The sequence below is a fragment of the Petaurus breviceps genome, unplaced genomic scaffold, assembly GCF_028583685.1.
Source record: "Petaurus breviceps papuanus isolate PSGF00001 unplaced genomic scaffold, PetGlider_PUasm1.0 189, whole genome shotgun sequence".
NCBI classification, from domain to species: Eukaryota; Metazoa; Chordata; class Mammalia; order Diprotodontia; family Petauridae; genus Petaurus; species Petaurus breviceps.
Window position 1 is genome coordinate 34533083 of NW_027185809.1, and position 144179 is coordinate 34677261.

The 144179-nt window shown below is 37.6% G+C and overlaps 2 protein-coding genes across 3 annotated transcripts in view; both read right to left on the reverse strand.

The window, feature by feature from the left end:
- Window positions 1-46156: 46156 nt before the first annotated feature.
- On the reverse strand, window positions 46157-105001 carry CCDC198 (coiled-coil domain containing 198). Its single transcript, XM_069091705.1, has 4 exons — window positions 104661-105001; window positions 94641-94732; window positions 52280-52457; window positions 46157-48412 (listed from the first exon to the last, which is right to left on the reverse strand). The coding sequence occupies exons 1-4, from the start codon at window positions 104881-104883 to the stop codon at window positions 48177-48179; spliced, it is 729 nt and encodes a 242-aa protein (XP_068947806.1). The 5' UTR covers window positions 104884-105001; the 3' UTR covers window positions 46157-48176.
- A 35371-nt stretch (window positions 105002-140372) lies between these two features.
- SLC35F4 (solute carrier family 35 member F4) overlaps window positions 140373-144179 on the reverse strand; it is a 66266-nt gene continuing 62459 nt past the window's right edge. For both annotated transcript variants that reach the window (XM_069092274.1, XM_069092272.1), the window contains 2 exons: window positions 141753-141842; window positions 140373-140795 (listed from right to left, as the gene is read on the reverse strand). In XM_069092274.1, coding sequence (XP_068948375.1) covers window positions 140554-140795; window positions 141753-141842 — 332 coding nt within the window. In that variant the 3' untranslated portion in view covers window positions 140373-140553. The remainder of the gene's footprint in view (window positions 140796-141752; window positions 141843-144179) is intronic.

Consider the following 144179-nt stretch of genomic DNA (forward strand, 5'->3'; position numbering starts at 1 on the left):
ATCTCTGGGATATAACCCTAGGAGTAGTATTGCTGGGTCAAAGGATATGAAAGTATTTATGGCCCTTTGGGCATAATTCCAGATTGCTCTCCAGAAAGGCTGGATCAATTCACAACTCCACCAGCAATGCATTAGTGTTCCAATTTGCCCACATCCTCTCCAGCATTTGCATTTTCCTGTTTTGTCATCTTAGCCAATCTGACTGGTGAGATTCCACCAATCTCTTTCAAAGCTTCTGCACAGGATGTCCCAATTTGCCCCTCCCTCTACCTGTGTACATTTCATCTCTCATATTCTGGGACAAGGGGAAGGTATTAACCTTATCTCTTAAGAGACAATTCCTGCATCTATTGAGATGATCATGTTGTTTCTGCTAGTTTTATTGTTGATATGATCAATTATACTGATGGTTTTCCTAATATTAAACTATCCTTGCATTCCTGGAATAAATCCTACCTGATCAAAGTGTATTATTTTTGAGATAAGTTGCTGTAGTCTTTTTGCTAATATTTGATTTAAAATTTTTGCATCTATATTCATGAGGGAGATTGGTCTGTAATCTTCTTTCTCTGTTTTATCTCTTCCTGATTTAGGTATCAGTACCATATTTGTGTCATTAAAAGACTTTAGTAGGACTCCTTCTTCACTAATTTTTCCAAATAGTTTGTAGAGTATTGGAATCAATTGTTCTTTCAATGTTTGATAGAATTCCCTAGTAAATCCATCTGGCCCTGGAGATTTTTTTTCCTAGGGAGTTGACTAATGGCTTGTTCAATTTCTTTTTCTGAGATGGGGTTATTTAAGTAATTTATGTCCTCTTCAGTTAATCTGGGCAACTTGTATTTTTTGTAAGTATTCATCCATTTCCTTAAGATTGTCAAATTTATGTACATACAATTGGGAAAAATAATTTCTAATTATTGTTTTGATTTCCTCTTCATTGGAAGTAAATTCACCCTTCTCATTTTTGATACTCATAATTTGGTTTACTTCTTTCTTTTTTATCATATTGACTAAATGTCTATCAGTTTTACTGTTTTTTTTTTCATAAAACCAGCACTTAGTTTTATTTATTAATTCAATAGTTTTCTTAATTTCAATTTTATTAATCTCTCCTCCTTTGGTTTTCAATATTTCTAGTTTAGTATTTAATTGGGGGTTTTGAATTTGTTCTTTTTCTAGGTTTTTTAATTGCATGCCCAATTCATTGACCTCCCTTTTCTCTAATTTAATCATGTATCCACTCAGGGATATAAAACTTCCCCTAAGAACTACTTTTAATGCATCCCACAAATTTTTGTATGTTGTCTCATTATTATCATTCTCTTGAATGAAATTACTGATTGTTTCTATAATTTCTTGTTTGACCCACTCATTCTTTAGGATTAAATTGTTTAATTTCCAATTAGTTTTTAGTCTGGTTTCCATGGTCCTTTATTGCATATAATATTTATTGCATCATGATCTGAGAAGGATGCATTTAATATTTCTGCCTTACTGCATAGAATTGTGAGGTTTTTATGCCCTAGAACATGGTCAGTTTTTGAGTATGTTCCATGAACTGTTGAGAAGAAAGTATATTCCTTTTTATCCCCATTCAGTTTTCTCCAGAGATCTATCATACCTATCCTTTCTAAAATTCTGTTCACCTCCTTAACTTCTTTCTTGTTTATTTTGAGGTTGGATTTATCAAGTTCAGAGAGGGGGAGATTAAGGCCTCCCACTAGTATAGTTTTGGTATCTATTTCTTCCTCTAATTCTTTACCTTCTCCTCTAGGAATTTGGATGCCATACCACTTGGTGCATATATGTTAAGTAATGATATTGCTTCATTCTCGATGGTGCCTTTTAGCAGGATATAGTTTCCTTCCTTATCTCTTTTAATTAGATCATTTTTTGCTTTTGCTTTATCTGAGATAAGGATTGCTACCCCTGCTTTTTTTTTTACTTTAGCTGAGGCATGGTATATTTTACTCCAGCCTTTTACCTTTACCCTGTGTGTATCCCTCTGTTTCAAATGTGTTTCTTGCAAACAGCATATTGTAGGATTATGATTTCCAATCGATTCTGCTATCCATCTCTGTTTTATGGGAGAGTTCATTCCATTCACATTTACAGTTATGATTGTTTTCTGTTTCTTTCCCTCCGTCCTATTCCCTCCCCTGTTAATGCTCATATTTTTCCCCCTTCTCCCTTCCTCCTTTGATAGTTTTCCTTTTGACTACCTCCTCCCTCAGTATTCCCTTATCAGCTCCCCTCCCTTTTCCTCCCCTTCCCCCTTATACTTAATGAAGTATGTTATTTCTTCTTCACACCAAGAGTGACAGGAACAAATCTCATGCGAAGCTCCTCTCTCTCCTCTCTGTACCTCTAAAATGATACTTTTTTCATTTCTTCTCCATAGAGTCCTATGCTTAACTGGTTGTTATTCCCTCCTTGCATCAGAACCAATGAGCAAAAAGCTCGTACGATTCTCATCTCCCTCCCTTCTTTTCCTCTGCTGTATTGTTTTTATGCCTCTTTGTGTGGCATAATTTACCCTTTTCCACTTCATTCCTTCCTCTTTTTCAATTGCAGTCCCTTTGTAGTCCTCCATAAGATTTTTTTATTTGTCATTTTGTGTATTTTATACTCATACCCTCTACTTGTCTACAAACAGTTTGCTCTTATTAAATAGCAGGGTGTGTGTGTGTGTGTGTGTGTTTGCCTTTCTATGTCACTCTTGCATCTCGTAATTGGAGGTTGAATTTTCCATTGAGCTCTGGCTTTTTCATCAGGAAGGTCTGGAACTCTGTTATATAGTTGAATGACCATCTCTGCTTGGAAGAATATACCCAGTCTCATTGGGTATGTGATCCTTGGTTGTAACCCAAGCTCTTTTGCCTTCTGGAAAATTGTATTCCACTGCCTCTGATCTTTCAGTGTAGAGGCTGCCAAATCCTGTGCGATCCTCACTGTGGACCCTCGATATTTGAATTGTTTCTTTCTGGCCTCTTGAAGTATTTTCTCTTTTACCTGGTACTTCTGGAGTTTGGCCACAACATTTCAAGGACTTTTCAGTTTGGGATCTCTTTCAGCAGGTGTCTGGTGGATTCTCTCGATTTCTATTTTACCTTCAGGTTCTAGTATCTCAGGGCAGTTTTCCTTAATGATCTCTTGGAGAATGCTGTCCAGGCTCATTTTTTCATCATGATTTTCTGGTAGCCCTCCTGGATCTGTTTTCCAGGTCAGTTATTTTTCCATTGAGGTATTTTACCCCTTTTTTCTAATTTTTCATTCTTGTTGTTTTGTTTGACTAATTCTTGGTTCCTCATAGAGTTATTTGTTTCAATTTGGTTGATTCTAGTTTTTAGCAAATCATTTTCCTTGGTTAATTTTTGGAGCTCCTTTTCCATATCATACACTTTTCTTTTTAGGAGATGTTTTCTTCATTATAATGCTTTTCTAATTCTGCAATTTTGGTTTTGAAAGAATTATTTCTTTTGTTTTCTATCTCCCTCATTTCATTTTTAAAGTTCCTTTTGAGCTCATCTAGGAGAGCTTTCTGTGCTTGGGACCCTTTCCCTGTTGATGTTTCAGCTGTGGGTCTCCCTCTGAGTTTGGTTCCTCCCTCTGAGGATAGTAGGACTCCAGAGTCTTTGTAGTCTGCTTTTTACCCATTTTGAGGCAGGGCCCTAGCCACACCTTTCCTCTAGGGATCCCAAGCCTTTACTGTAGAGGGTGTTGCCCTGGGGCAATAGTTACTATGTTTTAGGGGGGTGGGGTTGGAGCAGGTGGGTTCACTCTTCCATCCTGGTCTTTGGAGGTCCTGATAGGGACTTTTTAAAAAATTTCTGGGTTATGAAGTGGTAGTCCCAGGAGTATTTGCTGTCCTGGACAGGGGCCCCTACATTTGGTTCTTACCTTGCTCTTTACAGTCCCAACCCTTTGGTGATAGGCCTGGTAGTTGCCCTTGTGGTTGGTGGGACGACTTGCCCCCCAAGTTGATCAGGCCTCTTCCGGGCCTGCCTCTGTGGCCGCTCGCCTTCCGGGCCTGCTTCTGCTCGCCGCTCATGATATATGATTGTTATAGAGTACTAGTGTGCTCTAAGAAATTATGAGGGAATTGGTTTCAGGAAAAAAAATTTAAAAAAACCATGGTGAAAGGGGTGGCCAGGTGGTTCAGTGAGAAAGAGTGCCAGCCCCAGAGTTGGGAGACCTGGGATCAAATCCGGGCTCAGATACTTAGCACCACACCCAGAAATAACTGGCCTTGTAACCTTGAGCAAGTTACTTAACCCCAATTGCTTTAAAAAAAATGGTAAGACATATATGAACTGATGTAAAGTGAAGTGAAAAGAACCTGGAGATTATTGTGCATAGTAATAGCAAAGTTGTAATGATGATCAACTGTTAAAGACTTGACTGCTCTGATCAACACAATCATCCAAGACAATTTCAAAGTACTCATAATGAAAAAATGTTATCCACCTCCGGAAAGTTTCCTGACAAACTCTGACTACAAATTGAAGTACAGTTTTCTCCCTTTCTTTATCTTTCTCAGTTTATACATACATACATACATATATACATATACATACATACATACATATATATTGCTTTTTTTGGAGGAGGGAAGGCAGGGCAATTGGGGTTAAGTGACTTGCCAAAGGTTACACAGCTAGTAAATGTCAAGTGTCTGAGGTCATATTTTAACTCAGGTCCTCCAGACTCCAGGGCCTGTGGTCTATTCAGTGTGCCACCTAGCTGCCCCATCTTTCTCACTTTTTTTGGTGATAGGGTTAATATGGAAGTGTTTTGCATGATTTCACATGTATAATTGATATTTTTTTTGCTTGCCTTCTAAGTAGATAAGGAAGGTGTGAGAAGGAGGGAGAGAATCTGGAACTCAAAATTAAAAAAAGAAAAGAATGTTTAAATAAATTATTTTTTAAAAGATGAAGTGGTTTCAACAAAGCCTTTTTCTTTCCAAAATTGCTTCAAATACAGCACAACTGATAAATGAGTCATTGTTGCTCCATCTTTGCTGCTTTGATCTACATCTACGATGGGTCAAGCAGATTGCTAGGGATTTCAATTCTTATTTTGCTGAGCTGTACACAAAATCTGGCATGGATTCCAGCTCCCAGACCTCTGGTTGCTCCATTTTCTGACCTTTCACAAGGTTAGGCTTAGTCTAATATTCTATCCAAAGGCAGGAATGAACAAGTACGAAAAGGGATAGAGCAGAAACCTGTATTCAAGTCCACTTGTGAGTCCAGGGAGGGGAATGAAGGCTTATGGGCCTTTTCCTCACTCAAAGGCTTACAGCTTCTCTTCTCTACTTACAAACATTTTCCCTGAATCCTCCTTGTTCTTGTTGGCATTCATCTGGTGTAGCAGCAAGCACCCTAGCTTACCCAGGATAGCTACTAGCACAGGTTCATTGATCTGCTTTTCTAAAGGAAAGCAATTCAAAAAGGGTTAACAATCTTACTTTAATCAATCAAACATATATCATTTACCTAGTTTAGAGGGAAAAGTCAGCACCCGGAACTTCAGAGAATACAAGCAGACAAAAAAAACAGAGAAATATACCAACAGGTAGGGTTTCCAGCTGTCTGACCATTACATCCATACCTAGTCAGTTACCAGAGAAAGAGGTACCAACATCTGGGTTTTCAAAGCCAGGGGGCTCAAAAGTGTTATGGGAATGGAAATCTAAGATCTTCCTTGCCCCTAGGCCCTTTTATAGGCTTAAGTGACTCAGAGAATCTTCCTTGATTTGAAAATATACTGCCCACACCTTGATATTTTGTGATTGGGCAGTGGGTCAAGAGGGTTGTGACATTCTCTGAGCCAGGAGAAGTGTATATATACACACACACACACACACACACACACACACACACACACACACCCTGATGTGAGATTTTATTTCGGGACTCACTTTGAGAAGAATTGTGTGATTTGACCAGATGAGACTCTGGGCAGCCATTGAACCCCCTGGCTTTGAAAATCCAGATGTTGGTACTTCCCTGTCTGGTAACTGACTAGATATGGATGTAATGGTCAGAAAGCTGGAAGCCTGTCTGCTGATCTGTTTCTTTGTCTGCTTGTAACCTCTGCTTGTAATTTGTTTGTATTCTCTGAAGTTCAGGGTGCTGAACTTTTTCCCCTGGACTACGTAAATGACATATGTTTGATTAAAGCAAGATTATTAACCCATTTTGAGTTGTGTTCGTTTAGAAAAGCAGATCTAAGAACCTGTTTTAGAAGCTACCCTGGGTATGCTAGGGTGCTTGCTGCTACAAACAGCTGCCTCAGAGTCTCACTTGACCAAATCACATTTCTCTTCCCAAAGTAAGCCCCAAAGCAAAACCTCACATCATGGTATATATAACCTTCTTCAGGGCCAGAGAACATCACAACCCTCATGACCCACTACCCAATCACAAAGTAACAAGGTGTGAACATTCCTGAAAAACAAGCCTCCCACAACAAGCTCCATGTGACCACATTCATCCTATTGGGGGCAGAGTATATTTTCAAATCAGAGAAGATCTTCAAATTTACTTAAGTCTATCAAAGGGCAGGGAAGATCTTCAAATTCCCATCACCATTGCATCTGGTTTTATTCATCCTATTCTGGTTCCTAGCCTCAGCCTTAGCTTCATAGCCACTCTAGGTGTCTCCCATTTTCATCAGCTCCTAGTCTTCTATCATTTTGGATGTGGTACCTTGTGGTTCTGGTGGCTTCAGGGAAACACTTTACAATCTGGTGACATTATCACCTAGGGACTTTTCTAGACACATGCCCTTTGCTTCTGCTCCCAAGGGGCTATGGAACATAGTTCCTTCTCTCCACCCCCACTCAACACCAATGCTGTTCAGCTCCTCAGACAAGATATATGTTTTGATAAAGTTATATTGCATTCTATATGTTGTTATGAATGATCCTTACAGGAGAACTAGGAGTCTAAGGGACAAGTAAAAAAATAATGACCAATGCTTGTTGACTTGACGATGGAGTCAAATTCATATATTCCCAGAGAGATTTATTTTGTGTTAATGTTTTTATATTCATCTTCAGAGATAAAATATCTTGTGCCTATGTATGTTTAAAAACTAAGTAGAATCACAGATTCTGGGCTGGAAGTGACCTTTGAGACCATTGTAGGTAATGCAAACTTTAACAAAGTTTTTTTTTTTTTAAAGAAAACCTTTAACCTTAGTTTTTATCACCTAAGGCACATTCCTTTTCTCCATGAACTCTTTTTCTTTACAAGTTATTGTGTGAATCTTTATTGTTAAAGTGAAAGGAAATGCATGCAGTTGTCAATCAAGAGAACACAAAGATAATGGACCCACATATAGTTAAGGCCATGGAATGAAGGTAAAACAAACTGTAAGAAATAGGATCTAGCAAAGAAATCACAATATTTAGATAGCTGGCAAATATTTTATGGCCTGGAGTAGAATCCCTACATTTAATCTAGTCACTATTTTTTACAGTGAACACATTTTGAATATTGTAAAGGAAAATCCATTCTCCTCTATGCTCCCCACTTTCCAACTACTAGGTAATTGTTGATTAAACTTAGCATATGATTTGGTTAGCCTATTATTAAGGTTAGTATATTTGTATAGAAGGGGAAATTTAGCTTATTTTTAAAATGACAAGTATTGAATACCTTGTTCCAATCTTCATGGGACTCTAGAAATTCTGCCCTTCACTCTTAGTCTGCAAGATCCCATGCTTCACTTTTCCTGTGACTTTGTCTCCCACTGTCTGTATGGAAGGGGTCCAGATAGCTCAGTCTTCATTGATTTGAATTATGAACAAAGAATAATTTTCTTCACTGCCTTCTCTCACACTTCTCCCAATTCTGTTCCTCTTTACTTATTCTCTGCAGTATGTGAGTCAATGGCAACAAAATGAAAAGGAAGGAAGGAGGGGTGGAAACAAATATTTACCAATTCTACTTAAGAAGGAATGGTCTAAATATATGCAAATTGTCTGTAAATCATATCCAAATATTTGTTATCTTCATATCTATTTCAAAACAGGAAGACATTCTCCTGTTGGATTGTGCAAGTCCTGGTTTAGGAGTTAAGCAAACTGGTTTTCTCCTAGGTCAAATACTGAATAATTTTGTGGCCTCATCGTTTCACTGCTCCATGCCTTGTTAATGGAAATCTCTTTATAAGGCATTATTTCTACTTTTAGAATAATATTTTGAGGACATTTTTATGAATTTCAAAACAGTTAAGAAGCAAGAATAGGCATAAATGCAAGAATTATTTTTAATGAGACAACTAGGACCTCAGACACTTACTAGCTATGTGACCCTGAGTGAGTCACTTAAACTCTCTATGCCTCAGTTTCCTTATCTCTAAAACAAGAGCAATAGTAGCATATAATTCCCAGGGTTGCTATAAGGATAAAATGAGATAATATCTGTAAAGCACTTTGCAAATCTTAAAACACTACATAAATGTTAGCTTATTGATAATGTGCTGTTAGATGCTGAAATTTCCTCTGTTAGGTAGTTCAAAATAATAATTCCTAATAATTTAACTATAATTAACTCATGAGTTGGGAATGATAAAACCTCACTTTTCCTCTCATTGAATTTTATAAAGCTGGAAGAGAGAGATGTCAGAGTTCATCTAGGACAAACCTACCCAAAACATGATTCCCATATACAAAGTCTTATAAGTGATCTTTCTAGCTTTGCCAGGCACCTCCAGGGATGGGGAACTTCCTAGCTCAATGAGAAAACCTTTTGGATTTTTTGAAAGATCTGCTGGTATGCTTGCTACCCACTTTTATTCCTATGATTACCCTTACCTTTTAATAGCTTTCCTGTAAACTCCACCTTTAGTTGCCTCTATTATTATAAAAGTTAAGTACCTTCAGGCTCTTTGACTCTCATGTTTCAAATTAGTAGAAATTTATCCATCAGCTATTCCGTGGGGGAATTTTTCAAGTTGGAAAAGAAGTTGATGAATTTCAAGAAATGAAATGCATATGTAACAGTGACTACATAGCCCTCTTCCCCCCACTGACTGAAGACCAGGTGCTTACACTTCACTTGCTTCTAAGCTTCTTTGGTACCTTAGGGATGTGGGGTGGAGTCTCTTATCTCTGCCATTGACTCAGGTTCCAACCAATTGTGCTCCTCTAATTGTAGGTGTCCAAGCAATTTGACAAGGTCACCCAGTGATTAAGTTAAGAGAAACCAGGCTGCTCACTTCCCAGTCCTGATCTTACCTTATTCTACCCTCTTCCCCCAATGAAAAAAGGAGAAATTATTTTTAGTTAAGAATTTTTAGCATACTTGCTTTCTTTTACCAAGGTAAGAGTCCTGGGAATGGTGGGGGTCAGTGCTTGTTTTGATCTTGATTAAAATTCTTATTTGACAGAAATAGAAATAGTGTGGTATAATGGAGAGTTGACCCTGAAGCTAAGAAGACCTTGGTTCCATTCCTACCTCTTGACATAAGGCTGACTGTGTTGCCATGGGCAAGTAACTTAACTGCTCAGTGCTCTAAGCAACTCGAAGATTTAACTTCCAGAGCAGGTATCAGGCTACACTGGTGAAGAAAAAATCTTCAGGAGGAGCCTCCCAAGCCAATGAAATCATGGAAATATTTCCTATTCCTGTTTTTCCAGAATTTTATTCTCTTTGGCCTATGTGAGTTTCAGTACCAAAGAGTAAATTATTTTCCAGGTAGGTCCCATATACCAGACCCTCATAGAAAATCTTAATGTTCTTTTCATTTTATGGGTCCAAGTTTAAAAAATAAATGCTACAAGTTCCTTTTACTCTGATTGTCAAGAGTTTGTTTAATGTGATGAGAATCTATGGGAATGTTGTCTGTCAATGCAGATAGGAGCAGGTTTGGTCATTCAAAACATTTAGCCTAAGATCTGACAAAAAGAGACTGGCTTTCTCATTAAACAGCTCTAATTGCCTGGACTAATGTACTTGTTCTGTTGTGTATTGAGTTATTAAAATGAGGGCTCCCTTTCCCAAGGTCAGAGGCTTGCTACTCACTTATTTATTGAAATTAAATCTTTCCTCACATTTAATCCATCCTTCAGAGCTGGAAGTTATCTGGAGGTAAAAATTGACTGCTATTTATTTCATTTATTCATTTATTTCTTTATTGACAAGGGATGAAGAAGTATATATTTTTTAATTTTCATAGGATCACATGAAAGGGACTTTGAAGGCTATCTAATTCAATCCCTTAATTTTACAGATGGGGAAATTAAGGAAGCTAAATGTCCAAGTTTACACAGATACAAAGCATCAGAGATGGGATTTGAAGTCCACAGTCAATGCCCTTTCCACTGTGCCTTGTATCTCCCTAAGAACTCACCTTCATTGCAATGTAAGTTGTCTTTTATTTCCCATACTGGGAAGTTTAACTGAAGTTCAATTCAGAAATATAAAAATATTACCAGGAATCAAATGATTCCCATTCAGTAACTGCAAATGATTTAAATATAAACTTCATTTTTTAGCTATGGAAGATAAGAATTGAAATTATAAGATACATTTTGGAAGTTGAATCACAAGAAAACAAATCATGTTGTCTTAGACAAATTCCCATATATAATGCATATATACATATATGCATATTTTTATAATTTTCCATGTTTAGATATATAAATATATTATAATATTATACTGTTATTTTGTTAATATATTATACGTGAATATGTAAATGCATATATAAACATATGAAAGAGGGGGCACAATTTAAATGACAGATTGACATAAAGAGGAAAAATGTTTCAAAGATTTTAATATCTTTTTCTATAAATTTATTTTTCTTTGATTATGTACATTTCTTATCTTATTGATGTATAATGGGGAATTGTGTTTACCAATGCAGCATAAAGAAGAAAAACATTTCAAATACAAGATTTTAATTATCTTTTGCTATAAATTGATTTCTTTGAATTGAATACATTTCTGATCTTTCTGGCATATAATGTGGAATTGTGATGTGGTAGTAGAATGGTTCTGTCCTAAGAGAGTCTTAGACTCCTTCCAAGATCAATTGAAAGGAATCTTTCAAATGAAATTTCAACATAATTTGTGAGCTTTGAAGCTTTGGTGATTTAGTTAAGAGTTTTTATGTTTGCTTAGCCCCCCTCCCCCCCCCCCCACCCGTGGTATACTTCAGAAGTATCTAGCAGTCCCACAGTCTCTCAACACTTCCACACAGGGGCACCAGATTAACAAGTCATTAGGATTTATTTAACAATAAATATGAAAACACAGTAGAACATAGATAATGTTAATGTGTGCTTTTCTAAGTCAATATGCAATCATTAGGGACCCTCAATTACAATTTAGTGGTTCCCATTTCTAGTTGAGTTTGACACCACTCAGTTATATCATTTTTTACCATTCCAGAAGTTTGATAATTTGGACTTGTCAAAACATGGTTAACCAAAATTTAAGTAAGTTGAAAGTATGTTGAAATTTGTCAACCAGTTCCTCAAATTACGGTGAATTTATCTGGGTTTGTTTATCTTTAGACCAGGCAATTCATATATGATTGAATAAGATGGTCTGTGCAGTTGTTTTTCAGTTATGTTCAATTCTTCATGACCCCATTTGATGTTTCTTGGCAAAGATACTGGATTGGTTTGCAATTTCCTTCTCTATTTCATTTTGCAGATGAGGAAACTGGGGTAAACAAGGTTAAGTGACTTGATGAAGCTTGCACAGCTAGTATGCATCTGAATCTGGATTTGAACTCAGGAAGATGAATTTTCCTGACTCTAGGCCCAGTACTCTATCCACTGTGCCACCTAACTGCTTCCAGAATAATATGCTTAGAGAGTCCAAACCTTCAAAGAAATACTGGAAATTTAGAACAAAATGCTTCCCCAAGAATCAGGATATGACCAATAAGATATTTCCTTCAGGAATGAGATATTTGAAAAATATAATCCCTTTACTATTAGTAAAGTTTTCTTTAGTTGAGTTCAAATGTAATGGATAGAGGATAGATAGATAGATAGATAGACAGACAGACAGAGAGATAGATAATACGTTTATTGAGCACTCACTCCGTTTCAGGTACATGAAAACAAAATGATCCCTACTTTCAAGGAGCTTACATCCTAATAGGGAAACATAAAACATAAAGGGGAGTTGGAAAGTGAGGGGAGAGGGAGAAGGGTACCCTCACATGACCAAGACTGCTGGTGAGAATATTCAGAAAGTGAATTGAGCTGAGAGTGAAGTGAGCATGGCTGAATCCCCCCATGAAATGCTGATCTGGGCCAGAGATTCACAAATTGGGCTAACCCATGTTGAGGGTAACTGGCAGACCCCAAACCCATCAGTGAGTTAAGAGAAATGTCTACCCCAAACATGTGAAAACATCTACTGGAAGAATGGGTGGATGAGAACAATTTATTCCAACTGGCCATGAAGGTGGCTGGAGCACGTTCTGTAGGGCACTTAAAGCTTGGTCAGACATCAAAGATGCCAAGGCCATTCACTGTTTCCCGGGTCATCACCACTTGCCTTGATTTTTGTCCTGCCACTAGACTTTGATGACCTGGAAGAGTAAGGCTGATGACTTTGCAACTCTGCCTTACTTAAATCCAATTCATAAGTAAGTCAAGACAACACTCTCATTGGTACTTTCTGAAAATGAAAGCTGGAAAGAAAATAAAATAAAATGATGGATGAACAACAACAAGAAGAAGCAAGTCCCAGGGCAGTATCTTAAGTTGGGCAAGGTTGCTGATGAAGAGTTCTGGTATTTGGGAGAGTAAGGTGAGTTGAGAATAAAGTGAGCATAGCTGGGCCCCCTCATGAAATGGCGATCTAGGGACTTATCAATCAGGAGGGCAGGCCACAGAGTACAGGCATCTCCAGGTGGATAATTAGGGGTGAGGGTAGTGATGATAAGATGTGCATCAGATAACCTTGGTTCTGTGTATAACTGTATATAATTAACATACTCATCAGCTGAATGACAGATGTTTGGCACCTAATTTTATGTGACATAAATCCTCCCTCCTCCCCCTTCCAATGGGGACTTTCCTTTTCCAGAAAAAATTTTCACTGCTAAAGGTGTTAAGCAAAAGAGCCAGTGTCCACCCATGAAGAGAAATAGTGATTGGCTTGTGTTTTATATGTTTCAACATGTCATTTATGGCCTTTGCCTGAGCCATGTAAATTGGGAGTTTCCACATCTAACACATGAAATCCTAAAACTAGAGAGATAGTATTAAGGGTATAGTTAAGACTTTTCTTTGGGTCTGGTCTTTCTTTTAGGTAGTGGTTGCAGAATCATTTTCAAAACTGAATTAACATAGTTACACTCAGTTTGGCCTGGGGGAGTGATACACAATGTGCTCAGCATCCCAGGTAGCATTGGATACCAGATCTTGTAAATTTCATGAGGACAGGAGTCATATTTTATTTATATTTCAATCTCCAGGGACCTAGCACAGAACTGCCTGGCACATAGCATACTAGTGAGTATAATCAGTACTTCTTTGAATTGATTTGGATAACTAATCATCAGTTTTGCTGGCTGGGAGAAAGGGCTGGCTACTGGGGAAGTTCATCCAATGTGCTGTTTCGACAGGGAATTGAAGGTCTATGGGAGCATTTGATGGTTTCCAGGCTTCTGTGCTTATCATAATGAATTCAATTTACTTTCTGATCCAACTTTCTTTGAGATGTGAATTGCCTGATTAAGTTTGGGGGAGGTAGGGAGTTTTCACAGATTCAAAGAATCACTGAATATCAGAATTGGAATGGTCTTCAGAAGCCTTCTAATTTAATCCCTACCCACAGAATGCCCACCACAATGCAGCTGACTAGTGGACATTCAGGCTTTCCTTGAAGATCTCCAGGTAGGGGTAGCCCAATTACTTCCAAAGCAGCCCATTATATTTCTGGATAACTCTAATCATTAAGAAGTTTTCCCTTATAACAAGTCTAAATTTGTCTCATTTTTAACTTCTCCCCATTGCTCCTATTTGACCCAGTTTTGTGTGTGCTGAAAATTGGTAATTTGGTGGGAAGCAAATATAGGCAATAAAGTTACATAATATATTATATAATTTATATAATAATATTACATATTTATAAAATATGTAATTTCTATAATTATATTTATAATATAGTATAACAATATTATACATTATATTATTATAAGATATGATGTATATGATTATGATTTCATATATTTATGCAGTATTATATGTTGTGTTATATAATGAATAATATATATTTAGAGGTGTTTAAGTTCCATGAGAATAGGCCTGTTTCATTTTTCATTTTGTATCCCTAGTGCTTAGCACAGTGTCTCTTATGTAGTCATTACTTTAAAAATGTTTATTCTGTCATATTATTAGTTTAAGGGGTATTGTGCATTGTCAGGGATAACTGGGTTCAAGTTCTGCTTCTGAAACAGTACTAGAACATCTCAAGGAAGAAGAGGTGGAGGAGGTGAAGGAGGAGACAGAAGAGGTGAAAAAGAAAGGGGAAAGAAGGAGGAGGAGGAAGGAAAGACTTAAGTTCAGGCTTTGTATTTTCTAAATTTTGAAGTATAATAATTACACATTGGCTTCAAAGTCTTTTTAATTTTTGCCACAGGAACTGCCACGATAGCTAGACTTTGAGGAATTCAGAGTGTCAAATATGCCAATTTGTGAAACACGGATAACAGAAGCTATAAATCATCCACACTATAGCTAAAAATAAAAGTGTAAGGTTTTTAGATTTTTAAAAAACTTGATCTTATTTGCCTTTGTCCAGAGTCTGGAACAAACAAGGAGGCAATGAGAAAAGAATTTCTACTTTCTATAAGAATAGACACGATTTTCTTCCAGTATCTTCAGAAACTCCCAACTTTTGGGGGCTTCCCAAGAGAACATAATTTGTAATCTACAGCACAGAAAACAGGAAGAATCTCATCAGTTAAACAGCAAATATTTTTAAAATACATATATATGCTACATATGTAATCTCTCTCTATCTCTCTCTATCTATGGGGGGCATACTGTTGTTGGAAATGAATTAGATCAACCATCCTAGAAAACAATTTGAAACTATACTCCCCAAATCATTAGACTGTATGTCAAATGAAGTCATAGATGTAAAAAGTTTTGTAAAGCCTAAAAGCACCATGTGGATGTTAGCTCTTAATTTCAGTGCATGCCCTTTTAACACAAACATACATGTATAGACATATACTTGCATATTAAGGGAGTTCCAAAAGTCTTAGCATTGTTCTATGTTATTAGAGTCCTGAAACCTAAGTCAGAGGAATCCTGCCTATGATATATATGTTACCACTTAACTTCACTAGGACTCCATTTCTTCCCCTATAAAATGAACGAGCTGGACTAGATGTCCCCTGAAGTCCTTTCTAATTTTAAATCTATGATCTTTATATTTCTGGATATAGCCATAGCCATGTAACTGAATTCTGAAAAAAAAAAACCAGCATGTTTTCCAAATTAAGCTCTTAAAGCTTTAAATGACACTAAGGTTTTTGGGATACATACATACACTCATAAACACATATATACTGTACAGAAGGGAACACAAATATAGAAATTTTGCTCTCATTTTGTTAAATTTCTGTCCTCTCTCTCTCTTTCTGTCTGTCTGTCTCTCTTACTCTTTCTTTCTCTCTCTCTCCCCCTTCTCCATATATATGTGCACATATTTATAGAGCATATATATGCATATTTATATGCAAAAAGAATACATATACATATACACAAGTATATATAAAGACACAAACATATATGTAGAGGGAGGAAGAGGGAGAGACAAAGACAGAGAGAGAATAAGGCAGTAATGAAATATCTGTATTTGTATCCCCTTCTGCACTTTTTTTTTTGAGGGGAAAGTAAGGCAGTTGGGTTTAAGTGACTTACCCAAGGTCACGTGGCTAGTTTGTGTGTGTGTGTGTGTGTGTGTGTGTGCGCGTGCATGTGTATGTTAAGTGTCTGAGGAGGGATTTGAACTCAGGTCCTCTTGAGTCCAGGGTGGGTGTTCTATTCACTGCACCACCTAACCACCCCTTTTTGTGCATTTTAAAACATTTTGAAACTCTTTTTCCTCTTCTCTACCCAGTAACTTACCTTTTCTCCTCACTCTCCATTAGAAATCCTTTATTCTAACAAATATGTATATCCAAGCAAAACAAATGGAAACAAGTGGAATATCTGAAAATGCATGCCAATACTGTACCTCTAGTGATGGTCTAGTTGACCACCTTCCTTCTAAGACACAAGCAATATGTTTCATCATCAGTCTTTTGAAGTCACAATTGGTTAGTTTTAAGATCTTTCAAAATTTTTCCCTTCTCACATTATTTTTGTCATGACATAAATTGTTTTCTTAGTTCTTCTCATTCAACTCTTTTTATCAGTTCATAGAAATCTTTCCATATTTCTCTGAAGACATCATATCCACAATTTCTTATTATGCAATAATATTTGATTGTGTTCACATGACACTATTTATTCAGCCAGTCCCCAGTTGATGGGCACATATTTTGTTTCTGTTGCTGCTCTACATATTCCTTTCCCTCTGTTCTTGATCTCCTTAGGATGCATTCATAAAAGTAGAATCTTTGAGTTAAACAGGCATACAATGAAAATAAGAGCTAACATTCATATGGTGTTTTTAGGTTTTACAGAGCTCTTTAGATCTATTATTTTATTTGACATACAGTCTAGTGATTTGGAGATCAGAGCTCCAAACTGTTTTCTAGAATGGTTGATCTAATTCATAGTTCCACCAACAGTAAAGAAATGTGTCTGTCCTTCCACAACTTTTCCAATAGTGACTATTCTTACCTTTTGTCATCTTGGCCAATTTGCTAGGTATGAAGTGAAACCTGAGCTGTTTTAATATACATTTTTCTATTAATTAGTGATTTAGAACATTTTTTCCATGTGGCTGTTGAGAACTTGTGTTTCATTTAAGAACTGCCTATGTTACAGTGGGCATTCCTTTTAGGATAGGGATTAGACTAGATTTCTGCTGATATCCCTTCCAACTCTAGAACTCCGGGATTCTGAGGTTTTGGTGAAGTTCTATTCATTCTTGGTGGATGTTAATCCTTAACTTTTAGTCAGAAAAACAGCAAAGGGCACAAGATTTGGTAACTCAGAGGTTTCTGACCCCAGCCCTCATTTGTTTGTTTCCCTTGGTCCCCACTCACTACTGTTTATTTCTTAGACTACTTTTTCCCCTTTTTTTCTATGCAGAATGTAGAGAACTCTGGAATTGGAGTCAGAAGACCTAAATGTGAATCCTGCCTATGACATTTACTATCTATGTAAACTTATGGGACAGCTAGGTGGTGCAGTGGATAGGCCTAGAGTCAGGAAGACTCATCTTCGTGAGTTCAAATCTGGCCTTAGACACTAACTGGGTATTTGACTCTGGACAATTCATTTAACTGTGATTGCTTCAGTTTCCTCATCTATGAAAAAGAGCTGGAGAGGGAAATGGCAAACCACTCCAGTATCATTGCCAATAAAACCCCAACTGTGGTCACGAAGAGTCAGACATGACTGAACAACAAAATCTATGTCACCTTAGGAAAGTCACTAAACTTCACTAGGATTTAGCTTTCATCCACTTGACTATAAAATGAGGGAGTTGGAAAAAATGACCTCTGAGGTCCCTTCTGATTCTAAATTTATGATCCTATGGCCTTTGCATTTCAGTATTTAGGTACACCCATGCTTAGCTAATTTCTGGAAAATGACGTTTTAAGTGCAACTAACACAATGGAAAGAATGCTGGATTTGAAGTTAGAAGAGGACCTGGGTTCAAATCCTGATTCTAATATTTACTGTCAGTGTAACTTCAGACAAGTCACACTGGTTTAAGTGTCTGAAAAAAAAATTTGACTTGACAAGGGGCCTTTCACCTCCAAGTCTATGATCCTACGATATATTACAGGAGGTAATGCTACAAGAATAAAACCGTAAATGTTACAGCAGCATCTGGAGTGATGTTTGCCCTTCATGCACACAAGGCAACTGGTGGTAGACAGAATGCCAAGCCTACTGTCAGGAAGATCTGAGTTCAAATCCAGCCTCAGACACTTATTAGGTGTGTAATCCTGGACAAGTCTCCTGCTTACCTCACTTTCCTCAACTGTACAATGAGTACAATAATGACACCTGCCTCCCAGTGTTATTGTGAGTCTCAGATGAACACATATTTGTAAAGCACTTACTACAATGTCTGGTATATAGGTTTTGTTGTTCAGTTGTTTCAAATTATTCCCAACCCCATTTGGGGTTTTCTTGGCAAATATATCAGAGTGATTTACCATTTCCTTCTCTAGATCATTTTACACTGAGGGCAAACAGTGTTAAGTGACTTGCCAAAGGTCACACAGCTAGTAAGTATCTTGAGGCTGGATTTGAATTCAGGTTTCCCTGACTCATGACCCTGGTGTTCTACCCATGCACCATTTAACTGCACCTGGAATATAGCAGGATCTATGTAAATACTTCTTTCTTCCCCTTTTATGTGACATTTGGGAACACTGTAGTAATTTTGTTGGTCAAAATTTACTCATGTACTGTGTCTTCTCAATGGTCACTATATTAATTAGTCAGTAAAGTTGTACAAAATCTGAGTTACTCTCTAGCAGAACTCTCCTGCTTCACCAGCTCATTATAATTAATCTAGGTTACATGAATCTTATTGTTTGTCCTTCATTCTCAAAGAGGAACATGATACCACTTCTTATCTAGCCTTAATCAATGAATGGGCACTGCCTCAGTCAAATTGAGATCCGGGAAAGACCTTAACTTACAAGCATCTATGAATTTTCTAGAGACTGTAGTATCCCAACTAGCCACCAGAGGGTATTCAGTCTATAAACACTTAGGTTGCTCATAGTAATAAGTGATTCAACCCCTGCCCATTTGGAATTATATAACTGAATATTATTAAGACTATTAAAGATAAAATCTGTAGCCCTAGAGCCACAATGTTATGTCTTAAAATGCCCTCCTCTGGCCATGACTTCCCACATTTGCAGGAATCAGATATTTGGCATGCTGTAACAATAAAGTTGAGTGAGCACAGAGAAAACTTGAGGAAATAGTTTAAATACTACTGCCTTTAATGTTCTACGGCCTGAATCTGATTAGTTCTCTCCACTTCTTTCCTTTTATCCTCCCAGACCTTGAAGGCTGACCCCTCAATGCCTTCCCACTATTCATGATCTCCAATTTATCCTGCATATTTCTTATTCAGGTAATTGGTTGCATGTTGTCTCTTCATTAGACTATTAGCTCCTTGAGAGCAGGGACTGTCTTTTGCCTTTCTTTGTAGCCCTAGCATCTAACATAGTGCTTCGTACATAGTAGGCACTTAATAAATACTCATTGATTGATTGGGAGCCAAGATGGCAGCCTAGGAGTAGGAAAACTCCTGCCCACCCTCCATAACCACCTCAAATACCTATAAAGTATGACTCTAACTATATTTTAGAGCTACAGAACCCACAAAGTGACAGAAACAAATGTGCTGCTAACGGCAGCCCAGAAGGCAGACAGGAAGGGTTCATCACAGTGTTCTGGGAGCTGAGCCCAGCCCCGCATGAGCCCACAGTTTTAGCCCTGGGGTGGCCCCGACCAGCAGCTACAGTGGACTTTGGGAGAGTGGATCACCAGCAACAGTGGTGGTTTCCAGAATTATCAACCCATAAATACCAAAGAAAAAGTGAGAGGTCAGTGTAGAACTCTGTTAGAGCTGAGGGGGAAGGGGGAGAAGGTCTGGCCCTTGCTCTGGAACTAGAAGTGTCAGAGGTGCAGTGGCCCTGCAGCTGCTTCAGTGTGGCTGCTTCAGAACTCCTGGCCTGCAGATCATAGGGGGGCCAAACAAACATTCAGAAGGTAATCACTCTTGCTTTAACCTGCCAGGATCTGGATTGCAGTCTTGGGTGGTGGTTATGAGGTGTGTGACCAGTGAGCCAGAGTTTGTGGGGGCTGCAGAGACAGTGCCCTCCTAATAGCTCTGGCAGCTGCAAAAACCCCAGAGATTTGGGACAAAGCTCTCCCCTCTGGAAGCAGAGTTCTACTGTGGCAAAAAGCTCAAAAATCAAGTAATTGAGTGGCAGCATGAGCAAGCAAAGGAAACAAAGTAAGCATAGCAATCCAACTTTAGATTCCTTTTTTGGGGACAAAAAGGATCAAAGCATGGAAGAGGAGGAGGACAACAAAGTCAGAACTCCTGCACCAAAAGCTTCCAAGAAAATATGTACTTGTTATAGGCCATGGAGGAGATCAAGAAGGATTTTGAAAATCAAGTAAGAGAAGTGGAGGAAAAATTGGGAAGAGAAATGAGAATGATGAAAGAAAATGATTAAAAGAGGGTCAAATAGTGGAAGAGAGAAAAAAGTGAAAGTGGGAAGGTAATGTCTTGGGAAGTGTTGCTTCGAAACAGAGATTTTTATTTGTTTTAGATTTTATCAACAGCTTGTTTCTAACATCACAATAATTTCTAGATATCTTCTTCCAGCTCCACTCTCCCAATGAGCCTTTTCTGAAACAGATTTCTTAAAAGAAGCATTAGTTTTTGAGTAGTCTTTACAATTCCCCATTTCACAAGTCAGATTTATTTTGATTCTGATTCTTCTGAGACTTTTTGGGAGCTTTGGGGAGCTCCTGAACATTTGGAGAATAACCAGCAGAGGGCCTTTTATTTAAAGGGAAAGCTGTTGTGTGTTTCAATGCTTTTTCAGCTGCATTCTCTTAGTAATTGTATATGTGTGAATATGATGTGTGCATGCATGCATGTATATATTTATGTATGCATACACACACAAACAGGGTGTTCCAAGAGTCGTTAAGCTAATACAGCTTAAAACTGCACTGACTTTATGTGTGTGATACTGATATCTTCTTGCATATTCATCAGGTACGTGATAGCTTCAGAATTGAGGAGGACATCAAGCTAGATTCCATTGGGAAACCGTGCAGTGTCTTCAGTGCCTTACTCAACAGGGAAGCAGCGGGGTGAACTATGAGAAGAGTCAAACCGTTCTCTGATGATGCACCTTCCATCTCTGAGTGTTTCCCTTGAGGGGAGGAGTCAAAAGGTCTGCAAAGGGACTTTCATCTGTTCCAAAATGACTTCCTCTTGCCCAAGATTTTCTCCTCCTGATGCACCTGCCTGATCTCCAGTCTCAGGTGAGAAGAGGAGTGACATCTTCCTCTCACTAGGTGCCTTCCATCTCCTATTGCCCCATGTTCCTTGAGGGAAGGTGGCAAGGGGCCTGACTGGGTCAAAATCTCTGTTTCAGGACAAATCAACTTCTACCTTCTGCTTACAGCCTGATCTCTCTCCCATCAGTGATACAGAAAGCCTCTGGTTAGAATACTACAGTGGTTTGCTGTTTATTTCTCTAGTGGATTAAGGCAAACAGAGACTTGCCCACAGTCACACAGCTAGTAAGTGTCTGAGGCCAGATTTGAACTTGAGTCTTCCTGACTCCAGGCCCAGTACTCCATCCACTGAGCCATCTATCCACCTCCATCAAAACCTAGTTTTCTCCTGATGACACAGCCTCCCTGGCCCCTCTTTCCAGTACTGACTACACCTTCACGCCTTCCCTTTGGCTCACAGGTCAAGGCAGCGAGAATTGAAATACTCCTTGCTTCCCATTACCACTTCCAGGTACTCAATAACTTCTCCTCCCTTGAGATCCATGCTATTCAAATCTAACACCCAATCAAAACCCTAGGAGCTATCACCTACAGACCTCCAAGCCACTTTCCTTCCTTCCTCAAAGAGTTTGATACTTGGCTCATAATTTTTCTCTCCTCTCCAACTCTTGGCCTCATATTATGGATCTTTGACATCTATGTTGACTCTCCTTCAACAATGAAACCACTCAGTTCCTCAACCTACTCAGTTCCCATAACCCACTCCTCAAGGTCCTTGATCTTGCTGTCACTTACAAATGTATCACTTCCATATTCAGCTACTCTGAAATCTCCTTATTTGACCATAACCCATTTTCTATTTCTACCTCTCCTTCTGCCTTCTTTTACCAAATCCTGCTCTTTATCCACATCATGACCTCTAACCCCTTGACACCTCAGTTCTCACCCAAACCATCTCCTTTGCACTAACTGCCCTCTCCTCTTTCCCCATCTTGACCCTTTGATGAATCAGTTCAACTCTATGTTCCCTTCTTCTGAGTGCCTCTCATCATATCACCAACTGTGTCCTGTCGAGACTAAACTTTGAATGACTCCCAATATCTACCACCTTCACTCCTACACACATGCTGCTAAACATAAGTGAAGAGAGGGGCGGCTAGGTGGTGCAGTGAATAGAGCACCAGCCCTGGAGTTTAGAGGACCTGAGTTCAAATCTGGCCTCAGACACTTAACACAAAATACTAGCTGTTTGACCTTGGGCAAGTCACTTAAGCCCAAATGCTTTCCAAAAAGCTAAAAAAAAGTTTGGGGCAACCAGGTGGCTCAGAGAGTAAGAGCACAGGCCCCAGTGTTGGGATGACCTGGGGATCTACTTAGCACCACACCCAGAAATAACTGGCCGTGTAACCTTGAGCAAGTTACTTAACCCAATTGCTTTAAAAAAATAAGTGAAGAGAATCACACAATGGTTCTGAGAGGGTCCACTATAAACTTATGTTACACAACCTTGACTGAGTGAGCCCTCACTATCACTATGGGCAGTCCATCTCCACCTACCTGATCAGTTCATTGTTTCACTCTTCACAGTGGCTTTTCCAATCCCTCCTGTAATAATGTAATGCCAAGCAAAGGCAGCTTCCCAAGATTCAAAATACCAGCATAGGTGCTCTCCATTTTATTCAGTGACAAATTAAGAACAGAGAAGATCAAAATATGACATCATTCAAAATACAGCATTTACTAAGTGTGATTCAATAATCTCCAAGTACTACCCCCAAGTGTGATTTAATCAAGTACTACCCCACCCCAGGACATTACATTCATTTAATCAGTTACAAAGACCCTCTTCTAAGTACTACTCCACCCCTAGGCTGTACATTCATTTAGTCCATCACAAAGCCCCTCTTCTCAAATGGAGATTAGTTTCCAATCATAAGTAAAGTACATTCATTTGTTTAATCACAGAGCACAAAAAGGTCAAAAGTTCCCCACCCTTGGATCACAATTGAATCTACCCCAGAGTTACAACAAGCTTAAGCACAGCACTTAATACCGAAGGGAAGTCTTTTCTTCATCTTGACACTAGGCAAGTTCTCAGCAATCTTTGTTCCTGGGGAGACAAAGCTTAGCAAGGCCACAAGATACATTGCCAGTCTCTTCATTAATTCATCCTCTGTCTGCAGAATAGTCCTAGGACCGCTGAAAACATTAGCAAAACCCTCTTCCAGGATTTCTGTAAACATACAACAAGAAAATCCTTCTTCAGGGCTTCTGAACCAACAGCAGGGTTCCAAAACCTCTGCAACAACAGGACTGTCCTTCACCAGTGGACAAATCTGGCAAAACAACATCAAAACAGACAGACAAAGTACCAGCATAACAGCCATGTCTCCTCAGTCCTTGGGAGCTCTGGGTGGCAGCTCTCAAAAGTCCTGAGCAATTCAAAGTGGCCCTCAGCAATCCTCTCAGTCTCTCTCTGCCTCCAAAGGTGCTGCTTCCAAAAAGTTCTTCTGCCTCTCTCTTTTCTTGTGTCTCTCTAAATTTACGTCACCAGCTCCTCCCAGTCCAACCCTCTCTTTTCACATCAACAAATCCATCCCACAACTGGGATTAACAAGCTCTTGGTTTTAACACAATCAAATCAAAAACCAAGCCAATACAGGGGGATCTTTAAATTCCATTACTATTACACCTCCCCAAATCTACCATGGCTCCCCCTCCTGTACCACCTTAGCTAAGAATTCTACCCCATATTTTGCAGGGAAAAGTTGAGGCCATCCTTCCTGAGCTCTCTTTTTTCCCCTTTTGCTCCTCTCAGTATATCAAGATGCCTCCTGCCATTATTTTTCCCTCCATGGTTGATTGTTGTCCTTCATTTTCAAAGTGGACCAAAAAGGCTAGAGTCAAGTTTCAACATGTCCAACTGTGGCTGATCAGACCAATAAGAGCTCAGAATGCTCTATCACAGGTCGGGAACAAATAGTCTGTGTGAACACATTTGGGGTGAATACTCCAAATCTGCACATTCTGCATTTCCTTTGAGCCGTCTTAATTCTGCTTTGTTCATAGAGCACAGCACCTTCTCTGGTGTGGACACACTGTGCTGAGTGGTCCTGTGCCTGTGTTTCTCATGTCACACAATCAATTCCAAAGTTCTTAAGTGAGACCTTGAGAGTGTTCTTGTATTTTTTCTTCTGACCACCACGTGAATGCTTGCCTTGTATTGAAATGGACAACCCAAGCAAAAACAGGACAGCAATGCCAATTACAATTTGATAGGAGTGCTTATTAGCCGGCCAGCGACTGCCTCCCAATTAAGGAGGACAGCAGCGAGCCTTCTGCAGAGCAAATTTTTATAGAACGAGATGTCGCTAACAACGAAGTGTGGTTCCAAGGGGGCGTGGTGCCGTTTCTAATGAAGCCTTGGTTACCTAGCAACGCCCTGGTTACAAATAAGCTTTGGGCCGTTTCTAGCAACACAGGTGGAAAGTCCCCTAATTACTATGGCCTAACAGGTGGTTTCCAGGGACCCTGGTAGGGGCCCCTTTCTGGCAGGGTGCGACTGGGAGGGGGGCTTTGGTGTATAATTTCTGGTGGACACTTCACTCCTCACTTTTTCTTGTTCATAGTTGAAACTCGGACTCAAATGAGTCCAGGGGAACATAGGTAGTGTGGAGGGCAAACAGCTTTATGGCCTGGATCCTTTTTCTAACATAGGTGGACAGGCAATTTATGAGACAGGGGGCCAGCAACAACCCCAGTAGTAGGTCACAGAGACGAAAGGAGAGGGTGGGCTGGCCATAAGTCTCATTCTTTGCAATCAGAGTCCCATCAATTGTCCTACTAAGAGTCCAAGAGTACAAGGTGGGAGCATAGGGGTTGGAACTGACCAAAGGCAGGAATGCCAGGAACAGGAGCATCAGGACAGTCTCTTAATCTTCAGTTGTAAGTCACCGGCTGGCTCTGTTACCCACAGGTCTGGTGGGTCAGGAGGAGCCATCACCTTGATGTGTGAACGGTGGATCCAGGCCTTTCTTCTGGCCACGTTAATAGCGGATGGGTCACCGGATGCTCGGGGTCCCAGGGTGGTGACTGAGTAGTGGCCTGGTACACCGCAAGACCTGGACTTGAGAAGGGAAATCCTTAGCAATCATACATAACAGCATCCGCCACCTGAAGTGCAATAGGAGGTGGGGTACTGAACAGAATCTCAAAAAGGGGAATGAATTTTATACATATATATTCAGTTACAAATGTTAACACTTGCTTAGATAATGGAATAACTACAAATTCAGATAAAAACAGCAAGTTCTCTTCTGCTTTACAACTTGTTACATCAATTCAGCAATAAACATGTCTTGCAAATGGAGGTTTTAGTGGGTCTCTTAAAATCACACTAGAGACTTAAAAATTTCTTCTAAAAATATTTTCCTTCTTCAAAACAGTTTCAAGATTTATAAATGATCACCAAACTTTTATGAAGAAAATTAATTGAAAACTTTTAAATGATCTTAAGCAGTTTGCATAACTTTCTGTACATGTTCTAATTCTAGATGAAAATAATATTGTATTTTCCAGTAAGCTAACACAAAAGAGCTCATATCTTTTACTGACTACTTGCTCTGCTCATAGAAACCTATTATAGAAGGAAAAAAGCAGGGACACGGGACAGGAGAAAACATCCTTGGCTCTGTTTAAATTCAGGTAAAGTCACAGATATCCAACCATGCAGCATTTGTTCCACCTCATAGCTAGACTCAGGAATATGTGGGAAACATTCCTTTTCAAAGGAACCCCATGGGTAAACTGAGCCAGGAGGGATCCCCTTCCAGACAGAGGCTAATATTGTCCCTTCAGACTTTACCAAATGTAGATTTCCACCTGTTGTACAGGATCACATTCCCTCTGAGTAGCTAGTGGCATTTTCTCTCAGATACTGATTTGATGCAGACAGCTCTACCCAAACTCAAACTCAAAATAAAATTTAGTCATGGTCCCAAGTGCCTTTTACCTTAAACAACAAGCTTCACCAATCACAGCTTAGAGCCATTTATAATTATTTCTATTCTCATGGAGCTGCAATGAGCAATAAAGATTTATCAGGTCTCATAAATGTAAGGAATTCCATTTACCATCCTTTTTTCTGAAATATAAAAGCCAATTGATAGAAATCCTTTCTAATCTTTGCAACTTCTTAGCAAGTTAGGTTCATTTAAAAACTACACGACTAAAACAAATTCCTTTCCCAGGCTGAATGACTTTGCGTAATAGAAATAGTTTCTAGGGGATTTGACAGTTTTACAACATAAGGAAAATTTATATGAATTCTAAGCAGGAGAGACTGGGGGAAGGGATGCCCCTGCTTAGCCAATTCTCATACATACAGGAGGACTGCTCTGAATGGGCAGAACTAGTCTTCTGTCATTCCCACTTTATCACTTATCTTCAGTCTGTCCCTGACTATTGACTCCTTCCCTACTGCTCACAAACATGCCCATGTCTCCTTTCTCTTCAAAAAATCTCCACTTAATCCTTCCATCCCTGATAATTATCATCCTACATCTCTTCTCTTCTTTGTGGCCAAATTCCTCAAAATTTGTCTATAGTAGGTGCCTCTATTTCATCTCTCACTCACTTCTTAAGCCTTTCGAATTCAGCTTCCAACTTGATCATTCCACTGAAACTGCTCTCTCCAAATTTAATAATGATCTCTTAATTGCCAGACTGAATGGACTTTTCTCAGTCTTCATTCTTCTAGACCTCTCTGCAGCATGTCACTATTGATCACACTCTTTTCCTTAATGTTCACTTGTCTCTAGGTTTTCAGAACACCACTGTCTTCTGTTTCTCCTGCCTATCAGACTTTTCCTTAGCCTCTTTTGCTGGATCCTCATTCAGGTGGATCTTTAACCACAGGTGTCCTTCAGGATTCTGTTCTGGACCCTCTTCTCTTCACTTGATAATTTCATCAACTCCTATGGCTTTAATTACTGTCTCTATACTGATGTTTCTCAAATCTAGTTATTCTACACCAACCTCTCTTTTGACCCCTAATGTCATATCTCATATCGATAACTGCCTTTCAGGTACCTCAAACTGGATATCCAGTAAACTTCTGAAACTCAATATGTCCAAAACGAACTTGTAATTTCTCCCCCTAAACTTTCTCCCCCTCATAATTCCCTGTTAATGCAGAAAGCAGCACTATCTTCACAGTCCCTCAGGCTCTCAACCTAGGAGTTATCCCTGAATACTGGATATCTCTAACTTCCCCCAATCCCCATCCATATCCACATCTGTTGCCAAGGTCTGCTAATTTTACCTTTGTAACATCTCTTGAACTTGCTCCCTTTTCTCCTTTAGGGAGAAGTACTGCTACTACCTCTGTGGAAATCTTTATCACCTACTACTTGAACTATTGCAATAGCCTATGGGAGTCTGCCTGCCTCAAGTCTCTCCCCACTCCAATCCATTTGCAACTCAGTCACCAAACTGATTTTCCTAAAGTTCAGGTCCAGCCATGTCACTCCCTTATTCAGTAAACTCCAGGGGCTTTTTATCACCTCAAAGATAAAATACAAAATCCTCTATTTGGCATTCAAAGTCCTTCATAACTTATTGCAGCCCTACCCCACCCCCACACACCTTTCCAGTCTTCCTATATTTTACTTCTCATGACATACATACATACATGAGGCAGAAACACTGAATGACTTGCTATTCCTTGAACAAGACACTCCATCTTTTGGCTCTAAGCATTTTTGCTGTCTGCCCTCCATGTCTGGAATGCTCTCCCTCCTCACCTCTACCTACTTGCTTCCCTGGCTTCCTTCAAGTTCTAACTAAAATCCCATCTCCTACAGGAAGCATTTTGGAACCTCTCTTAATTTTAGTGCCTTCCCTCATTTAGTTATTTTCTGTTTTTCCTCTCTATAGCTTGTTTGTACATGTTTGTTTACTTGTCTTTCCCATTAGACTGTAAGCTCCTCGAGGGCAAGGATTTTTCTCCATTTTGTTTGTTGTTCATTCATTCATTATTCATTCAGTTAGCTATTCATTTATTCACTTGTTTGTTTGTTTTGCCTCTTTTTGTATCTCCAACACTTAGTACCTGCACATAATAGGAGTTTAGTAACTGCTTATTGACTGACTGAAGTGAAAAGAACAGTGGATTTAGAATGATTTCGATTCATCATTTAACACCAGGGTCACCTTGGATGAATCATTCAAACTCTCCTTGGGCTTCATTTTCCTTATCTGTAAAATGAGAAAGTTCAATTAGATAAGACTCCTTTCTAATTCTAGATCTAGGATCCTATGAACCTATGATCCTGTGAACCAAATGACCTTTTGTAAGTCACTGTACCTCTCTGGGCTTCTATTTACTCATCTGAAAAATGGGGTAGAGATTTAGGTTAGATGACCTCTGAGATCACTTACAGCTTTAGATCTATTATCGGAAATGGAATCCTAGCTCTGCCACTTACTACCCACTTGACTATGGACACATCATATAACCTCTATGGATCTCAGATTTTTCACCTGTAAAACAAGGGGTTGGAGTAGATGATTTCTGAACTATTTTCTAATTGTGAATCTGTCATTGGATGTTGCTATAAATGTCCATCTCTTTAGTACCAATGTTCATTTCTATCAATGCTATATTACTGTGAAAGAAAATTGATGAATAGCCAGTATGCTTTATTGAAACACTTGAGACATTCAAAACAAAAACAAAAACAGAGTTAGGTCTTTAACAAATTGATTGGCTCCTCTGGAATAGAATGGAAGATTTACTTAAGATCATGGATGAGAATTGCATGAATGATACCAGATGAAATTTGACTCTGTGGAGGCATTATACACTCCCCACAAGCTAAAAGACATATCAAACGATTTAAAAGGTATGACAAGATGAAGTTATATCCTCTTTATCCTTGGTGCTACGACTCAGTATTACCTGCAAATGTAGAAAAGTGAGGAAAAATGCTGAGTTTCCTGAAATACTTCAGAAACTCTTGTTTTCAGAGGAATGAAGCCTCCTTATGAAAAATTTACAGTAGGAAGAAAATCAGACAGTTTTATAATTCATATTTGGCCATGGAAAAGTTGTTTTTTCTGCAAAGTCAGAGAGATTTGAGTATAGAAAATTTACTAGCTTGTCTCTAGGCTAATTTTCATAATTTTCTCAAAGAGCAGCTGTGTTTAATGGTGGCAGTGACAGCATTTTCCCCTGGAACAGATTTGGTGATAATCACTAAATGAGTACTGTATAAGTTGGTATTTTCTGGTTCATTCCTCTATATCCTTTTTCATAATTCAGTAAATAATATAATTCAATTTGGAATGAATCTTGTTTTGTTCAGCAAACATTGATTGAACTCTTACTGTATGCAAAATTGTGTTCTCGTTACTTGGTTTTTGGGTAGGTCTGCTCCACAAGATTGACAAATCTAACCCAATCCAACAAATGTATATTAAGTACCTTCCACATGTATAGGCACCATGCTAGATACTGGACTGACAGACACAATGAAAAATAGTAGTCTCTTATCTTAAGGAGAAGAAAGAGAGCAAAGCTTGCCTTTGAGACTCTCATCCCCCTTCTTTTGCTTCTCTCTAGTCTTCATTCCCCTTTCTTTTTTTTCTCTCCTTTTTTTATTTTTTATTTTACATCATTTTCTCCCCAATTCTCCCCACCCACCACCCCATAACAGCATTCCCACTGAATATCCCTTCCCCCAATCTGTTTTCTCACATATCTTCTCCCATTCCCCCTTCGACTTTCCAGTAGGGCACAGTGAATCTCTATGCCCCAGTGCCTGTATATCTCATTTCCCAGTTACATGTAAACTAATAATAATAATAATAATAATAATAATAATATGTACATATATATTTTTAAACATTTGATTTTAAAACTTTGGATTCCAGATTCTTTCCCTTCCTCCCTTGTCACCCACCCTCACTGGCAAGATAAGCAATTCAATATAGGTTGTACATGTGTAACTATGCAAAACATTTTCATAGTGGATATATTGTGAAAGACTGACTATATTTCCCTCTATCCTATCCCACCCCCCCTTGTTCTATTCTCTACTTTGGTCCTGTCCCTTTTCAAAAGTGGGTGCTTCCAACTTCTCTCCCCCCCCAAGCCTTCCCTCCCTTCCATTATCCCCCCCTCGCTTCCTCTTCCCCTCTACTCTCCTGTAAGTTGAGATACCCTATTTAGTGTGTATGTCATTACCTCCCTAAGCCAACTTCAATTAAAATAAGGTTGATTCATTCCCTTTTGCCTTCCTGTTCTTCTCCTCCATTGTAACAATTTTTCCTTGCCTGTTCTATATGAGATAATTTACCCCATTCTGTCGCTCCCCATCTCCTCTCATTATATTCCTCTTTCACCTCTCAATTTCACCTTTTAAGTATCACCCCTTCCTATTCAATTGGTCCTGTGCCCTCTGTCTATGTATACCTGTACACATATATACACACATTCACATATGTATTCATACACCCATATACCCTCCTATACAGACATATATGTACACACACACACACACACACACACACACACACACACATATATATATATATACACATACATTTCTATTCCCTTCAACTATTCTCATACTGAGTAAAATTTCATGTTACAATTATCATTTTCCCATGTAGGAATGTTAATAGTTCAACTTTGATAAGTTCCTTATGATTTCTTTTCCCTCTTTACCTTCTCATGCTTCTCTTGCTTCTTGTATCTAAATGTCAATTTTTTTTTTTATTCAACCATAGTATTTTCATCAAGAATGCTTGAAAGTCCCTTATTCCATTGAATGACCATATTTTCCCCTGGAACATGATACTCAGTTTTGCTGGGTAGGTGATTCTTGGTTTTAATCCCAGCTCTTTTGACCTCCAGAATATCATATTCCAAGCCCTTCGATCCTTCAATGTAGAAGCTGCCAGGTCCTGAGTTATCCTGATTGTGTTTCCACAATATTGAAATTGATTCTTCCTGGCTGCTTGTAATATTTTCTCCTTGATCTGGGAACTCTGGAACCTGGCTATAATATTCTTAGGAGTTTTCTTTTTCGGATCTTTTTTCAGGAAGTGATTGGTGGGCTCTTTCAACCTCATTTTGCCCTCTGATTCTAAAACATCAAGGCAATTTTCCTTGAGAATTTCTTGAAGGATGATTGCTAGGTTATTTTTTTTTATCATGGCTTTCAGGTAGTCCAATAATTTTTAAATTATCTCTCCTGGATCTATTTTCCAGGTCAGTGAGATATTTCACATTGCCTTATATTTTATCATTTGTTTAGACCTGTTTAATAGTGTCTTGATTTCTCATGAAGTCACTAGCTTCCATTTACTCCAATCTAGTTCTGAAGAAATGATTCTCTTCAGTGAACTTTTGATATTCATTTTCCATCTGGCAAATTTGGCTTTTTAAGGCATTCTTCTCCTCATTGCCTTTTTGAGCCTCTTTTGCCATTTGAGTTAGTATATTTTTTAAGGTATTATTTTCTTCAGTTAGGTTGTTGACTCTCATTTCATAATTTTCTTGCATTGTACTCATTTGTCTTCCCAATTTTTCCTCCACTTCTCTTATTTGATTTTCAAAATTGTTTTCAAGCTCCTCTATGGCCTGTAACCAGCTCATATTTTTCTTGGAAGCTTTTGATGCAGGAGTTCTGACTTCATCATCTTCCTCCTGTTCTATGCTTTGATCCTTTTTGTCCCCCAAATAGGAGTGTAAAGTTGGTTTTCTTCCTCATGTTGACACTCAATTATTTGACTTTTGAGCCTTTTGCCACAGTAGAACTCTGCTACCAGAAGTGGGAACTTTATTCCAAATGCTGGAATTTTTGCAGCTGCTGGAGGTATTAGTTGGGTGCCCCTCTGAAGCCTCCACATTCTCTGGCAGACTTCTCACTCACCCCAGGATCTCCACCCTAGACAGCTATCCAGATGCAAGCAGGTTAAAGCAAGAGCGACTACTCCTCAGACTGGTCACTTGGTCCCCCTGCCATCTGCAGACCAGGAGCTCTGAAGCAACCACGAGGCAGTGGCTGCACAGCCATAGCTCCCCAGTCACTTCTCACCATGGGGGCAAAGGCTGGATCACACTGTGAATTCCCAGGTCCCAAAGTCCACAATGCACTGAACTCTTACTTTGTCCTTGGCATCTATGGGTTGATAATTCTGGAAACTGCCACAACTGCTGGTGATGCCACCTCCAGGCAGCAGCTGGTCAGGTCCACCCTGAGGCTAAAACCTCTGGCTCGCCAGTGGGGCTGGGGTCGGCTCCAGAGTGCTGTGCTAGCTGCTTGCTACTGGCCTGCTGGGCTGTCCTCAGTGGGAGGTTAGCTTCTCTGTGTAGTTTTGTGGGTTCTGTAGATCCAAAGTTTGTCTAGAGTCATTTTTTACATGAATTGGAGGAGGTGGGAGCTGGAGCCCCGTAGAAGTTCTGTTTCTACTCTGCCATCTTGACTAAGAGTTGTTTCCTTTCTTTTCTAAGATATGTGGTACACAAATATTTTCATACCCAACACACAAACAAACATCTCTGGGTTATTTCATTCTTTTTCTACTTCTTCTTTCCTATTCAACCTTTCTTCTTTGTTTTCTTTTCCCATCAAAACTCTGATGTACCATCATAAGCTAAGGTCTCTAACTGGACTTGGAGTTAGGATAACAAAGTGTAATTGTTACTTTACCTTTCTCATCCTCAGTTTCTTTTTCTGTAAAATATGGCAGATTAGATGAACTCTAAAATTCCTTCCAGCTCTAATTTTATGATCACACCTCTCAGAACTTCATTTTCTTCTTCTGTATAAGCAAGATAATGATAATTGTTCTACATACCTCATAGTGTTATTATGAAGAAAAAATGAGAGAATGTATACAAAATGTTTAGGTGATCAATATACTTTATAAATGTATGATTGTTATTAATTCATAATGAGATGTGAATGGCTAGAAACAATGCAAAATTTCTCCCATGTTGTTACTCCCTCCAAGATTTAGATGTCCCAGAGTCTTTTGCCAAAGGAACAAATATTTAATGATAGGACTTCCATAAAGTGGCAAACTAGCAAAGGGGAAATCAAGATGGTCTTCTCCATATCTTTCAAATCACATCAAATGATTGATGACATATTAATAAGGACCATTCTGCTATGTGTTTTTCAAAGGACTTAATTAGGAAAAGGATGGGGAGCAAGTAAAATCCTACTAGGAATGGGGCAGACAAAAGAGGAAAAAGAACATAGTGGAAACATCCAAGAGTAATCAGAGTTTTTCTTGTGTGGTTCTTAAACAGACTCTGAAGATGATTTGAGAAGAAAAGCTTGAACCAACTATATTTGATAATTGGCAGAAGCTCTGACAGAGCCTCTCCATAGGACTGTTTTGAAGGATACTGAATGCACCTGATATGGGTTTTTTTTGTCTAATTAAATTGTATACATAACCTCACATTTCTCAGTTCCAAGACTATTTTTTCAAAAGGAAAAAGCATATTCTATCTGGGGAGTGGGGTGGCAGAGGAACCATAGCTTTTGTCCTAATTATAGAAAGGGACTGTCATCTAGTGTAAGTCTCAGGGAAGTATGTGAGGAGATTCATTTTCTCTGTTCCTGTATGACAGTGACTTCTTTAATTTCTGGGAAAGCCACTTATCAAACACCATCATCATTGGGAACCCAAAAGGGACTTGGAGATTATTAGTGAAACTGAATATTCAGAATTCAGAAAATCCTTTCTTGAGATCTAGACCAAGAAATTTAAAACTATGGAAAGTTATTACATTTTGTTTATCACAATAAGAGACTCAGATAAATGTAGAACACCTTTTGGAGCTCCTCAGAAAAGTGTTTATACACACATACATAGAAATGTGTTTATATATGTATGCATGCATGTATATATGTATATATATATGTATTGAATATACTTATATTATACTGAATAAAATTGAGATGGGTCAGCATTTGCTGAAGGTGGCCTAGTCACTTTCTAGTGTTTTTTAAATTTTTAAGGATTACAAACTTTGAGGGCAAATTAGCTAAAACATTTTCTTAACCTTGACCTTAAAGGAGGCTTGTAGTAGGTAGAAAAGTCAAGTAAGTGATGAGACATGAAGAAGGAAGTATGAAGGACTAGAGACTATGACATCCAGCTCAAGATATCAAAAGGCAGTTGAGGCTGGAGATATCAGGAGTCAGCAGAGAGGATAGGGCTGGATAAGTAGACTTGGGAATCATTACCATAAAGATGATAACAGAAGTCATAGAAATTGATGAGATTAGGGAAGCTAGGTGGCACAGGGAATAGGGAACAGGGAAGCTAGGTGGCCCAGGAGTCAAGAGGACCTGAGTTCAAATCCAGCCTCAGACTCTTAACACTAACTAGCCATTATGACCTTGGGCAAATCACTTAACTCCAATTTCCCTACCCTCCCCCCTCAAAAAGAAAAAGAAAAGGGGCGGCCAGGTAGCACAGCGAGTAAGAGCACCGGCTCCAGTGTTGAGAAGACCTGGAGATCGAATCCCGGGCTCAGACACTTAGCACCCACCCAGAAACACCTGGCCGTGTAACCTTGAGCAAGTTACTTAACCCCCATTGCTTTAAAAAAAAATTGATGAGACTACCAAATGAAATAGTATAGAGAGGAGAAGGTCCAGAAGAGAGCCCTGAGGTATACCTGCAGTTAGTGGCCATGACCCAAATGATGAGCCAACAAAGGCTACTGAGCAGAGGTCATTGGTGCAGTGAATAGAGCACTGGCTGTGGAGTTAAGGAAGACCTGAGTTCAAATCTGGCCTCATATACTTAACACTTACTAGCTGTGTGACCTTGGGCAAGTCACTTAACCCCAATTGCCCTGCCTTCTGCCCTCCAAAAAGCAGAAAAAAAAACTAAAGAGAGAAGAGATTACCAAGGAGAAGTGGGTGACTGAGAGTGTAAAAGACTACAGAGATGTCAAGAAGGATGTAAACACTCATTATATATCCTTTCTTTATCTGCTCCCTAGAGGAGAATGGTATTAAGTGTTTTCTCACCATGTGTTAAAATTCAAATGGCCATTTGAATCTGTATCAGTTTTGCCTACTTGGATACTAGGATTGGGATTCGAGTGAGGACAAAACCCTAAGAGAGAAGCAGAAATGAGCAGAGCCAAGAGAACACTGTATACAGTAACAGCAATATTGTTTTAAGAACTCTATGAAGGGGCAGCTAGCTGGTGTTGTGAATAGAGCACCTGCCTTGGTGTCAGGAGGAGCTGAGTTCAAATCTGGCCTCAAACACTTAACACACTTACTAGCTGTGTGACCTTGGGTAAGTCACTTAACCCCAATTGCCTTGCCCTGCTTTCCCTCCTCCAAAAAAAAAAAAAGAACTATATGGGACTATAAAGGTATATGGAACAAGATGCTATCTGCATCCAAAGAAAGAACTAATAAATAGAGATATGAATAGAATAATTATATATATATTTATGTGTGTATGTATATGTATACAGACACACACTTCTTTAGATATATAATGGTAGCCATCTGGAGGGGGAGGGGAAGGGAAAAAATAAATTTACATGATACTTTTGTTGCATATTTGAAAGGAATAGCAAGTTGTGCATAGTAGATTTGCAGTTTTATGTATAATCATCTTTTCTTACTTGTAATATGTTATGGAAATGCTTTTTCCATAAATTAAAAATAAAATAAAATTTCAAAAAGAAAAAAAAAAGGGAAGCAGATTTAGGCTTAGAGGTTTTTTCAACCCAAAGTTGTACTTTGCTGACCAAAAAACTCAAGCTATATATTTAAAAGAATATTCAGGTGTCACAGAGGGAGAAAGAAAATATTATTCAGGACCAGAATCCTTCTGAAGCATAAACCAATAAAGAGTCCCAGGCTACAAGAAGGCAGAACATGGATCATGTTGTTTCCACATTAAAAGATCTGCTTGGCCTATTTGTTGGTCTCCAGGGTTTTTAACAATAAGCTTTGCCCCTCAAAGAAGGATGAGCTGGGTGAAATACATGTTACTACAAAGAAGGGAGGGGAGCGAATTTCCCTAGTGTATTCTGTAGGTCTCAGCCCAATGCATGAATGACAGCACAGCTTGCCTAGCTTGCTTGTACCATCAACTGCTTATAGATGTATTATACTTTTAGAGTTAACATACCACATTCATCACACCAATCCTAAAAAGTGGTTATGACACTAACAATAAACATTTACATTCTACAGCTACATGTAGCTGTAGCCACATGCTGTAAGAAGATGAGAATCTTGCTTCAGACTCAGTTTCTGCCTTCCTGTAGCTTATAGTCTACAGGGAGTAACATAACTGCATACAACAATAATTCATAATGTTATATGCTAAGTACATTTGAAAGTAGTGAAACAAAACTGTGTTATATCCAAGGGCTAAAGTTATTACTGATGGGGGACCAGGTAATACATAAGAGCGGGGTATTGAGAGTGAACTTCAAAGGATGGATAGAAATTCAGCTTCCTAAGGGCTGCCAATAGATAGAGTTCCAGGCCTGGAGTCAAGAAGACTCATCTTCCTGAGTTCAAATATGGCCTCAGACAATTACTGACTGTGTGATCTTCTGCAAGTCACTTAACCCTGTTTACTTCAATTTCCTCATCTGTAAAATGAGCTAGAGAGGGAAATGGCAATCTATTCCAGTATCTTTGCCAAGATAACCCCAAATAGGGTTGCAAATAGTTGGATACAACTAAAATGACTGAACATAAGAAATTCAGCAGCAAATAGAAGGATGGAGTGTATTCTAGGCATGGAGTGCAGGGGTAATAAAAGGCATGGAGGCAGGGAAATATAGAACATGCTCCCAGAATAGAGATTAATTGAAGTTGGCTAGAGTGTAAAGTCATATGAAAATGGAAAGGAGTAATATGAGAGAAGACTAGAAAGTTAATAGACTATGCAAGACCTTGAATGTCAAACAAAGGCATTTTGCCTTTACTTGGTAGCTATACTTGAACCAAGGAGTAACACAGTCAGATGTATGAATAAGGTGATCATTCTGTCAATGATATTAAGGACAGACATAGACTAGAGAGGAGAAAGTATGGTTTAGAAACTATTGCAATAGCCTAGTAAGGTGGTAACAAATTCCAGTACTAGGTTGGGGGCAATGGGAGTGGAAAAGAGGGGATGGTTGAGGGAGAGGTTATGATGGCTGAATGGATGTGCCTTTATACCTTATCCTATGATATGTGAAGAACAGGGAAGAGTCAAAGATAATCACAATGTTTCAAATATGGGAAAGTATGTAGTGGTATCACAGATACAAATGGTGAATTCAAAGAGATTAGATTTAAGAGAAAAGACAATCAGCTTGGCTTTGAACATGTTGGGTTCCATCAATGGAACATCCAAATGGAGATATCATATAAGAATATGGAGATACAGACATGTAATTAAAGAGGAAAGATTGAAATAGAGATATAAATTTGAGTCTTCTATATTGACGTTAGTTAAAATTAGCTCAACTTTGTTCCTTTAAAATAGAATATATTATATTTGGAGAAGTTGGAAGGTAAAGCATTTATTTAAGCACTTACTATGTTCCAAGGACTTTGCTAATAAATGGTTGGTTTATTGGTTGGTTGTTGTCCTTCATTCTCAGAGGACCAAAGCGACATCACTATGTTAGAGTCAAGTTATAGTGTGTCTGACTGTGGCTGATCAGACCAATGCAGGCTTGGAATGCTCTACCACAGGTCAGGCACAAATAGACCATGTGGACATTTGGGGCGGATTCTCAAAATCTGAGCATCGCGCATTTCATTTGAGCTACCTCAATTCGGCTTTGCTCATAGAACACAGCACCTTCTCTAAGGAGGACGCGCCATGCTGGGTGGTCCTGCACCAGTGTCTCCCATGTCACACAATCAATTCCAAAGTTCTTAAGAGAAACCTTGAGAGTGCCCTTGCCCTGTGTGGGTTCTCCATAAAATATTCTTTTGGACAAGTGTACACTTCGCATTTGAACAATGGAACAAGTCCACCAGAGTTGTGCTCTCTGAAGCAGAGTTTGAATGCTTGACAGTTTAGTTCAAGAAAGGATCTCAGTGTCTGCCAGGTGATATTCAGAATCTTCAGAAGACAATTCAAATGTGGCGATTCAGTTTCCTGGCATGGAGCTGGTATACTGTTCAGATTTAACAGGCATACAACAATACTTTGCTAAATACTGGGGATGCAAACACAAATGGGCAAGGAAGTCCTTTCCCTCAAGAAGATTATAATCTAATGAAGGAGAGCAACAATACATAAAGGGGACATAGAAAGGAGAGTTGGAAATGGTTTTGGTGTAGTGTGGAGGCCTGGTGCTGGGTCACATAAGGTGAAGGCTCGCCTATGAGAGCCCAGGGTGGTACCAGCAGCAGAGTCGAATATTCCTTCAGGGAGAAGTTGAGGAAGATGGTCACCATGGGGCAGCATGGAATGGTGAGAGTCTAGAAGTGGAAGATATCCATTTAGTCATTTCTTTATTTGTAATTTTTAAATGTTCTTATTCTGGACTTGAACACCAGTAAATGTAAACATGATCTTACATGAGGAAGAGCAGAAAAAGAGAATTATACATGAAACTATTTATCTCCATTGCATGATGTACCCACAAAGGTTAGGCTAGTTTTTCCCTTAGTCAATACAATGACTAGCCATGGTTCCAAAGTACTAGTGATGAAAAATGTTACCCACTTCTGCACAGAGAAGTGGTGGATTTGGTAGGCAAAATAAAGCATAGACATTTTTGACATGGCCAGTGTGTGAATTTATTACAATGGTTTGTTGTTGTTTTGTTTTGTTTTGTCCTCCCTCCCATCCAGTGTGAAGGGGAATGGGAGGGAGAGTAAATAATGACTGTTAAATAAAAAAATTAAAATAAAGGTAAATAGTATTGAAACTACCCCAAAGACTTAATTGGATCTTAATCATTTGGTCCAATTGTCAGGCAATGCCAGATCTTTGCACAGAGGGCTTCCCTATGGAAAGCAAAAGTAATGAGACAGAGCAGCAACCAAGAGCATAAGGACTACATTGCAGACGATGACATTTTTGCATAGGCACTGATCCTCATCTCAGGTCAGCAGGTCATCTTTAAAAAGATAGCTAAGAGACCTGAATTCAAATTTGGCCTCAGACACTTACCACTTACTAGCCATGTAACCTTGGGCAAGTCACTTAACCCCAACTGCCCTCCAAAAAGCAAAAAAAAAAGATAGCTAAGAGCTCATTGTATATAGCCTTTTTCAGGGTCAATGCCAAAAATGTGTAATGTCACCCACTTAGTGTTCCCTGATCTACCAGCCAAAACCTCCTCTCCCTGAGAACACCATTGAGAAGAAATGTCAGCTCTGCGTCCCCTTAGAGGCCTTTGCTGAGGGAATGTTCCCATCTTTCCACTGGAGCCAAATGGATACTTTTGACTCTCCTCCTTCACCAGCAAGCAAGACACCTGCTCTTAGTTCTCTAAGCCCTGCCTATGATGGAATTATCAAATGATCACTGGATACTGTACTAGTAACAATGTGATGAGGTTCCATCAATTTCAAATTATAGTAGGTGAGAGGCTACCTTGCACCATCTTTGCTGCTACTATATAGTCCCCACTCTGATGGGATGCACTTTACTGCCCACTCTATTGCCTGCTACCATTGGAGCCCATACCATTTCCAGTTTCTTTCTTTGTTGCCAATGGGGTTCAATCTTAACCAGATTTTGAGGGCAAAATCTCAGTTGAACAACCATGTGCAACCAGAAGGGGAACCAGGGATGGCTAGGGGGTGCAGTGAATAGAGCACTGGCCCTGGAGTCAGGAAGACCTGAGTTCAAATGTGGCCTCACAAACAACACAAAAACCATCCATGTGACCTTGGACAAGTCACTTAACTCCAATTGCCCTACTTTCCCCCCTCCAAAAAGAAAAAGGAAAAAAAAGAAAAGAAAAAGAAAGGGAACCAGTCAGCAGCAGAGTTAGCATCCTTGTCAGCAAGCAAGACACTAGCCTGTGATGGAGTTGTCCAATGTCCACTGGATACTGTACTAGTACTGCAATGAGGTCCCATCAGTTTCAGATTACAGTAAGCAAGGGTCTGTCTTGTGCCTCTCTTTGCGGCTACTACTTGCTTGTCTTCAAATGTGCCAACTGTATCCTAGTACTACCAAAGAAAGGCTAGAAAAACCTGCCACCTGCAAGGTTCTATATGCAAATGCAGAAAGAGATTAAAAGACAGTGCATATTCCCCAGCCCTTACATTACTTCCAATCATCAAGTCTCCTTTCCTTCAAACTAAACATTTTAAATTCCTTCAAATAAGCCCTCTGTGGCATGTTTTCCTCTCAATGTTCTCATTTCTATCCTCTGGAAATGTGAAAGTTTATCAATGTCTTTCCTGATACGTTGTCCCCAGAGGTAAAGAAGTTGTCTAACTCAGTAGAATATAACCAGACCGTCACTTCTTAACACTACTTCTCTATGAATATAGATGAAGATCACTAGATATTTTCTGAAAGAAAGACAACACGCATTTTTATTTGCTTAAGTTTATTTATATCTTAATAAATGCATTTATTTATTTTTAGTTGTCACCATTCACTTCTGTATGATTTTGAGATCTAAATTTTTTCCCTCTCCTTCCTCTCCTCCCTCCCCAAGATAGCATGCAATCTGATATAGGCTCTACATATATATTCATATTAAACATATTTTCATATTAGCCATGTTGCAAGGAAGAATTAGAACCAATGGGAGGAACCATGAGAAAGAAGAAACAAAAAAGAAAGCAAATAGTCTGCTTCAATCTGCATTCAGACTTCATGGTTCTTCTTCTAGATGTGGATAGTGGAAAACAAACATTTATTAAATGCCTTCTTTGTGACAGGCACTGTGTTATGCACTTTACAAGTATTATCTCATTTGGTCCTCACTACACCCTGGGAGGTAGGTGCTTTTATGATCCTCATTTTACAGTTGAGGAAACTGAGGCAGATGGTGGAGTGACTTGCCCAGGGTCACAGAGCTAGAAAGTGTATAAGACTGGATTTGGGGGCGGCCAGGTAGCACAGCGAGTAAGAGCACTGGCTCCAGTGTTGAGAAGACCTGGAGATCAAATCCCGGGCTCAGACACTTAGCACCCACCCAGAAACACCTGGCTGTGTAACCTTGAGCAAGTTACTTAACCCCAATTGCTTAGGGGTGGCCAGGTGGCTCAGCGAGTAAGAGCACCGGCTCCAGTGTCGGGATGACCTGGATCAAATCCGGGCTCAGATACTCAGCACCACACCCAGAAATAACTGGCCGTGTAACCTTGAGCAAGTTACTTAACCCCCAATTGCTTAAAAAAAAAAAGACTGGATTTGAGCTCAGATTTTCCTGACTCCAGGTATGGCATTCTATTATTATCAAAAATTCCTATTATGGAAATGTTTTATACCATTGCACATTTATAACCTATATCTGATTGCTTACCATTTCAGGGAGAGGGGAGGAGAGAAAGGGATGGAATTTAGAACTCAAAACTTTGAATAAATTTTTTTTAGAGTTCATATTTTTTACTCAAATTGAGCTTTTAATGCCCTAATGAAACTAGAGATTATTTTCACACAAATTATTTTCTAGCCCTGCCTCCCCTAACTCTTGTACAGTTGGTTTTTTTGAACCTCTAGGTAGTACTTTACTTTTTTTTTCTTTTTGGAGGGCAATTGGTGTTAAGTGACTTGCCCAAGGTCACATGGCTAGTTTTTGTGTTAAGTGTCTGAGGCTGGATTTGAACTCAGGTCCTCCTGACTCCAGGGCTGGTGCTCTATTCACTGCATCACCTAGCCACCCATGTACTTTACATTTTTAAGTATAACTTTCACTTCTACTAGATTCTACTCTGATCCCTCATCATGTCATGAAGCCATGCCTAAGGTTATGGCAATGGATCACAAACTTTATCAAGTCCAACCAAGATCTGAAGGCATTAAGTGTGAGCTCTATGGAAGAATGTATATCTATTGGGTCGGCTAGGTGGTGCAGTGAATAGAGCACTGGCCCTGGAGTCAAGAGGACCTGAGTTCAAATTCGACCTCAGACACTTAGCACTTGCTAGTCATGTGACCTTGGGCAAGTCACTAACCCCCAACTGCCTTGCCTTCCCCACTCCAAAGAGAAAAAAACAAAGAATTGCATGCCTATCACCCAAAGAACAGACCAGCAAAGTCAAATGGGCTGATCACCAGGTTAGCCACAAAGTGATGAATTTCTTGACAATAAACAATCTCTACTAAGTCATAGAAGGATTATGACCTGCATCAGTCAAATCATCAAGCTTTTATTGAATGCTTACTATGTGTCAGGCTTTGTTCTAAGTACTAAGAATATAAATACGAACCAAAACAAAATCTCTACTTTCAACAAACTTACATTCTAGTCTAGAAGATAATACATAAAGGGAAGCTAGAAAATGGGAATCAGAAGCAGAGCTGGGAGAGGAGTGGAGAAAGATGGCTGGCTTAGACCCTTCCTTTAAGTAGAAGGTGCAGAAGGAACTCACCAGTGGGAGAATGGTGATGAAGGAGTAGAGGGATCTTCCAGGGTGAGAAGGTCACAGGGACAGAGTGAATTTTCAAGGTGAGAAAGTAGTACTTATACTAATGAATCATAGGTCCTGGAAGTATGAATATTTTTTCTTATTAGATTCAGTCTATTCCTCTAGTCTATGGAGATCTTTTTGATACTGATTCTGTAATCCAACCTGTTAGCTGTCTTTATTTGAAAAGCATATCATCTGTGCAATCATTCAGTCATTTACAAATAGAGTGAACACCACAGGACCACACTCTACAAGAGACTTTGCTCCAGGCTGACATCATTCCATTATTGCCTGTGAGATATTCAGATGAATATATCTAATTGGCAGCTGGAAATATGTGATGAAGAGCCAATGCGGGAGAAACTGGGGGTGAAGCTATGGATTTGGGAGTCATATCACATAGAGAAAATAAGTAAAGCCAGAGAGCTGATGAGACTACTCAAGGAATGCATTTGACAAAAAAGAAAGAAAAGTAGATTCGGAGATAGGAATACTTAGTAAGGTTGATATATTGATCTAGATTCAGAAGGGACCTCAAAAGTCAGATATGATGGACATCATATCTGTTCAATCCTCCATTTAATAGATGATAAAACTGAAGCTAGATCTAAATCTGGATCTTCTGACTCTAGAGACAGTACTTGCTCCACTGTAACACACTGGAAAATGATTGGAGTACAAAGCCATCAAAGCCAAAGAAACCAAGTCACTAAGGAAGAGATGGTCAACAGTGTCAGATGCCGCAAAGATGTCAGGAAGGAGGATCCACTGAATTTGTTGATAAAGAAGTTATGATAGTCCAGGCCTGCTTCATGCAGATCTGTTAACTCAATTTCTAGATAGAAATGAAATTATACACTTGTAGAATATCTGACAGTTAACAAAAGATTTACTTAGCCATATTGAGGGAAGGATATTCAAAGCAGAGAAAGGGTATTCAGCAAAGATACAGCATTGATTCAACTGGGCACAGCTTCCCTGACTTTGTGTTGTTCATGATTGTCTGAAGTTAGCAGCTTTAGGAGGATCCTGTGCCCTGAATTTTATAGTAAAGGCACCAAGAAATTACATCAATACACCAAGTTTTTATTCCCCTAAACCAATTAATCCTCAAGGATGTTTTCATTATCTTTTTCCCATTATCTTTTTTTTTTGGCTTTTTTGGAGGGCACTTGGGGTTAAGTGACTTGTCCAAGGTCACACGGCTATTTTTTGTGTTAAGTGTCTGAGGCCAGATCTGAACGCAGGTCCTCTTGACTCCAGGGCCAGTGCTCTATTCACTGAGCCACTGAGCTGCCCCGAAGTTTTGTTTTTTGTTGTTTTTTTTTGCCTTTTGGTGGGCAATTGAGGTCAAGTAACTTGTCCAAGGTTACACAGCTAGTTGTTATTTTTGTGTGTGTGTTAAGTGTCTGGAGCCAGAACCGAACTCGGGTCCTCCTGACTCCAGGGCCGGTGCTTTACTAACTGCACCACCTAGCTTCCCCCTTTCCATTTTCTTTTAAAGAAAAGAAAATACTGCTCTCTTCTGGGTAAAGCAAAAGCTTCAGATATTGTTTCCACCACAGAAGTAATAGGACTTTAGAGAGCAGAGTTTCAGATGGGTGAAAAAAATGGAAGAGATTGAAGAATGAATGTATGGAGAGGAAGTAGAGGTAGATAAATGTAGGTTGTTCTTTCTATAAATATAGTAGTAAAGGGATAGGATATCCCTTTATCCATAAAGCAGATAAAGTAGATTCAATCAGCTACATAAAGTAGATGAGTGTAGCAGCAAGCACCCCAAGCGTCCTCAGGATTTGCTGCCAATACAGGTTCTTGGATCTGTTTTAATAAAGGAAAGCAACTCAAAATGGGTTAACAAGCTTTACTTTAATCAGTCAGACCATATATCCTTTACCTTGTTCAGGGGAAAAAGGTCAGCACCCCGAACTTCAAAGTATACAGGCAGAATTATCAAGACAGAAACAGATCAAGTAGACAGCTTTCCAAACTGTCCAACCATTACATCCATACGAAATCAACATCTGGGTTTCAACATCTGGGTTTTTCAAAGCCGGGGGGGCTCCGGACAATGGCTTCCCAGAATCCATATCAAATCACAGAACACTTCTCAAAGTGAGCCCCCAAAACAAAGCTACACATCAGGGCTTATATAGCCTTCTCCTGGCTCAGAGAATGTAACAACCTTCTGGACCCACTGGCCAATCAAGAAGTATCTACTGAAAAACAAGCCTCCCACCCCAGGCTCCAGGGGCACTTTAGCCTAGGGTCAGGGAAGATCTTCCAAATTTGCATTCCCATTACATGAGTCAAGGGAGGATATTTTTTAGGAAAGAGGAAATCTATGCATGTTGCAACCCAAAGAGAAGCTGCCAGTACAAAAAAGAAATAATACTGGTTGACATTTATATAGAACTTTAGATTTCAAGTCTTAACAAAAGTCATGTACTATATGTATTATTATTATTATTATTATTCATGTTGGACAGATGAAATTGAGGTTAAGGAAGTGACTTTGATGAGAGATGGCTCCCAATAGGTTCAGCAGGAACTCTGATCTTACCTAAGACCAGAAAGCCTGCGACTCAGTCTTGAAAGAATTCAATAGGCCCAAGCAGACTTGGAGTCAGAGTTGTATAAGTTTATTTTATGCTTTACAGCAGGCAAGGGTTATTAGGCTATATAGCAAGCAAGAGTCCTTTAGAGGACCTGCAACCTTACAGGGGTAAAATTAAGATTTTTATAGGATAATCCATAGTAGAACCCCTGCCAATTATGCTAACTAGGTGATTAAGGGTGGGATTAGGGACGAGTTAAAGTGGGGCCAGTGTTTAAAGGAACTCGAATTTTTTTATGTAACTGCTCAGGCATATTGCCCATAATTCACTGGGAAAAAGCCCAAGGGGGGGCTACCTGGAGGTGTGGTTTTAGGCTTGAAAGGTCACTAAGTCAGCTAGCGGTCAAGGGCTGATGAAGTGCCCAGTCTGCCACCTATCAGTGTCATGTTTGACAAGACTGATGTCTGGGAACCAAGGCTAACCGAGACTCAGGGGATAATAGGCTAAGGAGTTAACCCAGAGATAGGGTCCTGAAGGATTCATTGAGGCAGCCAAGGAGTCAACCTAGAGACAGGGTACCAAAGGGTTCATGGGGGCAGCAGGACACTACACAAGAGGGAGATAATAGTTGCCTAAGCTGGAATGTTTATAGATATTTTAGTGAAAGATTCATAGGAATAGTTTGTTAATGTTCCAAGCTGAGATAGTTGTTGCTGGTCAGGCATAATTCTAACTTGGGGGGGGGGGGAAGGGGTTGGGTGACAGGGTTTTGGGAGGGGGGGGGGGTATGATTTTACAAACTTGTTTTACAGGCTGATGTTACAAAGTGGTATTACAAATTTATGTTACAAACATAGATCCCAAGCACCCCATCATTACTGATGTTACAAATTGAGTTTACAAATTGATTTTACAAACATAGATCTCAAGAACCCCATCAACTTCTTCAGACATATATATATATATATATAGCTAGTATGTGAAGCTGAATTTTAACCCAGGCATTCTTGACTCCTGGTCCAGCTCATTATTCACTAATTAACTAATCTCTTAGTTTTAAGAAAAGGAGGTTATTGATATAACAAAGTCATAGAGGTAACAAAATCAAGTAAATAGATGCATAAATTAGTGTTAATCAACAGATAGAAATATTTTTCAGTTATCACAAGGCAAATGAGGTCTTATTCAGGGATATAGGAATGGATGTTTTTTTTTCTACAACAGAGTACATATTTTCTTGGGTGGGAGTGACGGTTAATTTACCTCTCCTAAGGTCTAACTCTGCCACAAAATCCAGGAATCAGGGTTGAATGGTCTCCTATCCCAGAGAAAATAGACCTGACATCATACTCTGCACAATAGCCCCTCCCCACAACTGGTTTTGCCTCCAAGAAAAAAAAAATCCTAGTTACAGTTCTGGTGTTTCTTCTTAAATGTTACAACTTTTTATATTCATTTGATGAATTTCAAGAATAAGTTTTTTGGTTGTATTTCTTTTTGGAATATTTCACAAAATGAACAGTTAAGTTTTTTTTTTCAAGTTTGATTTTTGAGGGGGTAGGCAAAGCAATTGATGTTAAGTGACTTGCCCGAGGTCACACAGCTAGTAAGTGTCACGTGTCTGAAGTTGGATTTGAACTCGGGTCCTCCTGACTCTAGGACCAGTGCTCTATTCACTGTACCACCTAGTTGCCCCCCCTTAAAGTTTTTAAAGTAATTTTTGAATGTTTCTTGATAAGATATAGTCTCTTGTGGCACATGATGTTGAGAAGGCAACTGGTTTTGGCTTTCACAATAGATGTTTTACAAATTACCTGTGCCTTTAATTTTTGTAAATTGAATACTTTTCTCTTGATTAAATGATCCCTAAGAGCCCTTCTAGATCTAAAATTCTTGTTCTCCATTGATCTCCATCATATTCTCAGAATTGTTTTAACTTCATTTGGTTAGTGCTTATTTAATTTAATTCCTAACATACTAAGAATTTCTGTAGTTTCCCAAGCACCTCTTTATTAAGTCCCATAGTTAGTTATATGAAAACAAATCACTAAGTTTCCTAGATGATCTTGGTATTTTTTTTTAATTGTGGGGGTGGGTAGGTGGTGCAGTGAATAGAGCACCAGCCTTGAATTCAGGAGGACCTGAATTCAAATCTGGCCTCAGACACTTAACACAAAAACTAACCATGTGACCTTGGGAAAGTCACTTAACCCCAATTACCCTCCAAAAAGCAAAAAAAGAAGAGTTGTATTTCTCATAAATAAAATAAAGAATATTATATGAATAACCAACCCTCTAATTTGTGTATTTTACTTTTTTATATAAGTTTTTCTTGAATGAGGTATAGATATAATGCTTTGGGACATAAAAGCCTCCATTTTAAAGAATAACAACTTTTTTTTTTAATTTATCATAGTCTACATATTGATTTGAATCAGTGTTACAAGTAAGCAATTAATCCACACGTATTTTTTAAGCACTTACTATATGTCAGGCACTGTTCTCCAGGCACTGTTCTAGGTAGTGGAATCACAAATAATTGAATTTTTCAATTCACTTCCCCCTTCTTCCCTTTCTGCTCCTGATGAAATCTTTTTCCCCCCTTGGTGAGGCAATCAAGTTTAAAGTGACTTGCCCAAATCACACAGTTACTCAAACACGGTCAAGTGACTGAGGTTGGATTTGAACTCAGATTCTCCTAAATCCAGTTCTGGGGTTCTATCCATTCTACCAGCTAGCTGCCTCCTCTCAGTGAAATCCTGATTGTTGTATAGTTCTGTTAACTTTGTAGCTCTCTTAATCTTGAGTAAAGAACTCATCAAAGAGTGAAATTCTTTCGGTATTGGTCCTCACCAGTGTCCAGGGTTTCCTTTCCTCTTTTCCCAACTCATCTGAATTGGTGCTAGAACTGTCCCAAAATAGTTCATCTTGGACCTGCTGTTTGAGAAACCATCTTCTCAATTCACCATTATTCCTGGGATGATTTTCACTCGATTCATGATATTTTATGAATTCTCTATTCCATGCATTTTCTAAAAAAAAAGACCAAAGTTCTTTTAGCATTCAATACAACATAGTCAATATTGTGTCTATGGAAGGTCTGTTTACAAGTCATTTAGATTCATTCATTAATTTGTTCATTCAATGCACATTTATTAATATATTTTATATATTAATATGTCAGATACTTCACTAGAGATATAATGACAAAAATAATCTTGTCCTCATTCTATTGGGGCAAAACTATATATATATATATATATGTGTGTGTGTGTTTGTGTATATATATATATATATATATACACAAACACACATATGCATGTATGCATATACACATATGGGATACACGTGCATATAGATATATATGTTGAAAAATTCCCTTCTTTACATATATAAAATATATGTAAAGTAGGTACAAAGTAATTTCTGAATTAATGGCATTGAGGTTTGGATAGGGTTCCTGTAAGAAGTGGCACCTGAGCTGAGCTTTGAAAGAGTCAAGGTAATTTTGGGGTGGCTGGAAGGAGGAAATGGATTTCAAACATAGTGGACAGTTTATATAAAAGCATGGAAGCAGAAGGTGGAATATTGTGTATGTGGAATAACAAGTAAACCAGTTAGCAGTTTGTGAAGAATAGAAATGTGTAATTAGATTAGAAAGATTGGAACCAGATTGAAAAGGGTTTTAAATGCTAATCAGAGAAGTTTATATTTTATCCCAGAGGCAAGAGGAAACCACTAGAGCTTTATCAGGAAAGTGACATAGTCAGACTTGTGCCCTAAAAATATCACTTAGGCAGCTGAGTGAAGGATACATTGGAGAAAGGAGAGATGAAGAGTGGTAGACCAATTAATTAGAATGTTGTAGCAATAATTTAGGTGAGAGATGATTATAGTCTGAGTTAGAGCAGTGACCGTATGGGTGAGAATAAGGGGCCAGATGTGAGAGATACTGGGGAGCTAGAATTGACAGGAACGATTGGATTATAAGGGATGAGAGGAAAGAGTTAGTAATGATTCCAATGTTGTGAACCTGAATGACTAGATGGATAATGTTGGTAACCTCAACAGAAACAGGGAAATGAGAGAGAGTGGATATTTTGGCCATGTTGAGTGTGAGATGCCTACTGGACATGTAGCAGGATGTCCCCAATTGTATATTGGGCAGTTGGGGGATACAAGACTAGGGTTCAAGAGAGAGATTAGAATCAGATATATAGGTTTCAGAGTTGTCTATGTATAGATAATACTTGAAGAGAGCCATCAGGTACGTGGGTCAGCAAGTTAAAAGCATGGAGTCAGGAGATGAGTGTCATATGCAAGAAACAGTGAGGAAGCCAATGTCATTGAATCATAGAGTACATGGAGGGGAGTAAGGTGTAAGAATATTGGAAAGGGAAGAAGGGATTGGGTTATAAAGGCCTTTAATCACCAAACAGAGGATTTTACATTTGATCCTGTGGAAATGCTAGGCAGCCATTGGAGTTTATTAAGTGGGAAAAAGCGAGTGAAGGAATGACACTCTTAGATAGAGTATTTTGGTAACTGAGTGGAAGATGAATTGGAGTGCATAGATATGAGGTAGGGAGACCAACTAGGAAGTTATTGTTATTGTACAGATATAACATGATGAAGGTCTGCCCAAGGGTGATAGGTAAGTGAGTTTAGAGAGTAGGATATATTCTCTAGGTAGAGAAAACAAAGCTTGATAACAAATTGGGTATGTGGGGTGAGTACAAATGAGGCAATGAGGATGCTACTTAATTTGGAAGCAAGGGTTACTGAAAGAATGGTAAGGGTCCTCAGTAGTTTTGGAAAGTTTGAGGAGGAGAGAGTTGACAGGGAAAGATGAGTTTTATTTCTGACATGGTAAGTATGAGAGACCTAAAGGAATTCAGCCTGAAATGTCCAAAAGGCAGCAACATATCTGGGGATCATCTGCATAAAGATGAGAATTGAATCTGTGGGATTTAATGAGATTACCAAGTGACATAGGAGAGAGAAAGAGAGAAGGCCAAGCTTAGACCTTGGAGGATATACATCATTATTGGGCATGCCTTAGTTAAATCAGCAGGCAAAGGAGAATGAAGAGGAACAGTAAGACGTATACGAGGGAAGACCAGGAGAGAGGAGCAATGTCATGAAAACCTAAAGAGGAGAGAGAATCTAGGGGAAGATGACTGATAATGCTCCAGAGAAGTCAAGAAAGAGAAAGATTGAGAAAAAGCCTTTAGATTAGGACTAAGAAACCACTATTTGTATAATGACAGGATAACTCAGTTTAATTGAGTGGCTAATGCAAACTATTAATCTTTGGTTCCATTTTTTTTTTCCTTTTTTGGAGGGGGGAAGACAGGGCAATTGGGGTTAAGTGACTTACCCAAGATCACACTGCTAGTAAGTGTTGTGTCTGAGACTGGATTTGAACTCAGGTCCTCCCAACTCCAGGGTCAGTACTTTATTCACTGTGCCACCTACCCATCCCCGGTTCTACCTCTTAAAGGAAGCAGCAATTATTCTCATCCAAAGATCTTTAAAGATGGAGTCAACTCCATCAGTGGGTTCCACTAGGCCCTATTACAGACTAGCAACACTGTCAAACAATCACTACAACAAGGAGATCAGAAGAGCCTAGAAACTATTTCTATCAGAATACACTTGATCTCTCTCTGCCAAATGGAGGAAGATGATAACCAAGACAGAATAGAATCAATTTAGAATATTAACTCATGTGAAATAGTAAACACAAGGGTTCTAGAAGATTCTAAGTGGGTTTTTCTGGATCCAGATATCCCATCATTAATTCAGATACACAACTAATTTGTAATTTATAGTCTTAGTCTATAGTATGTCTAGTATGTGTCAAAGTTAGTTTTCCTGACTCTAGCTAGTAAGGGATAGAGGTTAGCTCTCTATCCCCTATGTGAGGTTACCTTTCCTAGGAAATGCAAAATAAGGAAAACAAGATTTAAAAAAATTTTAAAAAGTCTTTAAAGTCTTCAAATTCAGCTAAGTGACAGAGACAGTTGCCATTTCCATAATCTCCCCCATATACCCTGATACTATGCAAATACTGACATTCTATCTCTTGAAAGTCATGTGGGAGTCTCTCAGCCAATAAGAAAGGGGATATCACCCAAAATAGAACCTAGGATTCTCTCTCTCTCTCTCTCTCTCTCTCTCTCTCCCTCTCTGTCTCTCTCATAGACTGCTACTGGTGTGTTTGTCACTATTCTTGCTTGTCTGGAGATATTTCCCCATGAAAACTTGAAATACTTCTGTTTCATCAAACATGCCTGTTGGATTAAGTTGAATTAGATTGGACTGGGTTGGGGATGGCAGAACATTCTGTGGGAAATCAGGAAAGCCATTTCCAATATATTAACATTCTGTGCAACCTCAGGTACACTAATAAACTTTCTTGTATTTCATTTTCTTTAATCACAAATGAAAGGGTCTGCTAGGTGGCACAGTGAATAGAGCACCAACCCTGGAGTCGGGAGTACCTGAGTTCAAATTCGGCCTCAGACCTTTAACACAAAAACTATCCTGGTGACCTTGGGCAAGTCACTTAACTCCAATTGTCCTCCAAAAAGGATCATAAATGAAGATTTTTCTGCTTGTTTCCTCCAATGTGTTTAAACTATTTTTTAGTAAGTAATACTAAACCAACTGAAACACTAAATAAATTAAGGTCTTTTGCAACTATGTTTTACAAGCTTCTCTCTTTTACTTCTCAGTCCCAAATTGTATAATTAGAACTGACTTAATAAATTCCATAAGTACAGAAATAGGAGTAGCCCAAAGTTATTGGTTGTCTCTTTTCCACCAGAAACTTGCCTGATGAGGTTTAAAAACAGTTTAGGAATATTTTGTTTCATTGAAAAATGACAACTTACCCATCTCTCCATTCATGGATACATCAGGCTCCACAGTTTCAAAGTCTTCCCTGCCATCATTCCTTGGCATGTTTTCAAGGACACTTTTGGCTTTGAGTTCTCTCATTTTATGTTTATCAATTCTTGCTTCTCTGTGGAGACTTCTCTTCAACTCAGTATGAGTCTGTAAATTATTTAACTATATTAATAACAGAAAATTAAATAGTTAACTTCTTTCCCAAGTTTAGTAGTCTCCTCTACACATAATTCATAGACTCTAATAGACTGAGCATTTCACAGTTCATGGGTTCATTATAAGGACAAAGGTATTTTGTATGTATATGTATATGTATATATATATGTGTGTGTGTATATATATATGTATATATATATATATATATATATATGTTAAACTTCTGTGGAGAAAAGTCTCAGAAGCAGCCATGATTTTCAAAATCAACAAGATCACCAGATAGGAGAAAAATCAAAAGTATACTCGGTCAAGAAATGCACTAAAACACTTCCCTATAAACCAGGCAGTTTAGATGAGAATATAAATGTTGTGATATGTCATTTGTTCTACCTTGGATCCCCTTGAATAGGGGTCATTACTAATACATTAAAAGTATTCTTCATTTTCTGCGTCATCAGGAAGAATTAAGTATTGCTTGAAAAAAAACAGAAAAAGTTTTTCAAGGGAAAACAAAGATGTGAAGAGAAAGTCAGCCAAGAAATATTTACTAAATGCTTACTATGTGCCAGACACTATAAGTGTCAGGCATTTACGGTGTGTTAAGCACTGGGAATACACATAGAAGTAAAAAAGAAAAAAAAGATAGTTCCTACCCTCAAGGATCTTACATTCAAGAGGGGAAGACAACAAACAAAAGGAAGCTGAAGTGGGGTAAAGGAGATGGAGAAGAGCAGAAAGTGAAGTCAAGTAGAAAATGAAGAGATAGTTGGTCTGGGCACTCTCTTTAAAAGGAGGCTCTGGGAGGAAGTCTTTCCCTTTCAATTTAGAGGGAGTGGTCCTGGGTCAAAGAAGACTTCTGAAATGTGAGTTCTAGAGTTGACAGTATCTGCCAAGATGAAGAGGTTTCTGGAATTTGGTAGGACAATCCAGAAGTAGAAAAGACAGAGGGGAATTGTAATCTGTGTCAGGAGATTGTAAGATAGAAGAACATGACAGAGAAAGAAGGGAAGAAGAATGCACATTCCTCATTTGAAGTTATACAGTAGGCATGATGAGGCTTTTCCTATAAATGAGGTAACTGGTTTATTTCTCAGTAAAGCAGCTTCTTGTGCTCTGAGGAATGACAATGGGAAGCCATAGGTGCCTTCAGGTGAGGAGTTATGAAGAATGATCAGTCGAAGAAGACAAGATTGATAAATTCCTGATGTGAGATACTGTGGCAGCTATTTGTCAAACCAATAAAAAAATACAGAGAGGTCTGCTCCCTTCCTGAATCAAGTCTCTAACTTATGATGGAGAGTTTCCCAGTAATTATCAAATCTGAAGAATACTATAGGTGGTGGGGGAATGACATCACTAAAAGAAAACTGGATAGCATTATTAGGGATTGTGAAGTTCTGGGGAAAATAAAGGGAAAACATGGTGGGAGTTATCTGTGGACTTATTTGTTTGTTTTTAATCACATCTTTCAAATGAAGGTAAAGGTAGATTTGGGAATGGTGGACTTTTGGCCAGATATACAGTCCACCTAAGAGTACAAAAACAGATTTTTCTGAAGTCTTCCAAGTCTAGCCAAGATCACATCAAATTGAAAAGGGAAGGGGGAGAAAATTGTGCACACCAAGGTTGGTACCACGTGGATTAAAAGGTGCAACACAGGGGAAAGAGTAGAAGAAGAGAGGTTCCATAATTTAGAGGAAACAACATCCAAGAAGAGAGACAATGATACAATCCCTGATCTCACATATTTACCTAAAAATGCACAAGGTATGAGTAATTAGCAGAATGATCCTAATGCAAAGAGGCCAATTGAGCCTCAGCCATTTTAAATAATATTTTATTTTCCCAAAAACCAATTAAAGCATTTTTAAACATTTTTTAAAGTTTTGAGCTCAAAATTCTATCCCTCCCTCCCATTCTCCCCTCTCCCTTCCGTGAGGTGGTAAGCTATCTGATAATAGGTTATACATGTGCAGTCATGTAAAGCATTTCCTTATTAGTCATTTTGTAGAAGATTGAAAAAAATTAACGAAAGAGAAAAATAGTATAGTTCATTCTGTATTCAGTTCTTTCTCTCAAGGAAGATAGCATGTTTTATCATGAGTCCTTTGGGATTTTCTTGCTGAGAATTGTTGATACCATGTACAATGTTCTCCTGGTTCTGCTCACTTCCCTTTGCAGCAGTTCATGTAAGTCTTTCTAGGGTCTCATAGTTATTACCAAAACTTGTTGGGATAGGATTCGTGACTGAAATTTAGCTTTAGAAAGCTATGTCTTATTCAAGGGAACATAGATTAACAAAGAATAGAGTAGCATTGTATATTAAGACTATATACTCATATGAGGAAATCTAGAAATTTAAGAGGAGAAAAATGGTGCTGAGCATTTGGTTGAGGATCAACAGCAGTAGAAACAATAGCTATCCTGAAGTAGGAGTATACAGATTCTGGACAGAAGTTTGGAGTACAGATCATAAATCTGACATAGAAACGTGATATTATAGAAATTTGTGTGAGATTTTTAACAAGAAATTTGATCATCAGCTGGCACTCTCCTTTTGTAAAAGTAGAACAGCTGTCTTTATTCTATAAAAGGTGAAGCAAGCTCTAAGACAGTCATGGAAAAGTAAGTCTAATGGTCTAACATTTTTTTTTAGAAGGAAGTTGTCTGAAGAAGAATGGGGATCTTTCAAGAATGAACTTCTGGAGATATAAGAGGAAATTATTCTGTTGAGGAGAAAAAGTTTATCTGTTTAAAAAGAAAAACCTGAATGCATAGAGATATCATTAACAAACTCAGATTAAAAAAATAGTATTAATACCTGATGGTATCAAGGTCAAATTATTGAGCATAAATATAATAGAATAGGTTGGCCCTGACCGATAGATGTAAGGAATGTTAATGTTCAGCATAAACTAATGTCAGCAATGAATGTTAAATACATCAAAAAGTGGTGTTTTTATCATGGATTTTGTGGACAATAGAATGATAAAAGGGGAAGGATAGCTTTTCAGAAGAGATGGGATGGTGATACTATTTGGGAGGCAGACTAATTTAGCGTAATGAACTTTGACTTTGGGATCAGAGGACCTAGGTTCAAATCTTGTCTTTGATGACTGGGACCAATCATTTAACTTCCATGAGCCTCAGTTTCCTCATCTGTAAAATAAGGGAACTGGAACTAAAGGACATATGAAAACTCCCCAATTCTAGATATGTAATCCTATTATAGTGAAGAGGTTAAATGACTCAACTTTTTTTTTTCCCCTATTTTCTCTTCCAAGGGGAAGGATATATGAGATGTAAAGAATGTGGCTAGGTGTCACACTGAATAGAGCACTGGCCCTGGAGTCAGGAGGACCTGAGTTCAAATCCAGCCTCAGACTCTTAATACAAAACTAGCCATGTGACCTTGGGCAAGTCACTTAATACCAATTGCCCTACCCACCCCCCTCCAAAAAAGCCAAAAAAAAAAAGAATACAAAGAATGGTGAGTAGGGAGGGGACATACTAGACAACTGGCTAAAAGGTCAGGAAGCATCTAGTTGCCTTAATGAGTTCAAATCCTGGACAAGCTATATCTAAGGTTACTCAAAAGTAATTATTAAAAGTAATTGCTAAATTGCTGCAGGAGATTTTGGAAAAATGGGATATGAGCTGTAGGACTGGAGAACAATCAATGGACTATTTTTTTTTAGTGTAAAAAGATGAAATTTGCAAACTGTGGACCCACGAGTTTGATTTATATTCTTGGCAAAGTTCTAGATTACTAAGGAACAGTTTGTGAACACTTATGGAGAAAGTGATGACTACAAGCCAGTGTGATATCATCATCTGGGTATGCCAGATTAACCTTGTTTCCTTTTCTGACAGGCTAACTAGATTTGTAGATCAAGGAAATGAGGGAGATATATTTAGAATTCAGCAAAAATTTGACAGTTTTTCATGCTATACTTGTGGATAAGTGAGTTAGTTAATGAGCATTTATCATGTACTTATTATGTTCTAGGCACAGCACACATAAAATTGAGTGATAGTATAGTTAAGAACATGGAATAGATTGAATGATCAAACTCATTAAGTATGTAGTGATGACTAGATATCAATTCAAAGGGCAATCTATCTAGTAGCATGCTGTAGTGATGTGTTCTTAACCTTGTGCTATTCAATATTTTTTCTTTTTTTTTGTCTTGCCTTTTTTGGAGGGGGGGAGGTAGGGCAATTGGGATTAAGTGACTTGCCCAAGGTCACATGGCTAGTAAGTGTTAAGTGTCTGAGGTTGGATCTGAACTCAGGTCCTCCTGACTCCAGGGCAGGTGCTCTACTCACTGTGCCACCTAGCCACCCCTATTCAATATTTTTTATTAATGACTTGGAAGGAGGACTAGATGACATGCTTATCAAACTTTCATATAGCACAGTTTGAAGGGTCACCTAGTATATATGAATAACAGAGACTGAAATGAGAAAGTTCCCAACCAAGAGTAGGCTAAATCAAATAAAATCAAATTGGACAGAAATACATATAAAGCTCTATTCTTCTATTTAAAAAAATCAACCTCAAAATATATCATGGGGGGGGGAGGAGAAATTAGAGATCTTAGTGGACTACAAATTTAAAATAAAACAATAGTGTGATGTATAGGGCAAAGAAACAAATACTGTCCAAAACTGCACAGAAAAGCATCATGTTCAGAATGAAAGAGTTAATAGTTCTTTACTTTGCCCTTGTCAAAACATCTGTAGAGTACTGGGCTCATTTGAGGTACTTCATTTGAGAAAAGATAAAGTGAAGTTTGTTCTTAAGAGGGTGGTCAACATGGTGAGAAGACAAGAGATTGTGCCTCATGAGCACCATTTGAAGAAATTGGAGATATTTAGCTTGGAGAAAAGGAGACCTGGGGGAACATGATAGGAATATCTGAAAAATGATCACATAGAAGAATGATTTCACCTGAGAGCAATGGGTTGCATTTCTTCACACTTGGCATCTAAGAAGCCTGGTTACTGGGAACTAGAGGCTGAGTGGGTAATCTTTAGAGTAAACAGATAGTTGTTTGGGTGAGGAGGATGAAAGGAGTTTTGAGACCTTCTTCCTTATGAGAGTACAAGTACAATTAGAACTTTCTCAATTTCCCCTCCCTGAGGAAAGTCATCTGACCCTTGTTTTGGCTCTCACACAGGTAAATGAAATAACAATCTGAACTCAAATAGTCTCTTTTCAAGCCCTTCTTGAAAACTCATTCAAGTAATATTAAGAAAATATCAAAATATATGTTGGTAACAGAAAAGATAGTGGCTCAGAAATCTTATCAGGACAATTTTTTCCCTGATTTCTCCCATAACCATTGTCATTGTCTCCCATAGAATTTTCATTATATTTTCATATTCTATTATATTCATATCCTATTCACTATATTTCATAATGTTCATTAACTGAATCTCTAAGTTTGGTGGTTTATTTTAGCTCCTTCCTAAATAAAGTCTCTACAGATTACCCCTCAGTCTGCTACTAGACTCATTCCCATATTTAATCATATTATTGTAAGCTTCAGAGTAACCTAGTAGTATGTGCATGTGTATTTTCTTTCTAATTAATAATACTGTAATCTTTTTTCTACATTAATCAGTTGGTATTAACCTCTACTATATTTAATGTTACTTATTAATTAAACTAAAGAAAACTCCCTTTTCCAGTAGTAGGTATTTGTATCTCTATAAATTAAATTCCTAAATCTCTCATAATTAGATAAATATTAAATTTAGAGAATACACAATTTATTAATAGATGAAATGAAAAATAAAAAGAAAATTATTAATAATATATTGACTAAGAAATATCTCAGTCTGGGACAGCCAGGTAGCACATTGAGTAAGAGCAGCAGCCCCAGAGTTCAGATGACCTGGGATCGAATCTGGGCTCAGACACTTAGCACCCACCTAGAAACACCTGGCCATGTAACCTTGAACAAGTTACTTAACCCCAATTGCTTAGGGGAGGCCAGGTGGTGCAGTGAGTAAGAGCACCAGCCCCATAATCAGCATGACCTGGGATCAAATCCTGGGCTCTGACACTTAGCACCACACCCAGAAATAACTGGCCATGTAACCTTGAGCAATTGCTTTAAAAAAAAAAAGAGGGGGCGGAGTAGAAGCAGGACCTCCCTGCTGCTCCAGCCAGCTGGAATTGGCCAGTGCACTGCTCTGGGAGCCGAGCCTAGCCCCATGCTGAGCCTTTAGCCCCAGGGCGGGCCTGATGAGGCCCCCCCCCCCTCCGGCCCTCCAGAGAGACTCCAGATCAGCAGCAGCTGTGGCTGCTTGCACATTTATCAACATATAGATGTGAAGGACAAAGTGAGAGGGCAGTGCAGTCTGGACTTTGGGACCAGTAAGTGGGAGTGTATGGCTTTTACCTCCAGGGTGAAAAGCCACTGAGATGCTGGTACAGCCAGCCAGTGCCACATGGCAGCTTCAGCTCCTGGCCTGCAGAGTATAGGGGGACCAAGCACCAGTCTGAGGGATAATCCCTCTTGCTTTAACCTGCTTGGATCTGGATTGCAGTCTACAGTAGCAGTCCTGGAATGTGTGTCCAGCTTGCCAGAGCATGTGGAAACCCCAGGGAGGGCACTCATCGAATACCTCTGGCAGCTGAGAAAACCCCAGCGTTTGGGATGAAAGCTCCCTTGTCTGGTGGCAGAGTCCTACTGTGGCAAAAAGCCCAAAAGTCAAGTAATTGAGTGGCAAAATGAGCAGGCAAAGGAAATAAAGCAGGCAGAAGATTCCAACATTACACGCCTATTTTAGGGACAAAAAGGAGCAAAGCATGGAACAAGAGGAAGACAGTGAAGTCAGAACTCCTGCACCAAAAGCTTCAAAGGAAAATGCAATCTGGTTACAGGCCATAGAGACCTTAAGAAGCAGATAAGTGAAGTGGAGGAAAAATTGGGAAGAGAAATGAGAACAATGCAAGAAAATTATGAAATGAGAGTCAACAGCCTGACTGAGGTAATTAATACCTTAAAAAACAGACTAAAATGGCAAAGGAGGCTCAAAAAGGCAATGAGGAGAAGAATGCCTTAAAAAGCCAAATTTGCCTGATGGTAAAAGAATCTCAAAAGCTCAATGAGGAGAATCATGGCTTCAGAATTAGATTGGAGCAAATGGAAGCTAATGATTTTATGAGAAATCAAGATGCTGTTAAACAGATCCAAACAAATGAAAGAAAGGAAGGAAATGTGAAATATCTCATGGGAAAAACCACTGACCTGGAAAATAGATCCAGGAGAGATAATTTAAAAATTATTGGACTACCTGAAAGCCATGACCAAAGTAAGAACCTAGAAATCATCCTCCAGAAAGTTCTCAAAGAAAACTGCCCTGATGTTTTAGTACCAGAAGGCAAAATAGAGGTTGAAAGGATCCACTGACCACCTCCTGAAAAAGATTCTAAAAAGAAAACTCATAGGAATATTATAGCCAAGTTCCAGAATTCCCAGATTAAGGAGAGAATATTACAAGCATCCAGGAAGAAACAATTTTAATATTGTGGAAACACAATCAGGATAACCCAGGATCTGGCAGCTTCTATACTGAGGGAACAAAGGGCTTGGAATATGATATTCCGGAGGTCAAAGGAGCTGGGATTAAAACCAAGAGTCACCTACCCAGCAAAACTGAGTATCATGTTTCAGGGGGAAATATGGTAATTCAATGGAATAGAGGACTTTCAAGCATTCTTGCTGAAAAAATCAGAGTTGAATAGAAAATTTGACATTCATATACAAGAAGCATGAGAAGGTAAATAGGGAAAAGAAATCAAAAGGATCTTATCAAAGTTGAACTATTAACATTCCTACATGGAAAAGCAATAATTGTAACTTATGAAACTTTTCTCAGTTGTTGAAGAGATTAGAAATATATATGTTTATATATGAGGGTATAGGGGCATATGAATACATATGTGAATGTGTGTATATTTGTTTACAGGTATACATATATAGAGGGCACAGGACCAATTTAACAGGAAGGGATGACACTTAAAAGGTGAAATTAAGAGGTGAGAGGAGATGGGCAGAGACAGATTGGGGTAAAGTATCTCATACAGAAGAGGCAAGGAAAAATGCTTACAATGGAGGGAAAGAATAGGAAGGCAAAAAGGAATGGGTCAACCTTATTCCCATTGAATTTGGCTTGAGGAGGGAGTAAAATACACACTAAATAGGGTAGTTCACCCTCCAGGAGAGTAGGGGGGGAAGGAGATGAGAGGGGGGATGATGGAAGGGAGGGCAGGCTGGGGGGGGGAGGGAAGTTGGAAGCACCCACTTTTGAAAAGGGATAGGATCAAAGTAGAGAATAGAACAAGTGGGAGGTGAGATAGGAGGGAGGGAAATATAGTCAGTCTTTTACAATATATCTACTATGTTATTGTTTTGCATTAGCTACACATGTATAACCTATACTGAACTGCTTATCTTCCCAGTAAGGGTGGGTGGCAAGGAAGGAAGGGAATGAATCTGGAATTGAAAGTTTTAAAATCAAATATTCAAATATATATCTATATAAATGTGTATATATATACATATATACTATTATTAATACCATCTTACATATAATTGGGAAATAAGATATACAGGCACTGAGGCATAGAGATTCACTGGAAAAGTCGAAAGGGGTATGGGATAAAATATGGAGAGAGCAGATTGGAGGAGGGGATGTCCTGTGGAACTGCTATTTTGGGAGGGTGGGTAGGGGAAAAATGGGGAGAAAATTTGTAACTCAAAATCTGCCTGAAACGAACAATGTAAATCCGAAGATAATAAAGCATTAAAAAAAAAAAAGACTAACAATTCCTGGAAATTATCTGTACAAATAGCAAGAAGATGTTTTGGTTTGCTTGGTAAGAATTCGTCATTACCATATGAATTGAATTTCCCCTAAGGTGGAAAAAAAAAAAGAAAAAAACTGCCAACTGAAGGGAACAAGAAAAATACTTGGTACAATTTTTCCCTAGTAGCTCCTGGAGGGTTCTCTCTACCCACCCAAACTCACTGGTCACACAGGGAGTGGCTACCCCAGGTTTGAAATATTCTGTAGTTTCTCAGCCCTTAAAAAATAATCATAGTTCATGAGCCCCCACTGACGGGTCCACCTTTGTTGGTCAGCCAGAGTACATAATTTGTTGAAAGTAAAGGCATTTAATGAAATGGTATAGATAAAAAAAGTAGCTACAGAACATTTTCCCAAAAACCTGAGGGGCACTCTCCCATAAATATACCCATCAATGAAAGAATGAACACATATAGAGAACACGTAGAGAGGCACAAGCATGAGCAAGATGTGGTCAGGGTACATGCATGGAAGGGTGTACGCATGGGAATCACATGTGTATAGGTCATATGAGTAGCAAGTGAGTCATACTTCCAACTCTACCAGACCACTGAGATCTTCTAGTGATGTCACTGTGCTAACCCCCTGGCCTTCTCCCCGTTCATCCCTGAGATTCTACTGGAATGGTCTTACAATCTCTACTAAACTCTGCTCTACCAGATGCTTCTTCACTATAATCTTTGCCAGACACTTGATTTTAGATTCCATTGCTTCCATCTTATACCTAAGCTGAAATCCTTGGGTAGCTCTTCCTTAGTCAATAGCAGGTGTTGCCATGTTTTTATTTTTTATTTTTTTAGCTTAAATAAACCTCATAAGCTTTTCCCAGATATTTTAGAAGAGGCAGAAACTCTTGAATAGGAGCTGCCAGTTTGTCACATTCCATCAGTCTTTACTCTGAGACATCTCATACTCCCAGAGGAGATTCACATCTGCTACATGACAACTTCTTTAGAACAAAGAGCAGGGTCCTAGAAGTAGTTAATGCCACCAGATTCCCCACCCACCCCCAGTACAGTCTGAGCTTTTCTTTTGAACTTATCTTCTTGGTATAAGAAATTGGAGTCCTTCCTATCAAAGCCCTAAGCCTAGTTTAGAATTCCATATGCCTCTCAATTTTCATCTCTTAAGGTTAGATTATAAAGCACGCAATAGGTGTTTGCTCAGTAACTCCCAAATAACTCTGGGCCTCAGATTCTACGGTTGTCAAACTTTAAAGTTCTTTTATTCTCCCATGGAGATGAGTGAGTAAGGAACGGTCACAGCGACAACTTAGCCCAGGGAGCTAGGTGATCGTCTCTATAGGTAATCATATTTTTAGGCTTTTTTTTTTTTTTGCTTTTTGGAGGGGGGAAGGCGGGGCAATTGGGGTTAAGTGACTTGCTCAAGGTCACACAGCTAGTGAGTGTTAAGTGTCTGAGGCCGGATTTGAACTCAGGTCCTTCTGACTCCAGGGCCACTGCTCTGTTCACTGCACCACCTAGCTGCCACCTCTTCTTAGACTTTTTGTATTTCCATATGGCCAAACTCAAAATCTCAGACAGGTTTTGAGGTATATATAATTAAAATCAATGTCTCATTACTTCAAATTCAGTTCTCTTTCTGATATATAATACAATCTTCTCTAGTCTATCTATGTCCAAGTTGAATTCCCTCTTTTATTAACCTTCCCATTTTTATCACAAGACCAAAAAAAGGACTAGACCTAATGGGGCAAGCAGGTTGGAGAGCTCTGTGTTCTGACTAGGCAATATTTATCAGTTTGGGGAAAATGGGCTCGGACTACCGGGTGCAGATCATGTGTCTCTATTTATCTTAAAACTTAAATTTGTATTTTAAAGTCTTCTATGCTGCCATGATGAAAAAAAGAACACTCCCATTTTCCCACCCTTCCCATTTCCACGCTGTTAACAACAGTCACCTTTTTCTTCTTGTGGTCTCAGCTTCTTTCTGGGTCAAGAACTTTTTAGCTTGTGAGGACTTGTGGTTCAAAAGGTTTGAGCATCTGAAGTCCAACAATTAGACCATTCAGCATTACTCAACCCAACAGACAATGAAAGATAAAAGTAAAACATTAAATTATTTCCAGAGTTTGCAAAAAAAGTCACTTTCATTAGAGTTCCTTTCATCTCCATGATTCTATAATTCTTTTACAACTTTGTTCATCTTGTGAAACAATTAATAGAATTTCAGAGATGAAATGAAGTCAGAAAGGTAATTTACTTTATAGCTCTCTACTTCATACCACTACATCTATAAGCAGCAATTTTGGTATCCAGCAAAAGTTTCACAATGTGTGTTCTTTAATCAACATTTTGATTAATCAAGACCAGATTAGTTGCCAGGGGAAAGAACCCAGGATACCAACTAGTGAAAGGGAGAGAGAGACCCTATGAAACTTTCCCTATTGTCAGAGACAGATACATTAGAGGAGAGGCTGGTTTGATCCCATCCCTTTTCAAAAGTGGGTGCTTCCAACTTCCCTCCTCCCCAGCCTGCCCACCCTTCCATCATCCCCCCTCTCATCCCCTTCCCCCCCTCTCTCCTGTTTAGTGTGTATTTCATTACCTTCCCAAGCCAAATTCAATGGGAATAAGGTTGACCCATTCCCTTTTGCCTTCCTATTCTTCCCCTCCATTGTAACCATTTTCCCTTGCCTCTTCTATATGAGATAGTTTACTCCATTCTGTCTCTCCCCATCTCCTCTAATTATATTCCCCTCTCACCTCTTAATTTCACCTTTTAAGTATCATCCCTTGCTGTTAAATTGGTCCTGTGCCCTCTATCTATGTATACCTGTAAACAAATATACACACATTCACATATGTATTCATATGCCCATATACCCTCATACATATATATATGTGTGTATATATATATTTATATGTGTATATATATATATATATATATATTTCTATTCCCTTCAACTACTGAGAAAAGTTTCACAAGTTACAATTATTGTTTTTCCATGTAGGAATGTTAATAGTTCAACTTTGATAAGTTCCTTATGATTTCTTTTCCCTGTTTACCTTCTCATGCTTCTCTTGCTTCTTGGATCTAAATGTCAAATTTTCTATTCAACTCTGGTTTTTTCAGCAAGAATGCTTGAAAGTCCTCTATTTCACTGAATATTTTCCCCTGAAACATGATACTCAGTTTTGCTGGGTAGATGACTCTTGGTTTTAATCCCAGCTCCTTTGACTTCTGAAATATCATATTCCAAGCCCTTCGATCCCTCAGTATAGAAGCTGCCAGATCCTGGGTTATCCTGATTGTGTTTCCACAATATTCAAATTGTTTCTTCCTGGATGCTTTTAAGATTCTCTCCTTGATCTGGGAATTTTGGAACCTGGCTATAATATTCCTAGGAGTTTTCTTTGTGGGATCTTTTTCAGGAGGTGATTGGTAGATTCTTTCAACCTCTATTTTGCCCTCTGGTTCTCAAACATCAGGGCAGTTTTCTTTGAGAACTTCCTGGAGCATGATTTCTAGGTTCTTACTTTGATCATAGCTTTCAGGTAGTCCAATAATTTTTAAATTATCTCTCCTGGATTTATTTTCCAGATTAGTGATTTTTCCCATGAGATATTTCACATTGCCTTCTTTTCTTTCATTTGTTTGGATCTATATAACAGCATCTTGATTTCTCATAAAGTCATTAGCTTCCATTTGCTCCAATCTAATTCTGAAGCAATGATTCTCCTCATTGAGCTTTTGAGATTCTTTTTCCATCTGGAAAATTTGGCTTTTTAAGGCATTCTTCTCCTCATTGCCTTTTTGAGCCTCTTTTGCCATTTGAGTTAGTCTATTTTTTAAGGTATTATTTTCCTCAGTCAGGCTGTTGACTCTCATTTCATATTTTTCTTGCATTGTTCTCATTTCTCTTCCTAATCTTTCCTCCACTTCTCTTATCTGCTTCTTAAGGTCCTCTATGGCCTGTAACCAGCTTGTATTTTCCTTTGATCCTTTTGGTGCAGGAGTTCTGACTTCACTGTCTTTCTCTTGTTCCATGCTTTGCTCCTTTTTGTCCCCCAAATAAGAGTGAGATGTTGGAATCTTCTGCCTGCTTTATTTCCTTTGCCTGCTCATTTTGCCACTCAATTACTTGACTTTTGGGCTTTTTGCCACAGTAGGACTCTGCCACCAGACAGGGGAGTTTTCATCCCAAACGCTGGGGTTTTCTCAGCTGCCAGAGGTATTAGATGGGTACCCTCCCTGAGGTCTCCACATGCTCTGGCAAGCTGGACACACACCCCAGGACCTCCACCCTAGACTGCAATCCAGATCCAAGCAGGTTAAGGCAAGAGGGATTATCCCTCAGACTGGTGCTTGGTCACCCTACACTCTGCAGGCCAGGAGCTGAAGCTGCCACATGGCGCTGACTGGCTGTGCTGGTGTCTCAGTGGCTTCTCGCCCTGGGCGCAAAAGCCATGCACTCCCACTTACTGGTCCCAAAGTCCAGACTGCACTGCCCTCTCACTTTGTCCTTTGCATCTGTGTGTTGATAAATATGGAAGCGGCCACAGCTGCTGCTGATCTGGAGGCCCTCCTGCCGGCGGCTGGTCAGGCCTGCCCTGGAGGCTAAAGCCTCGGTGTGGGCCTGGGCTCGGCTCCCAGAGCGCTGTGCTGGCCGATTTCTGCCGGCCTGCCGGGTTGTCCTCAGCGGGAGGCTAGCTTCTCTGTGTAATTTTGTGGGTTCTGCAGCTCCAAAGTTTTTTTAGAGTCCCCTTTTTACATGGATTGGGGAAGGTGGAAGCCAGAGCAGCGGGAGGTCCTGCTTCTACTCCGCCATCTTGGCTCTGCCCCCTTGCTTTTCTTTTTAACTAGTTAAGTTCAATAATTTCTACCTCTTCAAAAAGAGCAAAAGCTTTCATCGCTTCTAAATGTTTGTGATGTGAGACAAAACCCTAATTATGGTTCCATTTGTGTCTATGCCATTCCAGATAGTAAAGCTGTCTTGTTTCTTAAAGTCTCCAGAGAAAATGCCACAGTTCTGTCACAAACAACCATTAACGCTAATAAAGCAAATTTGTAGATAACATCTTAGGAGGAGGAAGAAATACTGGGGTGGAAGTGGGATGAATTACTTATTATGACCAAAGAGTTAGTACATTTTGGTGGTGAAGTAACCCTGTGACTAAATATCAAGAACTCCAAGGGACCTCAGAAGTGATCCAATCCAAACCTGTCATTTAAAAGATGAAGAAACTCAGGATCAAAATACAAATCAAAAAATTGGGACTTGAACTCAGGTCTCATGGCTTCATGCAGGTAGGTGGCATAGTGTATAGAGCATTAGCCTTGGCATCAAGAAAAGTCATTTTTCTGAATTCAAATCCAGCCTTACTCACTTACTAGATGTATGACCCTAGGCAAGTCACTTAACCCTGTTTGCCCCAATTTCATAATCTGTAAAATGAACTAGAGAAGGAAATGCAAACCACCCCAGAATCTCTGCCAAGAATATCCCAAAATGGGTTCACAAAGAGTTGGAAATGACTGAACAACTCATGGCTTCAAGTTCAAGTCCTCTAAATTCCTTCTACTGTCCTACTCTAAACTCTAGACCACAGCATCTTCCTGGGCTGCTTCATTTGCCCACCTTGTGTAGCAGCAAGCACCCCAGGGTGTCTGCTGTTCTTGGATCTGCTTTGTTAAAGGAAAGCAACTCAAAATGGGTTAACAAGCTTACTTTAATCAGTCAAACATATGTATCATTTACCTAGTTCAGGGGAAAAAGGTCAGCACCCTGAACTTCAGAATATACAGACAGAATTATCAAGACAGAGAAACAGATCAAGTATACAGTTTCCAAACTGTCTAACCATTACATCCATACCAAATCAACATCTGTGTTTCAACATCTGGGTTTTTCAAAGCCAGGAGACTCTCAACAATGGCTTCCCAGAGTTTCATCTGATTAAATTACAGAACACTTCTCAAAGTGAGCCCCAAAACAAAGCTATACATCAGGGCTTATATAGCCTTCTCCTGGCTCAGAGAATGTAACAATCTTCCGGACCCACTGACCAATCAAAAAGTATCTACTGAAAAACAAGCCTCCCACCCCAAGCTCCAGGTGCACTTTAGCCTAGGGGCAGGGAAGATCTTAAAAATTTACATTCCCGTTGACCTTGTCTCTCAGTTTCTTAAGAGCTATTGCTGCAAGGTTGAGGATCAGAACTACAAAATTCTAAAGAGATAGGCTATGGTGTCAAGGCCTACAAAACAAATTGGACTTTAAAAAACCCCAAACTTTTGAAAGATGTGATGAGACTTCAGGAGTCACAGGATGAAGTATGAGAATAGTTGTCCTATGAAAATAAAATGAAATGCTTTAGAGCAATATAATTTCTTTTCTTTTTGGTTTTGATCTGATAAAACTTCTAATTTCTCAGGGAACAGAGACAGTTCCATTAAAAAGACTATTGGGATGGAAATGAGTAAGGAAGAAAAAAGAAGAAACATTTTATTTATACGTAGTGGTTTTGCAGTTTTATTCACTTTTTTATTGTATCATGTCATAGAAATGCTTGTTTTATTCCATAAATTAAAAATAAAATGAATTTTAACAAAAAAAACATGGAAAGAAGAGAAGACAAAAAAGGAAGTAAAAATGAATTAATAACAGTATCATTAATATGAAAGTTGAATGATTTGTTTTTAAAATGTCATAAAAAATCTGAGTTTCAAAAAGCTAAGGTTTTCAGAAAGTCTTTTCAAAAACTTCCCTGTGCTTTAATAGCTTAAATAAGCTTTTTAAGCTTTAATAGCTTAAAACTAAACTACAACTTTTGGGATACCCTATAGTTATGGTCCAACTTCTCTGCTTGACATGTGAAAATATAATTGATTATGCAGTTTATTTCCTCTGTTTTCATCCTCCTATACTATAAATCTATAGGTCTGCAAATAGAATGATGGGCTTTTCCTATGGATGTCTATATATCAGGGGCTTTGAAAAGAGTTGAGCTACAATATTGTCATGACTCCAGATAGCACTAGATGGCAGCAACTTGCATTGTAAATAGGAATCATCTCTTTTAATCCGTTATACTTGCTAGAGAAATACTACTACAAAGAGAAATTTCCGCGTTCAGTTCTCAGAGCTCCCTCTCCTCTCTCTCACCCTCCAAAGGATGAAGATTTCAGGCAACTCCCTAAAATAGTTGCCTCCGAAAGCCAGATGAAGGAAATGAGGAGGCCAAATAGTAACTAGAAAAGACCACTGAACCAGGAGTCAGGAAACTGAGTTCTGTTTGCAGCTCACTACTAATTTGCTGTGTGACCTTAGATCATTTGCTTTGCCTTTCTGGCTCTCATTCTAGTTATCTGTAAAATGAACAGGTTTGACTCAGATTATTTCTAAGATACCATCTAGCTCTAATAAGACAAATACTATTGATGTCTTTCACTTGGTCAGAGTGGTCCCGCAACTTATAAATTTTCTCACTTTCCAGTCAGGAGGTGAATGTAGGAGAGGATCCAGGAGTGCATTAATAAAAGATTCCACCAGGGACCTATGCTACCCATAGCAGCAAGCAATCTCCCCTGCCCTCCCAAAGTACCAACCTTAAGTTCACTAATCTCTCTAGTCTGGGGAAATAGGACTCAGATCAGGTTACTATTAGCTTTCCCTGTTTATTACTTCTGCTTCTCACCTTTAGCTGGCTAGGAATACTAGAAAGGAAGCACTGCCAGGTTTGTGATGTTCCAAAGATGATTTGACTGCTTCTCTGATGAGGACTGGCTGTCCCTACTGCTTTTTATCCAGATTCACTCTTTCCCCAACCTCTATCACTGCAAATAACATTAAACACAAAAAAGGGGTTGGTGGACATTAATTTTTTTTTTATCAAACAATGAAATAAACAGTAGTGAGGGAATAAACAGAAATTGCAGCAGGGAAAGAGATCATAGACAGTCTGGTTGGTCCAGTTCCATGAAAATAATAGGATAATAGCAAAACCCTTTTCACTACAGAAGCAGAGGTAGCTGCCACTGTTCAGTTCCCCCCTTTCATGTAGAGGAAGGCATAGGCATCTTGGAGGGAGTTACTCAGTTGTCAGAGTCTGGCATGGAGGCAGGAGGGGAGGAAAAGGAGAGGATCCCAACAACCATTATTCAATTGGCTCCACTCTGACAGTATGGCCATGGCTTGCCTGCTAGCAGCAGACCCTATATAGCTCCAAAGAGCAGTTTTCATAGTCTTTGTAGAGAGGGTCAGAGCAGTACAAATCCTCCATGCTGCAAGGTCCAAATGGAGTTAAGATGGAGAAAGATGCTATCTCTTATCCACCTGACCCTGTTTTTTCTTTTCTTTCTCTTTCCTTAAATTCCTTGCAAACACCCCAGAAACTCTCTAGTTTATTATGTCAACGACTGGTGGAATCTTTGGAGAGCATCTCCATGGCAATACAAGCTACATATTTAAGTCTGATTTCATCAGAGATAATATGGTAAGAGCATTTTCTGAAGTACTTGGGAAAGAACTCTTCTTTTTACTTCTTCATGATCTTTATTTTTAAATTGAGGGAAAATTCTACAGTCTTTGGTATGCAGAGTTAAATCCAGTGGTCTAAGTGTTATTGATAGTCATGTAAGCCTAGGTATTCAACAAGTCTTGATTAAATCAAGAGCAGATTTGCTTCCCTTAAAAACAGAAGTTGGTAACGACAACCCTGGCATGAATCAGATGGGTTTTTTTTATAGCATTAATAGAAAGGATGAAAAGACATAACGAAAAACCTCTGCTAAGTTAACCAAAATGAAATAAAGTGAAGATTTCTTCTTTATAATAGGCGGTCAAAAGGGGAAAAAAAGCAAAGGAGGGGTCCTTACTACTGAAAAGGATGCAATGGAAAGATTCCTTTTCACATTGATATGGAGTTAGTTATTAGACTGAAGATAATTTGTTCTGCAAAGAGTAAAAAATAGTTTCTATTGGAATGCAGTGAAAAGAATTCTGGATTTGAAGTCAGGGGTCCTGGGCTCAAATCTTAGCTCTATCACTTACTACTTATATGAACTTTGATATATCATAAGTTCTCTGGACCACAGTTTCCTCATCTGTAAAGTGAGGGGGTTAGACTAGAGGACTTCTATGATCCCTTTCAAAATTAACTACAATTTTACATTATAATCTGAGGTAGAATTTCTACAAATAGAAAATAGGATTTCAAGCAGGGCAAATAAAAATAAATAAAGTACCTGAGCCTGCCCTTCCTTTCTTCCTTCCCTCCTTCTTTCCTTTCTTTCTTTTTTCTTTTCTTTCTTTTCCTTTCTTTCCTTATTTCTTTTTCCTTTTTATTTTCCCTCCTTCCTTCCTTCCTTCCTTCCTTCCTTTCTTCTTTTCCTCCTTCCTTCCTTCCTTCCTTCCTTCCTTTCTTCCTTCCTTCCTTCCTTCCTTCCTTCCTTCCTTCCTTCCTTCCTTCCTTTCTTCCTTCCTTCCTTCCTTCCTTCTTGGATAATTTAACTGGTATAGATAAGGTACAGACACTGGTATAGATTCCTAGATGAGGAAATTCCCTCTGCCAAGACAAACTGACATCTTCCTTGTAACTTAGAGTCTTTGAGAGTTACTTAGAATACTAAGGAGCTAAGTGATTTTCCTAGCATCGCACATCCCGTATGTCTTAAAGAGGCAGCTAGTGTACAATGGGTAGAGCACTGGTCCTGGAATCAGGAAAACCTGATTGCAATTCCCACCTCAAATACTAGCTGTGTGATGTTGGCCACATATATCACTTAACTTCTGTTTGCCTCGATTTCCTCAACTTTAAAATGGGAATAATAATAACACCTACCTAAGATAGGGAGTAACATGCTGAAGGATTGTGGTGAAGATCAAATGACGCAATATTTGTAAAGCACTTAGCATAATGCCTGGAACATAGTGGATACTATATAAATGTTAGCTATTTATATAGGTGGAGTTTGAGTCCAATATTTCTGGTTTAAAAACCAGCTCTTAATTAACTATAACACAAGGCTTCTCATAACTATATGAGTTGGTAGATACACCAACTTGAAAAATATATAGGAGCTATTTTAGAAAAGTTCAATATATGGTACCATGCTTTAACATTATAGAGTTCCATATGATGTAGGTCTGTCGGATCCAATCTTAGAGAATTTGGTTACTGAAGTACCAAACCAAATTCACTATCAGGTGTTCCTATGTCATAGACCCTGAGGATTCATTATAGTAAGACTCCAGTGTGTGTAGGTGACTCACAGGAAGAGAAAACCCTTTGAACTATGGTTCAAAGAATTTTTAAGTGTCAATTTAGTTTGGTTTCATCATCAAAATACTATCAAAATTTTCTTTGGAGTCAATCACACAAGCATTTATTAAGTACCTACTATATAACAGACACTTTTGTTGGGGACCAAAATACTGAAATGAGGCAGTCCCTGAGCTTAAGTAGCTTGCATTCTCCTAGGAGGATATGATATATTCTTAGATGAGTTAATATAGAATAGAAATAAAACAAACAAAACTTGATTTGGTTTGTGTGTGTGTGTGGTGGGGGAGATATTCACAATTAGAATTAAGAAAGCCTGCTTGAAAGCAGCATGGTGTAGTGAATCATTGAGTTTCATCATCCTTTAAGCCAGGAAGTCTTGGGTTTATGTCCTGCCTCTGACACTAGCTGTGTGACCCCTAGGCAAGTCACTTCTTCTTTGCTTTAAGAAGATCTCAGACTCTAACTCCCAGAGCAGTTGCCATTGATAGAGGGAATTTCATTATTTGCAAGTTCTTTATAGCAAGGAAGGTCTTCTTGAAGAAAATGGCATTTGAATGGGCCCCAAAAAGTGTAAACAAGTCATGAGGGAGAATCCTAGGCATGAATCCCTTGCTTGTGGAAAGGTGCAGAGATGCACATGAAATGTCATATCCAGGGAACAGAAATAGATGAGTTTGTTTGGAATTTAGAGTATGTGAAGAGGTTTAACATGTTAATCAGGCTGGAAAGATAGACTGGGTTAAGGTTGTGAAGGATTTTAAGTGTCAAACAAAGAAGTTTGTATTTTATCTTAGAAGCAATAGGAAACCACTGAAATTTTTTGAGCAGGGGACTAACATGGACAGACCAAATGATTTAGAAATATGAATTTACAGCTGTATGGAGGATAGATTGATTGAGGGAGAAATTAGAAGCAAGGAGACATTCAGAGACGATTGCAATAGTCCAAGCAAATCATCTGGTCATAGTATGAATTGAGAGGAAACAGGAGATATGAAAAGGTGCTTATTAGTTATTAGTCCTCTCAAAAAAAATCTTCTTTTATTTTTTAAAGTGCTGTCCTTGATATATAAGAATGATTATGGTTGTCATCTTCAGCATGTTACACCCTCTGTGTTTTGGTTCCTCTCCCACCTTTCCCTACCCCAGGCACATACACCACCCCCCTCCCAACAATGATTGTGAATTGTACTAAGCAACACACACTGTTCTTATGTTCTTTTCCATTTTCTCAATTGCTCAATATTTGGTAGTGCAAACCCAAATCTTTGAAGGCAGACTGAAGATGACTGGCTTGCAAGGGGAATGAATGTTTATCCTTAATCCTATCAGCACTGAACTAACCAAGACCAGGTCTAGACAGGCCACATATCTCTTGTGGTAGAAATTTTGTTGTTGTTCAGTTGTTTAGTCATGTCTGAATTTTTGTGGTCCTATGAACTTCTCCATGGCATTTTCTTGGCAAAGATACTGGAGTGGTTTGCCATTTCCTTTTCCAGTGTGTTCCCATTTTATAGATGAGGAACTAGGGCAAATAGGGATTAAGTTACTTGCCCAGGGTCAAGTAGCTAGCCAAAGTATTTGAGGTCAAATTTAAACTCAGGTCTTCCTGATTCCAGGGCCAGCACTCTAGCCACTGCATCATCTAAATGTCACTGTGATAGAAAGGGAATATCACATCAAAAAAAATCATTTTATGTAGCCCAGTTTATCTGGATAGAAACAAGTGAAGTTTAAGACATCAAATTGATAGCTTAATAGGTTATATACTTATCCTTAGCCAAAATAGTATTTTAAGATTGCTCGGTGTGGGGAAATACGCTCTTTCGGTGCCAAAAGATATTGTTGACTCAAATAGTCAATGCTTGATCATGGAGACAAGATGTAAATCAATACCAAATGAAACTGAAATAATCCTGAGAGAATGAGCTCAGTGTATCCCTTGAGTTGATTCAGGCATCTGAGTGAACTGGGTGGAACTTATCTCCAATTCTACTTTTCAAATGTTAGAGTTACATGCTGCTTACAAATGAGGACAGAAATCTCATTTTAGCTGATGTTAAGCCTTGGGGATCCACCTCAATCTATTTCTCTACCTCAGAGGGATGATCACTCAAAAGTTACACCACTGGGGAAAATCTATGTTTAGTAATGTAAAGCCTTTCAAGATTCTAAATCAATTTATGTCATAAGAAAATGAAAGATGGAAACAAACTAATGAACAAAAAGAGACTAATGAATATCTGATCCTAAGCAAGATGACCAAGTTTTAAAAATGAACACCTCAAAAAGCAGAGGAGACTGTACTTTAGAGACATAATTATTGAAAAGCTAAGAGAAAAATGAACATTTCATGTCAGAAAGTAGAGCATACATGAAGGAAAAGAAAGCTTAAATTCCGGTTCAGTCTCTCAGTTGTGTATGGTTTGACTTTTTTCATTGTCAGAAGGCAGGAGTTTGTTCCTTTTTTTCTCTAATATGTGTTCTAAATTAAAGAGGCTTAATGAACTGGTGGAAACAACCCAGGATTAGGCATTGGGATACTTGGGTTCTCATCCTAGATCTGCTAATTACTGACTGGACTTAGGCAAGTCATATAATCTCTATCTCCTTTCTTTTATCTATAAAATGAGGATAATGACAGCAATCTAGTGTGACTGACGGAATTGCTTTACAAAGATAAAATGACATAATAGATGGAAAAGCATATTGAAAAGTTGGAAAATTAAATACACACATAAAGAATGATGATAAAATAAAGGAAGTATAGCAGAATTATTAAATATATACTTTATAGGTCATAAATCAATAAAATTAATGACATAAGAAGCAAAAGACATAGACCTAAATGGAGTTGTAATGATAAAATCTTAATTGAGCTGTCAAATCTATCACTCATAAAAATAACGACTACACAAAGGGATGATAGTACTATAGTTCCTAATTTCCAACAACCAGCTAAAGAAAAATTATGTCCTTAACAACATACATTAAAAAAAAATTGGAAAAAAGGGTTAATAATTGCCATGTAATTAAACATTAGGAAAACAACACACAAACCCCAAATGAACCAAAAAGATTATAGAACAGATAAACAAAATGTTGAAATTTCTAACAACCTACTTAAAAAGAAGAAAATGAACTTCACAAAAAAAAATCTTAAAAAACTAACAGAGGGGGCGGCCAGGTAGCACAGCAAGTAAGAGCACCGGCTCCAGTGTTGAGAAGACCTGGAGATCGAATCCCGGGCTCAGACACTTAGCATCCACCCAGAAACACCTGGCCGTGTAACCTTGAGCAAGTTACTTAACCCTGATTGCTTAAAAATAAAAAAAAAAACTAACAGAGAAGAAGTGAAAGGAATGATCAGAATACAATGCAGTAATCTCTCAACAAAACTGAGAATTAAAAAAAAATGAATGCTTTTTAATCTAATGGATATCGATTTAATTTTTAAAATAAAATACTAGTTAAAATTCGACAACAATTTATTAAAAATCATTTTTTCCAATCATTTTGGATTTCTACCAGGGATTCAAGGATTAGGAATTACAGATTCAACACTAGGAAAATAATAAACATAATCTTATTTTTTTTTAAATGCCAGACCACATGATTATATCCATAAATACAAAAAAAAAGTATTTGAAAAAATACAACACTTATTTCTACTAAAATCCTTAATTGCCAAAACATAAAAAGGTCTTCTAAAATATAATTTAAACTTTCTATATAAAACCATTAACTAGCATTATATGTAATGGAAAAATGCTAGATTTCCTGGTGAACCTAAGAGTAAAGCATGGATGCCCCCTTTCCCAGTTATTATTTGATATATTTCTAGAAATAGTTACAACAGCCAAGATATGAGAAAGAAAATAAGCACCTAATGATAGACAAAGAGAAAGAAAAATGATTGCTTTTTCATGATGGATGTGATTTCCTTTAGAAAATCTTAGGGAAGTAAGACGAATTTAATTGGTCTTATTAATAGTTTCAATTAAATAGCAGGTTACAAAGTAAACTCACAAAAATCAAAAGCAATTTACATTTAGTAAAAACAAAATTCAGGACACAATAATAGAAGTTAAGTCTCATTCAAAGGAACTACAAAATAAATAAAATATCTGGAAATTGATCTACCAAAGTGCTCAATACCTGAGTTTTAAATTTTAAAATGGTCCTTAAAGAAATAACAGATTAAATAATCAGCACTCAGGGTTAGGCCATGCCAATATAATAAAAGTCATAATACTGTCAAACAACTTACAGATTTAGTGTTTTAACAACAAACTACCAAAGAGATTGTCTATAAGAGCAGAAAAACAGAATAACAAAGTTTAAGTGGAGAAACAAATGATTTAAATATATCAAGGGCAATGAAAAGGATGAATGAAAGCAGAATTGTACTTCCTGACCTCAGGATAAACTAAACTATTTGGCACTGACTAAAAATAGAAAAGCTGATCAATGGAACAGGCCAGAAAACAAAGAATCAGAAAAAATTGAATTCAATGATAAATCACAAAACTTAAATGACCTAGGTAAAAAGAAAACCTCAATATGTGACAAGAATTGTTGGTAAAATTGGAAAGCATTAGAGCAGAAATTAGACCTACAAATTAGGTCTAGGCCAAATTCTTACAAGATATATTGAAACTCAAAAAAGATACACTACCTAAATATTAAAGTTCATACTGTGAAAAAAAATGAGAACCAGATCAAATACCTTTCACAGCTTTGTATAGGAGTTGAATTTTTAACCCAACAGAGGAGATAAGTTATTACAACAGATAAACTAGGTAATTTTGGTCATATGAAATTGAAAATCATTTATATTGAAAAAATTAATGCAATTAGGATAAGAAGGAAAGTGATTAGCTGTGAGGGGAAAAAGACCTTTACATAACAAATATATCTATAAAGAGTCTGATATCTAAGATATTTTGGCAATAAAAATATATAAGACCAAAAGTCATTGCCCACAACCCAGGAATAAGGAGTCAAAAGATGAACAGTTCCCAAAAGAAGAAATGAAAATTATTTACAACCACATAAAAGAATGTTTCAGATCACTTTTAACAGAAAATAAAACAATTCTATGATTTCACCTCATACCTAGGAAATTGGTAAAAATGAGAAAGAGGGACACAAAAATGCACTGTTTGTGGAGTTGGGAGATGGTCTAACAATTCTGGAAAGCATTTTGTAATTCTGCCAAGAAAGTGACTGTAATGTCTATGCCTTTTAATTAAGCTAGGCATATATCCCCAAGGGAATAAATAAATGAAGAAAAGAGCCAAACATTTATTATGTTCCTACTAAGTGCCAGGCACTATGCTAAGTATTTTCTTTTATCCTCAGGATAACCCTGGGAGGAGATATTATTATTATCCCCAGTTTTGTTGTTGTATTTGTCTTTCATTCTCGAAGAACACCATGACATCAGGGAATGATGATATAACTTGCAGTTGCCTTGGATTTGAATGAGGGAGGGCTGTGTAAAGTCACCAGTCTCATTTTGTCTTCCAGAGTCATCTGGGTCCACTGGCCTGATATTCATCAGGATAACTGGAGATGGCCCAGGATGCACTGTGACACTCTGGCACTTCTAGGCTAAGATCTTTCTCATTTTGAGTGAGGTAACATCCATTTAATGAATAGGCCTCTTTAAGAGGTGAGTCAAAAGATGCCCCCCCTTCTTTTTTGAGGGGGGAAGGCAAGGCAGTTGGGGTTAATTCACTTGCCCAAGGTCACATAAATGTCAAGTGTCTGAGGCCATATTTGAACTTAGGTCCTCCTGACTTCAGAGCCAGTGCTCTATTCAATGTTCCACCTAACTGCTCCATGGCCCCTTTAATTAAAAAAAAAATCAAACTGGGAGGGGAAGATCCTCAGGGTTACTGACCAAAAGAGAAACAGTTACAATTAACTATTTATATTCACTCTTTGCTAGAAGGGCAGGGACCTATTGTTGTCCAATCAATGAGCTCCAGAATGAATTGGATTTAAGACTGCTGGAAAGAAGGTACATATCCCCTTTTACAATTCAGGAAAGTGAAGCAATAGTCAGAGGTCAAGTGACTTGCCCAGGGTTACACAGCTAACAAGTGTCTGAGGCTAGATTTGCACTCAGGTCTTCCTGATTCCAGGTCCATTGCATCCCTTAGCTCTCACTAAGGTAGTTTATACACAAAAGAAGGCTTCAAAAATGCCAATATTTTTATAAAAGTAAAGAAATACAAATAAAGTAGATGTCCATCAATTGAGCAAATGGCTAAACAAACTGTGGTACGTGAATGTAACAGAATATTACTATAAAAGTAAACAATGAATATAATAGAGAGACATATATGAACTGATGCAAAATGAAGTAAGCAAAACCAGGAAAATAATGTATACAAAATATACAATTACTACAATATAAATGGAAAGAAAAATAAAACAATGGAAACTGAATACTACAAAACTGCAACTACCAGGCCTCAAGAATAGGTGTGGAAAGGTACTTTTCTCCTATTTCTGAGCAGAAGTAGGGGACTACAAGTGTGGAACACTATATACAATCTCAGACTTCAATATATTGGTTAGTTTTGATAAACTATTCTTTTCCTCCTCTTCATCTTTGTCATAAGGAGTAGGAGACTTCGGGAAATGTGGGTGATGGAAAACTTGGTATCAATGCAATTAAAAAAAGAAATAATGTCAGCTACTTTTACAGCAAAGGGAACAGGGATAATTTAGTTTGGATGAAGTAAACCAACTAGAAATCTAATGGAATACGGCCTTGATGCCCTCTTTCAGCTCCCAGGGTGCTATCATGTGGCTAGAGTGAAATAAAAGTTCTACGTATAGCCCCAACAGGGCTAGAAGTGAGATATGAAGAATTCTGAAGGTATACTTTCCAAAATTCACAGCTTTCCCAAACTGTTGATGTTGTTCCATTTTCCATTTGGGTCTGACTCTTTGTGACCCCATTTGGAATTTTGTTTTTTGGGTGGTTTTTGTTTGTTTGTTTGTTTGTTTTTTGTTTTTGGCAAAGATACTGGAGTGGTTTACCATTTCCTTCTCCAATTCATTTTTACATATAACAAAACTGAGGTAAATAAGATTAAGTGACTTGCCCAAGGTCACATAGCTAATAAGTGTCTGAGGCCAGATTTGAACTGGAGTCTTCCTGATTCCAGGCCCAGTGCTCTATCTCCTGTACTACCTAGGTGCCTAATATTATCATATATTGGTCTGTTATTTACCACCTTTATTTCTTATAGACTAGAAAGAGATTCTATCTCTAGCTAATAAAGTTGACCCATTAGCTGTTCTTCATTTGACTACAAAATAAGAGTAATTATAAATTTTTTTAGTTGGAAGGGACCTCAGAATGCATCTAAACCAACTAGGAAAATTGGGTCTTTATGAAAGAACTTGCAGACAGGAAATAGATCAAATGCAATTTGAATTAACAAAAAAGAAAATTCAATAAATCATTACGAACAGATTGCTATTTACCTATGCATTTAGGAGAGTTTAGAGTTTTCTTCCCAGAAACTAAAGGCTACATGTAGACACGGATTTTCAATACTCTTCCAATTCAGTGTTCCTGCAGCCCTGGTCATTAAAAGTCCTCAAAGGATTCCTCTTTGAAAACTGTGTTTCTCCCCATTTATATTTTATAAGTTTTACTGAACAAAAATTCTTTTTCTATCCCTTTCAACAACCAAAATGTCCACATATGATAAATGCACCACCTTTACAAGGTGATTTGAACTTTTTCGTTTTTTCCACAGTTCATTTTCTGTGCCTGTGTACAAACTATTTCCAGCTTACCTAAAAACTGTTTATATATATATATATATATGTAAAATTTAGCAGGTTGGTTTTTTTTTATAAAATCAAAGTTCATTTCCTCCCTCTTTAAATTACTACACTGTTCATTCGTGAAGGGACATTACCTTACAGTCTTCAGCCACTGGTTTCTTACTTTCTTTTAATGTAAAAGCTCATTTTCTGTCACTTTTGCCAAACTGCTCATATATTAAGGGTACCTTAAAAGGGCAGCCCCTTAGTTAGACATCAGTTCCACAACTCCTAGAATTCTGCTTATCATTTCGTCCATAGTAGCCATTTTCCTTTGGCACAGAATATGAAGAATCCATCACATACAATGTTATTCTCACTTCAGTCAGCCTTCTACATGTCATGCACAGTTTGTTTCTAGTAGAGTTGCAACTCAAGATGATTAAAGTTGAAAATTGTACATGGATTTTTCAAAGACCTTGTCATTTCTACTTGGTGAGCGTGGGTGTGGGAAATGAGACAATAAAATGACATACATATTGTGCATGTCCAAGACTAACACTTTTAGCTTCATTCCGCTAAACCATTAAAAATATAAATGAGAAGCAACATGAATTTTTAAAAAAGAGAAATCTAAATTTATGTTTAAAGGAAAGATTTCCTTAAATAGATATTTCAACAACCTTTTTGGATTACTTCTTAAATATTTGCTTTTGGGGTTCTTTAAATGATAGTGTAAGCTAAATAAAAGAGCTATTTATTTCTTCAAATTTTTTGATGCGCCCACCACATCATCATTGCGGATAATTCTTTTTTTGGGTTTTTTTTTTTTTTTTGCACTTTTGGGAGGGTAATTGGGGTTAAGTGATTTGCCCAAGGTCACACAGCTAGTAAGTGTTAAGTGTCTGAGGCTGGATTTGAACTCAGGTCCTCCTGAGTCCAGGGCCGGTGCTCTATTCACTGCACCACCTAGCCACCTCTAATTCTTTTAATGGAGCAAACAATAGCCAGTCCACACATTATCCTCCTGTTTGACTCATATCCATGTCCTCCCATAAATCTCCCACAAGCATTTCATCCAGTGTGCTGGGAGTTGAGGGATTTTATCTTTAGAGGTTCTGATATTATGTGGATACCACTGGGATCCATTGGTTATTTTTTGCTTTCTCTTCCCACATGATCCATTCGTCTCCTTTTCTAGCCACACATTTCTTTGGCAATACCTTTTCCACATTTTTCATTATAATTTCTGACTGTAGTATGCTGCATCATACTTCCCTCTCTATATATACTTCTCTATTGGCCTTTGGGTTGACCTGATCCTTTAATTCTTTAACCACAAGAACTTTTTTTATTTTTTGCTTTTTGGAGGGGGTAAGGCAGGGCAATTGGGGTTAAGTGTCTTGCCCAAGGTCATACAGCTAGTGTTAAGTGTCAGATTGAATTTGAACTCAGGTCCTCCTGACTCCAGGGTCGCTGCTCTATTCACTGCGCCATCTAGCTGCCCCACAAGAACTTTTCAAAGTGATATTCTATGCACCGTATCCAAAGAGCATCAAAATTTTTAAAAATGGTTTTAAAAGCTTATGTTTCTGGAAGAATCTTCAAGTCATTAAAAGCATGGACTGTGCAATTTCCTAAAGGTAATGCCACTGACTCCTATTAACCTCATTCTTCTGGTGCCCAGCTTCAATGTCTGTCCAAGATATATTGCATACTAATAGACCAACTTTATGGACTGGGCATTCAACTGCATATTAAAGTCTGACCAATGGGCATTTGTCATTTCCTTGGTTTTTTATATACATATAGTTATAGCAATCCTTTCGGAATGATTTTAGGTCTCATTTAGGAGACTACAATGTTCCAAGGCATGACATAATCAGCACAATGTCTTCTGCAAACACATACATTTAGAGGACCTCCCTCTTTTATTTGGTCTCCACTGAATATCCTCCATAACACTCTTGAAGACACTGTGGAACAACTTTGGATAAGCTTACATTGTACCCCTGTTTATACCTCATTTGATATCAACAGACAGTGGATAAATTAACAAAATTATCTGTTGTTACATCTTACAAGAAATTTTGTACTATTTTAAGTATGTATCAAATATATAATGTAATTATGCATATAATATAGATCTATATTAAAGAAACTTTGAGGAGAGCTTTTGTAAGATTTGAGGAGAGCTTTTATATATCCTATATAAAATTGATTTGATATTTATAGCTAATAAACAATATGTAGATTAGGATCTTGTAATCGCTGCATTTTTCAGTCTATTGTGTTATTAAAATGTAGTCAGTTAGAATGTAGTTTCCGAGAGTCTATGTGTTCTCTTATCTTCATTTATCATGCCCTCCATGAAAATGGATTGTTCTTGTAAAGATTTTGTAGCAATGGGAAGTTAGATATATGGACAAATACTGATTCATTCCTTTTCAATCACTTTTTAAATTCATCATCCTTGCACATGTATAACTTACATTAGCTTGCTTGCCGTCTTGGGGAGGGAAAACCTTTGGAAGTAAAAATCTTTCAAAAATTGAATGTTTTTTTTTTCTATGAAACATTTATTTCCTCTACAACTTCTAGAAACAAGACCCCTAATCTCAAAATTGGAGGGAATAACAATGACAAAAAAAAAAAGAATATACGCACCTACCCACCCACCCCTCCAATAAAAAAACACACAAAAAAACCCCAAACCAATTGACACAGGAAAAGGTGCTACCATCAACCATCAGGAAGAATTCTGGGAAAAAAGAAATAAACAGATTTTATCTGCATAAATCCTTACAAAATTATAACAAAAACCCACAACAACTGTAATTTACACTTGCTCAGTGTATACAATCACATCCCAGAATTATTTGAATTATCCCTAGACATGAGGAGAGAGAGGGAGACAAAAGCATTTGTAATGTGGGTGGCCCTGCTAGGGAGACCCAAGAGAGAAGGGCCGGGAGGGACACCGCAGTAAGGCCTCTGGATTAAAAACAGGAAGGTCAGGGGCAGCTTTGGGCCACATTTGCCAGGGCCTCCTTATTGCCCATCTGGCAGGGGCAAGGGACAGTTAGGAGATTTATAGATCCTTTTTCCCCTTCTGTAATATGTTATCCCCTGCTCATTCTCATCCAATCAGGACTGAGCTGGTTTGAAACTGAAAGGGCCTAATTATATTGGAGGAAGATGCATTTAATACCCTTTCCTCTTCTCATTCTCCCTCCCCACCTGATGAACCCTTCCTGCACTAGGGAGGTGGCCCCCATCAAGAGAGGTGTGATACAAATCTAAGAGCGGAGTTGGGGGGTGCTGCTTTGGGGTTCAGAGGGCCCCAGATATGTCTGTGGCCATGTCAGGGAGGAAAGAGGAGACCTGGGATCTTCTGCCAAGCACACTCCTCTTTTCTAGAAGAGGACCAGAGGATTCTTTAGAGGAAAAAAAAAAAACCCAAGATTCTAGCTACAGTCCAAGAGGGTCTCCAGACCCCAAAGTGGCTTTCTTTGACTCTAGGCCTTGGAAGATACAGGAGCCTCCAGGGTTCCCAAGCCTGGCTGCCCCCTTGCTTGGCTGTCCTCCTGCAGTCTCGGGGGCCTGAGGCTGCGATTGGTGCAGGGTGTCTCAGGGCAAGACCTAGTTTGGGGTGGTGGTCAAGAAATGAATGTTGAAAATTATCTTTACATATAAATTAAACATAAAGGGAAGGAAAAGAAGTATTAACTGGATCATCCTCCAATATAATTAGCAGCAATTAGTAGTAATGTTGTTCACAATTCTTTCAGATATCTTGATAATCAATTTCATATTGCCTTCAAAATTATTTTGCCTCTTCTTTTTGTATAACCAGCTCTGTATAATTCCAGCTGCTTTTCCCATCTTTCTTTGACATTTTTACTTTCTCAACTAGCACAATAGGGATTACAATGTCGGAAACTAAAAGTAATAGTCCCTCTAGTATTGATGGTAAAAATAGTTTGTAATCGTAATCTTGACAGGTCCTATTTTTATTTTTCTCCTGTTTGGTGCCCCCTTCTAATTTCATCTGTCTTACTTGGGTCTCCTGCCAAATAGTCCAGAAACTTGTTTTCCCTCCAGTTCTCATAATACCCACAATCCTTTCTTGTAGTATTTCAGCAGTGAGTTGATTCTTTAGGCCAGTGTTGCCCTCATTTGCCGTAACCCTCTGGTTAATAGAAAGATAAACTGTTCTCTGGATCAATTGATTTCCCAGCGCTTTTAGTTGCCCTGTGGTGGTGAGTGACCTACATCAGTTACATTTTTTCAGGAGACAGTGATCCTGTGTCAGCTATTGCTCTTTTACCTTTTTGGTTATTTAATTGGGACTCCTGTTGGAGTTGCCTCAATTCTACCCTAAGCCATTTTTATTCTTTTTTTTAAATTTGGTATCAATTTTGATCATTACACTAGTTAACCAAGAGTCTGACAGAAATAGTTTATTTACAAATCACTTTCATTTCAGTAACCAGTTACTTCTCTTCTGTTTCAGTACAATTAATTTCACTTGTTTTGGTGTTATTTTGTGTTTGTCATGAGTAGCACATCCTGACTCTCTGTTAAAGAAAGCTTTCTTAATGATAAAGTAGATGATGTTATGTAGACACGAAGATTCTGTGTTCTTTACGTGTCTTTGGCCTCTTTAATTTCTTACTCCAAAGGAGAATTTCCAAAATATTGATTGCTAAGCTTTTCTATGTAGACCTTTGCATTGAACTCCCTGAGTATCACAATATATATTGATTCAATTTAAATTCATTGTTGTTCAGTTGTTTTTTAGTCATATCTGACTCTTTACAATGCCATTTGGAGTTTTCTTGCCAGAGTTACTGGAATGATTTTCCATTTCTTTTCTCCAGCTCATTTTGCAGATGAGGAAACTGAGGCAAAAAGGGTCTATAAGACAAATAACACTAGCACACAAGATGACTTCTAGCACAGGTTCATTCTTGATCTGATCAGACAGGAAATACAGTTTTGGAGGGGGTAATAATCTTACTTTATTCTAGTCTAGTTTCCCACAATGGTTGCTGATAATGGGAGGACAAACTCCTACAACACTCCCTAATCAACCTTCTTGAGGGGCAGATGAGAACAGGGGGGAAGGGAAGGGCAACTACCCCTATGTCTCGATGGGGTCAATCAAAACAAGCACAACTTGTATATTTCCCTAAATTCCCTCAAACCTCAATGGGGGCCAGTTGAGGCAAATACAGATTCCCCCCAAGTCTTGATGGGGGCCAATCAAGGCACACACAACATTCTCGTTTGTGCATTCAACCCTAAGGATTCCCCATTCACTGACAAGTGCTCACCTGCTTTATAGAGCAACAGACAAAGAAGGCATATTGTCATCAATAACCTCACAAGTTTATATCACCTCATCCCTGTATCTCACTGCACAGTTGCAGTGGAAGTTTATAATTTAGGCACAAATGTTTATATTATTGATCATTATATAATGCTGCACAAGCATGGTAGAGATGTTTTGAACAATGATCATGAGAACTCATATCTAATACCTGGGAACAGGAGATTGTTATGGCTTTGGATCCTGGGAAACTGAACTCTAACAAATAATAACAAAAATCCACCTTTCATACGCTAAAATCCACCTTATTTACAGGGTCACACAGTTAGTGTCTGAGGCCAGATTGAACTCATGGAGATGAGTCTTCCTGACCCCAGACTCAGTAGTCTATTGTAATGGAAATGCAAATTTAAAGATCTTCCCTGCCCTCAGGCCCTTTGATAGGCTAAAGAGACTCTGAGAACCTTCCTTGATTTGAAAATATACTCTGCCTCCTAATAGGCTGAATGTGGTCACATGGAACCTGTGGCAGGAGGCTTGGCTTTCAGGAATGCCCACACCTTGATGCTGTATGATTGGGCAGTGGGTCTAGAGGGTGGTTACATTCTCTGACCCAGGGGAAGGCTATATAATACCTGATGTGAGGCTTTGCTTTGGGGCTCACTTTGAGAAGTGTTCTGTGATTTGATCAGATGAGACTCTGGGAAGCCGTTGTTGAGAGCCCCCCGGCTTTGAAAAACCCAGATGTTGATTTGGTATGGATGTAATGGTTGGACCGTTTGGAAACCTGTCTACTTGATCTGTTTCTCTGTCTTGATAACTTTGTCTGTATACTCTGAAGTTCGGGGTGCTGACCTTTTTCCCCTGAACTAGGTAAATGATACATATTTGACTGATTAAAGTAAGCTTGTTAACCCATTTTGAGTTGCTTTCCTTTAACAAAGCAGATCTAAGAACCTGTGTTGGAAGCCACGCTGGGGACGCTGGGGTGCTTGCTGATACATCTATCCACTACATCATCTAGTTACTCTTCAATTTAAATGGATTTATTTACTTTTTAGTAGAATTTCTCTACCTCTGCATCCTCTTCAAAAGATATAGGCTGATAGACTGTGATAATCTTCAGGGTAGCCTTCACAAATGCCTTCACAAAGGCTTCACATAAGCACTGACAAATGAGATAATAAATGCTCATTCAATAACTTGGATTAAGGCCTCACTTCTATGCTTATCAATTTTCTTGTGGTTTTTGGGCAACTCTTTTATTTGTCTTTCTAAGACAGACCTGTGAGTCATTCTTATTTACTTAACTCAAAAAATAAATCCTGTCATATTATGAACAATATTTTTAACATGAAATACCTCTTATCAGTCAGCAAAGGAATGTTTGAACAAGTCTTTATTCAATTTGTTTTTCTAATATAAGGTCCTCTAAGTAAGGTTATGATTAATTTCTCAGGTAATTCCAAGAAAAGTTATACCAAATGAAACCTAGTACTTGAATGAAATCAATAGCCACAACAAAGAATGAATCCACATGTGGTTTATGCATCTCTCCCTCCATTTCCAGAACATATTTGAGGTTTTTTTTTTAAATAATAAGGATAAGATGTTGTAGCTTGTATAGCTCTAAAATTTCTGAATTACAGAGAGCCAATAGATCATCTGGCACTAGCATTTCATTTTCCAAATGAACAATTAAAAGAAATGAATTGTTCAAGGACATGCATTCTCCACTCTGCATTTGCTGCTAGGCCTGGTTTCAATTCAACATAACAAGATACCTCTCTCAGGTTAAGCTCATGACCTTAATCTCATCACCATGCCGACTCAAACCTTGAATGGCACCCCCTCCATCAGCCTCTTTCCCTTCAGATTGGAGAGAGTACTAAATTCCTCCCAATATCTTCCTTTGTAGAGGGTAGAAACTGGACTTTAATATCTGCTGTTCTAACTGGTTTCAACTCCACAGAACAAGATGGTTCCATGCCAAGTACCACTTGGTGTTCTGTCCTCCTCCATGCCAACCTTTCCTGCCTCCTTTCATATATTGTCTCTCCTTTTAGATTGTAAGTGTTTTTGAGGGCAGGGACTATTTTTCTTTTTAGTAATTGTATCCCACACACTTGGCACAATGCATGGCACATTTCTTGTTGTTGTTCAGTCATTTTTCAGTCATTTCTATGGCCCCAATTGGGGGTTCTCTTGGCAAAGATACCAGGAAATTCAAAAAGAAGGTAGATTTGTAAAAGAATATAGTGAGTTCAGTTTTACACATACTAAGTTTTAGGACATTCCTGAAATATCCAGTAAACATTTGGAAATGCATGACTGAAATTGAGGAGAGAGACAAGGGATTGGATATATAGATTTCAGAGTCATCTCCATAGAGATGATACTGAAACCCCTGGAAGCTGGTAAGGTCACCAAATGATAGAATACACAAAGAGACTGGAATAAAGCTCAGGATAGCCCCTGGACATGGGGAAATGTGAGAGAAAATAAATCAGCATGAGAGATGGAGGAGTAATCAAACAGGTAATAGAAAAACAAAGGGAGCAGAATGTCACAAAGACCCTAAAAAGAGAGAGTTACCCTGGAGGAGAAGGTAGTCAACAATGTCAAATGCTTCAGGTCAATAAGAATGAGAATTTAGTAGTAAAAGCCATATGATTTGGCAGAGAGCAATTTCAATCAAGTACTGAGATTGGAAGGCAAATTGCAAAAATTTCAGAAATAAGAGGAGAGGAAATGGAGACAATGGGTGTTGATAGCTTCTAAGAATTTGGCTGTAATACAGAGGAAATAGAAGATGCTTATTTAAGGTGATAGTAGAGTTAAATGAGAGTTTTTCCAGCATGTAATAATGATTGATTTGTTTTTGGACAGTAGGAAAGGAAGCAGTAGAAATGGACAGATGCTTAGAAAGAGACAAAGCATGATAATGGGAGCAACATGCTGTAGAAGACAGAAGGGGGATGGGGTCAAGGGTACATGTAGAAGGGTTGGCCTTGGTAAGGAATAACAGAAGGCCAAATGGGTAGCAGTCAAAGGGTTTTGAAAAGGCAAGAAAATCATATAAATTGGCCTATTTTTTCCAAGATGAGGCTGAAAGGAACAGGTTTGGGGATATTTTGGGAGGTAATATTGTGCAAGGGTTGAGGAGAGAAAACACGATTTAGGATAACATTGAGATAAGGGCCTAGTTTAGCTTATGTTACATAAATTTGTAATTGAACTAGTGATCTTGGCTGATTCTCTAGGTTCATTTAGTGACCCACGAGCAGGGGCAGAAAAGGCAGGCAGTGGAAGTAATCTAAGGATTTGATGGTCTGTATTTACATTTTACAAATTAAAATCAGATTACTCAGAATTCCAGAGGAGGAAAGGACCTTCCTCACCCAAAAACCATTAATACTATCTACAGTGTTCTTAGAGAATTACTTGTACAGTCTTTGCCTATAAAGCCCTCAAGTACATGAGGACTCAGCATGCTCTGAGATAATCCATTCATTTTTGGATAGCTCTAGTTATTAAGAATATTTCTTTAAATTGGATCAAAACCTAACTCCTTTGATCTTACCCTTTGTCCTACTTCAAGGCTTTTGGGCCAAGCAGTTTAATCCTTTTTTCACACAATCCTTTTTTTTTAATATAAATAACAATTGGCTACTGTTCAACATCTTTTTTCTAGTTGAAATAAAATTGCCAGCTCTCTAACCTCTTCTTGCATAGCATGCTTTCCCAGCTCCCTTGCTGTCTTGGCTGCCCACCTCTGCATATGTGCCAGCTTATCTAAGGGCCTCCTAAAATGTAGCAGCTAGGATTAGGTATTCCAAATGTCTCACTTGACAGATTATAACTATTCTATCACCTCCTTTGCTTTTGAATTAACCTATATTTCTATGAATGTAACCTAAGCTTTTCTGCTATGTCATAATTGATATAATTGAATTTGATCATATTGAATTTGCAGTCGATTAAAACATTTAGTTTTTTCTCCACCTGAAAAACTTCCCATCTCCATTTCCCCATCACATTCTTATACAGTTAGTTTTTTTAACCCAAATACCAAATTTTATATTTATCTCTATTAAATTTAATCTTCACAGAATCACAAAATTTTAGAATTGTGAGAGACTTCAGTGGTCACCTAGTATTATCCGTGCCTAAAAGAGATCCCCACCACAATATACCTGACAACTCTCTTGTTGAAGATCTTCAATAGGTAAGGTGTGGGAAGAAACACCACCAGACACAGACCATTTTGGTACAACACTAAATGTTAGAAGTTTTTTTCTTACTTCAAGTCTAAATTTGACTTCTTGCAACTTTCACCCATTGCTCCTGGCTCTGTCTTTTGTAGTCAAATAGAAAACATCTGATCCTTCTTCTATTGTGACTTCAAATACTTGAAAACAATTATCAAGTACCCTTCAATTCTTCTCTTTTCCAGGTTAAACATTATCAGTTCCTTCAATTGATCCACATGACATGAACTCAAGGCCTTTCAACATCCTGGTTCTCCTCTTCTGGATATTCTCCAGCTTATCAATATATTGTCTAAATTTTGATGCTCAGAACTTGACCCACTGGTTTGCAGCCCAATACAACCTAAAATCCATGTTTTTGCATGACCTGGGAACTAAGAATGGTTTTTACCTCAAAGTTTTATACAAGTGAAAACCATTCTTAGCTCATGGAAGACATCAAAACAGGTGGGAAGTTGGATTTGGGCAACTGATGGTAACTTGTTCGTAACTGCTCTACACTATCAAGACCTATATGAATCCTAGCTATCAAGCAATGTGTTTAACTATCCACCCTAACTTTATGTCACCTACAAATGTGATGCCTTTATCCAAAGACCAAGTACAGATCCACTGGAACAGTCTATTGGAGATAAGTTGGCACTGAACCATTAATGGCTACTCTTTAAATCTGGCCATTCAACCAGTTTCACATTCATCTAATTATTTTATCAGCTAGTTCACATCCTTCCATCTTCTCCACCTCAGTAGTGTGAGATACTTTATAAAATATTTTGCTAAAATCTTGATCAAATACATCCATAGCATTCCTCTGATCTACTAGTTTAGTAACCTTGTTAAAAAAAAGTAAATAAAATCAGACTTACATGACCTAGTTTGATCCATAATTCAAGTCTGATAACATCTTTTGGATTCCCAATTATATCATACAATGTAGTGACTATCACTCAAAAATTTTGTCACCCACAAATTTTAGAGGTGTGTAAGTATATGTAGAAGCATATATGACTAACAAAATAACACTGAGCATAATCAGAGTTAGATATATCTAAGATACAAGCTTGCAAATTAGTAAGACAAGTAAACTAAGATTAGTAGTCTCATTTTATCTTATACTTGAAAGTCCTTAGTTATTAAATAAGGTCTACATACAATTCCACATTCTAACACATTTACAACTGAAACCATTGAATTCAAAATCATTAGTGTCAAACTCTACTTTATTAGTTGAGATGAATGAAATTTATCTTATCTTCAGTATCATATTTCCTGCTGATCTTTCAACCAGTTAGATTAAAAGACTGCTATTTCTGGGAAGATAAGTAAGCCAATCTACAGGTTGACATCTATCTCTTAAGCACCACCCTTTGGTTCAAATTGGTCAACAACTTCTTAAACTAATAAATTATACTGTTGTGTAGTATGCATCTCTCCATATTGTCTACAAAACTTTCATTGATGACTTTGTCTTGTTCAGTTCAGACCTCCTTTATTCATGGCATATGCCTGTTATACTTGTCTAATAATTCTTGAAAAAACTTAATTTAGTTTAGCATGACATATTATGAATTAACCTATACTGGTTCTTGATGTTCACCTCTTCAATTTACAAAGTCAGTCAATAGTCATATTGTCAGTCAATAAACATATATTACCTGCCTACTAGATACCAGGTGCTGTGCTGCACTTTGAGAATAAAAAAAGGCAAAAGATCAACCTTGTCCTCCAATTCAGAAGCTCCATATTAATCCAAATAGTCTGGGCTACATTTTTGATTCAGACAATGGGATTTCAGCTTACCAGCTGCTCCTGTGTGTACACACTACATGGAGTCATGGTGCTTGAAAGAATGTGATTGAAAGTTACTGTCTAGTGACTTGGAGTTTTTTTGTATTAAAAATTTTGTGAAGTCAGAAGCTTCTGGTTAGTTAAATAGAAGAAATCCATTTGGGAACCCAGAACTAGACAAGAAGATTAATAGTTTACGAAATTTCTTTCACTCCATTTTAGACAAATTCCTTTTGATGAACTAGCAAAGTGTTTATTTTGGGTAGGGCCTTTAAGAGATTGGGCTATAAGAGATGTCTTCCTCTCATGTCCAACATTCCAGCATGATCTCTACTAACCAGCTGCTACTGTGTGTATACACCTCATGAAGTTTGTTTCCCCTTGAGTGCCTTAGGGACTATTGCTCTAGGAACTGAATATAGCCTTACAGTGTCTGTTCATTCCTTTTGTATTTATTTATGTATTTAGATGATTGATTTTGCACTCATGTACCTTCTGTATCTTAAAGCTTGCTAGATAAAGTTAAAATACTTTATGTCCTGCTACCCTCCATTAATAAATATATTTGGCTACCTAATCATGCATCTTATTCTGTCTTCCATCCAGCAACGTAGAGAGTAAAATTCTCTTGGCTCTTGCAATCTTTGTGGTAGATAACTGCTCAGGCTTATTTGATTGGAGCTATTTAGAGGATGATATATGGATCATAAATCCCATGTCAGAACTCATCTTAGTGGGCTCCAGAAAGCAGAGGAAACTAAAAATCACACTTCTAATATTCTGCTTTATATTCAAAACTAACAGCAAGGATACAAGGTCAAAAGAATTTACCAGCATTTTTAGGCAGGGGCAAGGAAAACATGAGAAGAATCTCTGACAACATAGGAAGGTTCTTAAATGACTGCTTTTATGGACCCTGGTTGTTAATTGCATCAAAGAAGTTAATAATGATGGAAGTGCAGGAATGCCCCCATCTAATGTTAATTAGTCCTTTGGTAATTTTTATTTCAATGAAATAATATTGTAAAGCACAGTTCATGCCATAGAAATAATGTTATTATTGAGAAATATGTTCCTAGGCAGTGGAACTTCAGAATATAAAAGCATAAAACTGATCTTTATAAGGACCTGAGGCAATAATAGGAAATTTTGAGAACTATATTGGATAGGGTCACCTATAAAAGGCAACAGGTCTAAGAATGGGAAGTCATCAAGAGGAAACTTGAGAGAGACGTAGAAAAGAAAAACTGGGAACTTCAACTGGTTGAAGGAAGAATGAAGAGACTAAATGACCATGGGAAATTGGCCAATGGGTGTTGTTAGCTCAATGATCAATCAATCAACAAGAAGTGCCTATTATATGTCAAGTAATGTGCTAAGCATTGAGGCTACAACAAGTGAAATAGACCCTGCGTTCAAGGAGTTTATATTCTAATGAAAGAGACATATACATATATATGTGTGTATACACATAAACACACATGTGTGTACTTACATATGTATATATTCATATGCATATATGTATATGTATGTGTGTATATGAACACTATATACATACAGGGTTTTGCTAAGACTTTGAGGTATCATGTATTTGCTGTAAAATAACCAAAAAATGCAATGTTAATTTAAGGGAGCAGTAAAAATTGGGGAGAATAGGGAAGGATTCATGTAGAATCCATAAAGAAAACTAGAGATTATAAGAGGAAGAGGTGAGAAAGGAGTGAATTCCAGAAATGGTGATCGACCAGTGTAAAGATACTATTATTGGAAATGGAATTCTGTATATGAGAAACAGTAAGAAAACAAGTTTTAATGGACTATTGAGTGTATAGAAAGGATTAATGTGTATTAAGGATAAAATAATGTAGATCAGATCCAGGTTGTGAGAAATATTAAATGCTAAGCAGAGGCATTTACTTTTAATATTAGGGATAATTGGGAGATACTAAAGTCTTATTGAGAAAAGTGAAATAATTGGATCTGCACTTTTGTGGTTAGGAAAAAGGGAAGAGATGCAAGAGATGTCGTAGAGACAGAAATGATAACACTCAGAAACTGATTGGATGTGGGAAGTGAGAGGAAGTGAGGATTGAGATCCCAGGGTCTGCCTCAGTTCTAGGAAAGACTTTTGAAGAGATGGAATGGGAATGAGGTTAAGGAGAAAGGGTATTTATTTACTCTTTGGGAATCCCCTAACCTTTAGTTTAAAATCTTATTCTTGGATAACTCTGATGAGTTAAGGGAGGAAGAGAGAAAGAAAGGGAACTTTACTATCCATAACTGTAAGGACACAATACCGCATCTTCCCGAGTTAAATCTAGTCTCAGACACTAACTGGGTGACCCAGGGCACGTCACCTAACCCCGCTTGCCTCAGTTTCCTGATTGGTAAAATGATCTGTATAAAGAAATGGCAAATTGCTCCAGTATCTTTGCAAAAAAACAAAAAACAGACAAATCTAAATGTGGTCACAAAGAGTCAGATGTGACTGAAATGACCAATCTACAACGAAATTAACACACATATATGCTCAGGGTCATGCTTCAGTTCATTTTAATGGCTAACATAGGGGCCACCTCCAGTCATCCTGATCTATATCTTGCCACTAAGACCAAGATGGCTTGGGAGGAGAAAGTGAGGCTGGTGACTTTTCACAGCCCTGCCGCACTTAAATTCATTTTCCTTGCAAGTCATGGCATCACCTTCCTGATGTCATAGTCTTTTTCAAGAATGAAGGATAAACAACAGCAATGGCTAACCCAGTAATTAAATTTTCATTGTAAATATTATACCTCAGAAATCTGTCTTCATTACAAATCAGGGTTTAATTTATTGTTTTATTGATTTCTATACTTAAAGGGTTAATAATACAGATACAACTTTAAAATGTGTGTGCATGCACTTTTTATTCCCAGAGAGCTCAGATGTTAAACATTTACCAGCACACCCTTGTATTGATCAGAAAACACTGAGCTATGCAGGAATGCAGTAAAAAGTTAATGGAATGAAGTCACCACCACAGTGGAGTACTGATGATTGGAGACTGATGATGATGATGATGATGATGATGATGATGATGACTGGCATTTACATAGCACTTTAAGGTTTGCAAAATACTTTACATCCATTATCTCATTTGAGCCTCACAACATGCCGTATTGATATACTGATATTTTGTATCACCTGGTGAATGATGGATATGCTCCACTGTTGTTTAAACAAAGGCAAGAGCATTTAGCACTGGGAACTTCTGAGACTTGACTAGTCATCCCCCAATACCACTCACTGCACATATTTCTTACCGCTGGAAACTCTTATGAGGAGCGAGCCAAAAAGGAAATGAAGTTGGCATTATCTTACAACCCACTACACATAGCTGAAGTCAGCAAAGTTTGCAACATCCCACAGAGTTCAGGAAGCCGAGCCCAGGGGCTGCCTCCTGAATGCAGCTGCCTTTTCAGGGCTAGTAGAACTAGAACTTAACTGATTTCCACCTGATTCTATGCATCCTTCAACAAATCCTTCTAGCTTGGTAACAATAAGATTTTCTTGTTTCCTATGTCTTAGCATTCAAATTTGATTTCAGGGATTAACTTTAATGTTTTCTAGCCAAATTTCTGACTTGGAAGGAAGAAAACTAGCATTTATTAAATGTCTACTATGTGTGCTAATATAGATTTTCTCATTCAGTCATTGAAATAATTGTTCATCAGATGTTCTTTGTCAAATGAAGATGAATCATTCATTAACAACATCATATTAATAATTTTACAACATTATTCTTTTATGTGATTAGTGTTGAATGAGGATGTTACCATTAATTCCAAGAAATTCCTTATTAATCCTTTTAAGTTCATCTTACTTGAAATCTTCGGGGTGGATGTCTTTTAATAATACTTGTTTCTCCTTTTTCCAGTGGAATATCAACAGACATGGGCCTGGGCACCTCAAGACCTGGGGAGAAATAAGAAAATATCACTGCAAATATTCAATTCAGTCTGAATCATTGACAGTTTGACCCTTAGTAGACAGAGCATTGGACCTGAATTAGAGAAGCCCTGGGTTCATATGTGAACTCTGATGCTTACTAGTTGTGTCCCTGGTCAAGTCACTTGACTTCCATCTGCCTCAGTTTCCTCATCTGTAAAATGGAAGCATATAGCACCTACCTCCCAGAGTTGTGAAAATCAAGTGAGATATTTGTAAAGTACTTTGCAAACTTTAAAGTGCCACATAAATACTAGATATTATTGTGAATAAATTACCACATCCTTCCACTTATATTTTAAAAATACCTAACAGAGGTGGAGTACACTGTTAAAATAAGGTCAAAAAATGGTCATGCTATGGGTCCATTGTGGATCACAGTAATAAAATGTTAGCCCAGTAAAATGTAAATGTCTTTTTAAAAATGTTATTTATTTATTTTTAATTTGTAGAATGAACAAGTATTTCCATAACATAGTATAACAAAAAGATGATTGCACATGAAACTGCAAATCTACTATGTACAATTTGCTATTACTTTTATTATTTTTTTTTAAAGCAATCGGGGTTAAGTAACTTTCTCAAGGTTACACGGCCAGTTATTTCTGGGTGTGGTACTGAGTATCTGAGCCCGGATTTGATCCAGGTCATCCCAACACTGGAGCCGGTGCTCTTACTCGCTGAGCCACCTGGCCACCCCTAAGCAATTGGGGTTAAGTAACTTGCTCAAGGTTACACGGCCAGGTGTTTCTGGGTGGGTGCTAAGTGTCTGAGCCCAGGATTCAATCTCCAGGTCTTCTCAACACTGGAGCCGGTGCTCTTACTCGCTGTGCTACCTGGCCTCCCCCTGCTATTACTTTTAAAAATATAATAAAGATATCATGTAAACTTATTTTTTTCTTCTTTTTTTCCCTTTTTTCTTGTCTTCCCCCACTGTACCTTAGAGATGGCTATCATTACACACAAATAGATAAAGAATGAATTTCTTCTTTTTTATTTTATTTATTTATTTTTATGAATTTCTTAATGGTAAAGATTTCAAATTCTTTGATGTAATCTCAAGCAAAATGCCTCACACATTTTTTTCTTCTAAACAGTACCTGTTATTTCACTGGAAGAGCAGAAAGAAGGAAACAAGCATTTATTAATATGTGCCAGGCACTGTGCTCATTTGTGTGTATTTCATTTGGGCCTCACAACCTTGGGTAAGAAGGTACTATTATTGGCATAGGAAACTCACATGTAAGAATTTCATTCACTGGGGCTGGTAGGTGGTTCAGTGAATAGAGCACTGGCCCTGGAGTCAGGAGGACCTAAGTTCAAATCCAACCTCAGACACTTAACACAAAAACTAGCTGTGTGACCTTGGGCAAGTCACTTAACCCTGATTGCCCTCCAAAAAAGCAAAAAAAAAAAGAATTTCATTCACCAAAGGAGATTGTTAACTCATCTGAGATTTCATCTTACAGCTTTGCTTGAAGCACTGAGCTTAAGCGATGTGCCCATAGTTACATAGCTAAGTATTTATCAGAGGTAGGGCTTGAATTTACGTGTTCCTGACTCCAAGGCTGGTCCTCTAGCCACTCTAGACACTATTTCTCAATTTGAACATATTTATGAAGTAAGTGCTTCATAAATATTTGTTGGATTGGAATAGATGATACCCAGTCTTAGCCCTAGCCATTCTTATCTCCTTCATAGCCTCCTAATTATGGAAATAGTTATGATAATAATAACATCAACTCATGTTCTTAAAATAATTTAAGATGTAAGATAGTCTTTCCTCACTACTTTGTAGCATAGTAGTGCAATATTTTCCCCATTTTTTTTTGGATTTGCAACTTAATTGATATCATCATCATCATCATCAGTCAAAAGTGTCCCAAAAGCCTTTTTAACTGTAGTGTTTTAAACTTTGCAAAATACTTTGCACATGTAATCTCGTTTGTTCCTCACAATAACCCTGCAAAGTAGGTACTATTATTATCAACATTTTACAGGATGAGAAGTTGAGTGAGGATGAGAGAGGTTAAGTGCCTTTCCCAGGGTCACACAGCTTGTATCTGAGGAAGATACAAGAAGACTCAGGTCTTCTTGACTCCAAGTCTGGTGCTCTTTCCATTGTTTTTCAATAATTTTAGTCATGTCCATCTCTTTATAACCTTATTTGAGGATTTTTTGGCAAAGATACCAGAATGATTTGCCATTTCCTTCTCTAACTCATTTTACAGATGAGGAACTGAGGAAAACAGGGATAAGTGACTTACCCAGGGTCACACAGCTAGTAATTGTCTGAGGCAACTGTAGCAGCAACCATATTGGCATACTCAGGATGGCTGCTAGCACAGGTTCTTAAATCTCCTTTACTAGGAAAAATAGCTGTTCTAGGGGTCAACAATCTTTTTTAATTACATTAATTAGTTCAGGGGAAAAATCAGAACCCTGAACTTCAGAGAAAATCCAAACAAGGAAAATAGAGAAAATACAAGCAGAGAAATAAAGACCAACAGATAGGGCTAGTAATTGTCTGAGAAATTAGCACTGATCAACAGACAGATCCAACTGTCCTACACAATGCATACATAGTTAACAGAGAGAGATATACCAACATCTGGATTTTTCAAAGCCAGAGGACTTCTTAAGGCTACCCAGAGTTTCATGTGGTCAAATCACAAGAGTACTTCCAGTGAGTGAGCCCTAAAGCAAAATATGAACCTCAGAGAACATATACCCTTTTTAGAGCCAGAGAGCATCACAAGTCTCATGACTCAGTGCCTAAATAGAAATTAATAAAAGATGTGAAAGCCTTCCTACAAGCAGTCTCCCCTAAGCAAGCTTCCCTTAATGGGCTCCACATGAGACCTATTAATAGGTGAAGAAGATCTTAAATCCCATTAACATTACAGCAACTGAACCACCTAGCTGTCCAGATGAATACATGTATGTAATTTGTAATTAAGTAAATACAAACATATCTATGTATGTGCTCATTTTTATTTATTTATTTTCTTACTGACAGGAATCACAGGACCATATATTTAGAGCTGTGAGAGAATTTAGATATCATCTAGTTTCAGATAAGGAAAATGAAGCCCATAGAAGTTAAGTGATTTACCCAGAGGGGTAGGATCAAAAACATTTGGAAACCAATGGCATACAGCATTAGGAAAGGTGGGTTCAAAATTTGCCCATGAGACAATGGGTAAAATCCCTTAATCTTTCAGAGTCTCAGTTACAAGGGTGTACCAGAACCAGTTTAAACCCACTCTTTAGAGTTGATAGTTAAATTTTCAGTGTTAGCATTTACACTTTGGAAATCTGTTGATACTACAAATTGAGGCTTAATTTGTTGTATTGTTAGATTTAAGAAAGTGATGGAGGAAATAAAAATTCAGATTAAATTTAAAAGCAAAGCATACATGCTTTTTCTTTTTCTTTTAGAGAACTAGCTGTTAAAGATTTACCAGCATACCACTGTTCAGTTTCCTCATCTGTGAAATGAAGATAGCTTGAGAGATATCAGTGTATAAGGAAAAAGAATTTAGGCTCAGGGTCAAAAAGACCTATGTTGAAGTCATATGTAAAACTAAACAGAGAGAATTCTGGGAAGATAGAGAAGGGCAGAAAATTTGGACTCTAAAAATTTTCCCCACTAAATAGATAAAATAATGCCTCAGGGCAAACATAGAGCAGGGTAAAAATAAATAAGATTAGGAACAAAAACCTTGTTCTCCTGGGAGTAATCTGGGAACATGTGAAGAGAAATTCCATGAATAGGCTTGGTCCCTGTGAAGAGTAAAAACCTCCAGGCTAGGACCACTTAATCAATAAGCAGCAAGCCCTGGAGTTAGCTGGGTTGGTAGGCTACCTCCACCCCAACCCCAAGAACTTTTGCCCCTGAGACAGTGAGGGGAGTTAGGTGTCTGAACTTGGGAAGATTGAGGGAACCTCTGCTGACAAGAAGCGCAAGACCCAGCTTTGTTGTAGAAACAGGCCAGGGCTGAGAAGGAACCAGCACATGCTGGTGAGTGCAGAAGCTCAGTGACTGCAGATACCTATAGGAGCCTGGAGGTCTTGGTTTTGGTTCCAGGTCAGAGAGAAGAACTGAAGGAGGATCTGAGACCAGAGGCACTATCCCACATACTCCAGGACTAGAGGTGATTGCAAATACTAAGCTACCTCAAATTAAAAAAAAATGCACAGGATAAGTAGAAAGGATCTAACCATAGTGAGTTACTATAAAAATAGAGAAGACTAGGGTTGATCTTCAGCAGAGAATATTGAAGCAAAGAAATTCTTTTCTACCCTAAAGAGTAACACCCAATGGTCACCTGCCCAAAAAAAAATTCAAAGAAGAACTTTAAAATGACTTTAAAAATAAAAATGAGAGATATTGGGGAGGGGGAGAATTCAAGAAAAGCAAGAAGATTATGAAAAGAAAGTGAACCAATTAGAAAAAGAGATCTAGAATCTTATGGAAGAAAACAAATCCTTGAAAATCACAATTGGGCGAGGGGAAGCCAGCAAAGTTATGAGATCAAGACATAATAAAACAAAATATAAAGAATGAAAAAATAGAAGAGAATGTGAAACATATCATAAGAAAAAACAACTGATTTGGAGAACAGATCAAGAAGAGTAAACATGAGAATAATCAGACTATCTGAAAACTATGAACAAAAAAAAGAATCTTGATACAATAATATAAGAAATAATTAAAGAAAATTGTCCTGAAGCGTTAGAACAAGAGTGGAAAATAGAAATAGAAAAAATCCATAGATAATCACCTGAAAAAGATCCTAGAAGGAAAACCCACAAGAATATCATAATCAAATTCCAAAAACCCCACCTCAGGGATAAAATATTGCAAGCAACAACAACAAAAAATAATTTAAATATGGTAGTGCTACAATTAGAATCACACAAGACCTAGCAGCAGTGACATAAAAGACTACAGGTCTTGGAACACTATATATTGAAGATATATATATATATATATAGGTTTCTGGCCAAAAGTATCATACCCAGAAAAGTTAAGCACAATCCTGAATGAATGAAAAAAGACATTTAATGTATTGTGAAACTTTCAGGACTTTGTTTAAAAAAAACTCTCAAATTAAAAGAATATTTTACATACAAAAGACAAGAGAAATATGAGGTATATACCAAAGACTAATTACAAAGGATTCAATAAGGACAAACTGTTTACCTTTTATATATGTAAAATGTCTGTCTAAGATTGTTATTAGTAATTGGGTAGTTCATAAGAAAGATTAGGGTAGAATTGAGTATGATATGACTTTAAAAAGAAAAACTGTTTAGGAATAGCTAAAAAGATTATACAAATGAGATGTGAGAGGAAAAACTGACACAAAGGAATTATATGGGAGAGGAAGGCTGTTAGGTCTGCAAATCTACTTTCATTGGGAATGGGTTTAAGAGAGAATATATATTTACACACACATCTACATATGCATATATATGTATAAAAGTCTAAATTCAGAAAGAAATAAAATGCTAAGGGGATAGGGAGGGGGAAGAGGATAAGAGAGTGATCTTTAGAGAGGAGGATGAAGGAATAGGTCAAAGAGGGGTATAGAAGGATGTTCAGATTTGTGGAAATGGCAGGATAAGGGAGGGAACCTGGGGGGAGGGGAGGTTGCATAGGTTAAGTAATAGGAGGGCAAGGTGGTAGATAGAAGTAAAATGAGGAGTCAGGAGGGATAAGAAATATGCACAAACACAAAAACAAAGATCAGGAGTAGCATTTGTTAGGGAAAGTATATGTCTCTCTCTCTCCATACATATGTATGTATGTGTGTATATATATATATACCCACACTTATTTGTAGCCTTTTTTGGGAGGGGGGAAGAGCAAAGTAAAAAGTGCACAGCAGAGAACAAAAGGAAACTAACAAGGAAGCAACAATGAATTAAATACAATAGTATTTAATACATAGGCTTTCTTGAAATGGAAATTTATTGCTATATATTTTGCATCCTCTCACATTCTGTAGTGCACATGACATGCTTTTTTTCTCTTTTATTTTTTATATAATTTTTTGTTTCTTTTCCTCTTATCTATTGTGTGTTTATGTTTTAGTATTTAAGTCTAAAATTTCAAAAATGAAGTAAAAAAAAAAGACTAAACAACTTTAGGCAAGTCACTTTAAGCCCTCAGTGACCCTGACAATTCACTGGGACTGGAAATTGCAGAGCAGTTGACAACCTATATTGGAAAATGGAGTTTCCTAATGGAAAGAGCAACTAGGTGACACAGTAGATAAAATGAGTCTTCCTGACTCCAACCCTGGCACTTTACCCACTGTGCCATGTAGCTGCCCAGAAACCCCTTTAGAGGGTTACCTATTTGTACTAATAGGGACTTAGCTATAATATGTACATTAAATCAGGATGAATATTACATGTGCATGATGTATATAATGTATAGTCTATATGCACATTATAAAACACAAAATAGAAATTTTAAAAATGAGATAATGATGAAATAATTGATCTTAGAATAAATAGGAAATAACTAGAATTTGTTGATAGAGAGGTCACTTGGTCATACCCACACTTAAAAAAAAATCACTGAGTCAGCTCAGTGAAAAAGGGATTAGGGAGGGGGGTTCTTGAGGCAGGAAGAACAATTAGAAGGTTATTGCAATAGTCCAGGCAGAGCAAAAACTGAGGATATGTAGGAAAGTGGTGACTATAAGTAGAGAAAAGGGGATTGATTGAAAATATATGGAGATATAAAATTAAAGTTTTGGTAACTGATTGGCAAATCAAAGGTTGTGATTCTGAAGTGACTGAAAGAATGTGGGTGCCCTCAGCAGCAGTAGGGAAGTTTGGAAGAGAGCTGGATTGAGGGGATAAAATAATGTAATGAGATCTACAATGTGTCACAACATATCCATACTGCTTTATCTTGTACAACTCACTCTCTTTCACCCAGAATAAAAATGAGGGGGAAGGATGCCAACTGCTGCCATGGTATGAAAAAAAGCCTTTGGAAACCATTCTCTTGATATCTGCTACTGCTATGCAGTAATCTGGCCAGAGAGGTAAGGATGCTGGGAGGAGGGGAGCATCAGCAGTGAAGCTTAGGCTATTGGTTCCTGGATCAAGATTAAGTTTTTAAGTGCCCTGGGAGGATGATGCCAGCCTCAGAGGGGAGTGGAGTGAGAGTTTGTACAGCCAAGAGAGCAGAATGAGAAGAATGTTGATAGATATGGATAGGTGTGGCTGTGTTTGGACTAGCCAGAGCCAATTGCTTATCAGGTGACCCAAGTTTCCACCCTCTGATTAGTTGATTCCACACCTCCTTGGGATTAGGCCATGGTCCCTTTAAGGTCCAGCCACAGCCCTTACTTTAGAGACCACAAATATTTGTTAAGTTCTTGCTATGTGCAAGTCACTGTAGTAGGCATTGGAAGTACGAAGATGTTGCTTTACAAAATTAGTAAGAGACAGGAATAAAGCATATCGTTTGAGATGTGAATCCCCAGCCATGACATTATTTTTAATCCTATCATACATCCATTGAATAAATTCCATATAAAGAAAGTGGATGAATAACATAGATATTGAAGGCTTAAAAAGGGAGAAGCTCTTTTTACTTAAGTAAACTCTCACCAATGAAAGGGGTTGATTTCCCTTCTCCCTAGGTTGCCCCTTGGATGCAGCTATAATCAGGGGCCTCAACAGATAAGAAGCTCTTTGAGAAAAACTCAGATCCTCAAGGCATCATTTCTTGGTTTCATTTATAAAGGTGACCTAAAGGATTATAATCTGACAAAACCTAAATAAAAGTTCACTTCTTGGCTTTTTATAACAATTTAGACTCTCATTTTTAAATACCTTACTCACAATTCCCCTCAGTCTTGCTTTGCATTGCAATGGAAAATTCCAAGGTTTGTTTTTTTTTTTCCTTAATTTTTTTGGTATGTGGCCTATAGTCTTATTGGTATAAGGAACTCCAGGTGAGGAAAATCCTTTTACAATTGCACATCTATAATTATTCTGCTTACAGTTGTCTGAGAAATCAGAAATTAACTTGCCCAAGGGTCACCAACCAGTACTTTACCAGTGGTTTTCCTCATGATGAGAAAATGGATACAGCAATGACTTGTTTTTCTCTGTAATTCTAAATGAGCAGGTTTTTCAATATAATAATTATAATGATAATAATAATTATGATGATGGTCATAGATCTAACATTTATATGATGTATTAAGGGTCTCAAAGAACTTCCCATCTGTTACATATAGTTATCTCCTTCAATCCCACTCTGTGAGGTAGGGGCTAGTCTTATCACTATTTATAGATGAAGAAACAGAAGCTGAGAGACATTGAATGACTTCCCCAGAGTCATACATCTAATAAGTCTCTGAGAAATGATTTGAACTTGGGTCTTTATAACTCCAAGTTCAGCACTCTGTTCATTATTTCACACAGCACCAAATACCTTAGATGGAACTCAGTAATTAAAATATTTTTTGGTGAAAGATTCTCAGATACCAACTAGATGTCAAACATCACTATTAATTCCTTGCTTTTGAATTGGGCTTGAAGGCATTTTCTCATTTTTTCTCATTTTGTATTTCCAGTACCTGTGTGAAGAAGTATTAGGGACATGACAATATGCCTATTTTAGTGGATGAGCAACCAGATATGTATGAAAAGATTTAGTGATTTGCCTAAGGTCACAGAACTAGAGAGTGGTGCAGCTATACCTAGAACTCAGCTCTCCTGAATATTAGTTAATGATGTTTCTATTAGTATATACTGCTTTTTAAAATTTTTTGTTCTGGTCACTCATATCTAAGCACAGAAGAGCAGGTTAGAGCCTTGCCTTACAAAGTGGGTCCACATTCCTCATTCAATGGTAATAATTTTCTTGGCAAAAGCAAAAACTTCTATTTTAGAGATAAAACTGGGTCATAAAAGGCATCTTTATAAATGATAATCTAAAGAGATAATCCCATTCTATGATCAGGAAAATGAATGATGCATCAAATATATACACATACAGAATAGAAATTAAACCAGTCAATTGGTAGCAACATAGTAATATTATGCATATAAGTTTCTGAAACAGTTGTTAGTTATATGGAATAATGCTTTTTAACTAAGTAACTAGAGACATTTGTTTCTTCTGTAAACCTGGAATGGGAAAGAAAACCTGAAAGGCCATTAATGGAAATACTTGCTTTTAAGGTAGTTTGAAAATATCCAATAATAACCTTTTCTCAAAATGCAATTTTATTTAAGAGCTCTATCATAAAACACTGAGAAAAAAAGTTACTTGGACTATCCAGAAATAATTTGTAGTCACTTCAGGGTTGATTCCTGTAATTCAAGTAGGAGAATTTCTCTTCTTAACTTTAAGATGTACAGAAGAAGAAAAGAATATGAAGTAAAGAAAGGAATGTCCTATTCACTCATTCAGTTTCCCTCTGGAAACATTAGTGGTTTACAATTATTCAAAGCGTTTCAACTCTATTTCCCTGGTGATATAAGATACTATAAAACTTGTTTTTAACTTAGACCATAGCTGACTGATGATTGTTATTACTGATTTTTATAAATATACTTCGTACTAATGGTATAATATGAACCATGTATAAAAAAATAAGAAACAGTAAACTGAGATGTATCAAAATTATTTCCTCTCACCTTCCATCCAGAACTGTAAAAATCTTTCATCCCACAATCTCCTCTGCTCCCCTGGACATACTCGTAATTGCTAAACTTTTATCTTTCAATATCTTATCTTTTTTTAAGTTGTATTCAGAAAATTCCAGTTCTATGTAAAAACAAACACATAAGTCTATCAACAGCCTTCTTTCACCTGGAAGTCTAATTTCCATGCCATTTTTACTTTTACCTGAAGAATATCTTCCATACAAAGTCTCCCGAAGTGGTGGCAGCTGCCTGTCCAATGTTCTCTTCTTCTCTCGTAATCTTGCAAATGAATATAAACTTTGATCCTCTAGATTGTCATTGAATACCAAGTCCACAGGGCTGACTGGGGAAAACATTGGGTCTTTATCTTGCATAGGGGCCACTCTGGTCACCCTAGGGTGAGCCTTAGAGTGTTTTGATCCCATTTCACTTTAAGGACATTAAAAATATGAGTGGGGGTAAATGAGCAGAATCTTGGACTTGCAACTTGCCCTGTTATTAAGGTACTTTTCTTTCTTGTTGCTTTGTAAAGCAGTCTTTTAGTTCAAGACATCTTTCTAGTTCTGTCTCATTACACATAACCCCTTTGGACTACTTCATGATAAGCTGGTTTCTATGGTTACTCCCCTATTAACTCCTCCCTAGTCATTCCTGCATCAGAATTCTGTTACACATTGATTTCGTTGGGTTTTTCTCTGGAAGCATTTGTGTAAGGAACACTAACCTCTATTAATAATTAGGCAAATCTCTTAACACCAGAAAATGCCATTAGTACATTTGTAGTGGGGAGGCTTAGAAAATTTGATTGCTTTTGAATTCCACAAATATTAATTAACTAAGACCCCATTATGAGCAAGACACTTTTCCAGGAACCAAAGATACTAAGACAGAAAAATATACTCTCTGTCCACAAGGAGCCTACAGTCTAACAGGGGGATACAACATATTCAGAAATAAGTATACCATAAAAGCAAAATGGGATAAGAGAAAAGGAGAAATGTAGCCTCTTGGGGAAAATACATTCAGTTTGTGGGAGGGAGGACATGAACAAAGGTTTTATGGCAGAGGTATCACCTGACCAGCTTTTGAAGTAAGAAAAAGGATTTCAGCAGGAAGCAATGAAGCAAGAGAACATTCTAGTGTGGGGGTATGGCCAGCATCAATGAGTCTGGAATGTGGGAGCAGCCAGTAGTTCATTTTGGAAAAACCAGATATGAAACCAGTAGATGAAAGGGAGTGATGTCAAATAAGGCTGGAAAGGTAAGTTAGAACTACATTGTAGAGGATCTTGAATGCCAAGCTCAGGAGTTTGCATTTTATTCTACAGACATCAGGAAACCACAGTCTTGGCTTGTGTGTTTGTGTATGTTGGTATTTTTTATTCTGTTATTTTTTAGAAGAGAAGTGAACATTTTGCACAGAGGAACATTTTGGCACCTTTGTGAGAGACAGACTGATGCCTGGGGAAAAAAGGAAAGACTAGAGAAAACTGGGTTTTATTGTCCAAGAGCATGTACATTTGGGTATTTTTTCCTTTATGTATACAACTAATGTGGTAGCAGTACTCTACAGGATGAATTCTAGAGACACAGTAGACAAATTGATTAAAACTAATACTCTTTTCTACTGTGCTAATGGGTCTCAGGGAGAAGTTTGCGATGAGATTTATAACAACTTTTACATATAATTTACAAATAGATTTAATTTCTTGCATGGATTAATTATTTTTTTAAATGCTTTATTAACTTCTGATTTACATCACTCATTTCCGCCAGATTTTGAGTTACAAATTTTCTCCCCATTTTTTCCCTACCCACCCCCTCAAAATAGCAGTCCCACAGGATGTCCCCTCCTCCAATCTGCTCTCTCCCATATTTTCTCCCATACCCCTTTCAACTTTTCCAGTGGATCTCTATGCCCCAGTCCCTGGATATCTTATTTCCCAATTACATGCAAAATAGTATTGATAATAGTATATATATATATATATATATATATATATATATATGCATATATGTATATATATACACACATACATATATGAATATTTGATTTTAAAACTTTGAATTCCAGATTCATTCCCTTCCTCCCTTGTCACCCACCCTTACTGGGAAGATAAGCAGTTCAGTATAGGTCGTACATGAGTGGCTAATGCAAAACAATAACATAGTAGATATATTGTAAAAGACAGACTATATTTCCCTCCTTCCTATCCCACCTCCCACTTGTTCTATTCTCTACTTTGATCCTATCCCTTTTCAAAAGTGGGTGCTTCCAACTTCCCTCCCCCCAGCCTGCCCTCCCTTCCATCATCCCTTCTCTGATCCCCTTCCCCCCTACTCTCCTGTAGGGTGAGATACCCTATTTAGTGGGTATTTCATTCCCTCCTCAGGCCAGATTCAATCAGAATAAGGTTGACCCATTCCCTTTTGCCTTCCTGTTCTTCCCCTCCATTGTAACCATTTTCCCTTGCCTCTTCTGTATGAGACAGTTTACCCCAATCTGTCTCTCCCCATCTCCTCTCATTATATTCCTCTCACCTCTTAATTTCACCTTTTAAGTATCATCCCTTCCTGTTAAATTGGTCCTGTGCCCTCTATCTATGTATACCTGTAAACATATGTACACACATTCACATATATATTCATATGCCCATATACCCTCATATATATATATATATATATATATATATTCTCTTCAACTACTGAGAAAAGTTTCATAAGTTACAATTATTGTTTTTCCATGTAGGAATGTTAACAGTTCAACTTTGATAAGTTCCTTATGATTTCTTTTCCCTGTTTACCTTCTCATGCTTCTCTTGCTTCTTGTATCTGAATGTCACATTTTCTGTTCAACTCTGGCTTTTTTCAGCAAGAATGCTTGAAAGTCCTCTATTCCACTGAATGACTATATTTTCCCATGAAACATGATACTCAGTTTTGCTGGGTATGTGACTCTTGATTTTAATCCCAGCTCCTTTGCCCTCTGGAATATCATATTCCAAGCCCTTCAATCCCTCAGTGTAAGAAGCTGCCAGATCCTGGGTTATCCTGATTGTGTTTCCACAATATTCAAATTGTTTCTTCCTGGATGCTTGTAATATTTTCTCCTTAATCTGGGAATTCTGGAACCTGGCTATAATATTCCTAGGAGTTTTCTTTTGGGGATCTTTTTCAGGAGGTGATCAGTGAATTCTTTCAACCTCTATTTTGCTCTCTGATTCTAAAACATCAGGGCACTTTTCTTTGAGAACTTCCTGGAGGATGATTTCTGGGTTCTTACTTTGGTCATGGCTTTCAGGTAGTCCAATAATTTTTAAATTATCTCTCCTGGATCTATTTTCCAGGTCAGTAGTTTTTCCCATTAAATATTTCACATTGCTTTCTATTCTTTCATTTGTTTGGATCTGTTTAACAGCATCTTGGTTTCTTGTAAAGTCATTAGCTTCCCTTTGCTCCAGCCTAATTCTGTAGCCATGCTTCTCCTCATTGAGTTTTTGAGATTCTTTTTCCATCTGGCAAATTTGGCTTTTTAAGGCATTCTTTTCCTCATTGCCTTTTTAAGCCTCTTTTGCCATTTGAGTCAGTCTGTTTTTTAAAGTGTTATTTTCCTCAGTCAGGCTGTTGACTCTAATTTCATAATTTTCTTGCATTGTTCTCATTTCTCTTCCCAATTTTTCCTCCACTTCACTTATCTGCTTCTTAAGGTCTCTATGGCCTGTAACCAGATTGCATTTTCCTTTGAAGCTTTTGGTGCAGGAGTTCTGACTTCACTGTCTTCCTCCTGTTCCATACTTTGCTCCTTTTTGTCCCCAAAATAGGAGTGTAATGTTGGAATCTTCTGTCTGCTTTGTTTCCTTTGCCTAGTCATGTTTCCCCTCAGTCACTTGACCCCTGGGCTTTTTGCCACAGTAGTACTCTGCCACCAGACGGGGGAGTTTTCGTCCCAAACGCTGGGGTTTTCTCAGTTGCCAGAGGTATTAGCTGGGTACCCTCTCTGAGGTCTCCACACGCTCTGGCAAGCTGAACATACACCCCAGGACCTCCACCCTAGACTGCAATCCAGATCCAAGCAGGTTAAAGCAAGAGGGATTACCCCTCAGACTTGTGCTTGGTCCCCCTACACTCTGCAGGCCAGAAGCTGAAGCTGCCACGTGGCGCTGGCTGGCTGTGCCAGCCCCTCAGCAGCTTTTTCTTGTCCCATGGGGCAAAAGCCACGCACTCCCACTTACTGGTCCCAAAGTCCAGACTACACTGCCCTCTCACTTTGTGTTTTACATCTATGTGTTGATAAATCTGGAAATGGCCATAGCTGCTGCCGTTCTGCAGTCCCTCAGGCTGCGGCTGGTCAGGCCCACCCTGGGGCTAAAGCCTCTTCGTGGGGCTGGGCTTGGTTCCCAGAGCCCTGCGGGCCCATTCCTGCCGGCCTGCTGGGCTGTCCTCAGTGGGAGGTTAGCTTCTCTGTGTCATTTTGTGGGTTCTGCAGCTTCAAAGTTTGTTTAGAGTCCCCTTTTTACATGGATTGGGGAAGGTGGAAACAGGAGCAGCAGGGAGGTCTTGCTTCTACTCCTCCATCTTGGCTCCCATCCGCATGGATTAATTATTATGTATTGACCATGCTATTGATACAGTTTATAGTTTATGTTTACAGGATCCTAAAACTATGTTTCTAATACAGTTTAAGTCTTTTCTGCAGCTGATTGGTAAATGGGAAATCAATCTCTAGTGATCTTGCAGCAATGTAAATTATGTGTCTGGATGGCTAAGCAGAAGTGATGTATGGCCTAAATTTTAAATTCCTCCAGGCAATTGCTTTCCCCTATCCATTCATCCATTGGACTTGAGGGAGACTATATCACGTGCTATTTGGTAGACAGGTATCATACCATAATAAATTGATATTATGAATGGAAACCTCTCTAAGAGATTGCTAAATCAGGGAAGCTCCCGTTAAAGTGAGTCATTGAATGGAAAGGCCAAATATTTACATAAATGAACTATGTTGAAAATAGCAAGTACTGATTTCAGTTCAGTTCAGCTAACATTTATTCAATGCCTACTCTATGTAGAGCATTGCATATGACAGTAGAGAAGATTTAAAATTTAAAAGATAATCAGTCCCTGCTATTGTAAGGCATATTGTCTAGTTTTTATTATTGTTCATTTCATTTCAGTCATGGCCAACTCTTTGTGGATACATTTGGAGTTTTCTTGGCAAAGACATACTGGAGTGGTTTGCCATTCAGATCATTGTACAGATGAGGAAACTGAGAAGAGCAGAGTGACTTGCCTAGGGTCACACAGCTAGAGTCTGAGGCCAGATTTGAGCTCAGGAAGATGAGTCTTCCTGACTCCAGACTCAACACTCTATCTACTGCACGGGAGATATGATGCATAGATATAACTCATGGTTCAGAACATCTTGTTTCTGAGCTTATGAGAACTGGGGCTGATTTTAGGGCTTACCCTTTTCCCCAAACTGAATTACTCAGACTCATGTTGTTCTCCGAGTTTACTCTCATGTAAAATAAATTCAGAGTTTAGCCCATGCGCTAGTTTTCCACAGACACAGATAACAGGGTTCATAGATCTCATACAATCATGCAAAGTAAGTTCTTTTGGGGGGCGGGATCTGACAGGCTTTAATTTACAAGTGCAGAAAATGCAAAGGTCTCATAGAAACACATGAATAGTTTCAGAAAACACACAAAGGATTCCCAATATCCCGATATCCCATACCATTCTGCTGCTTCACTGGTAAATCCTACTTTCAAGGGACCTGAAATCTTCTGGACTCAAGGCACCCCACGGAATTAAGTTATAAGGGAAACACATTTTCTAACTAACAGATAGTGCTCCTCCATTCTGGCAAATCTTACTTTATACTAGGATAAATGCAGTCCTTTCTCCCACACTTATAGCGCCATCTTGTGGTTTGGGCTCCCCCGGAAGGGAACTATACCAGGGCGTTGAAAAGGACAATGCTTCCACATTCTGGTAGGAAGAGGCTCATAGGTTAAGCCTTATAGTGCTACCCTGAGGGCTTGAACTCCCCCAGAAAGGAAATATATTAGGATTAGCAGACAAGCAACACCCTACTTCCCCCTGCACCTCCCCCACTTACCATTAGGTCTACACCAGCCAAATAATTCTAATAGCAAAGGACAAAATCTAGATCCATTATTCCCTTTACATCATGACTTTAGTCCCTTATAGCTATTCCTTCCAACACCAAGAGATATTTGCCATTCTCTTCTCTTTTCAAGAAACATGATGCCCAGTAAGCTTTCCTTTCTTTAGATGGAATACAGGATCCATGAACTCTTGAATTTGAGACTACTCACAAAACTACCCCCAAAGCTCACTGCCTAGAAGAGATATTGATAAGATCATATTTGCCTTTGCCACTGCAACTCCAGAAAGTTTCAATACTCTACTCCATTGTATTTACTCTTGCCATGTTTTGTTTTGATTTTTTTTTTTTTTTGCTAGAAAAATCCCCATCCAGGTCTCTGTCCTATGATCAGAAAAGAGAAAAGAAAGGCAAAAGGTCACCAGGAATTTCAGGTTCAGCAATTCCCATCTTAGGTCATGTGCTTTTGCTACAGTGATATCATTAATGGCTCCTGGAAAACTTCCCTCACTTCATAACCTCCATGCTCCAATCCTCTCCATGCTCATTTCTTCTGTGTTTTCAGACCTGTTTGAAAGAGGGGTGGGAAAGGATAAAGGCTGAGTTCTTCATTATGATTCCCATTTTTTAGCTAAGCATAATGGAGTTGTTCCTTCCATAAGAATGCAATGTCCCAATGACACAAGCCAACTGATTCATTGAAGGTGCAGCCATGATCAACATGACCAATCCTCTGGGGTGTGGCAAGAGATATGTCCATACCCTCCATGGGAAGAAATATATTCAAAATCCCTTCCAAAGGTTCGCCACTCTATAGGCTCGTCAAGCTGATAAGGGAACTTCCATGAACAAACCATACCAGATTAAAAACCTTACCATTGTGAAGGGATTTATGATTTTTCATGTTAATCAATATGATATGTTTAGTGAATATACTAATAATTTAGATTTCTCAGAGCTGCCTCTTCTGTCTCAGGAGTCAGAAACTCACAATGAAGCTTGAACTGATCAATCAAACCCTCTACAGCACTCTCACAAGCACTGTACTCCTGTGCCTGTGTAACTTAAGTGAAGCAAATCAAAGATTGTAGAACCTGTTCCCATCACAGAACTCTGGTCCTGTGTCCCACTGAATAATGATCCCAAGACTTGGAACAATAATGTTTCCACAGAACTCAGAACACTTGTATTTTTCTACACTGGTGAACTTGTAATAGGAAACCACTTAGGACATGGAAATGATTGTTTTGTTATCCACTTTCCCCCTCCTTCCCCACTTGTGATTTATGTATATAAACTGTGCCTTTATTCCAGCATAGAGAGTATTCCTCACTCTGAAAGTAATTAACTAAACTTCTTTTTTTTCCCTGGCACTCCTGTCTCTGGCCTGCTTTGTGAAACTCCAGCTATTCACAGGTTAGGGACCAATACAATAAAATCCTATTAACACCAAATAAAAATAACTATAGTACAAAATTGTAATATGTATAGAGTACTGGACTTAGAGTCAGCAAGATAAGTTTAAATCCTCTCTTAGGCACTTCCTAATTATGTTACCATAGGCAAACCATTTACCCTTTTTTCAGCCTCAAGTGAATAAATATTTATCAAGGACTTATTATGTTGCAAGCACTATGCCAAGTGCTGGGGATATAAATTAAAAAAAAATTTAAATAGTCCCTGCTCTCTTCTTCTTTTCCCTCTTCCTCATCTGTAAAATAGGGATAATAATAGCACCTTTTTCACAGGCTTCTTGTGAGGATCATATGAGATAACATCTGTAAAACACTTCACAGATATTAAGGTGCTATATAAATGCCAGTCATTGTTATTATTATCATTATTATTATTATAAGAGAAGTATAAACAAAGTTTTGGGTGAGGGAGGATGACTTTGACTCAGCTATAAGTAAGAATGATCTTAGGGGCAGCTAGGTGGAGCAGTGGATAGAGCACCAGCTCTGGAGTCAGGAGGACATGGGTTCCAATCTGGTCTGATACTTTACACTTATTAGCTGTGTGACCTTGGGCAAGTCACTTAACCTCAATTGCCCTGCCTTCCCCCCTCCAAAAAAAAGGTTCTTAGATTCATCAGAGTTGTGAACAAATAACTGAATAGAAATTCACTCTATACCATCCTTTACATGTTCATCAAATGAACATAGTAATACAGAAAAGCTACTTGAAGGTCTCAAGAAATTCATTAACTTCCAAGGTAGCCCATTCTCCTTTTGGAAGAGCTATAAATTATTAGCAAATTTTTCCCTATATTGAGTCAAAAATCTGTCTTTCTGCAGCAATAGATTTACCTAGAAAGATCTAAGGTTCCAGATTTGGCCTGAATAAATACTAGGACTGCTATCATGATGATTACACTTTTACTGAAAATCAAGGACCTGTGATGACAGCAGGGTGGGCTCTCTTGATTTCCTGCAGGCACATTCTCAATCCTGGTAGAAGCAACTATTTGCATTATGAAGTGTTACCAAGTTGGAATAGTAAAGACCCTCTTCCCACAAACTATTTTTATCAGGCACATGCTAAGTGCCACATCAGCCCAGGTATCCCTGAGGCAATCATCAAAGCAGGGCCCACATGATTCTCCCACTCCACTCTCTTATTTATCACATAATTTTCCATGGGTCTCTTGTTCTAAGGGCACTTTCTTTTTTTAATCTATGTTTGACAGCTAGTCCATAGTGAGGTTTGTAGGCAAGACTGCTTAAAGTCTGCTAAAAGCTTCTATTCCTTCATATCTCTAGAGTTAAACAAACCAGTCCAATCTTCCTCCTATTGGACAATGGGATAAAAATAAATTAGCTGTCTTGACATAATTGACTCCATTCTGTTTTAAGCCTCATTTTGTGACTGAGTAGCTAGGTGATGCATTGGTAGAGACCTAGTCCTAGAGTCAGGAAACCTGAGTTCATATCCTGCCTTAAGAACTTACTAGCTGTGTGAGACCCTGGGCAAGAAACTTAACCTTTGTACTTAACTTCAAGTCACTATTCTCAGTTTCCTCATCTATAAGATGTGAATAATAGCATCTACCTCACAGGGTTGTGAAGGATAAACTATGACTATTTATAAAGGACTCAGCACAGTGCCTGGCACATATTGAATTCCATATAAATATTATCTGTTATTACAGTAGCTACATGATCCTGATCAAATCACTTAATCTTTGATTGCCTCGGTTTCCTCAACTGTAAAGTGAGGATAGTAACAGCACCTGCCTTGCAGAGTTGTTGGAAAGATCAAATAAGGTAATATCTGTAAAAAGCGCTTAGCACAGAGCCTGGCACACAGTAGCCACTTTACAAATGCTTATTCCCTTCCCTTCTCTCATCTTCCCCTTACCTGTTTTGTAAGTAGTTTTTTCTGAAATTCGATAAGGACTTAATTGGTATAGCTTGGTAAACAACTACTAATATATGTGCTCCAGATTTGGTAAACAACTGATAATGATGTATATCCCCAAATCAGGTGAACAATTGTCAAACACTTGCTAAGGACATTAGCTTTGATTGATAGTTTCCTTTCATCATAAGCTTAGGTAATCAATTACCAATCAGAAGGAGGGTAATGCAGACAGGTAGAACAATTAGAAACCTGCCAATGACCTCCACTCTTCAGCTTTATCTTGTGATAAAAGTGAGGACTAAAGCTGATTTCTGTGTTTCCCACAGTTGAAACTCAAGCAGTGGTGATTGACAGGCAGAAATTTGCTGATTTGTGAGGCAATCACTTTGGAGAGAGACCCACAATCTCTAGCTAGGCAAAGCAGAAATCTTGTCATTGAGTATTAGCATAAGACAAGCTTACTGGTATGCCCTAGGAAATTTCTCTGATGCTTTGTTCCTATTGGGGTGTAATGGTAAGGAAATTTGAAGATCTTCCCTGCCCCTTAATGGACTCAAGAGGAACTCAAAAGGAGAGGCTTGATTGGGTTTTTTTCAGGAAGGTCCACACCTTTTGTTACTTTGCAGTTAGACAGTAGGTCAGGAAGGTTGTGATGTCCTCTGACCCTGAAGAAAGACATATATATTCTGAGGTGAGGTTTTGCTTTGGGGTTCACTTATGGGAAGAGTTGTGTTATTTGACCAGATGAAATTCTGGGTAGCTGTTGAACCCTCCAGCTTTGAAAGCCCAGATGTTGGTGCTTCTCTCTCTGGTAACTATGTATGTATGTATGTATGTATGTAATGGTCAGACAGCTAGAAGCCCTGCTTGTTGGTCTGTTGAATTGTGTTATTTTCTCTGTCTGTATTTTTTGTCTGCTTGTAATTTCTGTTTGTATTTTCTCTGAAATTCAGGGGGAAAATATATATATATATATATGTGTGTGTGTGTGTGTGTGTGTGTGTGTGTGTGTATGTATGTGAATGCCTGTATTTTTGTATATGTGTGTATATATATGTATATGTGTGTGTGTGTATATATATATATATATATATATATATATACATATTTAATTAAAGATTGTTGGCCCCTTTAAAGTTGCTTTCTTTTAGTAAAGCATATCAAAGAACCTGTGCTAGCAGCCATCCTGGGTATGCTAGGGTGCTTGCTGTTACATGGTGTTAATGTTTGTAAATAATATAATGTTTGCATGCATTTGATTAATAAAGTTTGATTGCCTACATATAATTTGTAAGTCTAATTAATGTTTCTATCCCTCTAGCATAAGTAATGGTAAATGGGAGGAGGGAGGGAGTATATACCTTACATTATAGATAACTCCTCTTATACTTTAAAATAGTGATCATCTGATTAGTCTTTTTGAGGCTGAAAATACACAGTTCTTTAAGCTGATTATTTTACAACATCATTTTTTAGTTCCTTCCCCATTCTATGTCCCAGTTTTTCTTTATTTTAAATTAAATTTTCTTCTTTTTTCATCTTTTTCTTTATTTTTAGATGTCAATATTCACTTCCATAAGTTTTAAATTATTTAAATTTTTATTCTCACCCTTCCTCCCCCCTCCCTCCTGAAGATGGCATGCAACATGATATGGCTCTACACATACATTCCTATTAAACACATTTTTTACATTACTCATGTTGCATAGAAGAATTATAACAAATGGGAGAGACCATGAGAAAGAAAAAACAAAGCAGAATAAAAACAAAAAAGAAAATAGTCTGCTTCACTCTGCATTCTGACTACATAGTTCTTTCCCTGGATATGGATGGCATTTATCATCATGAGTTCTTTGGAATTGTTTTAAGTGCTTGTATTGCTGAGAAGGGCTAAGTCAGTCATTGTACACTGTGGCTGTTTCTGTGAGCAATGTTCTCTTGGTTCCTCTCACTTCACTCAGCATTAGTTGATATAAGTCTTTCCAGGTTTTTCTGAAGTCCACCTGTTCATCATTTCTTATAGCACAATATTATTACATTACATTCATAGAACACAACTTGTTCAACCATTCCCCAATTGATGGGCATCCCCTAGATTTCCAGTTCTTTGTTACCACAGAAAGAGCTACTCCACTCCAAGCTCTTTACAATTCCGGTTTCTGTTTCTAGGAAGACAAAGCTTAACATGGCTAAATATTTATGCACTTTAAGCTTAAGAGAGCTACAACAATATTTACACACTTTACCAGCACTATCAATACCGCCTAGAAGGGGTGTTGCTGGGTCAAAGGGAAATTTTCTTCTTAATTGTGAATTTAACAATCATCAGCAAACACTATTACTTTACCATACAAAAGGTCACCACCCTAATTCAGGCTCTCATCAGCTCTCATCTGGACTACTACAATAGTCTATCTATCTGCCTCAAGTTTCTTCACATTCCAATCCATTCTCTACATAACTTCCAAACTACTTTTTTTCTATAGCAAAGGTTTAGCCATGTTAAGAACCCAGTTATTAATCCCAACAGCTTCTAGGATCAAACGGAAATTCTGCACAGCATTTATAACTCTTTACAACATAAACCATTTAATCTTTTCAGTCTTCTTATATGTTACTCCCCTCAAAAAATTCTGTGGTCCATTCAAACTAGTCTACTTGGGATTCTTCCTACATGATGCTCTATCTGCAGACTCCATGCTTCTGCATTGGCTGCTGTCCATAGCTAAAATTCTCTTTCTCCTCTCTTTCTAATAAATGGTTTCTTAGAATAAGTGGCTTTCTTCAAGACTATTCTCAAGGGCTACCTTCTGTAGGAGTTCTTTTTATGGTCCACCAGGGCTAGTGCCTTTCCCTTTAAGGCTTGTACCTGCTTTATGAGTATCTTTTACATACCCATATGTGTTATATCATCTCCCACCATTAGGCTAGACACTGGTTTTTGCCTCTTTTTAAAAATTCTCCATGCTTAGCATTGTGCTTGGCTTATAGTAAGCAATTTCAAAATCTTTATTTTTAAAAAATGATTTACAAGAAACCATGAACTTGTGTCCTTTTCATTTTTTTTTACTTCTGCAACTAGGCTTTAACATATATGCCCAGATCGAATCACATAGGATGGCAGCACCAAGGGTCAGAAATTTGCTTCTGGAAGAATACCTTCTTGTAAAACTAATCACAAGTGGGTCTCCTGAGAACTGCTGCTGTAAATAGCTTTAAGGATCTAATCACATAGTAAAATGAACTCTATATTCAGTAATAAACTAAAGCATAACAGTCAAGAATCTAAAGCATATTACTTACAACAACATAACACAACAACTTATTACTAAGATGGTCACATAGTCTTAAACAAAACATACCATTCAGTATATCTTATAGCCATCTTTAAGAGGTAATAGAAAATACAAACAAAACCATCCACCCCTAGGACACAGTAAGTTACAATCTCCTTAGTCAATACAGAGTATCCAAGTAAAGTATTCTTTTATCTTGACTAGAGGCTGGCTTCCAATTATCCTTAAGCCAATTATCCTTAAGGGGTTAGCAGGAAGTATAAACACCATCCACCTCTAGGTCACAGTAAGTTACAAATCTCCTCAGTCAATGCAGAGTATACAAGTAAAGTTCTCTTTCATTTTGACTCAAGGCTGACTTCCAAATCCCAAGGCTACACTTCCACAGGCTGACCACTCCCATTTCTTGCCTGGATTCACATGTAGGCAGCTCTCCACTCCTGTTTCATATCTCAGCTCATGGGGACTACTCCACTCCAAGTTCGACACAGTTTCTGTTTCTAGGAAGATAAAGTTTAACAAAGCTACAACATTATTTACAAACATTAAGCTTAACAGAGCTACAACAATATTTACACACATTACAAGCACCATCATCTCAATTCACTTTCTGTCTGAGAAATCAACACAAATCCACTGACAGAATGCTTCTATCTGACAAAGTAAAATAGATTAACAGACAGAATGCTTCTATCTGGCAAAATAACATCAACAACAGACAGAATTTCTGTCTGAGAAAGTAACAGAACAACAGAAAGAGAGCCAAAATCACAAACATTCTCTCTCTGTTCTGCCTACTCCCAGCTCTGCTCATGCTCTTATCTGCTTCTTCCTGTTCTACTCTTTTTTTGCAAACTCCTTCCACCTTGGGCTCCCATGTGATTACATTCAACCTACTAAGAGGCAGGGGAGATCTTTAAATTCCTTTAGGCCTATTAAGCGCAGGGAAGATATTCAAACTCCTTTGGGCCTATTAAGGGCAATACAATGTTGTAATGGCAAGCAAAGAAGTACTTAGTGCCTTGTTTCAGCTATTTAATTATTTAGCATATTGTTTCAGTTCAAGTTTCTTTTAAGCCTTTTCCACGATCATATCAAGTCTTTGTTAAGAACAGAACTTGTGAATCCCACAGTGGGAGGAACTTACTGATGCAGCAGGAAGGGGTGTAACAGGGAGGAGTGAATGACCATATATAAGAAGTCCAAGCTGGGAAAGATCGGAACTGAGAAGAGAACTGTTGCGGTGGCAGAATTGAGAAGGAGAAAACAGGTGGTATCCCAGCACTCTATTTGTCTTTTCTGTCTGCATTGTGTTTGTAATATTTTTTACAGAAGTCCTGGGACCTTACTGGAAGCCCTGAAAGAGGATTTTCTTGTTGTCTGTTTATAGAAATTCTGGAGGAGGGTTTCAGAATTCCTAGGACTATATTGACAACTTGTGTTGAGTTTTTTTTTGAGACTTTGTGGGTCTGTGTTGATTTCACAGGCAGAAAATGAATTGATGATGGTGCTGGAAATGTGTATGAATGGGTTTTTTTTTGTCTCTGTTAAGCTTTGTCTTCCCAGAAACAGAAACTGTGAAGGACTTGAGGTGGACTGGACATTGTGAGCTTTAATATGGAATGGGAACTGGACGAGGAGCTGAGGGCTTCCTACCTTTGAATCCAGGTACAGTTGGGTAAATTCAGGCAAGAGCTGGAACCGTAGAAGAGGAACCATGGAATCTGAGAGTCAGTCTTGAGTCAATAAGAAAAAACCTCTCCTTGGGTACTTAATGCTGACTGAGAAGATCATGATTTACTGTGGCTTAGGGGTGGGAGAAGTTTGTACTCTGTACCTTGTACCTCTTAAGGATGATTGACTTAAGAATGATTGGAAACTAATTTCCAATCAAGGAGAAAGAAAACTTTTTGACTGAGAGATTAAGACAGTGGGACCTATGGGTGGAGAACTTTGACCTTTGTACTTTGTGTCCCTTAAAGAGGCTTGGTCCTTAAGGATGATTGAGTTAAGGATTTACTGAATGATATCTTTTGCTTAAAACTATGTGGCCACCTTGGTGAAAACTATATGACCACTTTATTGATAAGTTGTTATGTTATAACATTGTGAATGCTGTACTTTGTTTTTTTATAAACGTTTTGCTTTAGTTTACTGCTGGATAGAGAATCCACTATACTATGTGATCAGAACCTTACAGCTATTCATAACAACAGTCCTCTGGAGAGCTGCTCCTGCTTGGCTTTACAAATGTATACTGTTTCCAATCTAAGACTCTTGATATAATCAAAGAGAGGCTCAAAGGCACTTGATTTGCTAAAACTCAATCCAGAAAAAACAGCAAAATATCCTATTTTGCTTGCCATTACAATTCTGCATTCCCCTACCACAAATTTAGGAACAACCTCTTCCTGTAGACTGTATGGGTAGAATATGCTGCATCTTTAAAACTACCAGACTGGACAGTACAAACACCATTTAATGAACTGGGTGTGTGGGGGAAAGTCCACCTGCTCCCTCCCCTTAGTCTGTTTCATTTATCCTTCTCAGTTCTAAGCATAGGTAATGAATTCCCCAGACCTTAGAGCATGATCCATGGAGAACTTGGAGTCTAGATTGCAGGCCAAATGGTGCTGCCAGCCCAAGGAAAGCCCTGAGAAGACAAGGGAATTTTGGGCTTGGAACTTGGTGGGACCAGTTAATCTGTGAACTTAATCTACTTCCCTCACCAGACACTAAGGTGATAATAAATGAGAATAATGTTCCTACCACCAACCCCCCTACTGCTCTGGTATTTACATGTCTGTTTTTGCTATGCCTGTGAAGTAAATATTCCTTTTCATTAATTTGACTGTGAAGTGGTTAAATGAAACGAGGGAGCTTAAGAACCCTCTTGAATTGGCAAGCACATCCAGTATAAAAGCAAGTTAATAGTAGAAAACCTTCAAATTCTCTTTATTTGGAGTACCAAAAAACCCTGGGGGTAGGGGTAAGATGTAACCCACTTAACTTTCAGGCAGTGGGGACCAGGGCGGTCAATGTTATATATTTTTGTTATACCCATAACTGAACCAATTACTCCAGATGTGATTTGACCACGTAGGATTTAGAAGAATTATAATCTCCCTTCTTCTTGACTCACTAAAGCCTAACAACTGGTTACTAACAGAAGGGCCTTTTGTGAATGAACTATCTTCAGTCAGATTATTGATTGGAGTAAAAGTTAAAATCATCATCAAATAAGAATGAAGAATAAAGATAAAGAAAAAAGTAGTCCAGGCAATTATGTGACAGCTCTCTGATCTGACCTATTTAAACAAGCTAACACAGGAAAAAAATAAGAAATGGATAAAAGTAAAGACACTGACTTATAATTGTCAGTGATACAGAAACATCATGGGCATGGAAGAACAGCAAATATTTCCCCATTTTTAAAAATGACTTTGCAAACTCTAGGCCAATAAGTTTATTTCAAATTTCAGTGTAAGATACTACTGCCTATTTCAGAAGCAAGAAGTTCTGTTATATTGATCTAGAGAAGGAAATGGCAAACCACGCCTTTATATCTGCTAAGAAAACCCCAAATGGGGTCATGAAGTGGCAGATATGAGTGGAAAATTATTCAACAACAAAAAAAGCCCAACTCTGGATTACACAAATGTTTCATACCTTAGAAATATTAAAATATTAGATAAAGAGAAGAAACTTGATTTGCAATCTTTGCAGCATTGAGGATATATGCAATGATTAGGATAAACTAAAGTCAGTGAAGGAAACCACTTAGGAAAAATAAAAAAAAAAACCATAGATGGAGACATATTAGATCAACTACCATTCTACAGACATATGATTTCATTAGAAGATATAATGAGGATGGATGAACTGCATTATCACAGATGAGATTTTGATGATTATGATACTGGCACATTCCTTCTATTCATTTTTTACTGTGCTTTGCTCATATGAATATTTAATTAGGAGATGTCTGGCTGCATGCAGCATTGGGAGAGTATATAGGACTGAGTGGAACTGCACATTCAAATGAAAGGTGGGGGGTTCAAGACACTGGCAGTAAAATTTAATAGCTGATTAGCAGTCAGACAAGAATTAAACTTCATACAAACTCTAATAAAATCAAAATTTTATATTGACATTATTTTATGCATCTCTACATGAATTTTGAGATTTATTGCCAGTTGGCATAAAATTGATTTCTTAACTATAGAAAAATGCAATCAGAGAAGTTGCTTTTCAAGTTTTTATAGCAATAGTCCCATTTTGCCCAAATCATTTCATGCCCTCTTTCATAAAAATGACCTAAACAAGTAATTTTCTTAGCAACTATTAGATTCAAACAAAATTAATAAACTACTATAATTTTGTGTTACACAAACAAATCTCAAATATGTTGTAAAATAATAACACAAATATTCATTGATAAAATCCTGTTATATTTTCACTTTTAGGCATAATATCCATAACAATAATATCATCCTTATGATGGTTGACAGTTTTTATTGGTGTTAATCTTCTCAAAAGAGAAGTCATTGATGGTAGTGGTATCATTGGTGATATGGTTACTCATGCTACATTTTCAACTATTAATCTAGACCAATAAGCTATTTCTATAACAACTGAAGCAGAAAATCCATTTTCACCCAAATATTATGTTAAGGAGGTAGCAAAATTTTTTTTGCTTTGTTTGAGAAAAGAGAGAATTCTTTTATAATCCATAGCAAAAGCTTAATAAGATTTTCAGGTGTCAAATGTTTCAATATACTATCATAAGACAAGTCTTGTTCAAATGGAGTAAGAACAAATGTATCATATTTCTCCATGAATGATAAGCTCCTTATCCATTCATATTTAGAAATATTTGGTCTTTAAAATAAAATAATAATTGCTTCTGTAAATTTTTCAAGTGACTGATTTATACATCTTCTATTTCATTGCAAGGATGATTTTTTATTGGGAAACACAAATTAAAAAAATAAATTTATTATCCATATTCTAATTTGTTCATAAATGTAATTGCCTTATCTTTCCAGATTAGAATATAATTTAGAGGACATTGCATTGATTTATTTCGAGTAGTCATTTTTTTTTCAAAAATATCCCCATATCTAAAATGAATTTACCACTAAAACTAATAAATAGTTAACTTCATCTTTTAGCTCAAATACTCTTCAGAATGCCTTGGAATAAGAAAGAGAGCTTGTTTCTCAATACTGTAGTAAATAAATGTTCAGTGCACTGCTCCCTCTCTCCCATAAGATCAGGAATCTAGAGCAGGAAGAAACCTCAGAAACTCTCTGGTTCAACTCCTTCATTTTACAGATGAGGAAACTGAGGCCAAGAGAGGTTATGTGGTTCACCCAATATTACACAAGTAGTAAGATTATTACACAATTTTGCAAACAGCTGGTTAAATTTCATCTTATTTTTATCAACGACTTTTGGCTTTACATTACATTTATTTCTTAATATATTCATCCCTCATCCTCTGCCAAGTGAGTCTTTCCTTTGACAATTTTTTTAAAAGAGGGAAAAAGCCCCGATTCAGTGAAATTAACCTAAACATTCACATTGCCTGACAGTAAATGTACCATTCCTCAACTACAGTCTGTCATCTCTTGAATAAGGGAAGAGAAGCACATTTTCTCAGCTCTTCTGTGGAAACAAAGCAGTCATTCTAATGACATATTGTTCAATTTCCATTTGCCCATTAATATCATTGTGTATATTATTTTCCTAGTTCTGATCCTTCATTTTGTATCAGTTTGTAGAAGTATTCCCAGGTGTCTCTGTATTCTTTATATATATATTTTTTTTGCTTCAGACTCTAGTTCATATCCAAGCTAACTGCCATCCCTCCTGGACCAGATAGCAAGATCTGATACAAGACATAACCATTTAAGCCACAGAACTCTTGGCTTTAGGGCTTACTCTCCTGACTGATGGTTGCCTCAGTTATCCATTACATCTAAGCTTGGCTCTATCCATGCAACACTTCATGATCATCAACTCAGCAGCTTCCATGCTGCCTCCTATTCACCCTCTAACATGTACCATACCTTTCCAGTTCTTGAACCACACACAGCAAATGAATACTGTCATCATGCTTTGAAAGAGTGTAAATCCACAGTCCTACGACTCCACTCACAATCCCTGTAGTTTTCCAAAGTAAAATATCCTGGTTTCGTTACCACTCCCCTATATGTATTGTCTCCCCCTCTTAGAATGTATATTCTTTGAGGGTAGAGTTCAAATTCAGTAAACCACAGCCCTTAGCACAATAAATATATTTCCATTCATTCACTTTTCCATCACAGTAATATTCACACATATATAATATATATTATAATAACTAGCATTTCTATAGCATTGTAAGGTTTGTGAAGTGATTTTTATGCAACCTCATCACAACTCTGTGAGGTGCTATTATTACCCTGTGCTACAGCTGAGGAAACTGAGGCTGAGAGAGGTATGGTAGAATTGTCAGTGCCAGAACAAAGCAGAACCAGAACAAAAATCAAAACTAAAAATTTAGGAACTACAGAGGATTTATTGAGTTCACCAGCAAGAGAATCCCACCCACATGAGTGGAGAGTCCCCAAAGAAACAAAAGGACAAAGCTTATACAGGTTTCAATTTAAGTAGGAGATGAATTGGGTATGGGGTACCTTATGATTGGACAGAACTTGTTGCTGAGGGCTTGTAGAATAGGAATAGGGAATTTGATATTGTTTGATTGGACAGGGCCTGTTTCTGGTGCTAGTAACAAGAAAGACTCTTTTTAGTTTAGCTATCTCTTATAACCCTTAATAGATAGGACTGTCCTTGCTGTTTTAGCAGTAAGGAGAATTGTAGATTGGATGGAGGTTGCAATACAAACAGGCTCAGAGGCAAGATGTAGAAACTGCAGACAAAATGGAATTGATGAACTAGGATGATGGCTGTGAGTAAAGAGAAGGGGCCATAATTTAAGAAGGTTGTCAAGAGAGAGAAAACAAAATTTGGCAAGTGATTGTATATGTGAGATGAATGAGAGTACTTTAAATGTGGGTAATAGAAGAATGATGAAAAGAATCCCTTGAGTATAATAAAGAAGTTTGAAAGAGAAGAAGGTTTGGAGGAAAAGATCATGAGTTTCATTTTGTACATGTTGGGTTCAAGATAGCTATAGGATAAATACAGGAACTACATTTATGTACATTTTGTTTAGTCATCCCTACATTGATTGGAACCTACTTTATTTCCAGTTCTTTTTTCTGCATAAAACATGCTGCTACAAGCTTGTTTCTTACTTCTTGGGAGTGAGGTGGAGTGGGTTGGTTGATGGATACACCTAGCAGTGTGTTGTCTTTGTAAAAGAACATGGGCATTTTAGTTATTTTCCAAATTGTTTTCCAAAATAGTTGGACTAGTGCATAGAACTGAAGCACCTATCTTCCATCTTTTGTTAATTTTGCCCGTTTGCTTTGTGTAAGGATAATAACTTACTATTCTTTTCTGAGATGTATTTGATCACATCCTTTTACCACCTATCCATTGGGAAATGGCTCTTGGTCTTAAACATTTGTGTTGATTTCCTCTATGAGGCATATATTGGGATTTTAATAGAGATATTTAAAGCAAAGATTTCTTTCAAAATTATATTGTCATGAACTTGACAAACATTAATAAATATGAATATTTTTCTATACAAAGAAGAGAAAGTAAGACTGTATATAACTGAATCTTCATGACATACAGTTTCTTTTTAAATTTCAGATTTGACATTGTAGATCCACTCTGCCCTAATTTTTTGTGTCCCTTCATTCTTCTCTTATCTGTTTATTCTTTAAGGATTCATTGATGCCTTTTCTACTTGCCTTCCTTTTTTTAAAATTATCACTATTCCCCTAAAAAACCTCCACCCTTATAAGTCATAAATATAATTTTTCAAAACCAATCTACACATTGACCCTATCTGAAAATTAACTTTTTTTTTAAGCAATCGGGGTTAAGTAACTTGCTCAAGCTTACACGGCCAGGTGTTTCTGGGTGGGTGCTAAATGTCTGAGCCCGGATTCGATCCACAATTCATCCCGACAGTGGAGCCAGTGCTTTTACTCTCTGTGCTACCTAGCCGCCCTGGAAAATTAACTTCTTATGCATTTCTAGACTATAACCTGTCTGCCAAGAAATAGAGAGCATGATTAATTATCAGTCTTTTGGAGGTGTGACTCATCCCTGCATAGATCATAGTTTGTAAGTATTTGTTTCTTCTACAATGTTATAGGAATTATATAAATTTCTCTCTTGTTTTTCTCACTTTAATTAATACTAAGTAATATAAGTCCCCTCAAGTTTTTCCAAATCCATCTCTTTAGTCATTTCATACAACACAGTAATTTTCCACAATATTTTTATGCCAGAATTGGTTCAGCCATTCCCCAAGTGATCACCAATTTGCTTTGTTTACATTATTGCTAAAAAACAAAATAAGTGCTGTCATAAATATTTTTATACATTTGGGCTCCTTACCCCTTTAAAAAAATCTCTTTGAATTTCTTATGAAATCTGCATTTAGAGAAAAGACTGATAAACAGAAACATATATAAAATGACATATACATATTTGTGTCTAATGGTAGCTATCTCTAGGTCAGGGAGGTGGGGGAGGGAAAAAAGTTACATGATAACTTTATTATATATTTAAAAGGAATAGCAACTTGTATATGATAGATTTGCATTCATTTTTGAAATTCTACTGCATTATGGAAATGCTTGTTTTATTTCATAAATTATAAACAAAATAAAAATTTAAAGATTATAATTTAAAAATGAAATAAAAAATTCCTAGTTTCCTTTAATGTTCATTTCAATGTCACTTTCTAAATGATATCTTTCTGATTCCCTCCCCCCCACCAAAAGCTACTTTTGATTTACTTTTTTTTTTTAATATTTTCTATTTCCTTTTATATATGCATGTTGTTTTTCCTCAGGTCAAATGTAAGTTTTTATGAAGGCTATGTCTCAGTATACCCTTTGTCTTGGCACATAATAGGCACTGTATACATTCTTGTTGAACTGAAGCACATGCCATTCATATACACACATACACATACTCACACACACACACACACCACACACTCAAGAAGCACTAGGGTTTGAGAGGGATTCATGACTTTTCATTATTTGAATATACCAGCTAATCCACCATCTTTTGTAAATACCTGCCATGAAAAAAAAGTCTTCAGTTTTGTGAAGTACAGAAAATGAATTCCCCCTTCTTTGTCCTATCTGAACAATGAATGACACGGTCTAATGCTGCTATGGAATAACATAACAGTTTTCACTAAACCACAATTAGTGAATAAATAATATTTGTTGGAAAGCCAGCAAGATTTTCCTTACATTTATTCTTTCTGAATAAATGGGTAGCTCCCTTAATGGAGTATGCCAGCTTAGACAAATGTGAGCCCTTTTATACTGCTTCTATTAGAATTTCCCTCCTCATTCTCCATTGGCTAGGTGCAACCTCTTGAACTTCCCATGTCATACTCCTTTCAAACAGCTCTCAAACATGTATACAAGCCTCTAACCCCCTACCTGATCAGAAGCTTGTCCCTGCTAGCTCTGATTAGAACCAGTGTCTTCTGACCCACATACGGCTATCAAAGATAGGAGGACTTTTAATTATGTGTAACCAAAATTCCTCCCATTGTTTCCCACATACATATATATGTGTGTATACATATGCATACATTTACATTCAGTGTATGTATTGCATGTGCGTAGAGATGTGAACATGTGCATATATGTGTATATTTATATATACATTCAAACATACATGTATATAATTCTAACAATAGCTAGCATTTATATGGTACTTTAAGGTTTGCAAATTGCTTCATATATGTTACATACAGGTATGTGTAAAGCCAAGCATGAGCAGTTCTCCAAAGGACTGCTGCTGTGATTAGCTTTAAGATTCTGATCACGTAGTATAGTGAACTATATTTATTCAGCAATAAACTAAGGCAAAACATTCACGGAAACCAAAGTATAGCATTCACAATGATATAACATAACAACTTATCACTAAAGTAGTCACATAGTTTTAATCAAAAGATATCATTCAATAAGTCCTTAACTCACTCAATCATCCCTAAGGAGCAATCCTCCTTAAGGGACACAAAGTACAAAGGTCAAAATTTTCCCATCCCTAGGTCACATTGTCTTAATCTCTTAATCTTAATTTTCTTTCTTATTGATTGGAGATTAATTTCCAATCATCCTTAACTCAATCATCCTTAAGGGGTACAAGGTACAAAATGCAAAGTTCTCCCACCCCTAGGTCACAGTAAATCATGATCTTCTCAGTCAGCACTAAGTACCCAAGGAGAGGTCTTTTCATCTTGACTTGAGGCTGGCTTCCAAATTCCGTGATTCTTCTTCCAGGGGTCCAGTTCTTCCATGAATATACCCAACTGTCACCTGGATTCACCGGCAGGCAGCTCTCAGCATCTTGTCCATCTCCTCATCCAAGTTCCTTGCCCAGTTTCCATGCCGTATTGAAGCTCAGAGTGTCCAGTCCACCTCAGGTCCTTCACAGTTTCTGTTTCTGGGAAGACAAAGCTTAACAGAGCCAAAATAACATTCGCACACATTGCTGACACCATCATCAATTTCTATCTGTCTGTGAAATCGACACAGACTCATAAACAATGTCCAAGAAGTCAACACAAATCATCAGCATAATTCCAGGACCTCTGAAACTCTCCTCTAGGACTTTTGTAAACAGACAACAAGAAAATCCTTTTTCAAGGATTCCAGTAAGGTCCCAGGGCTTCTGTACAAAATATCACAAACAAAAATCAACAGAGTGCCAGCAACCACAATTGTTCCCTTCTCAGTTCTGCTCTGTCCCCACTCAGCCTTTTATGTGGTCTTTAGCTCCTCCCTGTTCCACCCACTTCTTATGTCCTTTCTGTTCCTGTCTTTGGCAAGTCTCTCCCACTGTGGGATTCATAGGTGCTGTTTCTTAACAAAGACTTGATATAATCACTGGCAAAGCTCAAACACACTTTAACTGAAACATGGTGCTAAATAATTAAATAACTGAAACAAGGTACTAAGTACTCATTTGCTTGCCATTACACTATGTGCATACATATATACATATCTATGGAAGTATAAATATTTTATATAGGTATCTACATATACCTATACATATACATATCACACAAATACATATGTCTTCAAATACATGCACACAGATACATATATGTGAAAATACTCATGTTCATTCACATTTTAGCTTCATTGTCCATGCAGTCATTCTATGCCTTAAGACTTACTTGATTTTTGGATTCAGTACTGTTTAGAGCTGAAAAGTTATCATTTAGTGACTAAGTTCCTCTTTGTCACCTATGTTATAGGCTTAATAGAGAAAGAAATATCCATAAGGGGTATTTTAAGCTCTGCCAGCATCCTTGTTGAAGTAGTAGTTGATTGATGGTTTTTCATGGGACCTTTATTTCAGATTTCATGTCCCTGTGGCCAACCCTTATTATTTTGATAACCAACACATCTCTAGGCCAATGAGAAGAGACAGACTCCTTTCCTTTTTTGTTCTGGCTAAGAAGATGAATACATGCATAAATCAAGTCTTATTTTTGTCAAACAAAATACGGATCCTAGATATGTCTAGATAATATGAAACAAACACAAGGGCATGGGCACTAGCAGCTATAGAGGAAAAATGTATTTATGTCATCCATTATTCCAAATAGGAATTTACTGACCACTTAGTGACTGGGCATAGGTACCAATAAGTCTATTCCTGGTAGAAGTATATGACTCAGCTCTCCTGAAAAAATCTTTGCTTTATTAAGACCACCACAGCATTTCCCATATGTAGATCCTAGTCTGACAAGTTTTTTAAAAATTACAGTTCTTTATATGGACAGCTCAAAGTTGGACTGATCATATGTTTTCTTTGCTAATTCTGAAGGTATTGTGCAGTGCTCCAGGATGAACATGAATTTTTATTGTACTTTGAATAAAGGGAGAAAATGTAGGCAATGAAGTTGAGCATATTGTGACCTTATGCCATATTTTGGAAATGTTTTTTTTCAAATAAATCTCTTATTAGCAGCTTATTTTTCATTTATCCCTAGACCAAAATATATAGAGATATATAGATTGATATAATTGTATTTCCCTTTGTGAAGTATTATGTGACCTTCTCTGCAAAAATCTGAAGCAACCTTTTCCAAGTTTTGCTTCATCCACTAAAATTTTCATTACTTTTAGCAGAATCTTTAACTCTCCAGGATCCAAAACAGTCTTTTTAATGTTTATAATAGTATGATCACACTGGTTCTTTTGTTGGTTTGAAGTAACTCTTAGATCTCTTTATTATGAAATTTGTTTATTGGGTATGAAAGAAAACCCTTCAGTTTTTAAACAGTCCTTGTTTCCATTTCCTTTCTCTACCAACCTCTACATTTTACTCCTAGCTCTGCTTCTAACTTTCTGGACTTTGTCACTATGCCTCAGTTGCCATTTCACCTTGGAACTTCCAGTGGTGCCTAAGGCTTCCTCCCTGTGGAACATTCATCCATGATGGTGCAACCTAGCATAGCCAGGATGGCTAGTAGCATAGGTTCTTTGATCTGCTTTTCTAAAGGAAAGCAACTCAAAAAGGCACCCTGAACTCAAGAAAACACAAACAGAAATTACAAGCAGACAAAAAAATACAGACTGAGAAAATAACAAAATTCAACAGACCAACAGACAGGGCTTCTTGCTTTCTAACCCTTACGTACATACATAGTTAGTTACAAGAGAGAGAAGCACCAACATCTGGGTTTTCAAAGCTGGGGAGTCTCATCGGCTACTCAGAGTTTCATCTGGCAAAATCACTGCAACTCTTCCCATAAGTGTGGGCCTTCCTGAAAAACAAGCCTCCCCTAAGCAAGCTTCTCTTGTTGTGCTCCAAGTGAGGTCCATTAACAAGCAGGGAAGGCCTTCAAATTCCCTTACCACTAAAGAAGGTGACCCCCCCCCCTCTCCCATTCATGGGTTCTTCCCAGGGATTCCATTTTGGGGAGGGACCCAAACTGGCCAACCTTCTTTCCCCTCCCATATTTACATAATTTACATAATAATAAGGATGATTATAACTAACATTTCTATAGTATTTAACCCCCATGCCTTTGCATGGTTATGAACCCCTATGAACTCCCATAGAATAGTGCCTAGTGCATAAGTGCCTAATAAATGCTTGTTGCCTTGCTTTGCCTCTCTAGCCTATTTTCCATAACCTAACATCGACATCCTAGGTGCTCAATTAGTATTTCTAAATGAGTAAATGAATTTTTTTTTCTATTGCTTTTCTTCCCTCACCACTAGTACCACTTACCCTTGGCCCTGTCAGCTGCTTCCCTTTTTTTCTGTACTTTCATCCCTGTAAGGCACTTTCAGGTTCTAAAACAAATTCTGTAACTGCAATCTCAGATGTTGATTTATCACCCTTACAGAACCCTAATCTACTGACCAATGGCCAGGCAGCAGTGGCAACTAGGTGGCACATTGGATAAAACACTGGACTTGGAATCAGGAAGACTCATATTCCTAAATTCAAATCCAGTCTTGGGCACTTACAAGTTGTGTGACCCCGGGCAAGTCACTCAACCCTGTTTGCCTCTGTTTCTTTATCTATAAAATTATTTGCAGAAGGAAATGTCAAGTCACTCCAGTGTCTTTGCCAAGAAAACCCCAAACAGGGTTATGAAGAATCAAACATAATTGAAAAATGACTGAACAACAACAAAGTTCTTAATATAAGTATGTTCATTCATATGGTATTTTTTGTAAGAGGTTTCTGAATAGTGCAAACACCATACAAATTATGAATATTCTCTACAATCACCCTGACAAGTGGTCATCCAGCTTTCACTTGCTTATTCCTACTAATGGAAATCCCACTACTTCCTGAGGAACTTCATTCCACTTTGAGGCACTCTAGTTTTTAGAAAAAAAAAACATTTTACATTTATTGAGACAAAATATATCTCCTTATATATTTTCTACTCATTCTTCCTGGTTTTGCCCTCCAGTTCCAAGCAAAGAAAATTCAATCACTTTTCCATATAAATCTTTCCCTTTGAAGTCAAGTTGGCCAATCACATCATCAGAAACTCAATTCTTTTTACTTGATCTAGACTTTTCAAAGCAGTAACAACCTCTCCAGTCAATAGCTGAGCTGAGACATATCTCTTTTTAAATTCAGCTACCATACCTATATTCTAACCTTTACTGGAAAAACTAGAAGTAGTAGTTAAAAACAAAACAAACAAAAAAAAACCTTAGTGATTAATAGAATGCCAGATAAAATCTGTGACATATTTGAATAGCATCATTAAGAGGGCATGTGGATCACAAACACATGCCCTGATTTATATTTAAATATCTGAATTACTTTATATGTTTGATCTAATGCATTTGTAAAATGAAGAAAGTCTCTCCTGAGGCTCAGGTGAGAAATCAAATTGTCTTAAGTGAAAATTCTTCTATGATTTCCTTTAACACACAAAACCATTCCATAGGAGAGTTAGATAACATATTTCCTGAGTTTCTGCACATACAGTATAATGGCAAGCAAAGTAGTACTTTGCTGCTTGTTTTAGCTATTTGTGAGTTTATTATTTATTTGTGAGTTTAGCTTTTATTATTTGAGTTTATATGTGAGTTTATTATTTATTTGTGAGTTTATTATTTATTTGTGAGTTTAGCTATTTATGAGTGCCTTTGAGCCTTGCCTTTTTATTGTATCAAGTCTTTGTTGGAAACAGTATACATTGTGCTGCCCTCAATAGGCCTAAGGGAGTTTGGAGAACTTCCCTGACCTTAATAGGCTTAACGTTATCACATGGAGCCCAAGGTGAGAGACACTAGCCAAAAGAGTTGAACAGGAATGGAGGACCAAGAAAAAGTAGAGCAGAGAAAAGCTCAAGCACCACCTGGGACCAAGAAGAACTGAAAGGGAGAATGCTTGTGATTTCGGTGCTCTTAAGGATAGATACTCTTTCATCTGAGATCAGGAAAGAGCAAATATAAAATAAGGTAGTTCAAAGCCCAGGCTCAGGCTTGCCTAGTTACACATGTCTCCATGTCCTTAAGGTGCATTGCAGCCAGGGTCAGGGGTAGGACAAATTTCCCTGATGCTGTTCCTCTAGTGTGAAACATCCTAACATGATACCTGCTTAGAATGAATGAGGGAGGCTTAAGAGTGGAAAAACTCTTTTTGGAATATCTACTAAGTCATTAGTTCTTCCTGTTCAATTACCAATAAAATTCATCTCAAACACCAAAGTCCTTTAGTTATGAATGACCATAAAAGGGCCGCAAAGCTCCCACATACTCAAATGAGAATCAGAAAGAGTAACTCTAAAAATGCTCCCAGGGCAGTTAGGTAGTGCAGTTGGGAGAGCACTGTCAAGGGCCAGTCTCTGACCCGGTCCATAAATGGGAAAAGTCTAGAGCAGGATTTCTCCCAAGCCAGCTCCCCATGAAGGTTATATTATGTCTTAAGATTGGCTCTCCATCTCTTCCTGACTTGCAGGAGTTTAGGACGTGATAACTGAGCAGTGACCCAGACATAGATGTATGCAAGGGAACAAGGATATTAAAACATATGAATTTACATAAGTGAACAAGGACATTAAAACATACAGATATGCATAAATGAACAAGGACATTAAACATTTTCTCACGGGAACCTTAGAGATAATTGTTTTACATTAATTATATAAACCCTGCTCTCTGATCAATAAATGGGAACTGCTATGACAGATCCTGCCTGATTCATGTCTAATCATTCCACACTCTTTGGTTCAGCCTGTGCCCATTTTGATACAGGCACCAAAGTCTGGAGTCAGGAGGATGTGAGTTCAAATGAAGCCTCAGATCCTTACTAGATGTGTGACCCTGAGCAAATCACTTAACGCTATTTGCCACAGTTCCTCATTTGTAAAATGAATTGAATAAGGAAAAGACAAACCAATACAGTATCTTTGCCAATAAAACTCCAAATATGGTCACAGAGAGTCAGATATGACTGAAAAAAATTCAAAAACAACAAAGCATGATCCATGCAACAGTCCTCATTACACACTGTTCTTTGATTTATTCTTTGTTTGGTCCTTCTCTAGATGATTTGTCCTTTCTTAGATCTTGAAAGAAAGAGTTTGAACAGAATTAATAGGCTTGCAATGCTTGGATGAGTAAAATTGAGTTGTCTATAATCTGTTTGAGAAGGAACCAAAATATGGTTGGACCGTTTTTAATTTTTGAATCCAAATCACTAATCTCTCTGTCATGCAATTAGCTCCATTGACTAAAAATGTCACAGTGAAACATGGTTGGGGAAACTGGTCAAAAGAATGCAATACATTCTACTTTGGATTCCTTTCTGGTTTTCTTTTTTAAAATAAATGTTTTATTAAGGCTCTTTTTAAAAATATTATTGTCACTTCCTGATGACTTTCTCTCCTTTACTGTCTCCCTACACACACCAACAAAACATTACCTTGTAAAACCAAAAATACAGTTAAGCAAAACTTAAAAATTAAAACATTGGTCACCTCTGACCATATGTGTGCTTAATTTTTTATTTATAGTTCACCACTTACCAACTGAGAGAAGGGAAGCTTGCTTCATCATTAGTCCACTAAAGTAATAATTGGTTAGTGTGTTGAACAGTTCTCATGATTTTCCATATTCTTTTCCTTTAAGTTATTGTGATCATTATATATTAATTCATCAATCTTTTCCCATTTTCCTGAATTCTTCATATCCATTGTTCCTTTTGCTACAAAAATATTCTTCAAATTCTTATACCGCAATTTGTTCAACCATTCCCCAGTCAGCTATCTCCCAATCTTTCTAGATCTTTGCCATCACAAAAGTGCTGCTTATAAATTTTTTTAAGTAGACGTGACGTTTTCTGTTGCCTCAGTCCTCCTTAGGGGTATATACCTAATGATATAGCTGGATGAAAGGGTTGATATTTTTACTGATTTATTTTTCTATAGGTTTATAGGTGGTTTTTATTGATAGATCACAATAATTTCTGAAAAGTGAAAAACAAAAAAACCACCAAGACTTCCTCCTTTCCATCCACTTTAAATCCTCCTCTGGAAGAAAGAAAAACAAACTAAAACATCTGTTACAGTGATCACATTGGAAAATTAATGAAACATTCTTCCCTCTTAGTCCCTCTGTACTATGAAGAAGGAAGTAAGTTTATTATCTGTTCCTTTCAGCAATCTTTTAAATTTTATTTTTAGGGGCAGCACATAGTAGATACCATATAAATATTAGCTATTATAATTTACACTCTTTATGTCATTGTGTATATTTGTTCTTTTAGTTGTACTTATTTAGTTCTACATCTGTTCATACACAAATTCCCAAGTTTCTCTGAATTTCTCATATTCATTATTCTTACTGTACAAAAATACTTCTTTGTATTCATTCATATACCATAGCTTTTTTAAAGTTATTATCTACTCAATGAGACCCTGCTTTGTTACCATTTCTTTTCTCTTAGATTTATATAACTTGGAAAGAAAAATATTGCTATTTCTCCCATAATTATTATGTCTTTTTAAAATGATTAATCCAGTTTTTTTTTTTAAGAACTTAGCTGTGGCCAGGCATGGTGGCACATACTTGTTGTTCCTGCTGCTGGAGAGGCTGAGGCTGATGGATCACTTGAGCTTGGGGGTTATGAACTACCATAGGGCTAAAGCAATCATATGTCCTCACTAAGTCTGGCACCAGTATGCTGAACCCCTGGGATTAGAAGCCATAAGGCTGTCTAAAGAGGGACAAACTAACGCAGTTCAGAAAAAAATGGATCAAGTCAAACCTTCTATGCAAATCAGCAATGGGATTAAGGCCACAAGAGGATGATATATATCTATAGTGGGTTAGAGAGAAGTCTTAGTCTCAAAAATTAAAACAAAACAAAACAAAAATTTAGCCTCCATCACTTGACGTTTTGAATAACATGATAACAATATTATTTTTCATCATGTATGATTCTTTAAGCATAATGTGATTTCTCTATCTCTACTGACTTCATCCATTTTTATTGTTGCCATATACAAAATCATGATTACAAATCCATCTTTTTAAGACTTGTCTTTAGCATAATAAATTTCATGCTGTCCTCTAATTTTCATTCTCTGTGTTTCTGTCTTAAATATGTTTCATATTACAGCAAGTGCTTGAGTTTTATTTTATTTTTAAATCCATTCTTCCATTATCTTTATTTTTATTGTGTAATTTAGCTCATTCACATTCAAAGTTATAATTAAGTTTTTGTTTTATTCCTTTACATACTACATATGCATAATGTATATACATGCACATGTGTATATATACACACATAACTTCTTCACATATGTACACCTATATGTATGTATATATACATTTACATTCACAATATCCTTTTTAAATCATTATTTAGTTTCTGAAGTTTGTTTTGTTTATGCCAATCTAATCTGATTCCCATTTTACTCCTTCTAACTCCCTCCAATTAATCTCTCCAATCCCAAGCTCCTTGAGTTATTTATTAATTTTAATTAATAAGTGTATTTACATTCTCTTTCTGTCTCTCTGTCTCTGTCTGTCTGCCTCCCTGTGTATCTGCTCCCCTTGTTTTTCTTTTTCATTCCCTTACTTAGATAAGAGGCAGGTGCCTAACCCTCCCTGTGTCAGCCCGGACGTCATCCATTCTTGTTTCGATCGCATTCATTTGTAATATCTGTTTTCAAGAAGGTGTTTTCATTCTACCCTATTTATTATTCATTTCCCTTTCTAGAATATATTCCTAAGAATATTATTTCTTAATGGAGACAGTGGAACACAGTGGACTCAAGTCACTGTTAATATGCTACAGTGTGCTCACACCCACCATGAGTCTTTCTTTTACCCTTTGGGTCACGTGCAATTGTCATTTTTCAGAGACCATGCTGTTCTGTGAATTATAGCCATACAAAATCACCCGGGGAATACTAGTTTTAAAAAGATGGGCTTTTGCAATAGGGAACAGCCTAGGACCATTGAAAGCATTGCACAATTTTGCAAATGTGACTGAGCTAAATTTTCTATTCAATTTCAGACCCAGTTGGTTGATTGTTCATCTGCAGGGCCAGATGGGCTTCCTCAATGGGCTTCCCATCCAACTGCATATCCTCAGATGAAGTCAGGTAAGATTGTTCTCTTGTCATTTGTCTGTGAGTTTAATAGAACATACCAGTGTGAAATATGTGAACAAAAGGACAGTCTTGGTAAGTCTCATTAGGCATAAAACCTCTGTATTTGGAGACCCATGAGAAGACATTATGCCACATTTCAGGGCAAACTACAAAAGAAAATGTCAGCTGTATGCCATCAACTATAAATTGCCCACCAGAATAAGGCTTTGATAGAATGACTGCTTTTATTCTGCACAAGTCACACACACACACACACACACATCCCAATAACCTGGAAGCATTTTAAAATCATTCTTAGTAATTACTACTCATGCATTAGTTTTTTATTTGCTGTTGTTGCTGTCAGTCCTTTCAGTCATGTCTGATTCCTCATGACCCTTTGGCAAAGATACTGGGATAGCTCTCCATTTCCTTCTCCAGCTCATTTTACAACTGAGGAAAACAAGGGAAACAAGGTCAGGTGACTTTTCCAAGGTCACACAGCTAGTAAGTGTCTGAGATCAGATTTGAACTTGGTTCTTCCTGACTGCAGTCTTAGCAATCTTACCTAGCCGCGCTAGTTTTTAGTAGTGGGGAGTAATTTCTTACTTCCTAGATTGTAAGATCCTTGAGGAAAGGTGTTATTTTTAAAGTACTATGTCTATATGAGTTATTATTATTATTATTCATAATTATGATCTCATATTAAGAGTGCCTTGTACAGAGCTCTACACAACATTAAATAAATATTTGTTGAGTAGGTACAATAATTGGAGGATTCTCTTAACATAAAATACTAATTACATTAAATTGATTGTAGGAACTTTTGAATTAGTGCTCATAAAGGCAGTAGGCTCCATTTCTCAAAATGAATCATTATTAGGGAGAAAAGCAACTCAGTTCTTAAAAATGCCAACATGCACTTTTAAATGTCGTGTTGCCAACAGCAATCTTCATTCAGTTACTATTATCACCACATGAATACTTTGATTTAGCAGTGATTTAAATGCAAGAGAAAGTTATGCTTATAACAATATGCAAAAGCTCTTGAGTGCATTCTAAATGTCTGAACAAAATCTTTTTGGATAATGAATTGACTAATATTTACTAATAATGTCTTTGTTTAGGACCTTTCTTATAAGGTTTCTCAAAGCACTTCGTATCCATTATCTTATTTATCTTTACATTCTCTCTTTAATTAAGAATATTCATATTGCATTTTTTTAAAGAAAGAGATGAGAAAATCCAGAAAGGCAAAGTAGTTTCCTGTCATAGATTATAGGTGGAAAAAATGTTATCAGCTATCAGTTATAAGTTATTAGGAAAAAAATTTCATCATCTAAAGTGATGGAAACCCTTTTAGTAAATTGGCCCTCAAAAGATGCCAGCCCCATCCCACCCCCAGCCCCAGCAAAATCCTTGCCTAGTGTTTATAAATTTCAACTTGTTCCTCAGAATTTATTCAGGAGGACCAGGAGACCTAGAAATCCTTTTCTGATGGAGGAAATATTTCATCACTTCAGTAAGAAGCCATTAAGAGAAACTGGCAACCCCCAAAACCTAGCTGTGAGATTATCTGCCCCAGAATGAGAATAGTTCTGAAAGAGTTAACATCTCAAAAAAGTTTTTTTTTTCCCCACTTTCTAATTAATGCATTAGGGGAGGGGAGAGGGGGGAATTATACAGGAATTACTTCAAGAAATTTGCTGAAGACTTTCAGGCCCTAACAGTTGTGACTGGGGACTTGGTGGGTCAAATCCAAAAAGAGAACTAGGAAGCAGTTTTTAAATATTTTAGACACTGGTTCTTTGTGTGGTTGTTGATTATGTATAGTGATTGCTTAAAGAGACTGGATTTAAATAACCTTTGGCTCATTAAAGTAGTACTAATTAGGCAACTAAGACAGAGCACAGGACCTGGAGGTGGGAAGACTCATCTTCCTGAGTTAAGTCACCTCAGACACTATCTAGCTGTGTGAATCTGGGCAAGTCACTTAACCCTGTTTGCCTCAGTTTCCTCATCTGTAAAATGAGCTGGTGAAGGAAATGGCAAGCCATTCCAGTATCTTTTTCCAGAAAATCCCAAATGGGGTCATGAAGAGTTGGAAATGACTGAAATGGCTGAACAAAATTGTTACTAATTCATTACTCACATCTGAACAGATCTGTTTAGTGGATAGACTAAACTTGGAGTCAAAAGGATTAAGGTTCAGACACTGGCTTCCAACACTTACTAACTAGGTGGCTCAAAGTAAACTATACTCTTTCTTGGTCTCAGTGTTGGGAGAGGGCTATGGGCAGGGGTGGGAAACCTGTGGCGTTGAGGCTGCATGTAGCCTCAAAGTAGCAGGTCTCCAAACCCTGGACTATGGTGTAGGTTAACATCTGACTTGGAATCAGGAAGATCTGTGTTCAAATACAATTTCAGGGAGTTCCTAGCTGTGTGATGCTGGCCAAATTACTTAACCTCTCTGGACCTCAGTTTCCTCATCTCTAAAATGAAGGGACTGGATTCATTAACCATTAAGACTCCTAGCTTTAAATCTATGATCCTATTATCCTAACAGGGACAAGGGAAACACATAAGAGAGTAGATAGATGGGTTTAGAAGTGACTTCTTAGGATATACACAAGTACTCATGTTCGGGCACACACACACATACACACACATACACCACACACACTTCCCACCAAATAAAAACCCAGAAGCAGCAAACAAGGAGTTTAGTGGGAAAGTTTTCATATGTAGTCATAGAAGACTCCCCCTGAAATCTAAAAAGGTCCCAAAATGAAAAAAAACATCAATAAAATATATTAAAATGAAATAAGAGAAATTTTCTGTGACCCATTGGATTGTGTTATGCTTATTATCACCTTATTATTGTCACCTATCATTAACTATCTGTTTATATTAGGTGAATCTCTTTGCATAGCTTATAAGTTTCTTTCAGGCTGTTGATGAATCTCAGAATGATTTCATCCCATTCTTCAGAGGACAAGGATTATTTTTATTTTTGGCTGCATCTTCAACTGCCCAGGACAGTTCAATACATGTATTAGGCACTTAAGCAATGTTTGTTTAATTGAATTAAAGGAGAAGATGAAAATGTTCTGAATTATTTCAGTGAATGAAAAGTTCTTAGGATGAAAGCCAAATTAATGTAGGGAATGAGGAAGAAAAGTTCTCTAAGGTAGCAGAGGGGAATCAAATCCTACCCAAATCAATACCCAACCATTTTCTTCAAGAAACTTTCCCTAATCAGGCTGTCATATGTAAGAAGTACAGATTTATTCTGTAGTCTCAGTATACAGAACTTGGCCCATGTGTAGAAATTTCAGGGGAGGACAATTTTGTTCCAATATAAGATTGAAATGGGCTGCCTAATACCATCTCACTAGAGGTATACTCACAGAGACTAAATGACTATTTGACAAGGATTTTATAGTGGGGATTACTTTGAAATAGGGAGTGTGAAGGTCTAGATGACCTTGGAGGGGTCTCTCAAATCTAAGGTTCCATGATACCAGCTGATCTAATAATAACAATTGAGACAAAATCCCTAGATCATGTCACTTTCATTTTAATCTTGGGTGCTCTCTCGAACTGCTAGGGATAATGACATTCAAATGAAGACTAGAAGAAATTTACAAAGTCAATCGATTCCACTTCCCAGCTTGCCACCTATGGAGCTCTTATTAATGAAAAAGCAGATCAGAGTAGTCATACTACTTCAATATGTAAATAAGGTATGAAGTGAGGCTAGAATTAATAGACTTATACTCTTAAAGAATTTCATGAGTAAAATAAAGGGGGGGTGGAAGAAAAAGAAGAAAAAGAAGGATGAAAATGTTTTAATAAAAAAAATCATGGTTATTTACACTTGTAACTTGATAAGTGTATAAATGCAAACTTTTATTGTTAATGTCACTTCACTTGTGATTCATTCCGATTCAAGGTTAGTACTGTCATTTAAGCATACAAGTAGTGAGAAAATTATATTCACAGAATATACATCCACGTGTATTCAAAAGTTTGTCACTTTTTTAAGCAAGTGGTATAGACACTGTGCCATTGACTCGGCTCCTGTTTCTTAAATGGACACTGGACTCAGTCATGTCATCTACACGCTCTTCACTTTTCTTTTCTTTCAGGCTGTTGATGAATCTCAGAGTGATTTCATCCCATTCTTCAGGCAATAACATCAGCAAGAACCCGATGCAAATGATAATGGTGGCAGCCAGTCGGACAACATTGAAGATCACCTCTTGTTTCAGGAGATCCACAGCTGTAGAAAAGATAAACCAAGAAGCATCCTGGTGTAAGTGTTTTTTAAACTGCATTGAATATGAAGCATTAAAATCTGGGTTATTTTTTCCCCAAGTCTTTTGGAATTCCTCAAATTGGTTCTACTCTCACCAACACCTCACCACCCCTGCCACACACACACACACACACGCACACACACATACACGCACATCTAGGCAAAACTCATGTTTTCTAATGTTGCTCCCCCTGTCTAAAATCTCCATTCCCATCTTCTTCTTTAAATCTTATACTTTCTTCAATGCTCAGCTCAAATACAACTTCCTTGAAGCCTTTCTCCATTATGTGAGTTCTTCCTCTGTAATTGCACTTTATTATTACCTCCATTAATGCAATTTCTACTTTCTGCTTGTTATTATGTTTATTTGTACATTTCATTTGCTCTTTTAGCCTGTAAGGCTCTTAAAGGTTGGAACCCTATTTTATCCATCTTTATGTCTTCTCCCAGTGCCTGGCATAATGCCTTGTGTACATTAGATGCTCAATAGAATTGCTTATTGAATGAATGAATATCTATTCATAGGAAGGCTGGATGACAAGTCTTTCACAGGGACTATCTTCTTCCATTGGTAGAGTTGAAGGGAACCACAGACTATTATTTATTTTTTTGCACTTGTTTACTTTGGTAAATTTTGTTCTAGAGGGAAGGTACACTGTTAATGCCACCATTTTTGTTTGTCATGGAGATTACATGCATCAAAAAATACATTTGATATATAATTGCAGAAGCAAAAAAACCATATTGGAGCTATAAAAATTAGACCTGGTATTTAATGACTGTCTTGTCTGTCCAGAATATTTAAAAACATTTCCCGAAGTGATTCACATTATCCACCATTCTGAAAGAAATACCTCAGGGCACAAAACAAGTACATAATATCCTTGTAAAAACTTACAAAATATCAAAGGACACTGATACCTGCATTCCCAGGAACACTGAGCACAGTGCCAATGGAGATGAGGATTGGGTACGTCAGCACAACTCCGACATTGACCAGGATGTTAAACGCTATAAAAGAATTAGAAGAAGATAGAGAACATGAAGAGAGATTCTATTTTGGTTTCTTTGCCATCCTCCCCTCTCTCCAACTGTAAAGATGTAATTTCTTTGTAAAGAAGCAGTACGGTAAAGTAGTTAGATGTCTAACTTGATCATCAGGAAGTCCAAAGTTCAATTTAGGTCTACCTTGGGAAACTCTCAGACAACAAATAGCAGACCAGTTGCTGATTTACACAGTCAGAAAGAGGTTCCATATCAAGAAATCCCTATATTAATGGCATCACAGGCCCAAACCTGCTTTTTTCACTAAACATGCCTCATAAAACATTTTGTACTTAGTTTCAGTCAGCCTTTTGTTATATAAATTTGTGGATAGCTTCCTTTATACATCGTCTTTTTGTTTCTGGTACCACCTCTGCTCTCTGGCTAAGAGTGTGTCTGAATTATGAATACAATTTCTATAATTTCTCTAATTCCCTTTCCTAATCTTAACCCTCCAAAGCTGTCTTCTAATTATCCTCTTTCCCTTTACAATTAAGGTGATCAAAAGAATTTCAAGATATCTTGATCAATAGAAAATTATGACATACCTTTTTAGAGGCAAAATACCTTTCTTCCCTATTCCATTTAATCCCTTTTAATCCAAATCCCTCATTTACAAAAGAGGAAACGGAGGCCCAGAAAGGTGAAGTAATTTGTCCAAAGTCAAAGAGGTAGAGCAGAGATTTGAATGGAATTTGAATGCAGGTCCTCTGATTCCAAGTTATCATTTTTTCCACTGACCTATGCTGCATTGTACTCAGAATGCAATTCTGCTTATTTGGTAAGTTAAAAAAATCAATCTGTATATTTTGCTACTATAATATCTAGGCCTAGAAAAGATATGGCAGTTTGTGCCATTGGAAGTGTCAAGAGAGTGAATCTTGGCAGGAATGGTAGTATCTTGGGAAACTTGTACCAACTCCAGAATGTTATGATATAGTGGAATGTTAGTTATCCTGAAAGGAAGAGAGATGCTTTCTTTCTGAATAGCCATTAATACTCTGGTAGATTTTTATTCTCTGTTTCTCAGAGACTCAGACACCATCATGAAAACTATATGGATATTTGAATAAAAATGATAATATTTTTTGTAACTGCTTTCTTGCTGTTCCCTGTTTATGCCCCACACTTACTTTAGAGAGTTTAATTTTTGCACCATATGCTTTGTTAGTTTTTTAAAAAATAAGTATTAAAAAAGTCATTGTGAAATCTAATATTTTTTTGACCACTGTATAGGAAAAAGAGGTAAGGCTGAATTTAGATGGAACTAGCAGGCCTACGAGAGTGGGTGTGAAATAGACAAGATAGATTGTAGCATAACCCAATAGAGGTTACTGTCAAGCAAATTGAACTGTCAATCATCCCTTAGCTTGGTCAATTGAAAAACCAACCCCTCCTCCTTTTTAAAGGGTGTCAAAAAGCATTTATAGGGGTGGCTAGGTGGCACAGATAGAGCCCTTACTTTCTTTTTTTTGTATATATTTTAGGCTTTTAAATTATTTTATAATATTTTACTTTTTCCCAATTGCATGTGAAAAAAAAACTTAACATTTATTTTTTTAGTATTTTGAGTTCCAAATTCTTTCCTTTCCTCTATCCCCTCCCCAATCCCTGAGATAGTAAGCCATTTGATATGGGTTTATACATGTACAATCATGCAAAACATATGTCATGTTGTGAAAGAAAACACAGACCCTCCCTCCAAAAAACACACAAAAAATTAAGAAAGTTAAAAATATTATGCTTTGATCTGTATTCAGATTCCATTAGTTCCTTCTCTGGAGATATCCAGCATTTTTCATCATGAGTCCTTTGAAATTATCTTGGATGATTGTATTGCTGAGAATAGCTAAGTTATTCACAAGTGATCATCATACAATGTTGCTGTTACTGTGTACAATGTTCTCCTGGTTCTGCCCACTTCACTTTGCATCCGTTCATGTAAGTCTTTCCAGGTTTTCCTGAGAGCATCCTGCTTGTTATTTCTTATAGCACAATAGTATTCCATTATAATCATATGCCACAACTTGTTCAACCATTCTACAATTGATAGGCATTCCCTCAATTTTTAATTCATTAGCCACCACAAAATGAATAGCTATAAATATTTTTATACATAGATGTTCTTACCTTCCCCCCTTTTTGGGATCTCTTTGGGATACAGACGTAGTATTACTGGGTCAAAGGGTATAAAGTTTCATCATCCTTTGGCTGTGGTTCTCTCCAGATTGGTTGAATCAGTTCACAACTCCACCACTAATGCATTAGTGAAGAAGTTTACTTCTTAATGGGAGAGAATTATAC

What these genes read in the sequence shown, in the direction of transcription:
- CCDC198 (XM_069091705.1), bottom strand. Translation starts at nt 104,883, where the DNA reads ATGGGATCAAAACACTCTAAGGCTCACCCTAGGGTGACCAGAGTGGCC. An exon ending in ATCCACCCCGAAGATTTCAA is followed by an intron (nt 52,458 to 94,640) that starts GTAAGATGAACT and finishes TTATTAATATAG; the next exon opens with TTAAATAATTTACAGACTCA. An exon ending in ATCCATGAATGGAGAGATGG is followed by an intron (nt 48,413 to 52,279) that starts GTAAGTTGTCAT and finishes CTTTTTTTTTAG; the next exon opens with AAAATGCATGGAATAGAGAA.